Genomic DNA, 144,179 nt, shown 5'->3' with positions numbered 1-144,179 from the left:
GAAAAAAAAAAAAAAGGTTTGTTTGCAAGCAGAAATGAGAGGGAACAGAGTCAGAAAAAAAATAAAAAGCTTCTTCTTATAGCAAAGCATACCAGTTCTGCTCATGTTTCATTGACCAAAGCAAAACATGCCCGATCCTATGTCAGCAGAAAAGGGAACTATAAATTCTTCCATACGAAGAAACAGTGGAAGTTTTGAGCAATAGTACGGTCTATCACAAGGCTTTACAATATCTACATAAAATTTCCAGTGTGCATATATATCATTTCTGTAAAATGGGCAGGAAAAGTAGAAAGTGTTATTAGCCTCATTCTCCAAAGTATAAAATGAAAGTTTGGAGAAATTTAAGCCATAAGCAAATATTAAAGAGCTAATAAGACCAAAAAAAGTCAACCTACATCCTCAGATTCCTGACTTCTAATGTGACACTCTGGTACTCATGAAAGACAAAGGTTACACAATGCTGGTACATGAACACAAATGCCCCAGGAGACAGGGAAACTGATGTGAGAACCAATGTTTGGGCACCAAAGAGCTCTGCGTTCTGGGCCCAGCTCTCTTATATTATAGCTTTGTGAGCCTCAGCAAACTGTTTAACCTCGCTGTACTTCAGTTTCCTCATTTGCAAACTGGAAATTGTTTTTATTTAAAAGCATTTCTTGCAGATTCTCAGATACAAGTTTAATATATATATTTGACCCTGCCTTAAAAATCAGATCCAGAATGTGAAAGGGTAAAAAGCAAGAGAGAAGCACAAAATAGGTGTATTGGCCTGGGCATTTTCAGCTCTGTTATGTCCCTATTTCTCTCTGTAAAAAGTGATCCTTTTTATAAAAGTGAACACATAAACGATGCACTTGCATAATTTATACAACTAATATGAAGCATAAAGAGCAGCCATTTAAAATCCCTAACCTTTTACATAAGCAGCAAAACCATAAAATTTAGGTTATAACAAAGATGAGAGTGAGGCAACACTAGATTCATATTTGATTTCATGTCAAATATACATTGGTTTCATTATAAATACATTGTTTTCTATATGAGATGGGAATGATATTATTATTTTCATTTTCAAGATAAAATAACTTTTGTTCCAATTAAATTGCTTACATGTTAAGGTCTTGGACTTAGAAAATATTGTGTGATAAAAACTCAAAAATTCTTATTCTAGGTAATCATATTTCATGGTCTTCAGCACAACTGATATGAAAAAATTACTTGCTGTTCCATTTCTCATCAATTCTTTTCAAGTACATATATATCATAACATCAATCTTACTTAAAGCCAGAGCAAGTGCCTCTTTTTACTATCCCAACACATACTATTTTATCATTGAAATATCAATACACCAGGCTTAAAATCTCAAGCACATAGCACATTCCTTTCACTAGATTCATAAAGTTCAATGTGATTTCTTAAATATAATATGCAAAAAGAGTATGCCACTATTACTGTTAAATCCAAATTTGAACTATGGAGTAATAATGTGGAAATTTTAACAACTATCAATGTCTCATGACTATTGAGTTTGGACATTTATGCTCTGATTCAGCTGAAATTCATACAAGCAGAAATCATATACACTGCCACACAAAGGAAATTGTCCCGGGAAAAGAAACTCCTAAGTAATAGGTAAATCTTAATAGAAGCTATTTTCAAAGCTGCAAAAATCACCACCATTAAATTGGAAATAGGACCTACTTAGTCATGTCAGGATCAGCATCAATCTCATCAGATAGCAGAAAACCTTCCCACTCAGTTAATCCTGCAAAAGGAAATGCACTCTTCCAGAAAAAGAGGAGTCCCACAAATTATAATAAGGATCAGTAATGCTACTCACAACATTACAGGAAGAACACTGGCAAACACAGAGGGTTCCTAAAGTGGCATGCAAGAGAGGAAAGGAACAACATTTAACATACACACCAAATAAGGAGTAAAATGGGTTTATTGGGGGAAAAACATTCTCCCTTTTTTTGGTAACTACTTGGATTTTCAACTTTTAAAAAGTAAAATTTTACTCGACCTTTTAACTAGCTGAAATGTAACAATAAAATATCATTTTTACCTATTATTCTTGCAAAAATTAAAAAGAGCTATGTATTCCAGTGCTGGTGAATGTGTAAAAAAACAGAGTTCTTATACTGGGAATATAAATTGCACAAGCTTTCCAGCTGGCAATGTTTCAATGTGCCCCAACAGTCTAAATGTACATGGTCACAACAATTTCAATTTTTGGATTTCTCCTATGAAAACAAAAAACAAAAATACAAAGAAACATGTCATTGTGAAGTTCACGTGGGATATTGTCTCACTAGTAAAATTAAAGCAACCTAAAAGTTGTCCAATAAAGTTTTTAAAATAAATTTAAAGTATATCTACACAACAGAATACTATGCAGCCATTAGAAAGGATCAGATAATTGCTAGGTATTAGTTTATCATTTCCTAAATGGAGATTATAGGTCAGTACGCATTAATGGAGAAACTATACATGTTTGAATGTGCAATGCAGAACACTAGAAAGATAAACACTTGACTAATAATTGTTGATCTCTAGAAAGTGGGATTACTGGGTCCCTAAGAATCTCCCACACATATGCAGACCTGAAAATTGGACCAAACCAACCAAAGAACACATTGGGCAAGGTAAGATGCACATGCATGCACACACATGCTGCTGGTCATTTTATTATTGTACTTTGCACCAGATATCTTTAGATTCTTTGGGTACTTTCATGATAGAATGACTTCATTGGCAGGGAAATTCAAGATTACCTCACATCTTATTTTATACTAACACCAGTGGGTTATCATTTGGGGCAAATGATAGAGAAATTACCCAAGTTTGCTTTACACTATATATTAACAAATATATCACCCACATATCTGGCAGCACTATCTCTCATAAGTGCCCTTTTCCTAAATGTGGGACTGGTACTCAGCCAGACTTGGAAATATTCTTTAATACACAAGCAAATAAAAAAATAAGACAGGCAAATACATACTATGCCTGTTTGATTAAAAGTACTTTTTAAGTTTTAGGTCACAAGTTATAGTAACAACTTCTCTGTGTCTCTCTGTCTCGCTGTCTCTCTCTGTGATATGAGCAATAACACTACTGTTGAAATTGGCTTTTCAGCTCTAAACTATAGGTTATCTTTATTCTTAACAGTCAAAAATAATACAATGTACCTTCCAGGTTTCATTCACCTAGCTCTAAAAAGAAGAGAGCAGTGAACAAATTTCAAACACACAGGTGACAAGATGAGGCAAAGGAAATAACTCAGAGTTGCAAGAGATCCCTTCCTTTTCTCAAAGATGTTTCTGCAGGGTGCCTCCATTTTCCACCTCTATTAACTTAATAAATGTCTTAACTGTGTCATTCACATAATGATACTGGAGAAAGGTTCTGGCAGATCCACTCTGAGATGTTAATAGAGTACCTCAGAAAATAAATATTATTTTGCTTTATCTCATTAATCTTGGCCATTCCTTTCTTCCCTTCGGCCAGCCTGACTCAGAAAGGCAAGTACTTTATCCATGTGACAGAGTTATAGGAAAATTGCCACTCAGACTTCGAAAATGAGTCTTTTCCATTTTCTGACAACCATTTATCTCTCTGCCATCAGGCAATATCTAAAAATTGTATGTGTGTTTTATCTTTAAGATGAATTCCTGTTGAATCTCAGTGCCTGTCAATATATTTTTAACCTTTGAAGGAAATGGTATCTTTCCAAAACAGCCACATTTTATTTTCTAAGGTCATACTATCACTTAAAACAATTACTTAAAACCTTTGGTAAACTACTATATTCCACCTTTTATAACACGACCTCATTCCTAACTAATTCACAAAAATGTATTCCAAATGAATTAAACATCATTAAAAATTTAACACTCAAAGCAGACAGGAAAATTATAAAATTATTAAATTTAGCTTTAAATAATCACAAATGACAAAATCATAATTCTTAACTTCAAATTTTTTATTTCAAATTCCCCCTCCTAAATTTTCAGGTTTATACTTTTTTTATAAAAATATATACCAATATGTACCTAATGTTTATAAGCCTCTCCTACATTCCACTTTAAAAATTATTATTATTCCTCCTTCCTAGGTCTTGTGTCCTCTTACTATAATTTGTCCTAGCCTCCTTAGTTACTTTCCTTGACCTCCAACCACACTTATTTGTAAACTACAGCATTTTTGCTCTTTCAGGGGATTTTTATCCACAAATTGATGATTCTCTGTTGTTCAGCTTTTATTTTAATGAGACTCCATAACCTGCTTATTTGTTACTATACTCTACTTTACTTCTCCCAAAATATTAGATGTATCCAAAAATCATTTTGCACTTTTGGACATGTGACATGTCCAAACCTTGCTTGACCAGGTTTCCCCTTCTTTCAAAAGATTTTTTATCAATCAACCCGTCAATTCATATCAACTTAAAGCAATACGTCGTTGTGTAAAAACTTCTTATGAGATCTACGGCCACACTTCCTCCCTACAGCATCCGTTTTCCATTTATTCTCCAGATCCACTCTCTTCCCTTCACTCTGCTCTGTGCAACTGAGAGCTGATCTTCAGCAATAGGCTCCCTTGGCCTCTGGTTTCTAGTTGGGGGTCACTCAAAGAGGAGCATCAGCAGGAGATTGGAGGGTGGGAAGGAAGTAAAGTTGAGGTCATTATTCCCCCAGCTCTATCTTCTGATCTCCATGCATTGGTAGGCCCCTCCAGGGAACCTTCTGCACATGACTACCCTTTTCCAGTTGTGGCTACCACATCCCCCATTGACACTTCAGACCTAGAGGTAGAAACACCTCCTCATATTTCTAACTGTGAAGTTCTAAACCATTTCTTGTTAGTCTTACTAAGTACCTTGTACATTTTAGTAAGTGGGCCCCTTGTTAAATGTCAGTGTACCCAAATGGAATGTGCTTCTAAATGCTATAGCTTCTTAAAGACCTTTGAAAATTCTGAAGTTTAAATTCAGAAGCTTTTATTGTGTATCCGTACATACTTTATCATCTTACTTTTCTAGGCTTTCATTCAAGTTATTAATCTTTTCTAAATTTGTGTGTTTTCTATGCAATTTTCTGTTTAAAATCTGTGCTTAATTGTTGTAGAAAATCTGAAAACTATGAAGAAAAAACATTTATAATGCCAACACTAAAGGATAAGCACAGTAAAAATGCTGACAAATTTTTCTCTCTATGAAATTTTACATAGGCATGAACCCTATGCTTCTGTTCAGTACCATATCATAAGCAACGCCTCACAACATTTAAACTCTATAAAAAATTTCAGCAGCTGCATATTTTTCACTAAATATAACTTACCAAACTATTCTCCTCACGCTAGATATCTAAGTTCCAATTTTCATCATTTTAATAACTCATCTATAAATACTATTGTGCATAAAACTATGGCTTTTTTGTGTTTATCTCTATTTAGAATTTATTTTGGTTGAGTGTAAAGTAAGGCTCTAAACCAATTTTTCTTATGAGTAGTATATTAACCTTTCCAACATCATTAATTTCTGATATTTTGTTATTCATATTACCTTGCCTTTACTAAGAACTGTCTCACTAACTGTATTTCCCTTTATCTCACTTTCTCATTTCTTGTAACAATATTCTGCTATTATAATTACAATATTTTTTATTATCTGGGAATGCTAAAGGTAATTAGTTTTTTTCTTTTCATTCATAGATTATCTTTAATTTAATTGAATATTTATTTATTTATTGCATCCTAAGACCAGAAGTTTTGATTTGTACATGGAGGTATACAAAAGAAATTTTTTTTTTACCTAATCTTAAGTAGTTTACAAAATAGTTGAAGAGAAAAGACATGAACACAAGTAACTACAGTATAACTAGAAAGTGGTATCAGGTAGTTATTAGGTTCTATGAAAAACCTAAAGGGGAAAATGATAGCCTAGGGTGAGCAAGAAATCCTGTATGTGGAAGATGGCATTTGATCAAGCCTTGAAAAACAGCTAGGATTTCAGCAGGCAAAACGTGGCACAGAACATGCTCATCAAAGGAACCAAGTGAGGCCATTAAACTGGGAGAACGGAAGGTTCTTTGGGGAAGCAGCAACTAACCCAGTGTGACAAGCACGCAGGGCCCTGCAGGGAGGAGGCAGAGGGCACCAGGGCAGTTTTAAGCAGCAGTCTGGATGGATCAGCGCTATATTTCAGATAAATTTCCACATCAGGTGTCTACAAAGATATTTAGCCCTTAATACATTACCTACTATTTTTAACAATAATTTCTCCTCAGAAGAATTTCCCTTTTCACTCATTTTTAAACATTAGGGGGTAGAATTTAAAAATGCACCAAATCAAAACTAATACCACCAGCAATCACCATCATCATGAATACTGAGGAAATAATGATATCACCGAACAGGACATGTCATTTCTGACCGTAGCCTTTTCCTGGTGCCTTAAAGGCTTCCTTGAATTCATCTGGACAAGTGCCATTCATTGATCTCTTTTTCTTTCTTTCTTAAAATTCTGTACCCTTGAAATGATTCCATCAACATCTGCTTTCCTCTTAACCTGCGTTTCAACAGAAGGCATCTCTGTATGCCATCCTTTGATGACATTGGTTAACCAAACTGCATTCAGATGCTCTCCTGAGCTCTACATGTAGCAAGCCACTGACTACAGCTTGGTACTTACGGAATCTTTGATCAATATGGGGAATATTCTGTTAAAATAACAAATAAACCACCAAATATCATTGGATTCTCTCAACTACAGTTTATTTCTTATTCAACTACAGTATGTCAAAAGTTGGACTGCCTTCCAACTGCGACATTTGGCCTCCAAAGTCACTGCAGCAGAAGAGAGAGCTGGAGCGTCAAGAGAAACATTTCAAGGTCCAGGTCTTAAAGTGGCTTACATCACTTCTGCTCCCATCTCACTAGCCAAAACTCGGAGGTATTGCCCCAACCTAACTGCAAGCTGTGCCCAGAAAATGAGAGTGGTGTGATGAAGCATATACCTACCCCAGAGAGTTAATCCCACCTAAACCCTCACTTTAGTTTCGACTTAATACTTATACTCTAATCTAAAACTACACCAGAATGTTATTTTTGCCAGGATATTTAATACAGAACAAAGATTTCTACACCCTGAATCATACATTTTCATGGCGGGAATGAACAGAACTTGTACAATTGTCCTATTAAGTGGTCCTTTTACAAGCAAACGGAATTTAGACCACTCCTCCTCAGTCCACTTCTCCCTCAGACCCCAAAACTATTTTGAAATGATTCACTGTCGTTAGTAAAGCTAACAAAGATTTCTCTGAGTTTATTGGGCAACAAATAGCTCCATTCTACAGATAATAAAATGGAAACAGGCAGCAAATAAGCAAAGACTTCCAAGACTAGATCTTTTATATCCTAGAACAGGAGGAGTAGGCAAACTACAGGTTTTTGACAGCCTACAAGTTAAAAATGGTTTTTACACTTTTAAAGGATTGTAAGAAGAAAAACAAAGATTAATGTCACAGAGACCAAATGCGGCCCACCAACTCTAAAATGTTTGTTATTTGACCCTTTATGGAAAAAGTTTGCTGACCTTATTCTAGATCATAGCTCTACGCATTAGACTTAGGTCATCATAAAGGTGTTTGCAAGTTTGGGTTCTGCAGGAAACAGATGCCCAGAAAGAATTTAAGGGCAAGAGATTTACTGGTGGTATAGGGAGTAAGAGTAGGCAGGAAAAACCTTCAAACCAAGATGAAAATCTGGGATCTGAGAATGGAGAGGGGGAAGGGGAAGCACTCATTAGGAAGGGTGGCAGATAACAGTGCAGCTTTGAGAAAGTCTTAGCCAGACAAATAGTTCACCCCAATGTAAAAATCAATCATAGATGAGCCCTACACTGGGCAGAAATGGCCAGGCCCTGCCACCCCACCATGCTCTGGCATCAGCAGGAAGCAGCTCATGGGGAGCATGGCCTCAACATGAATGCAGCAGCTCACAGAAGTGTAGCAGATGGAAGCTGTCAGCTCTCTACACTCCTCATACCAATTTCTCCATCAAAGTCAGGTTCATCTCTCTGCTGCCTCTCCTACTCCACTACTTCCAGAATTCAAATTTTTTATTACTGGCAATCAATTTAAATTTTTATATATTAGAGACCACCACAATGAATAATTATGGAAAAGCAATGTAAGCTGATGCAGACTCGTTCAACATCTGTATAGGTTTTGCACTTAAAGAATATTGTTGTTTCCCTACAAAAAGAAGAAAGCCTTTAAATACAAACAACGTGAACTATTTTTGCTCTTTTTATTTAAAGATGAAGCTGCTTACAAGATTCACTCTCAGCCAGGGGCCCTCACATGACTGATACATGAGCCAGAATCACTCAGGGCTGTATAACAACCTCCTCCAGGGCCTGTCATTATCCAGGAGTCTGCAGGCAGCTGCACTGGGCTCCTCACTTCCGATTGACACGTCATCACACTGCCACAAGTATTCTTTAACCACCGCATTACCACGCAGATAAACACACACACACACAGGCTATTGTGTTTCTCTTCACTAGGCCCCAACCACCCTTATGCATTCCAGCCTGGCTGTACTTGGGACCCTCCCCTTGCCTGCACTACCTCTCCTCTCCCCCAGAAGCCCTGCCCACCTTCCAAGTTTCTATTTAAGCTCTGCTTGCTCGATGCTCCTTCCCTGACTACTCTAGCTCTCAGATTTTTCTACCTCTGACCTCGTCTAGCTCTTTCACACGTCACTGTCCATTTTCATTTCACATGTGTATGTCCTGCTCTCCAGGAAGGATTCACTTCCTTATGAGGAGAGACTGTTCCTGGAACTGCCTCTGTGCCTCTCCTAGCACCAAGCTGGCTCTCATATATACTTACCTAGGTAGAACACCTTTCCTTCAAACCCCCTACCCCTTTTCCAAGGCTCATTCAAATTCCACATTCTCTAAGTATTCTTTCTGAGTTGAAATGAAGGCTGCTTATATCTTACTCTGCACTGCCATAACACTTTGCTTGTACTTTTAATATATAATTCTTTCTTCTTTGAAACATTATCAGCTGCTTACGTATTTTTTTTCTCTACCTTCACTAGGTTATAAGATCTTAGAAGCCACATTCATCTTTGTAGCTTTCATTGTATTTTGTGCTCTGCATAAACCTGACCTTTGGTTTTGCATTGCATGAAGGAATGAATAAAGAAAAAACAGTAATAATTGAAACTGTACAAAAAAGGTGGCATGAAAGAAAATGTGACCAATAATGGGAAGAAGCCTCAACTAAGTCTCAACTCTACCACTGACTAGCTGTGGGATCTAGGAAAGCCAAGTAACTTCTTTAAACATGAATTTTATCATTTTTAAAACTTGTGGGTGTAATAAGTGTTAATAAATAACAATGTTTAATAACACAAACTCTGCAGTATTTGAATCTCAATGTTGCCAATTACCACTTGGGCAAGTAATCAAACTACAAGTTTATTTTCTCACTTGTAAAATAATTTTAGTACAAAATGATAGCCTACCTCATAGTGTTATTCTGAGTATTTAATGCAATAATGTCTATAATGATCTTAGAAAAGACCTAGAATTAGAAAGCGTGGTGTGGCTGGTAGTTGGTAGTATTATTACTATTGTTGTTGTTATTATCATTGTTGTTATTATTGTTATTTCAATAATGGCACATTCAATGGCACCAGCAATCTCTGAACACATGCTCCTCTTGAAGACTCAAGTCAACACTGAACGGATCATTTGTCTGCTCAACTATTAACATAAGTAGATTTCTTGAGGGTGATTTCTAGTTTTTAAACTGTTGGTTCACTACAATGAGAAGTTTACAGGAAAATTAAAATCTACTTAAATATCAGGATCTAGTATTAACTATTCTAGCAAAGCAAAGAGACTGACAAAAGTGGCCACAATCATAATACTTTAAGAATCCATGCTGATGGTAGTAGAGCACACTATATTGAATCAAACTGACTTGGGTTCAAATCTCAGTTCTACAATTATTGCTGTGAGAACTGGGACCTTGTGCAAATTGCTAAGGTCTTTGTGTTATAGTTTCTTCATCTGCAAAATGTGATAGTAATTATTGCAAATTTAAATAATTATGAGCATTAATTAGACACATGTAATGAGTGTCTGGCATATAGCAAATGCTCAATATATCTTGGCTATTATCATTATCCACCCAAGTACTCTGCCTGCAAAGCCTTACAAATAGAAGGTATTATCATGACTGCTACCACCATAACCCATGCAAGACTATTGTGTGGAAATATTACTTAGGGATGGAAATATATATTAGAATAAGAAGGAGAAATGATCAAGGTTAGATTATAGAAATAGAAGTTAAATTATTAAATTCAGAAAAAAAGATTTGCAAATTATGTAGACCTTGAGGTGAAGTGGAGAGAAAAAGAGAGAGATGATCTCTAGGCAGGCTTCGAGGAGGGACTGAGAACAGACAAAGAGAGAACAGTGAAATAACTTGCATTTTTTAAATCACAGATTGAGAGAAGGAAAGAGCATGATGGAAAAAAGGTCAGATACAGATAAAGGCGCAGGCCACGCTGCTCTGTGCATGCACCATTGCTGGTTTTCCCACTGGAGGGCCCACACCTATGATAGCCACCTTAGAATAATAAATATAAATGCAAATGAAGTATAATCATGGGTGACATAATCATAGTTCTTTGAGAATCATCTAGGAAGAACACCTGGAAGAATTTGTGTCTCGAAGAATGATGTCATGAAAAAGAATATGACATGTTATAAGGTTAACTTGAGCCTGTTGTTAGAGAGCATCCTGAGGCTACTGACCTATAGCTCCTTCCAATTACTTTGGTTGGCATTAGCATTAAGCAATAAATCCCAAGCTGTATTTCCATGCCTTCTTTAGTGGCCCACTTGCCAATTTTTTAAAATACATCTTTATTGATTTCAGCAAGAGGAAGAGAGAGGGAGAGAGAGGTAGAAACATCAATGATGAGAGAGTCGTCATTGATCGGCTGCCTCTTGCACACTCCCAACCAGGGACTGAGCCTGCAACCCGGGCACATGCCCAGACCGGGAATCAAACCTCGATCTCCTGGATCCGAGGCTGACGCTCAACTGCTGAGCCACGCCTGGCTGGACCCACTTGCCAATGTTGATGCTTATAAGGAAATCACAGATGACAGGGACACACAACTGGAGGAAGGTAGATGTCCACTCTCTATTGCTCGCCTGCCCTTCCAAACCCCTTCACCATAACTCACGACAGCCACCTGTGCAGGGTTGGGCACAGCAAGGAATAACAGAGACAGGAACAACATGCACTAATTGCACATGGTCCTCTGGAAGAGCAGGAAAGCGTAACCAGAAAGTCCAGGCGATTGATAATGCACTCATCTAGTTTCCCAAACTAGGTCACCAAAAGCAAAACTTCATATGATAAAATGTGGCAAGTTAATTTTAATTGAGAATAACTGTTAAACTCTTCAAATAAGTGTGGGTGCTACTCACATAACTTTTAAAAGATAAAACAGAAGATTTCAAGAAACTTTTCCATTTGCATAGGACCATTACACACTATACCCGCTTCCTCTGCCAAACCTCTTTCCTTCGGGTTTCTCCCCTCAGATTCTGGGGTAAACCCGTGATTTCATCCACTACTAGGGCACTTCTGTTGAAAAGTTTAAGAACCAGAGGACTCTGCTTCCTTCACTTCACACAGACAAATAACCTCAGATGAATGTGTTGGTGCAGAATGAAAAGTTTCTCGCTTCCCACACAGTTTTTTAATAAGCAACAGCTGAAAAGCTTTCCTCCACCCCACGGCTCTTCAGTTCTGCATCTGTCACTACCTTTGTGTTACTACATTTGTAAATGTCCCTCTTTTGAAAGTCACAATCTGTCCTTCTCCAAACACACCATCTAAGAGCTTCCCTGATGAGAATGTATAAGTTTTACTATTTTGGCTTTCTGATTAGACAAAAGAGAATGTATCACCACTTGCCTGCTTCTCCCCTCAATGAGATGGAAAATTGCAAGTTTTCTCCATGTATCAGGAGCCACTAGTGTGGAGCTAGCTGCCCTACTGCTATCTTGCTGCTTGGCTGTAATATTTACAAAAAGTGTCTCCCTTTTCCCTAATGATTTCCTAGGATTTGGTCCAGAGAAATCATTCCTTCAAGCTGCAGTCCATTTTATAAGCAGGTAATCATTTTAGATTTTTCAACAAATAAAGCGCTAAAGATAGTCTTCCCTTTTAACTAAATAGTTAGATTATATAAATTTGCTATTTGGTGTAAACGAGAATGAACTAAATCAGTATTATTCATAAACAAGTAATATTCAATATTTCCATAGATATTCATATGATTTTTATCCCACCAGTGAAATTCATTGTTTCTGTGTTCCTCAAGACACATTAAGTGATTCAAGGAAGGATTTCTTCCTCACTGAAAACAGAATAGGTAAGGCACAGCAAGAGGATCTGGACAGAAGCAAGCTAGCACTCTACTGAGAGAGCTCCTTAAATAAGGCATTTGGCATTAGTTAGGATTGCACCAATAAGGAAAACACATTTTGTCTGATTGTTTCTCAATAGATTTTAATGCAGCAGTGAATGAAGTTAAAGCTAGAGCAAAACATGGTATAGAGAAGAGAGGCCCAAGTCAAGAGACAGGGGCTCCATAGCTGGTGATGATTAAAATAGACAAGGCATATAAAGCTCTTAGCATAGTGCTAAGGGTGATCTCCGAACATGAGACAGGACTACAGATGGAAATGAGGACTGGATTGACAAAGAATCAAATGCCGGTCTAGAGCTGGCTCTAGAAACATACAGGAAACTAGCAAGTTTTTTTAATTTATAGACAATGAAATACACAAATATTCAGTGTATAAAAAATAGTTTCAATAAATGTATACAGCTATGTCTCCACCAGGCAAATCAGGAACATGAAGCATTTCCATCACCTCATAAAATTCACATGTGCTTCCTTTCAGTCAGGCTCCACCTCCCTAACCAATCACTGTTCTGATTTTTATTACTATACCTTAGTTTTGCCATTTCTTGAATTTCATGTGAATAGAATTATACCATGTGTACCTTTCATATTATATTAGGCTTTTCACTTAACAATGTTTTCTGAGCTCTTTTTGCACGTACAATAGTTTATCATTTTTCATTGCTGAGTGGTATACCATTATACATGATAATTTGTTTATTCACACTCAGATTGGTATTTAGATTGTTTCTAGTGGGCTATTATGAATAAAACTGCTCTAAATATTCTTTTTTTTAATGTCATTATTGATTTCAGAGAGAGGAAGGGAGAAGGAGCGAGAGAAACATCAGTGATGACAGTCATTGATCGGCTGCCTCCTGCAGGCCCCAGTGTAGGGATAGAGCCCACAACCTGGGCATGTGTCCTGACTGGGAACCGAACCATAATCTTCTGGACGCTCAACTTCTGAGTCATGCCATCTGTGTTCTAAATATTCTTGTACGGTTCTTTTTATGAACATATTTCATTTATCTTTTTGTGAGCATATGATTTCATTTGTCTTTGGTAAATACCTAGGATGAGAATTTCTGGGTCATATGGTTTAGCAGCAGATTTACAATGCGGTTACCCTGTCTTACACTCCCTTTCAGCAACATTTGAGTGTTCAGATTGTTTTATATCCTTGCCAACATTTTTAGTTATCAGTCTTTCTTATTTTAGCCATTTTAGTGAGCATAAAATGACATCGCATATTGGATTAATTTACATTTCTCTGTCACTTAATGTTGTTTATCTTCACATATATTCATTGGCTATTGATTGGTATATCTTCTTTTGTAAATTGTCCAAGTCTCTTAACCTATTTCCATTTTTTAAAATCTTTTTATGATTGATTTATAAGATTCTTTATATATTCTGGATATAAGTCTTTCAGTGGTTATGTGTTGAGACTATTTCTCCAAATTTATCATTTGTCTTTTGTTTTAGTGTATGTTAATGAGCAAACATTAAAATGTTATGAAGTTTAATTTATCAAGTTTTAATTTCATGTTTAGTGCTTTTTATTTTGTCTATAAAAATCTCTGCTTAGCCCAAGATCTTTAATATATTTGCCAATGTATTTTCTAGAATTATTATAACTTTAGTTTTACACTTGAGTCCTGATCCAATTTGAACCAATTATTATGTAGGTTGTGAGGTAAGAATCAAGATTCATTTGTTTTCATATTTGTGTCCAGTTGTACTAGCTCCAATGGTAAAAAGACTTTCTTTTCCCCACTGAACTGCATTTGTTGAAATACACTTAACCACACAATTATGGGACTCTTCCTAGACCCTCTTCTCTTACGTTGATCTATTTGTCTATCTTTATTCCATTTCCATATTGCCTTGATTGCAGTAGTTTATAGTAAGAGTTAATATCAGTTCTTTTAAGTTTTCCAAGTTTGTTCTTTTTCCTTTTGTTTTTGTTATTGTCAGTGCTTTGCATTTCCATATAAATCAGCTTGTCCATTTCTATTTTTAAAAAATTAGATGAGATATTCATAGGGATTATGTTGAATCTATTAGTCATCCAATCCAGAAATATGGTAAATATTTCCATTGATTTGAACTGTCTTTAATTTTATTCAGCAAAGTTTTATAGTTTTTAGGGTAGAGAGGTCTTGCATATATTTTGTTACATTTACTCCTAAAATGTTTTATGTTTGTTGATTCTATATTAAAAGGAATTTTTTAAAACTTAACTTTAAAATTATTTGCTGGGAGTATATAGAAATACAATCATTTTTTATTGACCTTATATCCTGAGAACTTGCTAATTTTAAGTTAGATAAATATTTTTTGTTGGTGGTTTTTTGTTTGTTTGTTTGGATGGTTTGGGTAGATGCCTTGGTAGCATTTTCTGTGGGCAATCAGTGAATAGATTCGATTTTACATCTTCCTTTCAAATCTATATTCCATTTATTTCTTTTTTCTTTACTTGTTACACTGTCTATGCCTACCTGGTACAATGTTGAACAGAGTGGTGAAAGCAAACTATTTATTCACACTCTCAAACCTAAATATTTCAGGCCTTTGCCATTTAAGTCTGTAGTTACCTGTAATTTTGTGTGTGAGTGCTTTATCAGGTCCAGGAAGCTCCCTTGTATTCCTAGTTTGTGAATTGATGTTGAATTTAATCAAATGTTTTTTCCTGCATATTTTAAGATACTCAACTTTGTCATTTAATTGGTCAAGGTGTGAATTGTATTGATTGATTTTCAAATGTTGGACTTGCCTATCTTCCCTGGGATGGACTCTATTGATCATCATGTATGATTTTTTGAATATATGGATGGATTTAATTTGTCATATTTTGTTAATGACTTATGTGGAATTTTCATGAGGGATATTGGTCTATATTTTTCCCATAATATCTTTATTAGGTATGGTTTCAAGGCTATGCTGGCTTCATAAAATGATTTGTAAAGTGTTCTTTTCTCAATTTTCTACAGAGTTTGATATCATTTTTTTCCTCAAATGTTTGCTAGATTTCACCATTTAAACCATCTGGGCCTGTGCTTTCCTTTATGGAAAGATTTTTACTATGAATTCTATTTCTTAATATTTATAGTGCTATTCTGATTTTCTAATCTTTCTTGTGTCAGTTTGATAAGTTGTGATTTCAAAGAATTTGTTCATTTCACCTAAGTTTTCAGATTTATTGGCATAGCCTTATAATATTTCCTTATCATACTTTTAATATCTAGGTTGTTTCTGGTCATGTCTCCTTTTTTATTACTGTCATTGGTAATATGTTTTTTTCTCTTTAATAGCTTAATATAAGGATTTTAAAAATTGATGTTTTTCAACAAATTTGTGAAAATTTTTGCCAAACTTTGACTATCGCTGTCTGCTTGTGTTCCGCCTCAGGGTTGCTTTGACAAGGGACTTCCATCATGGGGAAAGCCTCTGTTTTCATTCTGGGACTTGAATTACAAGAAAGTGAGATTGATTACTGCTTTATATTGTCTACCAAGTAAGAAGACCTCTGGCATTATTTTCAAATCTTTTTTCTCACTGGTTTCCACATTTGATAATTTCTGTTGCTCTGTATTCAAGTGTACTGACCTTTTCTTCATCTCTCTCCAATTAACAGTTAAGCCCAACCAGTAATTTTTTATTTTATGTACTGTGTTTCTGTTTTAAAATTTTTATTTAATTAGCTTTGTAGATTATACTTCTGTAGTTGAGTTTCCCTACCTGTTTAATTATTATGTCCTTGTTTCTCTTTAGGTCCTTAAAATATGTAAAATGACTAAAGTCCCTGCCTTCTAATTCCAATTTCTAGGTCATCTTGATTCTGTTTCAATGGACATTCTGCTTTTTTTTTTTTCTCAACAGTGGTACATACATATACCTTATAATATTTAGTATATAATGGACATATTAGATAAGACATTTTAGACACTCTGAATTCTATTTTCTTCTTTTGAATAATGTTGACTTTTATTCTAGGAGGCAGTGGAATTACTGACATCATATTAAACTTGTGGAGATGTGATTTACTTTACCAAAGCCCTCTAATAATTAGTGGGACTCAAACTCCAAGCTTTTTTTCATCTGTGGCATTTATCGGCTAATATCTCTCATAAGTCCCTTGTGCTCTCTAGCTTTCGTTTTCTGCTTGGCTCCTTGGAGTCTCTCAAAGGCAGGGTTCAGTCAAGAATTTGAGGGGAATTATACTCATATTTGAGGGTTCCATCCATTCCAGAATTTTCTTCTTCAATTTCCAGGCTCTTGTGCATTTCCAAACTCTGCCCAGTGCCCCCCCCCCATAAGAAAAATGTAGCTTTCTACTTCAGTTCTAGTCTCCCTGGAGGTCACACTGAATAGGAGAAGGAGCCTCATAAATGTGGACTTCACTCAAAGTACATAACATTTATGGCCAGTTTCTACCTGTTTATGGTTGCTCTTCATACCTTTAAGTAATTGTGTGTGTGTGTGTGTTTTAAGTTTGTTTAGAATTTATAATTGTTATCTGAAAAAAAGTTCTTCTGATAATCTACTCTCACATTGTTGACCAACAGTTTCCTTTTAATTTTTATTTTATTTTATGACAGCAACTTGGTAAAACAAATAAATAGTATTGCAGTCTCTAGTATCTAGCATACAGTAACCTCTATATTGTCATAAGTTTGGAGGGGGTGAGATCAAGGGGCACTGGTTAAAAACACAATGTGACTTTCAAAATAGAGAGATTTGCAAATGTAGTAACACAGAGGGGTATAGTTTGTTCTGCTGGCTTATTCCTCAAACAAGAATATTTGAATATTAACGTGTTCAAATACCTTTCCCTGCCAAGTCAACATCATCAAACAAATAGATTAAGAAGGTGAAAGAGCACCCAGGGGTATTCTAAGGCAAACTAAATAACACTCTTATGCATGAAAACTGTTAAATAAATGAAAATCATCTCTCAGGCAAATAGAGCTGGTCCCCAACATCAATTTAGTCCCTTCTGCCTGAAAATAAGGTTATTTCCTTCTCTTTAAGGTATTTAAATTCTTGCTCCCACTGCTACCTGTGGTAATATTTTCTTCTCCAAGTGGGTCGGAGACAGCATTGAAACAGAAGAGAAAAAGAAAGCTAGTGGTTTGAACTCAGGAACAAGGTTCCAGGTTAATTACTCTTGGAAAGGGGTAGCAGGAATTTGAGTCACAGCTATGACCATCATCACTGTGCCATCATCCCATTTGCAGGTAGGATAGAAGGCAGAAACACAGTGACAAAATATCCACGATCTGTTAAAGATTAATAGATGGTTTTAAATACAAATAGCTGATGAGTTGTTTCGGTGGAGGCAAGGGGCTTGAGTAAGAGTGCCATCATGGGTGAATTTAGCATCTGAAACAGAGATAGTGTAGTGCAGGACACATATCACAAAGGCATTTTCAAGAGTGGGGATAACATTGTTTCAGACCTCCTGCTTTTAAATCCTAGAGCCATCACCCTCTAGTCATATGATTTGGGGAAAGTTGTTTAATCTGCCTGTGTTATGACATCTGGGAATAGGATGTATTGACAGGAACAGGACTCAGTCTCTGGAAGTCTCAGTTCACTAATAGATGCCTGAGTCTCTAAACAGTTTGGCCTTTTCATTTCCACTCTGGCCAATTCAAACTTTGCTTTCTATATTCTTATTTCCTATTATTTACCTCTCTGCAACTTTGCCGCTATTCTCTCCTGAATTAAACAAATATTTCCAGTTCCTTTTAAAATCTGTCTTAGATGACCTTTCAAGCCAGTCAGTCGACCTTCACTCCAAAGGCTGCACTCGGGAAACCATTGGTCCAGTTGAAACTTTCTATATTCCAAAAAGCATTTCATATTTGTCTATGTAAGTAACCAGACTCCGCTGCTTTGAACACTTTAGCAGTACTATATCTAAGTATTCCATGTTTCTACTTTGCTAAAGGCAATATCAAAAAATGGCACCGAACACACAAATAAAGGGAAATAAACACAAAAGTGTCTTTTGATAGCTTATAAAACCTGTGCAGAAGAGCAGGCACTTTTAATTAGTAACACTGCAAGACTGCAGGAACAGCAAAATGGGATTCCTTAGAACATAATAGGATGTGCTGATTCACAGGCAGGAGCAATAAAACCTGGGATCTGCCTATCTCCGAGAGTGACTCTGGCCCTCCGATTTCATTTCTGAAAGATCAGCCTTAATGGGAAACTTTACACTGAGCTTGGACTCTTTGAGAGGAAAAACAGACATGACTTTTCAGTTTGCAAGATAGCATAATTGTGTGATTCTTTAGTGGTAAAGAACAGTGTCCTCTATTCCTGAAAGCCCTTCTTATCCATCCAGGATGGTAGAAATGTGTGCATGTTAAACCTTTGCTTAGAATCCTTTAGGCCTACAATAATTTGAAACATTTAAAACAACATCATGAAAATATATGGTTGGGTTTATTTTGCAAAGGAGAAAATGAAGGGGAGAGGGGTGACTTTTATAAAGGAAATACAAAGAAAGTGCCTTTCCCCACATTCCTAGGTTTAAATTGCTTGGGTGTTCCATGCCTCACATGAGTTGTTTCTCGGAAATATTTCCCATCACAAATACACAGAGTCACTGCCTGTCTGATGTCAGGCTTAGAATTTGAAGCGCAACTTTCACAAGGCAAGCTATCCTTGGGTACTACTGGCATAAACAGGCACCTTAAATTTTTAATTTATACTGCAGTCTTCATTTGAGCCACCACATGAAAAACACAAAGGGCCACACTGTACCTATGACCCAAAACACTGTAAACAGTAAATGTAGTATTTGAATGTTTCCAATAAAAGCAAAAACAATTTCCTATGAGGCAAGCATTTGCTCCTGCCTATGAGATCAGCCTCTATGGATCGCCATAGAAGTACCAGACATTATAGCATACTTCAATTTCAGTAGTTTCTAACAGTGGTTTCAGAGTATTTCTGGATACAATCAAAACATCAAGCAAAACACGGCAGACCTGGCTCAGCTGTTCAGCATCAACCTAGGATCCAGGAGATCACGGTTTGATTCCTGGTCAGGGCACATGCCTGGGTTGTGGGCTCAGTCCCAGTCGGGGGGCATGCAAGAGGCAGCTGATCAATGACTCTCATCATTGACGTTTTTATCTCTCTTTCCCTCTTCCTTCCTCCCTCTGAAATCAATAAAGACATATTAAAAAAACTAAAAAAACAAAACCTTGTACCATAAGTGACTCGTCTTCCTTTGCCATATAAACCCATTGTGATGGTTAATATTATGTGTCACCTTGACTGGGCCAAGGGATGCCCAGCTAACTGGTTACACATTACTTCTGGATATGTCTGTGGGGGTGTTTCCACAAGAGGCTAGCATTTGAACTCGTGGACTAAGTAAAGCAGATGGCCCTCTCCAGTGTGGGTGGGCATCATTCAATCCACTGATGGCCTGAACGGAACAAAAAGGCAGAGTCCTTCTCTTCCTGACTGCTGAGCTGGGACATTCACTTTCTCCCGCTCCTGGTGTTCCTTATTTATTAACTGTCCATTAAGTAAAAGATGCTAGGACAGGCACTGTGGAGTATAAAATAAGCAAGATAACAGTGTTTCCTCTTAAAATATTTATTGACATTTTACCAATTCCAAAATACAATCTGTCTTCAAAAGATGAGAATTTGTTATCAAGGCTGATACTTTTCAAAAAATGTGCTTCCGGCTATAGATACAACATCTAACATTATTCCAATCAACAGTGAAGCAAGTAATCCTAATTCAACAGAGGCAATAATATCTATTTGAATGCCCAAACTATTTAAGTGTTTAACATTAAATGAATGTTTATTTTAAACCTGTCATATCACATTGTGTCTTTGACTCATTTTGAACTCATTTTCCTATTTCCTGCAGTTCCTAGTCTTCAGATCAAATTTATATTTAATAAGTATTTCTGGTCTGTCTTCAGTTTATAGAATAAATGTGATCAATATTTACCATTTCAAAATTCAACAGGACCTTTAGGATATATCCATTGATGTTGTGGAAAGTACATGAGCCCTGAAGTCAGAGAGCCCTGGTTCTTATCCCAACTCTGAGGCCGTAATTCTGAGACATTGCTTTCTCCTTCAATAAGATATGCAATTTCCTGAGCGCGCAGTGCATTATAACTGCTGTGAACAAAAAGCATTGCTCATCTTAGCTGAGGATCTAGCAGTGCCTCAGACTGATCATCCTAAAGTCAGGGATTACCAGATTCAAAATCCTTTCAGTGTTTGAAAGGGACAGAGCCAATCTCCTCATTCAACACGTGAAGACATTGAAATACGCAAGAATTAAGTGGCTTGCCCAAGGCCACACACTTAGATGGGTAGCAAAGCTTGGTCTTGACACCACCTAGACTAGTCCTTTTTTTTTTACAGTACGGTAGATATGCCTGTCCAAAAATCAAAATGGACTGAGTTCATAACAGTCTTTGATATCTGTGAACTAGGGGTTTCCTGTTCTCTTTATTAAGAGATGGCTGCACACAAAAAGCAATCCAATTAAAAAATGGGCAGGATCTGAATAGATACTTCTCCAGAGAGGACATACAGATGACCAACAGACATATGAAAAGATGCTCAACTAATCATCAGAGAAATGATGCAAATTAAAACCACAATGAAATATCACCTCATGCCTGTCAGAATGGCTATCATCAATAAATCAAAAAACAAGTGTTGGCAAGGATGTGGGAAAGAGGGAACCCTCACGCACTGTTGGTGGGAATGCAGATTGCTGCAGCCACTGTGGAAAACAGTATGGAGGGCACTTAAAAAGTTAAAAATGCAATGGCCTTATGATCCAGTGATTCCACTTCTGGATATGTATCTGGAGAAACCCAAAACACTAATTTGAAAGAATATATGTACCCCTATGTTCATTGCAGCATTATTTACAATAGGCAAGATATGAAAGCAACCCAAGTGCCCATCAATAGACAAGTGGATAAAAACGTTTGATACATATATGCAACGGAATACTACGCGAAAGTAAAAAAGAAATGAAATCTTATCATTTGTGAGAGCATGGATGGACCTAGAAGTGTTATGCTAAGTGAAATAAGTCAGAGAAAGACAAATACCATATGGTTTCACCTATATGTAGAATCTAAAGAATAAAATAATTGGACAAACAAAACAGAAACAGACTCATAGATACAGAGAACAAACTGGTGGTTATTATAGGAGAAGAGGGTTGGGGGCTAGGTTAAAAAGGTGAATGGATTAAGAAGTACAAATCTGTAGTTAGAAAATAGTCATGGGGATATTGGAAATATACTTAATAATATTATAATAACTATGTATGGTGCCAGGTGGGTACTGGAAATATCAGGAGGAATACTTTGTAAAGTATATTTCTCTAAACACCAGGCTGCACACCTGAAACTAACACCAAATAATAAAAATAAAAAGTAAAGAGATGGTTGCTAGATCTCTGAATTTAGGTAGAAAGGTAGGTATTAATCCTTAGGCCCTGGGCCTCATTTTCCTCCAATAATAAAAGAAGGGATTTGTACCTTCATAGTTTGTTTTATCATCACCTAACTATTCTTCTGAAAGAGAAAAGCAATATAATATTTAAATATAAATAATGGAAAGTTTCAATAAACTGGGTCCTATTTAATCCAAGTTTTATTAATTTTAACCCATTTCATTACAAATGGTTATGGGTATGATTGCTTCAGAGCTTCTTCCATACGGTGCTTTCTGTTCCCTAAGCTGAACTGACCCCGAGATGAAGAACTCTTTGAATTCAATCTGAGAGATATCCTCAGTTCTTAGAACTAAGACATCATTTTAGCCTCCTATGTTTTTGAGCTAGTGTCTTTTCCTATATTTTTATTTTTAAAAATCCAACTTGAGCTGTTTGCCTCATGTCTTCATCTCAGATAGCATTTTAAAAAGTAGTGAATGAAGGAAAATCTTTTCCCTTAGAAAATCTTGCTCATAACGATGCCAACAGGCCTTTCATTTTACTGGTTGCCTTGCTGACTAGTATATTGGAAATAAGGGAAGATGGGAAAATAACAAGGAGCTAGTTTCTGCTGAGGGGAACAAATTCTGCAGTGATGGAGTTGTAAGGAAAAGCACAATGAAAAATAATCTTAGTATCACAGGAGAAAGCAATTCTCAGCAGTAAAGCAGCAACAAGGAACCAAAAATCTTAGGAAACACTCAAAATAGGCAGCAATAGCACGGAAGCAGCACAGTGTTTTAAATTGCAAGGTGACTTGAATGATAGAGGGCCTGTCTTGAGAACTCTTGAGATTAGTTCTCAGATGTGTTTTATTTGCTTTTCCTTTTTTTTCTCCGAGTGATTATCTCATCTGTGTAGGCTTCTACCTTTATGTCTCAGCAACGGAGAAAGACAAGATATTCATTAATTAAGACTCCTTTGGTATTTCTACTCTGAAGAATAATCATGTGTTAACTTACCAAGGGACTTATGACTTAAAATATTTACATGGCAGCCTCCCTGCTGTAAAGTTAGACTTTAAAATTCAAATTGGTTACAGGAATTAACTAGATTTTTTTATAGGAAGCAAATATTTTTCAAATTTTGGTAATAGAGTAAGAAAAATATTTAATTAACTTAAAAATGGAACAGGTGGCAATTCTGCTTGACTTTATATTCCACATCAGTTGCTCCATACACAGCAAAGAGAATATTGTTGTTTACATGCTTTTCAAAGAACTAAACAGAAAGTCTAGGCGTCACGAATGCTTCTTCCTATATGCACAAAAAGGCAACAGCAATGACATACAGCAATACAGACTTTTCATTAGATGGTATCTGTGTTTAAGATACCAAAAGTGCTCTTGGAAGCCCCGTAAACCAAAGGTACTTTAATAACATCTTACAAGCTGAATAGGTGTCAAGGATCATCTTTCTTTTACTGATGAGAAAATGGAGCAGACGCGGTTCTGTGAGTGAGCCAAGATCAAATGTCAGTAAGCAAACAATCTCAAAATCAGAGCCTTTCTAGTCTCAATTGACAGTCCCAGCCCAGAAGGTCAATTATCTGAGTATTAAGTGAGAAAATCACCTGAGAGCACTACGGCTCAAGGTTTGTGGGCTCTGAGTTTAGTTCTACCTTGCTTGTTATTTTTTTGTCATGAGATCTTTTGTTCTCCAAAGCAAAATAGAATATTTGCCTTATAACATCATCTGAAAGTCTTAATTAAATATTGGTTATTTGCAAGGGGGGGGGCGAAATCTCAAATGTGTATGACTCAGTTATATCTTGTATTAGTTTTAAAAATGATTCTTTATTCCACTATCAGTACATACATGTTTCAGGCTGATGTAAGGAAGGCATTGTAAGGTAAGCCTGTGAGAGAAATGGCATACCATCCTGGAAAGCAATCCACATGCATCAACACTCTCTTCGCTTGCAGATTCCGTGTTCTAAAATCCCATTCAAAGGAATCATTTGTGCTTTTGACACTAACGGTAAGACGGGTTCAAGCCTTTATAAATGGAGAAAATAGCTATGAGAATTTTGCTGTAGAGTATTGTAGCTATTACAGATTTTCAATTAACCTTTGTGCCTACTTGGCAAGTACTGTAATGGTCAGGCTCCAGTGTCATAGACTATGTCATAGTGTTCAAGATACAGCTAAAGATTTAACCAAGTCTTAAAGAAGGTCTCTCCAAAAAATAAAAAAAAAAAGCATCCTAATTGTTTACTTGTATAGAAATGTTGATTGAAAAAGGAGAAGTTTTCTGCTTCTGACAAATACCTTTTTACTCTGGGAAATATTAAATATCCTTAATTTATCCAAGCATATCATCATTAAATTATATTTTAATCCAAGTAGAATATTGAGTTTAGATATGGTACAAATCACATGAGGAAGACATAATCCTTTTCCCTCTGGAGTGCTAACACTGTTATATGCGTTGAAAGCCACACATCTGTACAATAAACAAATAAGTGACATTAGGAAGGTCATGAAACTTTTTTTTCATTCTTTTCAAAGCCACTTATCTGTGTTCTGAATATATTTATCCCTAAATTTGTGCATGAGAAAAAGAGAAATGGCTCTGTCCTTCTATAAAATGTTAGTTCTTAAATTTACTATTTTCCAATGTCAAGAAAGATCAAAATGAAGCACAAAGGAAGCCCAGAGGACTGCGAGGTAGGCAATGCCTTTGATATTTACTAGTTTCGCCTTATCAGTCAGCCAGTGAAGGGCATTCTGTTCTCTGGAAGTCATCTTCTCTTGAGTCTCAGAATCCATTTGATTACCTTTAAGGCATCTGATGCATTCACTTGAGTCATTGGACTCAAGAGCTCTTTTATTCAGATAAAGTGCTCCCCCTTAATGTACTAGAAAACAGGCATGCCTTCTAATTCTCATTTATTTCCTAAATAACCCATTTTATTGAAAAGAATGTTCAATTCAGATACTAAATCAACAGGCTGGGTAATAATCTCTTAATGGGAGCTGTTTATATAAAGATTCAAACATTCCTCAGCAGGAAGTTCCTACAGGGGGAAAGAATGAGAAACATTATGTGTCGTACCTACATCAAGCTCCCTTCAGAAGCAGAAAAATTCATCAAGAGCTTCACGACAAGAAACAGTTCAAGGGATGCAAAATTTTCTGGAAACTGTAGAATGAGACAGTTCCAAAGTCTAATGACAAGAGGCCCTCTGCTAATCCATAGAAAAGTGTACCATTGACTCGTGGAGAAGGCAGGCGAGAGATCAAAAGATTAATCTGCTGAAAGCAGATGCTAAAGCAGACCTCAGGGTGTCCTAAGATACTCTCAGCCCAGGAGGCCTGTATCTCTGTGGGAAACCAGAGGTGTGCACCGGGAACTGAAAGCAGGCAGGGTTCTATGGATGTGTTTTCAATTCCCCCCTCCTCCCATCCTAAACCATGTCCTCCTTTCGAGTAAAGTGGATTTCACCAGGACACACACCTGGTAAGGTGTGGGGTTGCCGGGTGAGTGTGTATTTGGAGGGACCCCTGCTTTTCCTCCTCCTCAATCCTCTCTGTCTCTCTTTTTTAACAACATTCATTCAATCTTTCTATGAACTCTGTTGTGTCCTCTCCAAAATATATTTAGTACCTGACACTTTTGCAACATTTGCATTGCTTTCACACTGTTCAAGCCCCTGTCATTTTTTTAAACTCATCTCTCAGGTCATTGTTCAACACAGGGAAACACAATGTCTTTTCACAAAGATCCAACAGAACCTAAATTGTCTTGTGGTTCCATAGATTTTTTTCTCTTACTTTTGTCTAGCTTAGGGGAAATATATTTAGTCTGATTTGGAAGAAACAGATTCTTATTTACGAAATGCACATTCTTCCAAATCTGCTATTTAGCCAAGTCCTATATGATCTTTACTATTGATACTCAACAACCTAGATTTTGAAAACCCAAAGTCCTTTTCTCAGCTTTGGTGCTACAACAACTTTATTCTATGGCAATGGATGCTGCAGAAATTTTACCTTAAATGGAAGAAGAACAAGTTGAAAAATAATTGCTGGGAATAAACAAACATACAATAAATGCCTCTCCTCATATAAACAGACAAATTGAAGGGTGGGCCAGTTTACTTGATGTTGCTGGAAGGATTCTTCCTTGGCCAAGAAGGGGTTTAGCTTTTTTAAAAATGCAGAGTCCTCAACAGCCTCAAAAATGGTCTTCTAAAATTCTTTTTTTCTTCCTTTGGGAGTTCTCCTGTATCTAGGATTTCCTTTAACAGAAAAATTTAAGACATCATATAGTTCTCTTTAACACTGAGGTTTTCATTGAAATCCTTAGTAACCTCTGAATCCTCTTTACACGCCAAATCTCTGTTACTCCGAGCTAATACCACTGTTCCAATTTCCCACAGCACATTCCACACTTGTAATTATATACGTGCATATTTATAAATGTTCCTTTACATGTTCTTATTTCTGACTTTCAGATTCTTTTTCATGGTATTAATATAGCAGAGTTCTTTATTGTTATTTCCATTAGTTGTACAGCTATCTTTTCAATTACAAAAGATTTTGTATTTTAATTTTCTACAAATGGAATTATGTAGTTCCTATAGAAGTAAAAGTTCAGTAATTTAAAAATGAAAAAAAAAAAAGAATAATATACATCACCTCTAAATTACTTTGGTTTAAATTAGTCTATAGTGCAGAGATGAGTAATCATGAGGATTCTTGAAAATTCTGGACAGGCCCAGCTTGTAGCTTGTATAAATAGTCTTAAGTCAACAAACTCAAGTGTTCAAGAAAAGTCATTTTCTGTTTTATGACTGAATTTAGTGTTTATTTTGAGTGCTCATTTTGCTATGTGATAGAGACAAGATCTTAGTCAATTCAGGTGTTCTTCCACTTTCTTTTTCCCCAGACCCCATTCTATGTTCTGGTCAAATGATAAAAAATAAATTACTGGGGAACAACATTAACAAAATTGGGCAATATATGGAGAAATGGGCTTTCCAGGTCACTGAGAGACCAGAGTCGGGAGTGTATCTAGAGTTGCCTGGGCCCTGACAAGGATGGTCAGTTGCTGATGTCTTGGTTGATTTAAGAACTGGGAATATCTCATTCTCAGAATTAGAACAACTAATCCTAAAATTTATATAGAACTACAAAAGATCCCGAATAGCCCAAGAAATCTTGAGGAAGAATGAAGTGGGAGGTGTCACATTCCGTAATATCAAACTATCCTACAAAGCTACAATAATCAAAACAGAATGGTACTGGCATAAGAATGGAGACATAAATATTATATATTATATAATATACATATTATATAATTTTATATAAATTATATCAGTATCAATTTTATATGTAGTATATTATATATTTATATATAATTATATATATTATTTAAAATACATGTTAGATTTTGAAGACTTAATACAAAAAAGGAGAATGTAAAATATCTCAATTATATATATAGTTTCTATACTGAAATGATAATATTTTGAATATATTGGATAAAATGAAATATAGTATAAAAATTAGTTTCACCTGTTTCTTTTTTACTGTGACTATCAGATAATTTAAAATGACACATCTGGCTTGAAATGCATTTGTGTTAGACAGCGTTGGTTTAGACTAACCACTCATTAAAGTGCCTTAGTATACTTTAAGAGTTATATCATTTCTTATGAGCATTTACCCCCAAACACTCTTAAGTTAGTCTTTTAACCCGAGTCTCCTACTGCAAAAAATAAAACCCTGTGTGCTTTTTTCCTTATAGAAAATACTATTGGAAAACCTCCCTCTTTCTGATAGAAACATAGGCTCAGTAACACAAAGCAAAGCAGGAAGAAGTGCTTAGTCTCCTCACACTCCTGCAATATTTGCATCTGATAATGCATTCCCAACATTACTTCTGCAGTTTTCTATCATGCTAAAACACTTGCTGTTAAAAATCCTCCTGAATGAAACAAGGAGAGCAGATGAATGAATAAAACAGATTAGGATGTTATTTCCCTTCTTTTGTTAGTTACAAAATGTACCATATGGACATATCACAATGAGCCTTGCAGAAATTTGGATCTCTTATAAACTTTTTTCTCAAGAATGACATAAAGTATTCATGATGAATGAACTTTGAGCATTAAGTGATGAATGAGTTTTTGAATTACCATCCTTTCAGAAGTTGTATCAACTTTCTAGTAAAATAAGCGCATAAGTTCTGTTTAAGTGGCTCATACTTCAGGTTTCTGAACAAATCTAATGCTTCTATAAAATCTTATAGTGAAGTAAAACCTACACATTCTAGTGTTTACATATGAAAAGATTTTAGAGATGCCAAATTAAGATTTTAATCAACTCTTTCAAAGTATCTTGATTGAAAAAAACTAAATGAACTTTACTTTGGTCTTTAAAAATACTGAATTTCTAATTTATGTGAGTAAATGCTATCATTTCTTATGAATACTGCTAAAATAATAATATTATAATCCTGTAGAAGACACTACTTGGCCAAATATATATCAAATCAAAGATTTATTGGGTACCTAATATTCACTAATCAAATGAAAAATGAATTAAAAAGACTAAAGTAACTGACCTGATTCTTCAAGTATTACAACATAGTCCTAAGATGTCAGGAATGAACACGCAAAAAATTTGCATATTGGTAGGCTTTGAATAAATAGAAATAAAAAGAAAAATAATAGAAGACATCAGCATAAGCTAAAACACAAGATAATAAGGAAAATCTTGACCTATAAAAATAACAATGCAAATATGTTTCAAAGAGCACCAGTTTAGTTACTATAGTCCAGATTCCAATATGGCTTCACATCTGTTTCTGGTAACATGACAGGCTAAGTACCTGGGACAGCTTCTTGCTGAAAATAACTAATAATCTAGATGTAATAAATATTTGTAAATGTCCTTAAAAGAAACAATAAGATAGCAAAAATATAAGAAATTATCAAGTGAAAAAAATCCAATTGAAAACTAGAAACCAAAGAAGTAAGCAGAGCTCTCAAGACATCTTTCAACCTGAAATCATTTGCCTAACCAGGTAAATTTAGGGCTCAGTTTCATAGACTCTTGAGATATTAAAAATTGTAACTCCAAAGAGATAAACCTTTAGTGTAACAGTCAACCAAAATCACCCTCTGTCCCCCAACTCCTGAGGCCTGCAAAGAAATTTGTGTATCTCAAAAATTAGTGCTGAACAGAAGGGAAAGATCACTGAAAATTTGGAAGCATAAGCCAAGCCTCACCCATGTCCATAGGAGAAACGTACGCTGCTTCAGTGTTTATAAAAGCTTCAAGTTAAGGATGATAATTAGATATTTCAGGATAGAATCTCCCCTAGTTGTCAGACAGAAGCAAATAAAATCCTCTCAAAAGAAAATCCTTTCATTTCAAAGAATATAATCAGTTGGCTCACAAACAAACTAAAAACAAAGGAAAATGGGCACCATGATCAAGAAATAGCGGAAAGAAAACAGAATTTAAAAGGACTTCAGATAAGGAGGACATTTTTCAGACATGCACTACGAAGTAATTATGCCTAAGATGTTTAGAGAAACATTTTAAAGCCAGAATATATGTGTTAGACGGACAAAGCATATTTAAAACAAACCAAATATAATTTCTAGAGATGAAATTTCAAAACACAATGAATAGATTTAATAACACATAAATGAGGAGATAATTTGTGAACTCCAAAATAGATATGAAGAAATTATCCAGAGTATAAATAGCATAAAAAGACAAAGAGATGAAAAAATTAAAAGAAGTTTAAGAGACATAAATAATTAAAGTAAAAAAACATTACATACATCTATTTGGAATTCAAAAATGAGACATAGATGAGGTAATACTTAACAGAATGGTGGTTGAAAATTATTCAGAACCATTGAAGCACTTAAATTAACAGGTTCAAAAAGCGCAACAAAACTATCCCTGAAACCAAAGAAGTAAGCAGAGCTCTCAAGCCATCTTTCAACCTGAGATCATTTGCCTAACCAGGGAAATTTAAGTGAGGGCGATTTTGGTTGACTGTTACACTAAAGGTTTATATCTTTGGAGTAAACCTACTAAAGACAAAGCAAGGAAATGATATTAAAAGTAGCCAGAGAGAAGAGACTAATTGTCTTCAAAGGAGCAACAGTTTAGACTGACCTCTGGCTTCTTGCCAGCAGCTATGGAAGACTTAAAATTAGACTGAGGTATTTAGGATGTTGAAAGAAAATTATAGAATTATGTATCTAGCAAAAATATCTATCAAGAGACAAAGTAGGACATTTTCATGAAAACAGAATCCAAGACTATTTATGCTCAACTGTTCGTCACTAAGAGAATTTGGGAGGATACATTTCAGGAGCAAGGCAAGTGACTCCAGGAGGATGGCCTGAGCTCAAAGAAGAAACGAAGAACCTAGGAATCCATTAGCACAGTTAACATTAACTACTCAAAATTATGTTAACAAAGTGTTACATGATAAATAAGTCAATTAAAAATACAACCACAAGAAATTAAGAGGATGAACAGAGTTAAGTGTCTAAGACCTTTTGTGTTGTTTAAGAGAGCAAAAGAGGTATTAAATTCAGACTTTGATAAGTGAAGCATGAATATTGTGAATACAAAAAAAGAATAAGCCCGGCCAGGAGTGGCTCAGCAGTTGAGCATCGACCTAGGATCCAGGAGATCGAGGTTCGATTCCCGGTCAGGGTACATGCCGGGTTGCGGGCTTGATCCCCAGCAGGGGGTGTGCAGGAAGCAGCTGATCAATGGCTCTCTCATCATTGATGTTTCTATCTCTCTATCTCTCTCTCCCTCTCTCTGAAATCAATAAAGATATATTTTTTTTAAAAAAAGAATAATATAAATGAAGCATATGATTTCTAAATGAGTAGGTTTGTTAATCTAATAAAAGACAAACAAAAAAAAGAAACATATAAAAGGGGTAACAAACAGCTTCACCCTTACAAACAACCATTGCCAGAACTACCAGGAGAAATGGGAAATGAGGGTCTCTTTGCCATACAACCTAGCTTACTCGAACTGAAGTCCCCACACAGCAGATTTAATTCACCAAGACCCCTTCTTTCATTCTGGAGAACATGAGTAATCAAATATTGAAGAAGCTTTTTCAAAAAAAAATAACATGGTGTATTGTCACATCAGCTACATGTACACCTTTTCTACCCCTCTGAGGGTCCAAGGAGGAGTTTTGAGGTGCAAACTGACTGTAGCATTTGTTCTGTGGAAGTAGGGGTGGGGGGATAGGAACTGAGGGGGAACAGCATGGGAAACCAGCTGTGCCCAATAGCCACTGCACATTTCACTGGTACAGAGTATGGGGCTTAGTGAAACTCAAAGAATGCACTAGACATTTCCACTAATATGAATAACATCTGTTAGGGTAATGGCATTTCCTACAGAAAACACAACAGTAATGATTACTGAATGCTCCCATTAGAACACCCCAGGAGTCAGTCACTCAGAAACAAACCTTCAGCACCAGAAGTTAAAGTACAATCCCTTATTATCAGTTCTTAGCATTCTGCTTTCCTAGGGTTGCCTACACTCTCCTGTGAGCACTAATAGAAATATGCCAGGGGGAATCATAACTTTTTCTTTCCCTGGAAGAAGTCCAAAGGACAGTGTCATGAGAAACAAAGGAAGGGTTTTCTTTACCAACCACCAGTCACTAAGGAAAGTACAGGAGCGAGCCAAAGGCCTCATCATCAGTTCTTTTTTTGTCTCCTCCTATATTTTATTTCTGTTGTTCTTGAGAGTATTACAGATGTCCCCCACTTCCCCCACTTCCCCCCCCACCTATCTCCCACCCCTTCCCAGGCCCCGCCTGTCCATTGTCCGTGTCCCTGGGCTATTCACAAATGCTTGTAAGTTCTAATCTCTTCCTGCCCTCCTTCCTGCCTTCCCTCTGAGACCTGCCCATCTGTCTCATGCTTCCATGTCTGTGGTTCATCACCCGTTCTTAAATAATCTTAGAGGCAAAAGCTAAATGGAACAGTTCTTTGACTAGCCAGCAGTGTATTAACAGGGACAGTACCTCTAGGCAGGACATCAGAAAATTCCACAGGCATTTCCCTCCGCTGCCGTCGCCATCCTTTTGAATGCAGCTTTCTTATGACTGTGAGTGGGCCCAACTGCACAATGCAGCTCTCAAATGTACCACCAGCAGGGGACACCCAAGGAAAAGCCTGGACCCTAAGTAAGATTATCAGGGCTAAATTTCTCTCTCAAGGGCAGTCTTCCACAATCTACCTTTTCCTAATCACCAAGACAAGGAAATTTATGAAACAACAGATAGATGGGGGGGAAAAGGGGGTCTACCCTGGCAGACATGATTTCCAAGGTCAGGCAAAGTTGAAACCAAGCCTAGAAGATGACGATTCTCTCTCCCAGGAAAGCACAGGGGAAACAGTGTCCTGGTAAAGGATTTTATTTGAAGTCTAAAAGTATCGGTCACATGGCCTGGGCGGAGTCCTTACCGGAAGACCTTTTGTTCCAGACTATCATCTAAAAGGCCTAAGACTTCCCTGCACTGCTGGAAGCTTTTCCACTGAACCACATGCTTTAAAAATAAATTTTAAAAAACAACTCTACATTTTAGTTCTCATTTCTTCAGCAGAGCTAATTATCCCATCAGCCTGCGGAGAAGTGGGAGGTTATTGTTCATGAAACGATGAAAGAGCATAACATCATGCAAATAAGAAGCTTGAAGTCTGTTCCACCAGTTAAAGCTTATCCTGGAAAATATCCATTCTCAGAGGAAAAAAGGGGGAAATACACTGTAACCTTCATAGAGAAAGCTTTGAGAAGAATATTAGCACTGCATTTAAGGGAAGCAAGAAATAGCTATTCAACACCTCCCTCCATCACTCCAAGGCCACCTTTTAAGGACATTTTGTTGTTATGAAACAGAATAAATGTTTTCTGCCTGTCTGACCTAGAGAGGTATGTTAGCCCACAGTTCTATAGCTTCTGCTAGAATGTACTGACTGAAGGCTATGAAAATTGCTGAAGGATGTCAGCTATCTAGCATGTAGGCAAACTCACATTTCCTGTTCCTGCAGGCTCTCAAATAGTCACCCCTTAGCATTGACATTAGACACCAGAGGGCTTCTGTTGAGAAGTGGGGGAGCTAGCTAGAAGCAGAGTGCCAGGAGGAGAGTGAAGGAAAATTCATCACAGTTTCAGGGTAACCCTTGGAGTATTCCAGTAATTCTCCCTGTTTTTCAAAAACAGTGAGCAATTTATTTGATTTTAGACCATCTGCATCCTGGGGTAGGTCTTATCAAATCTATTTCATGCTTTCTGGAGAATATTAAATCCAAGTCTCAAGATATGAGTACATGAAGGGAGAGTCTTCACCTTTTTAAGACCAAGCGGACTGAGAAGAATTTTGCATGTTTGGGCTGATTGAGGAACAGCCAGGGACCAGAGCCCACTTGGAATGCCTCGATTGTTTCAGAAGAGATGAGAGTTACAGCAGGCTCAGAAATAATGGATTCTTATAATGCTTTCCGGGCCCACTTTAAATAAGTGCCTCTCTGAGGTCTTTCCCTGCTTCCCAGATAGCTTTTTCCACTGCAATGTTATCTTAAATAATATAATTATGCACTGTATTTAGACCTCTGTTCCCCTCCCGTAGGCAGTATACTCACAACAGGCAGACCTTTGACTCTGTGCGTTTATCCCCAGCATTTAACATGGGTTCTGGTACACAATAAATGTCTGGGGAATGAATTAGGCTTTTTCTCACATTAACGTATTTGAACTGCATATGCAGTTTAGGCATATGTGATTATTTCCATTCTACAGATGTGTGAATAACACAAATGGTGAAAAGCCGCCCTAGGTTTCACCGTAAGAGAATGCGCTACGGTAGATGCGCGAAAAAGAGCCCGGGTGGCCCACCCTTGGGCAGTGCGTTCTCCTGGGACACTGCCCCTCCCCATCAGCTCAGGTGGCATATCACTGCTTTGCCATCTTTCTTCAAACAATGCTTCCGTTTCTAAAATCTCTTTTATTCGCCACGCCTGCAGTACATATTTCTGTATAGGATATAAATAAATGTCTTCACACCCTGTGTGAAAGCACCACATTTATGTCACAAAAGTCACCAGTAAGGAAGTTTCAACCGTAGAAATCAAGATGATTCCACACCTCCCAGTGCCCCATGTGAAGTCACTATTAGCTATAATCCCCTGGTGACTGCTCTTCACCGCAGTGCCTTCTACCCGCTGCTGTTGCTGTCTTGGTATAATCGCTAATTTATTATCACAGTACCTTTAGCTATGAAGACCTTTCTAATGCCAGTTTTTCCTTTCCATCAATGTTTATTGCATTTTACTGCAGCAGTTTTCCATTAGGAAACACAAACAGAAATCAATATTAAGATCACTCTTTAGTAGCATTTATGTCCTCTACATGTCCACTCCTTAATAAGTGATTTTTTTGTAAATCGAATATAATCTGCTGCTTCCTAAGACCTCAGTGATAACCTCAGCCCCTGGAAAATGCTTCAGTTTTAAAAGTAAGTCAATGCCCTCCTCAGGGCTGTGTTATAGTGTAAAAACCTCACCTCGTGCATCTCAACCATGCCTATCAAACCTGTTTTAAAAAGAAGAGTTACTCTCACCTCTCCCTTTCTGAATCAGGAAGACCCATTTAATTATTTTCCCATCAGTTATTTCCTTTGTGAGAATGAGGCCAAAAAGCTGTCTAGGACTAAAGCAGAGCACATCTTTCCCCCAGCACCTGGGTTCCAGGACATTTTACACTTTGAAATCTAGCATATTGTGTCAAATCTGGATGTATCCCCAGGATCCCAATTCAGAAGTGACATGAGAGCACTTGTGCTGAAAGCACTGCCCCAGACACCTGCAGCCGGTGCAGGACTGTGCGCGTGGGGGCCTCTGCACATGGCTGGACAGCATGCAGAGCGCTGGATAACACACCAGGTGAGCCCATGCACCTGTTCCAGCATTAATACCAATAAGATGGGGTCTGTGCAGGGGAGTATTCCTAAAGCTGTGGAAAGATTCGAAGCTTATTAACTGGCCCGGGATCTCTCAGATGCGTGGCTAAATAGCCATCGGTAGGGTTGTAAATTCTTCCCAGAGTTGCTGCTTCTGGGGACTTCTCCTGACTTGGTGTGTAGCTTCTCTCCCTTTTTTTCTTTCTACCCTCTTCCCACCTCCTCCCCACCAGCATTTTCTTTTTCTTTGGTTTCAAACTAGTACTGAAATCTCTGGCTTTTGAAAGGGCTCTACGAGAGCAAACGAGGACAGTCTCTGCTCTGAGTCTTATCTTGCCTGCAGGAGGTCAGACTCACAACCTGGGGGTTGGGAAAGAGAGGGGAAGAATAGGGGCAAAATGGGTGGGGTGGGGGCTTGAGTGGGAAAGTAGCACCCAGCAGGCACAAATATTACAACGGTGTCTCCTCTGCACAAATTTAGTGTCACACATACATTGATCCTGGGCATCCAATCAGCCACACAGTGTTAGCTGGCAATAGGGCAGATTGGAACTGCCCACCCTGGCCCACCACACTGCCCCTCTTCCTTCTGCAGCTGGCGTCCCCCCCAGTCTAGAACACATAGCATGAGGCTCTTGGAACTGGGCTTGAGGGCTGGGGGAAGCTTCAGCTGACCTCACCCTGCTAACCAGTGAAGCTCAGTGGGACACACCACGTAAGTGTGCCAATCAGTTCCCCCAGTAGAGGCTGAAAGGGGTGCTGATGAATTGTTCCCTGACTCTTTCCCTGGGCACCCAAGCAGCCTCTCTTGCAACAATCACACGAACGGCCTTGAATTCCAAGCTGCTGCCCTCTACCAACCTGTTACAGGACCAATACCGAGTCATACTGTGTGAAACCATCCTATTCTTCTCATGGGAAATTAGCACATTTTAATTTTTTTTCTGTTCTTAAATCTGTGCGGTAGAATCAGAGGAAGCCTGAGGAGTGGTGATTCATTACCTCCCTAAGTTCATGTCCAGGATGCAAAGCCACTCCCAAAACTCCTAAAAAGCAATTTGGGACAGGAGAGAGGAAAAGACGGTGTAGAGAAATGGCTGCATATGTTGTGATTATGCTGCCTGACTTACTGGCTAAAATAGAGGCCATGCCTAATGCCGTGCTGGCAGGTGAGGTAGCCGCTTTGTGTCTTTTGCATTTGGGAACCTGAATTTAAGCAGACTTTGGAGTCTTAAGTAAAAACTATTTCCCAAACATAATTGATGCACATCGCGAGCTCCTTGCCCTCCCCAGGTCATTGTGATTCCATGCTTATCGATGAGTATGCTTCATCCTAATCAGTATTCAAATCAGAATGTTTGACTGATTTTTAAACCCAATCTTACATATACTGTGGTTTTAGAAGTTGTTTCAAACTGAAGCCTTACTAACAGCACAAAAATAACAAGCATGGTGTAACAGAAGGTTGTGAAAAGACTACAGAAAAAAAAAGGGGGGGAAATACCAGTGATTACTCAGGAAAAATCTTTGAAAAACATCCTGTGCAGAAACAATTTCTGCTGATATGTCACGTTTTGCAAGTTTCCTATGAGGCATCAGTGTCTGTTTAAAGAAACATTTGTCAGGAAGGGTGAGCTGGAAATGTGTCATCTTAATTATTACATGAGTAGCCTTCAGATTCAAAATGATTTTTCAATTCACACACTGAGTGTAATACTTGAAAGCTAACCAAACTTTTTTAAACATTACCAAGATTTTCTGGCCTGTGACTTCCAATCCAAATAGCCTAGCAACACGAGGACAGAGATAAGTCTAACAGTTAAACTCTATTCTCCGAACCATGAAAAAAAATCAATAAAAAATTGTTGCCAGTATGATAAGAGGATAAGAGTGTTGCCTGCGCTGGTGTCACAGATGGGCAGGTTAAGTCTCTTGCAAGTATCTGTAATCATGGAAGAATTCTAATGCCCTTTAAGTCCTCTCTAAGCTGAGCAATCTGCAGAGAGGGAAACATCTGGAGAAATGCTATAGCTTCCTCTATTCGTTTCTCAACTGCTGTGACCCTGTAAGTGGATCTTTAGCGTCCTTGAAACCAGGATTGGAAAGCCGTGTGAATTGGGGGCCTGCATGTACATTAGTTCATTTGAATTACATAAATTACTTTAATGGGGCTAGAGGAAACCAGCCATGCAGAAAACGTCTGCCTTTAGGACTTTATAGAGCCCCTAGGCAGGCATGAGGACAAGCTTCAGGTGGGGGATCAGCACTACCATGAACAGTGTAAGAGGTGAATTGTAAGGACACGTTATGGCTGTAGGGAGGTGGCAGGGAGTAAGTCTATATGCATGAACATCATCATGGGAGGGCTGGCCAAGTATAAGGAGAAGGATTCCAAATGCAAACCAAATTGCACCAAAACATCCTAAAAAGAAGAAACTGAGTCTCTAACATACTATTTTTCTGAAGATTTCATAAAACAGGACCCTAAATGGCAGAGAAAAGTGAAAATGTAAACCCACCATAGTCTAGATGGGGGAGTGGGGATGGAGATTGTGAAAGAGCACAAACTTCTCTTAGCAACATCTTCAAAATATCTTTGAACTCCCCCAGTTTACCTTAAAATTAAATACAGGTAAGAAATAAACCCTGGAATGAATCTGTATTCATTGTAATATAAAGTCATTTGAAAATTATTTTCCATAGAATAAACTTTGGGTGTTTATTCTGTGTATTCGGTGCCCAACTGCCCATCTGAGAAGCAGGGTTCTAAACTATTTGGACTCATTCTTTAAGAAAAAATGTGAGGTAGGTAACAAATGAATGGTTTAATTTTCTCCTCAATAACATGTTTTGAAAAATAAAAAAGATTTTCCATAGTGAGAAAACATCTGCTCAAGTGAGTCACAGATTACTGTTCCTTGAGTGTCAGGCTTAACAAAATAACATAGACTGAGCGGCTTAAACAAAAGAAATTTATTTTCTCACAGTTCTGGAGGCCGGAAAGGTCAATATTAAGGTCCAGCAGAGTTAAGTTTCTGGTGAGAACTTTCTTCCTGGTTTACAGATGGGATCTTCTCACTGTGTTTTCACATAGTGGAGAGAGAGCAAGTTCTAGTCTTGTTGAAGTGGGGGCCCACCCTTATGACCTCATTAAACCTTTATTACCTCTCTATAGATCCTATCTCCAAATATAGCCACTTTGGGGGTTAGGGCTTTAATATATGAATTTTAGGGGACTTAATTCAATCCAGGCAGAAAATGGTAGAAAAAATGTAACTAAAGCAGATTAATCTTAAGTGTGTCATGTCAGTACCCATTATGTTGTGAGAAAATATTGTTCTAGTATTTAAGAGCTATTGTCTGCTTCAGCAAATAACGCATTCATGTCACTGAAGGATAAGCGAAGTTCCAGCATATCCCCTCATTGTTTCTTTCATCTTAGTCATTAACGTCAACATTACTGTTGCGACTATACTCATCCATCACCTGCAGTCATATGTTGACTATGAATATACAAGTTTGACAAAAATCAATGCAAGTGTTTTATGAGAATCAATTGGCTATATAAAATTCCAATAAAGAACATTGTATATAACATTATTAGTAGTAAATTTAGTGCTACCTATCCTTTATATTATAACAAAAGTTATGTGTATGTGTTTATGTGTGTGTCTTTGAGGATAGGATGGAGGAAGGGGAGCCAGTTGTTAAACATTTGCCAGCACACAACTTTCACAAGTCTTGCTTTATAAATAAGGAAAGCGTATCAAAGACGCCTACTGTCAGCTCCCCTGTTGGGTACCTCTTAGTTGTGCCTGCACAATATCTTTCCCCAGTTCTACACTTTGATTTTCCTTACATTTCAAGTGGTGTTGGAGAGCAAGTATGCATCGCATTATCTTATGATTTTGAGACCATCGCTATGATTAAGAAGAAAACATACCAATATCCTCTTAGAATAGACAGGGAAACTGAGGATCATAATACACACGTGACTTTCTAGATTCCACACAGGAAAGGAATGGTAGGCTGAGCTTTGAACTCAGGTCCTCTGACCTTTTTCCTCTTATCTACCTTAGTTGTTGTATCCTGTGGCTCTACTGTGACACACCTCATTATCCTGCAGGTCTGACTTTGACATATTTCTCCTTGCTTTCTGTGCCTACACAAAACTCTCACCCTGCTCCTGCCTGAGTCCCACCCATAGCCTTGGCCCTCTAGTACTCACACCCATCTCTTTCTCTTTACTCCCCCACTCCCTGTCCCACATGGAGACAGTGGGGTGGTGCTGAAGAACCCAGCTAGCCTGGCCACTTCCCCAAGCCCTCCCCCAGCCCCTGCACAGCACCAGCAGTGGTGGCGTCAGCAAGCCTCTGCCTTCCAGGCTCCACAGCCCAATGAAGCACACACCAGAGTGGAGGAACCAAGTCAAAAATGATCGTTTCCTAAATGGATTGATCTTGCCCTAATTTTCAGGACTCCTCATAACCAAAACATGTAAGAAACTCAGTTCTAAATTAGAGGCTCTCTTTGTGAAAGCTGTCTTTGAGTAAGTAGCTCAAAAAAGGACAGAGTAAGTGGGATCCTTCTTGGACAGTGACTAGGCCTGCACTAATAGAGAGAGGCCAAAGAATCTTCCAGATGCCCCGCACAATTACTGCTCCTGTGCTGACAAACCCTCACCTTGCTTAGTTTCTCTACTGCTCTCATTTATTGATTTACCCACTCATTCCCTATACACTCGCTCAACTACTATTTGTTGTTTAAGGGTTATACATATAGGTATCAATTAGTTATTGCTAAAACTTACCTTTATGATACTACCAATATTTCACATATCTATGATTTATTTTCATGAGAAGAAATTGGTGAGTTGACGGACTTAAAGGAGAAAGGAAGGGAACAATGAGTGAGGGCACGAAGACAGAAAACAAGTGAGAAATGAGAAAGAAAATCAATATTTATTTAGCTACCATGTCCCAAGAATTGCAAGAAGCAGTGACATGGGTTCAAGCCCTTGCTTTGCAGTTTAATAGCCAGATGGCTGGAGACTGGCTCAGATCCTCTCTAAAGCTTAGTGTCTTTAGCTGTAAAGGAGAAATAGCAAAAATGCTCACTTTTCATATATATGGTGAAGATGAAATGAGATCATGCATATAAAAAGTGTTTTGCAAATCGTAACACAGTAGATAAATGTTAATTGTGGTTTTTATTATCTGTAGTTTCTTTTTATCCCATTAGCTTGAAATTAAAGGACATAAATCATGGCCATAATCTCCTTTGTACACACTAGATATTTGAGTGTGTTTGGCTGATTTGACCAGGGAGGAGAGAATGTCAAACCTAGCTCAACCTGAGAAAAGATAACGTTAGCCTAAGAGGCGGGGTCACCTTTGCAATATAGACAAACATTGCTGTGCTTTCTAGAGGGACCACAAAGCTCCCATGAGCTTAAATAACCTTCTCTATTTCCTGTTTCCTGCCAAAAATTTTGTTATATATTTACCCCCTCAAGTAAAATCTCTGATCCTCTAATATGAAATATCTTTGGAAGGGTATCTTATCTATCATTTCTTTTCAATGATTTGCAAGTCAGATGGATGAAGAATCAGGAAGACAGTCTTGACAAATGCGGGACCCAGGGGCACTTGGTTATCCTAGGACAAAAAGGGAGAAAAGGCTCCCTGGGAAGGCTGGTAACCAAGACAATAGCTGTCTACTCCACAATTTTGCTTACAGTTAGTTTCCATCCTTAATTTCACTGCATTTTAGTGATATTCTCCACTTTGTATGTTTGAATACTCCTGGAAATTTCTTGAATTAAGATAAATTCCTCATTTGTGTAAGATATAAGCTGCAACTAAAGTTTTTTAATAAAAATGGGTATTTGCAAGCTCCCCAGTCAGGAGATACCCACTTTAAAAAAAAAAAAAAAAATTATGCAATGCCTACTGAAGTGAGAAAAATGCCTGAGGCTTTTAATAGAGCTGTGGTTATAAGTTGAAAACTTCAGCCCTGTCACTGTCAAGTTTCTCACTAAGCTGAATGCACATTTGAGAACTCTTTTCTACCCAAACTCTGTAAAAGTTAAAGCTTAATCCACATTCCTAAAACAGACCCTACTTGTTTGTCACATGTATATTCATTTGCTACCATTTTCACCTGGTAGAGTTTTTTTCTTAAGCAGATCAAAGATTCTTTAAAATTACACAGTTGTCTAGAAACACAGGCAACAAAGTCCAATATAGATAATATTGACTGCCAATATTAGACTGCCAATATAGACTGCCAATCTTGATAATGTTTTTTTCTGAAGTTTATGTATTTATATTCAAGGATGAATATAAAGGATCTGATATTATAAAATGATTAAGCCTCTCAAGTCAGACAAAATAGTTTCAAATCCCAGTTCTGTTTGAGCTACTTAGCATTAAAGAAGTTTCTTAAATGTTCTATGCCTCAGTATACTCACCTATAAAATGGACATAATAATATATATGACTAGATTTATTGTGAAGTTTAAACAAGATAATGCATATAAAAATTAATATAGTGTCATCACATACATACATTTCAATAATTTTTAGCTTTAATTATTGTTATTTTTATTACTAAAGGAATGGAAAAGAAGTGAATTGTCTGGGTGGAATGCTTCACAAAATGGGAACAAAAATATATTCCAAAATATCTACTTATCTTCTGCAGTCATGTGAAGACAAGAGGGAGAATAATATCTCTACCATATCTTGAAATTTAAAAATCATTTTTCAAATTGACAGGCTCAATCATGCACTCCTCCAACTATTCAGGAAGGAACAAAAGGAGAATGTTAAACACAAGTTAAAAACAGGAGTCACGCCAACTACAACATTTTCTCAAAAAAAAATTATTTTTAACTGCCAAAAAGTTTCATATGTTGATAATTGTGGGAATTTCAAAGATCTAATTATCTCATATCAGAATATCTGAAAATTAACCAATATATTTCCAATCTTGTCTGAGGTAACATACATCTCTATATTACACTATAAAGACCATAAGAATTCTAAAGATTACAGATAGAGATTACTTTGATGAATCAGCTTTTTAAAGAGGCTTACACATTTATGAGTAACACACCTCAACTTGGCTTAAGAGCACTAGCTAGAAGGTACCCAAGTGAGGGTAAAAACTTGTTCTAAAAAAAATAAGTCATCTCAGAGTAGTCTACTAAAAATATAGACCTACAAATTATTACAGAGATTCCCTGAAGGAAAATCTCTCATTCTAAATCTAAATTCTATGACAGAAATTCAGTAGAAGTCCAATGCTACGATTTGATGGTAGACCCCAAAATGGAACTTTCAGACTAATGCTGGCCAATAGATTACTTGAAAGTGTATAAAATAGCAAAGTTCAATGTCTAATAAAATAAATGTTACAATTCAAATGAGAAATATACAAGGAGTGCTGTAAGGGCTAAAAGATTATAAAGTCCCTCTGGCCACCCCTGTTACCCAATCACTGAGTTAGGTTAATTGTATCTCCTATGTAATTCTTTAATATTCCCTTGCTTTCCACTGTCATTGCCACTGTCCTTTTTCAGTCCTTAAGCATCTCTCAGCTGGAGTGAGATACAAGGACAGGTAAGGATACAAGAAGACAGGCCATCTTTCCTTACCTACCCTTTTCCTCCAGTTTTGCCCAGCCATCCATCTAAAATGCAAATTAGACCTTATCATTCCCTGCTTGAAATCCTCTAATAGCTCTCAGAGCCTCTAAGGTAAAGGAAAGCTGACTGGCATGGCAGCAAGGTGGTTGTCTCCCATCATCCTGTCCCAAACTCCTCCCACACACTTGCCTGGTAGGCAATACTGAATGTCACTAATGCACAGAACATGCCCCGTTGACTCATGCCTCTCCTCTGTGTCTTGGCATATTTAATTCCCTCTGCCTGAAATGTCTGGATAAAAACTCCTACTCACTCAGCCTTCAAATTTTAACTCAAATGTTATCTTTTTCTTACCTGCTCTTTTCTATCTGCTCTCATTTTACTTTGAACATACTCATGAGAGCTGCTTATCTTGTTTTGTAAAATGGCCTGTTTGCCAGTCTGTATCACTGCTATACCTCGAAGTCCTCCAACCCTTGATATTGTGGATCGTATGTATTTCCCTAGTATACGGTGCGAGGCCTAAAGTAAGAATGCACAGAAGGAACAATGGAATGAAAGAAGGAAGAGAGACAAGGAAGGAGATTTTTTTAAATGAAGGAGAAAAAATATACTTAAAAAATCAGATTGCTTATCAATGGCAGCTTCTGGGATTAAAAAAGAAAATAAATTGATGAATGGATGATAGGTAGGCAGTTAGATAAAAAGATATTCAATAGATAATATGCAAAGTGAGAAGCTTTGACACAATCTTGATTATTGGGATCTCAAAGCTAAATGTCACTTTATTGACCTTTTAGAATTTATCAGTAAAAAATTCTAAAACTTCATACATTGACCTTTATGGACAGATAGAAAAAGAATATATTTCAAAATATAAATGGTAGAAAAAAATAGCTCCAAAGTGCTTTGGAATGAAAAATAAAACTGGTTATCTCTGGTGAATCAAAGTAAATAAAGTTTAGAATTTTAGCAGATAATCTGATAAAGCAATGATCTCTCTTCAATTGAAATGTATTATTCATCCTATATATTTTTATCCTCTTAGGAACAGAATTTGGGAGAGAAATTATAACTGCATCTTTCACAAGCCAAGAATGGTTGTAGGAGCACTGGTCTACGCTGAGAAGCAAGCCTGGCTTTGTGAAGGGAGATTGTCAATAGAAAGAATTACTTATGCCTTTCCTTTCTATTTTACAGAATTTCTCCTACTGTTAGGATCTACTTGACCAAATGGTAAGGACGTGATATTTTATCTCAATAATTCTCTTTCCTATCATTTTGTTTACTATAAAAAAACAATCCTAAACATTTTAGCCAACTTTGAATTCTGAGTTAAAGTAATTATTCTAAACTTTAAAAGTCAATTTTAGTTGTTTCATAGATATATGGTTGGAGAATATCATAAAGATTTAACCTATGTTTATAAAGATTTAAATATCCAATTTAAGTCTATATATCTGGCCCTAAGAAGTTTACAATCCAGTAGGAGAGATAAGACATATACCTGCATCATAATAATGCAAGAGAAAACTAAGATCCATATTATAATAGAGATATAAATAAATATGGTATAGGACCACAGAAAATAGAATAATTAATTCTACCTTGAAAGATCATAATTATGCATAGAAAATTATGTGGAAGAAGATGGTGATGCATCCCCTAAAATTTCACAACTTGACTTGTATGTCAAGACCATAGGCTCCTATCATTGCTCTTTGTGTCTAGCACTCAACTGAGATATTTCCTCCATAAATTTGGTTTGGGTGTAAGATGGCATATTGGTTGATTAAAATGGAAGCAGACCACTCCGTACATCATTTTCCCTTCCCCACATGGGTCCATATACTTAGATATGCAAGGGGTTAAGTTTCACAACTAGAGAAAGGCAGAATATGTTTGTCTTAGAGGAGAGGAGACAGAGGGAATGAAGATGGCAATCACAGTGTATTTACGGCCTGCCTGGACTGTGGATTGATTTTAAATTATGTTTGAAAGCAACAACAAAAAAGAATAACCCTCATAATTGTTTTTCCTTAGAGATTTACTGAGATTCTTGGCAAGTGGCAATAGAGAAAACGCAATATAATCTTCCAAAAGTAGCTATGGGCCCAAGCAGAGGTGCTTTGGGCTTGAGGTTTAAAACAAATAAATAAAACTAGCCTGGAGTTTGTAAGAATGCTGTTCTACACCTTTCTACATAGAACCCATCAGTTGGTTCCACCTTGCTCAGAACAAACTATGTTCACCTTAAATATAGATAGCAGTGTTTTCAGGAAAGAAAGGAAACAGCAGCAATTCCTTGCATAGTGAATGTTACAGAGCTGGAGAGGACAGGCGAGATGCCACACTGAGGCTCCAGTTGGCTGAAGTAGTGTAGCTTTTTTTCAAAGTCCTGCTATGGGGATGCTAGAAATTGCCACAATGCCTTTTAGAGATTGCTAGTTCTGATACTTGGGCCAGAGGTCTCAAGCCTTCTTTTGTAGATATAGGTCTATTTGCTGTGGGATACCAGCCTGATCTCAGAGTTAGGCAGACCTGGGTTCAAATCTCATTTCTAGCATCAATTAGCTGAAAGTTTGAAGTCAGCTAATTTAAACTTCCTGAGTCTCAGTTTTGTCAGCTATAAAGTGGGGATAACAATGCCCACCTTGAAGACTGTTGTTAGAATTAAACAAGGCAAGTTAAATACATAGATAATTCCTGACATAGAAAAAAAGGTTTATTAAGAGATAGCTAGTCTTATCATTGGCATTATTGTTTTATAAACATACAAATAGTCACCAGTAATAAAATAATTGCATTTGCTCATGCTGACACTCTAAATCATAAAACACAGTTTTTTAGAGGTAAAAAGCTATCCTTTCAATTACCTCATCCAGCCTTTAATTTACAAATTAATAAAACGTGGCCTAGAACAGTAAAAAGTTTCCCAAAGTCATACAGGTACAGTAGACCCCACCACCACCTCTCCCCTCCCACCATTATCCATGGTTTCACTTTCCATGCTTTCAGTTACCTGCAGTCAATGGTGGTCCAAAAATATTAAATGGAAAATTCAAAAAATAAACAATTCATGAGTTTTAAATTGCGCCATTCTGAGTAGCGTGATGAAATCTCGCACTATCCCACGCAATATGTAAATCTTTCCTTTGTCCGGCCTCTCCAAGCTGCGCACCCATTAATCACATAGCAGCCACTATCTCGGTTCTCAGATGGACTCTCACGTATTGCAGTGCTTGTGTTCACATGCCCCTTATTTTACTCAGTAGTAGCCACACGATGCAAGAGTGATGATGCTGGCAACTCGGGTAGCCCACAGAGGAGCCATAAGTGCTTCCTTTAGAGAAAAGGTGAGTACAGTGCAATAAGATACTTTGAGAGATCACAGCCTCATAAACCTTATCATGGTATATTGTTATAATTGCTCTATTTCATTATTAGTTATTGTTGTTCATCTCTTACTGTGCCTAATTTAAAAACTTTATTATAGATATGTGTGCATAGGACAGAGCATAGTGTATATAAGGCTTAGGACTATCCAGTTTCAGGAATCCACCTGGGGTCCAGGAATGTATCCCCCTTGGGTAAAGGGGGAGGCTACTGTAGTCGGTAGAAGAGCAGAGTAAGGATTCAAGGCATCTATTGTTCTTTCTATACCCAGTTTGTGTCTCATATTCCAAAAGATAAGTTTATTTTTAATGTATCTTTTCACACTTACAAACCATGGATTTTTGTGAACAACATAAATCCAGGACACCACGTGGCTCAGGCTCAGCTCAAAATCACATTCAAAGTAGTGCAGTCCAACAACTTATAGTAATTTAAAAGGAATTGCAGTCTTCACCTGCATATCAAATACAGTTTTAGTGATTTAATTTGTAACCCACAGCAATACTATAAAAATCTTTCTTTTCCTCTTCTATTTTTTTGCAGTGCAACTATTCTCTATTGTCTCACCCACCAATCCAGAACACCTTTGAATGCTATTCCCAAAATTCCCCAGGCACTCTGCCCCTCTGTTTTACATCTCTCTGTCATCCCTCATTCCCTGTACTGCATGAAGCATCACTTCCAGGACAGGAAGAGACCAAGGAGACACTAGCTCCCACCCATTTCTGCCCACCAGCAGGTGCGTGGTGGTCAGAGGTGCCCTTTATGTCGAGCTCTCCTTGTACACCTTCGCTATCCACTTCCCCTCCAAATGACTGCCTTTCTCATGAGACATTTTTGTGAGAACTTTCTGGTAAAGTGTTTATCTCATCACCATTTCAAATTTAACTGTTACATAAAACTAGAAGTTTCGCCTTATGTTCCTAAAAAACATATGCTTCAAATTTAATAACTAGAAAACTAAACATTTTGTGCTCTTTGGGCCTCTAGCAACAGCTTGCAATTACCCACATAGCACTGATGAAAGCAAATCTCTGCAAGGGTAATCCTCATTTGAATTTACTCCTTTCGAAAGGAACACACAAGAACTAGTGAGGGAGGCGGCCACTTAGGTAAATTGTAAACTGTACATCATCCTTACATCTTGGTTACAAATCATGCTTATAAACCATGTGTTATATATATCAATATAAAAGAGTAATACTAAATCACAATAGATAGAACAATGATAAGAAATAGAAATTATATTCAGATGAGAGTAAAATTATCTGAGAAAGCTCTTTCTCTTTCAGTTCAAACCTAATAGCTTATTCCATTACCAGGCAGTTAGAAGTTAAGATACTGAGAAGTAGCTAAAGGATCTAGCTGGACTTTGCTGGTACTCTTTTTATTTGGATACATAAATATTAATACCACTTATTGGATCTATAATATTAGTTTGTGATAAGAGTTTTATCATCCACTTACACTTTAAAACACATGGCTTAAAGCTCTCAGCCAGGTTTTTGTAGCTAATATACACAACAATATCTAGCCCTCTTTTATACCAACAAAGTTTTCAGAGTCCTATTTACATAATTTGAAAATGGGAAATATTAGTTAGAATGCTTAGTACAAAGATTAATAAAGGATTTCCTTTATAAATTTTACAAACAATGGAATGCAGTGTTTCTTTTTGGGAATATTTCTATAGTCTTCAGTGTTCAAGTGGATAAAAATACCGCCCATGAGTCACGAACTTCATAAGTTACAGTAAAGAGTTTTATGTCCATTAACTTCTCAAAGCCATATGTATTTTATAGCTTCTAAACCCAGAGTCCAAGCGGGAGGGGGGGGAGCCTTGAGAGGAAAAAGAATCGTTGCGAGTGAAACTGATGCTAAGCCCTCTGACCTACTAATGGTTCTTGAAGAAAGCCTTCGAGGAGATTAATTGAAAAGGAAAGTGAGTGGAACCCTGAGCTCTTGTCCAACACTCTCGCTGTAAAGTGATGGGAGCTATTTTCTCAGTAAATGGGTTGCCAGAAGTCAAGAGGCCTAATATTCAACCATCCCCCATGAACAATTTATAATTGTTCAAGTATAGGCTCCCTCCCCTCCATGGCCTCTTCACTTACCTTCTCATTCCCCCTCTATTGTTCTGCTTCTTTAGGAGCACAGCTAGCTCATTGAAACTGGAAGACAAAAGTAGCCCAACTGCAGGAGCCGTGGGACTGCGAAGCCAGAGCAAGAAGGAAAGGACAATGAAAAGCCCATTTCCACCGTCACGCTGACACCTCCCAGACCAGTGCTGCTTGGCCACAGTGCTCAAAGGGGGCAGAGCAGTAACTGGGAGACGCTATATAGTAGTATTACTTGATAAGCATCAAGTTACTGTTGTGCAGTAATAAACATAAGAATTAAATGCTTGTGAGTTCTGAGATTTTTACTATTGATGGTTTCCCATGGATGAACTTTTAGTAATAAAAATTGGATGAATAAAGTATCCATACTAAATCTGCATCCATTTGGCTCTCCACTGGGTCCTGTTGGCATGAGATGGCACCCTGCACCACCTCATTAAGTCTCATTGCCCCCAAGTGGGGTGGAGGCTCACCCAGCCCCACTAGACCCTGCCAACCCTACCCTGACAAGGGGGAATCAGAGCATAATCTGCTTTTACCAGGGGAGGAACAAAAGATCCACATCCCACAGCCTCGCTGACACTACCCCAGCAAGAGAATCAAGATGACGGATTCCTTCTGCCTGGAGGAGATCGGGAGATTGCCTGCCCCCTTCATCTTGTGAATGACGCACCACAGCAAGGGAATCGGAAAGTTGCCTCCAGCTGGACACTTCATATGAATGGAATGACACAAAGCCAGTCTTTAGTGACTCACTTCTTTCACTTAGTATAATGTTTTCATGGTTTATCCATGGTGTCACATGTATCAGTATTTCAATTTTGTTTATCCATTCATCAGTTGAAAGAATTAGTGTTTGCATTTTTTTGGTTACTATTAATACTACTACTATAAACATTTGTGTACAGGTTTTCTTTGTTGATGTAGGTTTTCATTTCTCTTGAAAAGTCTGTGTGAACTTTTTGTTTGTTATTTTGTTTTTGTTTTTTCCTCTTAGCTGTTTTAGGAATAGCTCCAAATATCTACAAAATGTTTGGTTCATGCATATAACTGTGTCATGAATGTAAAATTCAATGGTCATGTGTGGCCCAGGAAAAAAAAAAAAAGGTTAATAAATCAGAGTTCTCTAGAGAAACCTAACCAATAGGAGATAATAGATAGATAGATGATAGATAGATGATAGATAGATAGATGATGATAGATAGATAGATAGATAGATAGATAGATAGATAGATAGATAGATAGATAGATAGGTGATAGATAGATAGATGATAGATAGATAGATAGATAGATAGATAGATAGATAGATAGATAGATAGATAGATAGATAGATGATAGATAGATAGATGATAGATAGATATAGATAGATAGATAGATAGATAGATAGATAGATAGATAGATAGATAGATAGATAGATAGATAGATAGATAGATAGATAGATAGATGAGATAGATAGATAGATAGATAGATAGATAGATAGATAGATAGATAGATAGATAGATAGATAGATAGATAGATAGATAGATAGATAGATGATAGATGATAGATAGAGAGATAGATAGATAGATAGATAGATAGATAGATAGATAGATAGATAGATAGATTAGATAGATAGATGATAGATAGATAGATAGATAGATAGATAGATAGATAGATAGATAGATAGATAGATAGATAGATAGATAGATAGATGATAGATAGATAGATAGATGATAGATAGATAGATAGATGATAGATGATAGATAGATAGATAAGAGGAGAGTTATTATAGGTATTGGCTTTTGTAGTTATGGAGGCCAAGAAGTCCCACCATCTGCCATCTACAAGCTGGAGAACCAGGCAAGCCTGTGGCATAATTCAGTCTGAGTCCAAAACCTGAAAATTAGGGGGTTGATGGTGTAAATTCAGTCTGATTCTGAAAACCTGAGAACCAGGTGCCAATGATGTCTGAGAGCAGAAGACAGACACCTCAGATCAAGCAGAGAGAGAGAATGCCCCCTTTCTCAGCCTTTTGTTCTATTCAGGCCCTCAAGGGACTAGCTGACGCCCACCCTCATCTACTGATTCAAATGCTTATCTCTTCCAGACAAATGCACAGATCATTTTTACCAGCCTTCTGGGCATCCATTAGCCCAGTCAAGTTGACACATAAAATAAACCATCACAAGAAACTCGTTGATAGTCATCACAGTTGTTTGTATCTAGGAAAGGATCACAATCTTTACACTTAAGTCACACTCAGTTACACTGAGCCAGATCTGGAGTTCAGAGAGGGCTCAGAGGAATTTCCTGTAGTGCCCTGGATGCCATCTTGTGTATTGTGTGAGGTCTCAGCTAAAATCTTCCCATGAATCATGGTGAGCTACCAAACCATGCAGTGTTAGCAGTTCTCTGTCACATCAGAGATAATGGATTCCGAAAATAGTAAAGGAAAGTGATCAATATCCTATCATGTTTCATGGTGTTTGATTTTTTAGAAAAATAAATGCCAACTAAACTGCTTTAAAAATGAGATGCACTCAAGGAAAAAAACACCTAAAGCTTGGACCCAAAAATCATTTCCTAAAACAATTTTATGGGGGCATAAAATTCTAGCATTATAGTATAATGTGTAAAACTATTTTATAGTGTAGAGTATTAGTTTAGGCATTACACTTCGTTCAGTAATAGCTTATTGAATATATAGCATGTGAGGAGACCATAATAAAACCTGGAACATTGTAAAACATAGATTTGAAGGTGCATGCAGTCCCTCACCCTGAAATTTTACAAGCACAGTTAATCAGACAGTATTTTAGAATGGCTTGTCTATGATTTTGTAATTTATTGATCAGGGATTAAATAAACTACAAAACAAACTAATTAGCTGAGCTCCAAGAAAGTAAATTCTATTAGAGATGTAATATGCTTAGTATTCTGGGATTACAATTACTAAATATCATAGAACAAATTATGTAAAAATATTTTATGCTCAGTGCATTCCTTAGAAGTATGTTTTTCCCATTTCTTAAAAATTCCCACACACCAATATTTGGCTGGCCAATTAACTTACACTTAACCACCTACTTTAGAGATGTTAAAGAATAATAATAAAGAAATAAGTAGGGTTTGAATATGAGCTACTTCAAAAGGAATAGCTCATGAAATGTTAATGGTATAAATGTGGCAGAGGACATATATCCTTTGTCACTGGCCTTGGGAATAAAGGGGTGGAGGGCAGAAGCAATGGCCTGGAAATTACACATAGGACCCTGGCATTTTACTTTTTTTAAAACAACTTTTTCTACAATTTATAAAAGAATATACTCACTACAGAAATTCTGAAACAAAGCAGATCATAAAAAAGAAAATTAAAAGTACTTATAATCCTGTCCAGGCACATATAACTATGAAAGCTAATTTCCAAACTGTTTTTAGTGTGTGTACAATACGTACAAAATGTACAATACATTTTACAGCATGGCCTCGTGCCATTGTCACCTGGGCCCCACGTGGCATTCAGCTTAACTCTGAGCAGCAATTAAGTCCCTGCCATCTGAGATACCACCACAACTTCAAACTGCCATTCCCTAGGCTAGTGGGCTGTAAGGAAAGGTGTCATTGTGAGTAAAGGAAGTGTTAGGAATGCAAGAAGGGCGGAGCTACAGGCTTTGAATTACTAGCATTTCAGTTATGATAAGTGATACAAACCCCAGGTATGCAAAGATACAACTTCCATTACACTGTATTTCATTGAATTTAAGATCCCATCGTTTGTAAGATGCACTGTTGTTTTACATAACATTAAGGAAGCTAAATCACTACCAGCTAAACGATGATATTTGGATTGTGTGCTGCATCTCAGTTTCAGTTATGTTAAAATGTGAACACAAAAATGTGTATCTTGCAATCAGTGAACTAAGCTATTTCTATAATCGTACTTAATTCTCAAACCCCATCTTTAGGATACAAAGAGCATTGATCTTGCCGCTTCAAAGCACACCTGGTCTTTTCTGGATTTCACTCAGTCTCGTTTAGGTAAACATTCAAGTCAAGTCAGAATTCTCCTGGAGCTAGTTCAGAGGGGAGGACCTGCTTTCGTAATTCAAGGGGAAATGCTGCACGTTACCCACAGTCCTCCTCAGGCCACAGTAGCCCCAGCTGAGACGTAGCTCAGTCTCTTGCAGACATCTGTAGCCCCTCATGGCCTCTGTTCTGGCCCATGCATTCTGTGCCCAGCAGGTCCAACCTGCAAGGTGCCTCCAAGTCGACCAGCCCATCCGGTCATCACTCAAGAAGCCGAGGCGCCCCCTGCTGTTCCCCACCCTGCAGTGAGACGCAGGCCCCATCTGCGTATACATCTCCCTCAACCAGGGCCACGCTCTGCTCTGGCTCAGTGCTGGACTCGGGGCTTCTCGGGGAGACTTGTAGTTTCTCCTGATTACAAACTGAGGAGAAAGGTACAAAGGCCTCTTCTTGTATAGGCCCCCAAATTGTCTTATATTTCTAGTATTCCTTCCATACAGAGGCCTCTTCTTACAGAGGCCCCCAAGTTGTCTTATATTTCTAGTATTCTTCCAGGTAGTACCCTTCCACCGGGATCTGCAACAACCAATTTTGATCTTCTCTTCTTCAAATTCATTCCTTCCCTAGTCAACTGATTTTATCTTTATTCCCAAAGGCAGGAAAGCCTGGCTAAGTATTCTGACTAACCTATTGTTTATGCCAGAATCATGGCTTTTGATGATACTCAGATGTCGTCTTAGAAGTTCCAGTGCCAAGAATTGGACTGTTTCCGTGCCCTGGTTAATCCCTCCCGGTGCAGCAGCCCAGGGCAGAGCTGAGGAAGCAGCAGCAGGAGTGCTGAGCAGCGGGAACAGGAAGGGCAAGCTTCGCCTGTCAAAGAGCAACACCACCCAGGCAGTGACTCTGTGGCACCTGGTCACAGTCCTCCTACTACACCTGAAGGGGGGGAGCCTCTGCTCTCTCAATGCTGAAAATTTAACCATAACTTGGGGCAAATCTGCCGGGCAGGTACTTTATGGAGGAAGCTGTAGGGCTAATAAAGCACTGAATATTACTTTGTTTTTTGGGTTTTGTGTGTGTGTTTTTTGTTGTTGTTTTTTTTTACTTTATCTTTATTGTTGAGACCATTACAGATGTCCCCCTTTTAATCCTACTGATCCCCTCCACCCCACAACCATCTCACCCCAGGCCCTCCCCACACCAATGTCCAAGTCCATGGGCCATGCCCATAAACACACAAGTTCCCTGATTAATCTCTCCCCGCCCACACTCCCCTCCCTGCCTTCCCTCTGAGATCCCTCAGTTTGTTCCAAGCTTCTATGTTACTGGATCCACTTTGTTCATCAGTTTATTTTGTTTATTATATTCCACATATAAGTGAGATCATGTGGTACTTGTCCTTCTCCGACTGGCTCATTTCACTTAGCATAATACTCTCTAGTTCCCACCATGCTGTGCCAAAGGCCAAAAGGTCCTTCCTCTTCACAGCCACATAGTACTCCATGGTGTAAATGTGCCACAGCTTTTTTATCCACTCATCTACTGATGCGCACTTGGGCTGTTTCCAAATCTTAGCTATAGTGAATTGCGCTGTTATGAACACAGGGGTGCATAAGCTCTTTGCAATTGGTGTTTGGGGGATATATTCCTAGGAGTGGAATCACTGGGTCAAATGGCAGGCCAATTTTTAATTTTTTGAGGAAACTCCACACTGTTTTCCATAGTGGCTGCACCAGTCTGCATTCCCACCAACAGTGCACTAGGGTGCCCTTTCTCCACACCCTCGCCAGCACTTGTAGTTCGTTGATTTATTGATGGCAGCCATTCTGACAGGTGTGAAGTGATACCTCATTGTGGTTTTAATTTGCATCTCTCTGATGATCAGCGTCGTTGAGCATTTTTTCATGTCTCTTGGCCATTTGTATGTCCTCTTTGGAGACATGTCTATTTAGGTCCATTGCCCATTTTTTAATTGGATTGTTTGTCTTCCTTTTATTAAGTTGTATAAGTTCCTTATATATCTTGGATATTAACCCTTTATTCGATTTGTCATTGGCAAATATGTTCTCCCATACAGTGAGCTCCCTTTTTGTTTTGTTGATGGTTTCCTTTGCTGTGCAAAAGCTTTTTATTTTGATGCAGTCCCATTTGTTTATTTTCTCCTTAGTTTCTCTTGCCCTAGGAGATGTATCAACAAATATATTGTTAGGAGAGATGTCTGAGATTTTACTGCCTATGTTTTCCTCTAGGATTTTTATGGTTTCATACCTTACATTTAAGTCTTTTATCCATTTTAAATTTACTTTTGTGTATGGTGTAAGTTGGTGGTCCAGTTTCATTTTTTTGCATGTATCTGTCCAATTTTTCCAATACCATTTATTGAAAAGACTGTCTTTATTCCACTGTATGTTGTTGCCTCCTTTGTCAAATATTAACTGACCATAATGGCTTGGGTCAATTTCTGGGTTCTCTGTTCTGTTCCACTGATCAATATGTCTGTTCTTGTGCCAGTACCAGGCTGTTTTGAACAAGGATATTTCCAGAGTGTTCTAGCTGAGTGAGAGGAAATAATAATACTAATAATAATATAAATAACTGACCAGTTTGAAAGCAAAATTTGGAGAAAATATCAAGGGCCATAATTTACTGAGTTGGAAAATAAAAGTGTTTCTCATCACCAGTATCCCCAGCCTGAGGTCAAAGGTGAAATCAAGGGTTAAAATCTCTGAAAGAATTAGATGGTACCTAATAGGCCCTCTAATTTAGACAAAGAGTTTATATGAATCTGTACAGTGTGGTCCCACAAGCCATCCCAAAGTAGCAGCAAGTCTAGAGAAAGGAATGATTGGGGGTTTTTCAACAGGGTGGGCTTTTATTCAATTCATATAAAGATCACAAAGTTTTTAGTCAGTAACTTGTGAACATACAACTAGCCTGGACTAAAAGGACAGGTTATTCAAATTGTAAAAAGACCTTGGCCTTCAAGTTGATATAGGAAGAATGAGGGCTATGGAAGTGGATCTGCTGGCAAAGGAAGGGTGTTTCTTCAAAAGTTGCCAAGGGGGTGATAGGCAAGGAAAGATGAGTGGGTAGAGCAGAAAGCGATGAAAAGCTGAAGACTGCAGACCCACTGCTAGGAAGCAGTGGAGACAAATGGGCTGAGAAGACACTCCCAGGAAGAACCTAGGTCTAATCAAGGAACATTCCCAACCCCCAGAATAGGAGGGCCTGGCAATATGTTCCCCGCTGGATTTCTGAACTGCTAATACCAGAGACTGCTATGTGCTTCCCATTCTTCTGTTTGAGGACAGTATTGTTTGCAGTTATCTTATTGCTATCTCTGTGTTGGGCATGTGGGAGGCAGTTAATGTGGTATTTTAGGTCATAGGTCTCTGGATCAAAAGGAGTTATATCTAAGGAGCAATCTTTGAACCTGATTGAGAACTTTAAATTCTGGTATTCAAGCTTGTTGTCATGATTGACTAAAGCTTTTGGAGACCCAAGTTTGAGGGAGTTTCAGTGGCCCTAATTCTCTCCTTACCCTCCCTTATCAATGAGATTTTCCAGCTCCTCCCATCAGGAGGTAGATTCTGTTTTCCCTATTGACTTGATCTATCTGGCCAATGGATTATGCAGAAGGGACAGTTTGTCAATATTGAACCTAGACTGCAAGATTTCTTCCAAATCATACACCTTTGTCTCCCCAGTGACCAATGCTGCTGGAACCAATGATGCTGACAATGTCTTATATTTTCAAAGATCAATGGAGATTTTAATGAAATGGTATTTCAGTATTTACTTTTAACTTGTAGCATTTTCTTACTCTTTTTTTAGGGCTTCATGCATGGGAGCTAGCTGACCAGCTGGAGGCACCACATTTAGAAAAATCTTTCCTCTTTGATTTTAACCAAGGCCATGTGCTTCAAATCTCTTCTGCTATGATGGCCCTTTCAGGAAGCACCATAGTTCCTGATAGAACTAACCCCTTCACATGACCTTCAGTTGTCCAGACACACAAAGGCAGGCTTTAATTCAAAAATAAAATATAGCTTGGGCTCAAGCAGGGTCTCCTCTATTTCTGTAACATTGTAAATAAAAATCAATATAAGCAAATGTGCTATAAAATTCACAATTTATAAGAAATCCCATCTATCATGAGCTTACTATGTGCCAAACATTTTAAATGGCTTTACAAACAGCATCCAATTTATCACTTTTTCAAATGAGAAGATTGAAGTTTGGAAAAATATCTAGTACCTTGACCAAAGTCAATAGTTACCCAGGCTTGCTTGACACTAAAACTCTTGTTCCTGATCACTGTGATCTAAAACAGCAAGGGACAGCTATGTAAACATGAAAACCACTGATCTGCATTCATTTAATAAGCACTGATTAAATTCTTATTTATGCTTTAAACTGCTACACGCTTGGAAAACAATGATGAACAAGATGGCCTGGGCCTTCATAAAACTCACACTCACATGTTTTCCCTCATCTTTCTTGACATAATCCAAGACCAACAGATGCAACTTCAGTAGAAAGGGGGAACATGAACCTAAACTGAGACTATCCTCAAAGGGCAACGAGGCATCTCACCTGTAAGGAAGCAAATACTCCTTGAACTTTTTTGGAAGGCATGGAGTAAACCATGGATCATCATCATCATCATGCTCTTTTACATGAGCTTTATCTGGTATAAGGTGCAACATAGAAATGAATCTGACTTACGATTTAGCATACTTCTGAAGAAACTCAATACATTTTTAGTAAAAAATGTAAAACTTAGATTAACAAGCACAGCCATCTACAAAATGATAAGCTCAAAGTGTAATTCCAAAATGAATCCACTTCTGCAATATCTGTCCAGTTAGGTAACTTGTTTAAAATATACTATTTGCAAAAACAAAAATACTATCTTTAAAATAAAACAGCCCTCAAGGGATCTCTAGTTTATACTTGATATATTTCTCAAATACTAAATTTTCTTAAACTTCCACTTGACAGGACGAATGAAAAAAACAATGCTGTTCCTCTCCTGCAGAAATATTGGATATTGCCTTTAATTACTGACAATCTATATAACATCTTAAAGAGTAACTTTATGTCCCAAATGGGACTTGGATGAAGGAGAGAGATACATGTATGTAATCTGCAAAATAAAGTGAAAAACTTTAACCACATTGATTCAATAAGATTTTCAAAAACAATAACCAAATAGATACTTGCCGTGACTTTTCTTTTACTTCAAGAGAATGGTAGGAAGAGGAGGAAATTCTCTATTGGCCCAAAAGTCATAGGCCTGTATTTTATGTTATTTCCATTAGAGAAAGCCACCTTGTTATAATATTATGACTAAAATTAGAATTAAGGAAAGAGTTAAAAATTGAATTCATTTATATGGAGGACTGAAGTCTATCATGCCACCAAGTCAGATTGGCTGAGTGACTTACTATGAGTAAAAATAGGGCAGAAAAGACCCCATCAATGGCTCTACATTTTTGTAGTTCAAGCATGAGTCCCTTCTTCTGAAGAAAGGACTTTCACTTCATGTAACAGAAGGATGGTGAGATTGGTTTCTTTGTACCAGTCCAGTGTATAGTAGGTAGTTAGCCTCCATTGGATGATTTGAAAGGCTTATAAACTCTCTCCATCTCACCCAGCCCCTTTCTCCCAAGTGCCTAAAATTCCACTAACTCAATTCAGTTCTTTGGATTTGGTAGGATTTTTTGTTGTGGTGGTTGTCATTGGGTTTTTTTAAAGAACTTTTTATTTTATTTTTCAGTTAAAGTTTAAATTCAATATTATTTTGTTTTAGTTTCAGGTGTACAGCATAGTAGACAGTTACATACTTTACAAAGTGCCCCCATCTTACCATTTCCAATAGGATTTTGATTTTGAAAATACCATGGCCTTTTGTGGCCTAGCTTGCTGTGATGTAACAGCCTTTGGCATATCTGAATTCCTCTGTAATTTCTCTTCTTCACAGAACTTTGCATGTGTTTGTATTAGCGGACTTGAAATGATCAATTAAGGAAGAGTGCAAGCATAATTTTGAAAATTAGATATGAAAATACAGTAAAAGTTACTAAATTTTGAGTGAAAACAACTTAACTTGCAAGGTCATGATATCCATTCTTCCCTTTCAAAGATATAAATCTATTCCATTTTTAATTACATAATGTTTGGGAAATAAGTTAGGCATTGTATTCTGATATCTAAACCAAAGTTTACCAATCATCACAAATAGGAAATTTTTCACCTACGAGATAAAGTTTCCACTGGGAAGCCTAAGTCAATACTTCTTCAGTACAATTTAAACATTATTTTTGAGCATTCTCTAAGGACCAAATACTGTGCTAGGCACACAAGAGAATACAAGATCAGACATGGTCCCTGCCCCCTAGGGGGCCCCAGTCTTCTGAAAGAGACAGGCACAGAAATACAAGTAGTTCTCAGACAAGACAGACTACGACAAACATACTGGGAGAAGTAAAAACAAAATGTTAGTCGAGAAGGCTAGAAACACAAACCACTTCTTAACCTTGGGGCAGTAGAAAGACCTTGTAGAGATAGTGAAATATGCAGAAAAATCTTCTCTGCCAAAACAAGATGGGAACAAATAAGGCAATACTTGCATTTATGAAAAATCCCAAGCCTTGAGTACTGTAGCAGGCCAACGTGGCACAGTGACGGTGGAAACAAATTACAATACCATGTTAGAACACAGAAGGCCTCTCCTCCTAGATGGTATCTACCTTGACGTAGAAACATTTCACCAGATCATGGAGAAGGGCGAAGGACATTCCAGGCAGCACAATTCAGAGGACCACATGGTAGAGGAGCTGCTCTCACAGAGGGTCTGAGTTTCACAGTGGTAGACAATGGTGGGGGTTTCAAAGACAAGGGGGTAAAAAACAGCAGCTCTTTTTGTCTGCAAAAGAATACTTTATAAATTGGAAGACAACTACTGACTCCACTTTCCATTTTCTTCCTCCTGGATTTTATTTTCTACTGTGGCTGAGCCCTTCCATGTCCCCAGAATTTATCTTGAGGGGCCCATTCCATGTCGTCGCTGCTACCACCACTAGTGTGGCCACTGCTCAGCCTAAGAACTGAGGGGCTAGTTGTCCTTGGTGTGAGTGAAACCAGACGTGTACCCTGCCGTGAAGATGGAGAGGCCTTTGTCCGTGTTCAGAGACTGCAGCAGTGGGGAGGCGATCTGCTCCCAGAACACTATGACTGCAGCTTCTGTTGCCAATATTGTAAAAAGTTCTCTTGAACCAGTTGGCTTGGATGAAATGTTGGTGGGTGATATTGGTGATGTCACCATTACTAATGATGGTGCAACCATCCTAAAGTTGTTGGAAGTTGAACACCCTGCAGCTAAAGTTCTTTGTGAGTTAGCTGATGTGCAAGACAAATGGGAGAGGGAACTACCTCCATGGTTATTATTGCAGCTGAACTTCTAAAAACCGCTGATGAACTAGTCAAACAAAAAATTCATCCCACATCAGTTATTAGTGGCTATTGACTTGCTTGCAAGGAAGCAGTGCTTTATATCAGTGAAAATCTAGTTATTAACACAGATGAACTTGGAAGAGATTGGCTGACTAATGCTGCTAAGACATCAATGTCATCCAAAATCATTGGAATACATGGTGATTCCTTTGCTAATATGGTAGTAGGTGCTGTACTTGCTATTAAATACACAGATATAAGAGGCCAGCCTCACTATCCAGTCAATTCCATTAATATTCTGAAAGCCCATGGGAGAAGTCAGATGGAGAGCATGCTCCTCAATGGCTATGTTCTCAACTGTGTGGTGGGATCCCAGGGCACGCCCAAGAGAAGAGTTAATGCAAAAATTGCTTGCCTTGACGTCAGCCTGCAGAAAAAAAATGAAGCTTGCTGTACAGGTGGCTATTACAAACCCTGAGAAACTAGACCAGATTAAACAGAGAAAATCAGACATCAGCAAGAAGCAAATCCAGAAGATTCTGGCAGCTGGAGCCAACATTATTCTAACCACTGGAAGAACTGACGGATATGTGTCTGAAGTAGCTTGTGGAGGCTGATGCAATGGCAGTTAGAAGAGTTGTTTTAAAAAGGACCATAAACGCATTGCTAAAGCTTCTGGAGCAATGATTCTATCCACCCTGGCCAATTTGGAAGGCAAAGAAATCTTTGAAGCGTCAATGTTGGAACAAACAGAAGAGGTGGTAAGGGAAAGAATTTGTGACCATGATCTGGTCCTGATCAAGAACACTAAGACTCGTACATCTGTGTCAGTTATCTTACATGGGGCAAATGATTTCATGTGTGATGAGGTAGAGAGGTCTTTACACGATGTTCTTTACATGGTGAGGAGAGTTTTAGAGTCAAAATCTGTGGTTCCAGGTGGGGTGCTGTAGAAGCCACCCTTTCCATATACCTCAAAAACTACGCAACCACCATGGGGCCTCAGGAACAGCTTGCCATTGCAGAATTTGCACGGTCCCTTCTTGTTATTCTGAACACACTGGCAATTAATGCTGCCCACAACTCCACTGATTTGGATGCAAAGTTAAGAGCTTTTCATAATGAGGCTCAAGTTAACCAAGAATGTAAGAATCTAAAATGGATTGGACTTGATCTGGTTAATGGTAAACCTTGAGACAACAAGCAAGCAGGGGTGTTTGAACCAACCATAGTTAGAGTTAAGAGTGAAATTTGCAATAGAAGCTGCAATTACCATTCTTCAAACTGATAATCTTATTAAATTACATCCAGAAAGCAAAGATGATAAGCATGGAGGTTATGAAGATGCTGTTCACTCAGGAGCCCTGGATGACTGATTTGATTTCCTCCCCACCATTCCTTTTATTTATAACACTGTAAGATGCAGTTGTCTTACACCCTGTGTATTACACATTAAAGTACAATGAGCTGTCAAAAAATATATATATTTATCTCGAGTCTGAAATTCACTTTTATGCCTCTATACAAGAGTCTGGCCAGCCATGGCCTCGCTAATTCTATACACTATGCATTCATTGGTACATTTCAACTCTGTTCTCTACTAGATAAAGGCAGAGGAACTTCTTTGTTTGCAAAGATCACATGGTTTTGCACAATTAGGTAATCAGTCTATCTTTTTTTCTATTATTAACACATTTGTACCATTGTTCTAAACAGCCCAGAATGGAGCACCTCCCCATAGTCCACCACCATACTTGGCATTATCCGGCCAAGTTATAAGATACTTAGTCACCATAGAACTCTGGCTCCTTCCTCCCCACAGTTCCTTAGCAATGGCTACTCCTATCTGCTGGGCTTTCTTTTGTTTGTTTTTTAAGTGTTTGGGATTTGACCTTATTGACAAAAGCATCTGCTGGGATGCTTTTGAACAGAAACCTGTAGTTCAAAAAGTTGCAAAGAACTTCCCTGGAATTACTGTCATCTCCTTCTATGTGGGTATCAGTGTCCCCCAGACAGGCATCAGGCTACAGTTTCTGGTCTCTGGCCCACCAGATAGTATCACCTCTCCAGGCTATACCTAGAATTAGGCAGGAACTTGTTTCCAGACCCAGCACCCTGAAACAATGCAATGACTTGCTATTTACCCTTGCCTTTACCATGAAGTTGTCTCAACATACATCCTTCTGGGTTATACTGCTTTTCCAGAGGGGCACTATCTTGCTTGTCAATTGAACTATTTATTTAACAAGTCTTGTGATCACAAAAGAGAAACAAATATAAAGAAAATAGATATAACACCTTTAAATGGGGGAAACATGCAGTCCCAATATGTTTAGACACCTACATATCTCACCTACACGTGAAACATAATATGAAGATAACAATGGCCCAACCTAGTGTTCTACTTGCCCCCAAAAAAGGCAGGTAGAACAGCCCCATCTGGAAAAAGGGTTTGAAAATAAAGTCCTCTACTGAGGAAAAAATAGTTATCTCTTAGCTACCGCCATGATGAGTGCAGCATGTACATAACAAAATATTACCTGAGGTGGTGGGATAAATGTCATTTGCCCAAAGTGATCATCAGAACAAGTGACCCTAAGGCAAGTAAGTACCTGGAGCAGATGAGTAAAGCTAAGAACATAGCTCCACGGAGCAGTAGATCTGGAAAGAGTACAGAGGTATCAGAAAGAATTTCTAAGAAGAGCCACTAGCAAACACCACAGCTGCATGTGCACAGGGATGGGCACAGTGGCTTTAACGCTCCAGGACCCAGGGAAGATAAATACCCATTTGCTAAGTTACCCAAGCTAAACACTTCTCAAAGCCTAAGTTGGTTGAATTCTTCATGGCTGATCACCTTTATCAAATCCTTCATAAATATAATAAAAGATGAAAGTAATAGAGGTAGGATACAATTTATTTTTATTTCTACATATTAGTTGATATGTCCTTCAGTATTAATATCCTATTATCTTTTGGAAGAATGTGAATGTGCCTTTTCCCCATTTACTTCATTTTTATGCACCCCTAGACTCCAGTAAATGGATATTTTTCTATTTTCCTGGGAAGAACATATGTGTGCACAGATTAAAATGTGTTCTAACAGAAAATCAATCCCACTAATAGCATCTTACTTAGTACTGAAAGGATAAAAGAGCTATAAACAAAGAAGTCCCCAAACAGTGAAGTATTTACACCTTCTTAGAAAGCAAACAGAAAATAACTTTAAAGATGCTGAGATTAACTTGTCACTCTTCACCCAGAGAAGGCCTGTCTGGTTAGGTCCCCAACCCTGAGCAGGAAATACATCCGTACAACTTTATTACAGCAGCTGGTGTGGCAGCCAGGCCAGGCTGAAGTATAAAGTCAACAATGAATAAATAATATAAAGACCATGACAAACATCTATCAACAATGACCTGTTTCTATCTAACCCTCGAAGCCAGTGTGACTTTACCAGAGGGTAATCTCATGACCTGAGGATTAACTGCATTATGGACTTGTACAGTTTTAGGACCATGTCCTAAAATGCCTAAATCCCTGGAAGCTCTGCCTAGAGAATGGCATTGTGGGAATGCACTTCCTATATATGTATATACATACACACACACAAGTTCAAGCACACACACATATGTTATATATATTAGAGATATATTACTTAAACATCTTTAATGCTTATATATAGCATTATATATATATACACACATACATTAATGCATATAAATTAATCCATGAGATAAATTATTCTCAGAGTGTAGACAGAGATTATATATATAATCATTTTATCTCAGAAGTGTGCTTTTTTAATCAAGAACAAAATACGATATATGAATTTAGTCATGTTGTCATTTTGTTCTTGGATATTAGAAAACTTAGAGAGAAAATTCTCAATTATACCTAGGATTCTTAACCCCTGTGTTTTTCAAATTTTCTCCCCCTATCTCAAATTTTCTGACCTTCATTATTTAGGTCTGGATATGTTAACCTAATTATGAGGATGTTTTGCTTACATTTCTGCTATTCTAAGAAACTTTACGTCTTTTTGTGTGTGTAATATATATATAAATAATGAGATATTTTATATGTGTGTGAATACTTATATGTATTTATAATAAAACAGCTAGCTATTATTTACTTAGACTTCATATTGAAAAATTTCTGCTCTTTCTCAAGTGACATCTGAGAATGGATTTTGATGTGGAAGAAAGGGCCTGGGGTACAAGATGCAAAAGAGCCAGCACCCAGACGGAGGTGGCAGGTGCTGAAACCACTCTTTTCTGTCACATTAATCATCAGTCAACTTTGTCCAGGAAAGAATTCTGGTTCTAAATAGGGCCAGGGTAGGTGGAAAAAAAGAAGCTAAAGGAGAGGAGGTCCTTAGTAGTCAAGTGACTGCCAAACAGAAGCTGAAAATTCAGTCAGCCCTAATTGTGCAAGAGCAGCTCTGGAGCCAATTCTAGACAGCCACCAAAGAAAAAGCAGAAAACCTGTAGCAGCTCTAGGACTGTTTAGTCTCTTAATGCCACTATACTGGAAAGGATCATGGATCAGCTTATCTGGCTAAAAGAAAAGCAGTCACACTCTGAGTTTTACTCCACGAGGGGAGTAGAGGTAGATCAATAAGTGCTCATATGGTGCCACTTTCCATTCTTTATTGTCTCATAAGAATTATCTTGCCAATAGTAAAATATATTTCACATTTGTTACTAGAGGAGATCAATTCAGTTACAACCATTCAACTCAGGTCATGTCCAAAATACCTTAATAAGCCACCACAATTCATGATAAATCTCATCAATTTCCTGGTTCCTGTCATAATTGGCCAAGTCCTGGGGACACTCTGTGGACCTTTAAGACCAGCACAGAGAAGGAGCTGAGGGGAATCTAACAGCAAGTGAGGCCACTGTGGGAAGTGATCAGCGGTCTGCTGGAGCATAGTAAACTTAAAGAGAGTCTAGGCATGCTGCAACATTTTGAAAATCTCATTCCAAGGGGCAGGAAAAGACACGTAGAATAACATCCAGTCAATGGAAGATTTGTCCAGCCAAGTAGAAAGCAGAGTAACATAAGTCCTATTCAAGCCTCTTTAATGGAAGCCAGAATCAGGATCCGGGCCCACAAAAGAGGCTGGTAAGAGCTTGGAAATAAGGTTCAGTCTCAGCCAACTCCATGATCTCTGTAGAATTCAGTCTCAACAGAAAACTAGAGTGGGAACCAGAAGCTGAGAGCCCATCAGGCAGAAGATCCATACTTGTGGCCATACTTACAGTGGGATGGCAAGGAAATCAGGGGTGAAGATGCAGATCCCTGTTTAGCCAGACACTGAATCTTTGTCATGTACCAGACAATGAGGGCAAGGTGACAGATTATTTACAGATCATTCCCTCTAGTGGGAAGCAGACCCTCTGTGTGCTGAGTCAGGCTCCCACTGGGTTAGGAGCCAAGCCAGACGCACAAGCCTGTGGCTGGCAGGCCTGAACACTCGGAGCTGCAGTTTCTTCCTGCATCTGGCATGGTGTCCTGCCCCTGACACAGGGTCACGTGCACAGAGAGAGTGCAAGACAGCCCTGCAGAGAGCCCTGCGGGAGCCACAGAGAGCACCACAGTAAGAACACCTACAGGACCACAGATCAGTCCAGGAGCTCAGTCTTTAAAAAAGAGAATGACCTGCTAACATAATCATATATTTAATTTCAGGCTATATGGATGTTTCAAAGGATAATTTTATCATAATTTTTATAAATAACTTTCAGAAACCTTTATTCTTCCTTCAGAAACTTTTTTATCTAAATATTTTATATAAGCCCTTATCCTTAAAATATCCAGCATTTTTATAATATATCAGCCTCATGTATTTTATAATACATGCTGTTTGAGTTAATGAAAACCTAAGATGAGACTTATTACTTAAATTACTTTAAGGTACATTATACAGCTTGTAGAAAACTGCCATTTTCCCCTCAGGGTAAACTTCCCTCTGGTTTTGCATAATAATACTTGCAATTCAAAAAACCTGGCATTATAAATCACTGCATCCCTTTGAAACACAACCAATCAATTGTCTTCCTCAACTATAATGTATTGAATTGCTACTTTGTGGTCTATTATAAGCCACGATACAAATTAAAACAAAATTAACTGTATGCAAAATCTATTACAAAGGAGTTTATAAACTTACCACCTGCAAGTGTTAAACAATAATAAAACAATACACAAAAAGAAAGATTTTACATGAAAACCATTATAGTGGGTACCTTTTTATAATTAACTAATGAATTCAGCTAGCTAATATTGTAACTAAATTATGACCTATCTTATTTAGAAGTAATGGGTTTTATTCTTTTTCAAAAAATGCACACTATGACCATTTTCTTTTGGCACAGTAACAGTCTGAAGAAGGGCCAGAACCATCTGTTCTACCTCAATGTATCTACTCTACGGGAAAGAAAAAAATGCTCCCCTTCTTTTTCTCAGAAAACAATTAGAGAGTTAACAGTGAACTTCCCATGCTGAACAGCCGGAGCTGGCTTCATGGGCACGGAGCCTGTGCAGTCACACAGGCTACCACCCTTAGAAGGGCCTTGCACTTGGTTTAATGCTCTGCTGACACCATATTGAAATTCTTAGTATCTTTTAAACAGGGCGTCCTGCAATCTGATTTTGCACTGGCCCCCACAAATTATATAACAAATTCTGCACACAGAGAGGCCTATTATAAATCGAGGAACATCATCTCAATTGTCACCGGATTTAACAAATCTGGCACATAGTATACAAACAGAAAATGTTCATTGAATTATTTGTCAGATTTTTTCCCCTAGTTTCCAAGACACATTTTAATCCCAACAATTGACTTTTAAAAAATCAATTCATGGTGGGGGTCAGGGAGAGGGAAGGGAAATCAGAGGAGGAAATCTTCCCCACTGATTACCTTTCCCCATATCAACTTGGTCATATTATTATTCCCTTCTCTTTTTTAACAATCAATATGCAATACTTATTTATCTCTACAGTGTGTGAAAAGGGTTGTACTGGTGTCCAAATTGACAAGAGCACCTCCAAAACCCTGAGATACTCGGGCAGGCCACCAGGGGTCCTTTTCTATAGAGACTTCTTTAAGGAAACACAAAAGGTAACTTTGTACTTAGGCAGTTACTTCTTTGAGCTTTCAAACTGTTGACTCCAGAAAACAGTGAGTCATCCTGTTCCATAAAGAGCTGGAAAAATGATCTGATTTCAGGTTACATAGGAGATGTCATTCATATGCACTTCGGCAGGCAGGTCTGGGGATTCCTGCCCAACCCATGCCATCTTATCAGTTACAGCACAGCATCTACTTCAGAGGTGGGCCTAGGTGGCCATGTTTTACCATATGATCCTGCTCCTATGGCCATAGGTGATTAGCCAACACATGGGCAATAGTCTCAAGGTCAGATCCTTCCCTGAGACTTTCAACTAAAACCTACAGCTCAAGTAAGATAGGAAGAACTTCCAAGGAAAGCTCATTCAGAGATGGAGCTAGAGGGACCATTTCTGACCATGAGTTCCCCAATGTTTAAGTCATAGAAAACCAAACTGCACTGTTAAATAAGAAAATAGAGCAAATGTGCCAAGAAAGCAAAACCCAGAGAGAATAGCTGTCTCTATTCCTAACAGCTTTTCAGTTTCCAACCCCATTCTCACAAGGCCCAAACTGTTTCCACGTTTCTTATATGAAATACAAATTCCTTCCCTGAGCTAGCTTAAGTGGGTTTTGTTCTTGCAATCAAATGTCTAATACAGCATCCCTGAAGAATGTATTTTACGTTATTTGATAACACTTACCATGAAATTGAAACACCTAACACTAGGAGGCACCTAGACAAAACCATCTAAGGTTGGTCATAAAAGCCATTATAGACTGGGAAAAATTATTTTCTCAACCTGAAGAGAAACAGACTCAATTATAATATAAGCTGAAAGTCTTTGCTTCTTTCTGGTCCCCATTCCAGGTGTTCCAGATCCCTCCCGCCCCAGTGCTTATAGACTGCTCTGGCCCACTCCTATTACCCTGTAGAGGGTGGGAGGCCAGTCCTCCCCAGGATTCCCAGAGACTCAGTATTTGGGTAGCCGCAGCTGGAGTACCACATAAAGACCATGACGATGATAGCAACTACCCAGAAGTGCCCAGAACCCAGGAGGAAGAAAAGAATCTTAAAAACAGGAACAAAACCAAGCATAAGCCTGTATTCAAAAGCCCTTTCAATGTTCAGCCGTGTCTTTGCTTATTCTCATGACTAGCACAACCTGAGAAACCCAGCGCTCGCTCTTGATGGCTTTGTGCTAAATTTTTAAGATCTTTGCTGTGAGACTTCTTATTATTTTTTCATACTGCTTCATTTGTCTTCCCAGTAAACCTTCAAAGGCAAGATAATGCCAAGAATTATCTTTTATCTTGCACAACATTTGGCACAATACTGGACACATACAAAGTATTTAAAAACACTTACTCAACTGAATTAATTGAATGAATACGTTCTCAAATGGGGTTAAGAAATTTCTACTTATCATATGGTGGAATCTAGCCCTGTGTCTTGTTGGATAAAAGAAAAAAGCATAAGGCACAAGGGGAAAATGCTTCACCTACCCTAACCTCTAAACTTTAATTGATTTTCAAGTCTTTGTTGAATTTTCCCTCGATATTATTTAAGACTTTTTCACAACATGGATTTCTGCCAGGCAAAGCTTGAAACACATTATTTCAGCCCAGTTTAAGTCACACACACACACACACACAATTTTTTTGCCCAGATTCTTTGTTGAGCTTTCCTTTAGCACAACCCATAGCATCTTGCAAAATTGTATGCATGCACTAAGCGCTTAATAAATGTTTTGACATTTTAAGTAGTTGGCTGTCCCTAAAGAGTCTTCAAAATAGCCTAAGAATAGGGACAATGATAAAAATGAAATCTGAATGACTGTTTTTAAAGAAAGTGCCAGAAAAGGGATGCTAATAGCCAATGCTCCTTTTCCTCAACTACTGCGTCAGAATATGCCATTGAAATCAGAGCTCTTTCATGTTTATGGTTTCCTGTGGTGTGTACCCTGAGCTCAGCCACGGTGAGTTCTCCCCTTGCCTGCCTTGCCTCTCTTTTGATTTGTTGGATCTTTTACCTCCTAACCCAGAGTAAACACAGATGCACTCAATTCTTCTTACCCATGTGACAAGAAGTTGGGGCTCTGGATTTCCAACTTACACTCTGTTACCACTCACTTGAATGTCTGATGCTTGACTGTTCCATGCCAGCCCCATCTGGACCATAACGACCCTGGTACTATATACCCTTCCTTCCTTCCTTCCTTCCTTCCTTCCTTCCTTCCTTCCTTCCTTCCTTCCTTCCTTCCCTTCCTTCCTTCCTTCCTTCCTTCCTTCCTTCCTTCCTTCCTTCCTTCCTTCCTCCTTTCCTTTCCTTTCCTTTCCTTTCCTTTCCTTTCCTCCTTCCTTCCTTCCTTCCTTCCTTCCTTCCTTCCTTCCTTTTTCTTTCTTTCTTTTTCTTTCTTTCTTTTCTTCTTTCCTCCTTGCTTTGTCACGCTCCCTTTTCACAGACATTAAATGAGAATTTACTGTGACTCTGAAGAAGGAAAGATAGAATAAGACAGAGTTTCTGCTTTGAAGGAGCCCATAATCCAGTAAAGGAGACTGTCAAATAAATAAGCAATTAAAATATAAAATAAGAAAAAACACTTTTCCAGATATATACCAAGTGAAGTGTTTGATTCTTTTGGGAGGAGTCAGGGTAGAGAGAGGATGACACCTGAACTAAATTTTAAAGACTACTATTGCCTAAATGCTATGCTATTGACCAATGTTTTCATGCATTGCCTCTAGGCAAAATAAAGAAGACCTATAAAGTTAGATTTACATTCCAGAAATTTCACTCAAGTGGGTATGAGTAACCAGGGGGGAAGAAGGGGTGTAAGGGAAAAAAAATATATCTGTGTACGTTTTAGAATTTTTTTATTTATATTTAAGCCTTTATCTATTTTTCACAGCTCATTATATTTACCACTTTTCTTTCATTTAGCAGACATATTTAATGACATCTTAAAGTTTACAATGAAAGTAATAATAAAAAGATAATACTGGCTGTTCCTGGAACAGAGAGATTGTTCCATTATTTATTGCTGAATATAAAAATTAAAGTAAAAAGTATAAACTATTACTTAAGGATACATTTGTTTTTATTACTAATAAGATTTTTAAATATCACACAAGTTCTTATTATTAAATATAAATAATAAAAGTTATATATATATACATAAATAACCATGGTTGTCCTTATATTTGCATAATTTTTCCTGCTGATTTGAGAATTCCTGCTTATCTTCCTCATGAAAATATCTCTCTAAGTATCTGATACTGAAGCTTAACATTCTGCTATTGGAGATGAGGCTCTGAATTTAATACAAAGTCTCCTTCCAAAAAGATACTTAAAAGGTGATGGTAGAATACTGACAGGAGACGTAATCTTTATCAGACAAGAGCACCTTAAAGAAATTTGTTCAGGTAGGTTGCTTAGAAAATAGAATGCTTAACAGGGTTGGGAAAACACTAGGAAAGAGATAAGGACTGGTCTGGGTAAGGTTTTATGTAGCGAGCACTGGAAACCCAGCAGTGCACTTGAAAGAATTGTGTATCTCAGGAAAAGAGCGTCCAGTATTAGGTAAAAGAAGAAATCAGAAAAGCGAAAAACATGTAATCACATTTTTCTATATAACTGATCCCAAATTTTCCTTCCCAGGACACATCTTGAATTATTATGCTCATAAAAACAATTAAGGGGTGTGAGTGATTCTGGAATCAACACTGAATATAAACTCTCCACAGTCCATTCCCCTAGCTAATTGCAGCTAATCGCTTTACTGTCAGCTATCTGAGTGCTCTAAAAGCAACTACTGGGGGTTCTTAAAAGTAAACAGAATGAGTCAGATTGCAGAGAGGAGCTGAGACATAGAAAAGAAAATGAGGGAAGATTCCCCTTTGTTTTCTCACAGCATTGTTCCCACAGGTGAGCACCAGTCATAGACTGGCTTGGCAGTGGCAGGAGCCAGAAAACATTCAGGGAGACCCCATATTTCTGATCAGCTAAATAATAAAAAGTAGATCCTACAGGCTGGAGAGTGAAAGGAAATCCCAAAGCAATGAGAGTTTGAAAAGATGATTCCTAAATCTTCCCATAGATGAGGCTTATCCCTCATCTATGCACATGAGGGACAAACCCAAGCCAGCATGGCAAAGGCTTTGAGAAGTAAAGAATGAATTTAACCACTTCCCATTTCGCAGACTAACCCCGGTGCTACTCATGTGTGAAACAGACACAAACTAGCATAGACAATTCTTTGAGAACCAAATCAAGATACTGTATTAGCCAGAGTCAAAGGAGACAATACAGAACACTTGGTCTTAATCTACTCAACTTCCCCAAGATTCTCCAGAGGATTATCACCAGACCCAGTGTCTATACAATATAACATTCCCACTGTCCAAGATAAAATCCAAAATTACTCAACATACCAAGAATCAGGAAAATTTGACCAATTCTCAAAGGAAGATACAATAAATAGGTGCTATTCTCAAGATGACCCAAGTGTTAGAATTATAGAGCAAAATACAAATTGTTTTCAAGTGCACATAGGACATTTTCTAGAACAGATCATATGTTAGTTCACAAAACAAGTTTCAACAAATTCAAGAAGACAGAAATTGTATCAAGAATATTTTCCAAAGATAATGGTATGAAGTTATTAACAGGAGAAAAGCTGGAAAATTCACAAGTATGTGGAAATTAAACAACATACTCCTTAGCATCCAATGGATCAAAGAAGAAATCAAAAGAGAAAAGAGAAAACAAAAGAAATAAAAAGATGAAAACATAGAGAAAAAGCCACTTGACACTGGTCTTGGCAATACCTTTTGCATATGATACCAGAAGCACAGGTAACACAAGCAAAAATAAATGAGTGAGGCAACATTAATCTGAAAGCTTCCACACAGCAAAAGAAATAATCAACAAAATGGAAAGGCAACCTACAGGATATAAGAAAATATTTGCAAATAATATATCTGAAAATGAGTTAATATCCGAAATATATAAGGAACTCATATTACTCAATAAAAAAAAGACAAATACTCAGATTTAAAAATGGGGAAGGACCTGAATAGAGATTTTTCCAAAGAATGGCCATCAGGTACATGAAAAGGTGCTTACCATCACTAATCATCTGGGACACACAAATCAAAAACACGAGATATCACTTCACACCTGTTAGAATGGCTATTATCAAAAAGACAAAAGGAAAAATGTGCTGGAGAGGATGTGAAGAAATAGAAACCCTGCACGCTGTCAGTGGGATTGTAAATTGGTACAGCCACTATGGAATACAGTACAGAGATTCCTCAAAAAAATGAAAAATAGAACTACCATATTATCCAACAATCCCACTTATGGGTACATAACTGAAGGAAATGAACTCACCATCTTAAAGAGATCTGCAATAAAGATGGGTCAGACTTCTACTTGTAAAATGAATAAATTCTAGAAAGAAAATTAACAGGGAGTCAGAGACCTGTGGGACATTATCAAAAGTTCTAACACAGATGATATTGGAGTCCCAAAAGGAAAGGAGAAAAACATTAGGGTTGAATATTTGAAGTAGTAATGGCCAAAAAATTGGTGTATTTTGACAAAAGGCATATTAACATATGAAGAAGTTCAGCATACTCTTGTTGGAAGACAATTTTCTATGGCAGCTCTGCACATTTTGTATCAGCATTTGCTTCAGGCTGTCTCTTCAAGCATACTTGTATAGCAAATAATCAGGGATGGTAGAGAGAATGTCTCCCTCTTAGGCAGAGGGCAGATTTGTTTCATGACCATTACAATAAAAATAATGTCTTCTTTTCAGGCAAAATTGGGCAGTTTTGTTTTCAGTGCCCTTTAAAAGATTGAGGTTTCCTCAGCTGTGATTCAAACCCACTGCAGTATAAGCATTCTTCTGGGCTGCTCCATATTGCACCATGGGACTTGCGAGGCCAGGGGAATCAGTACGAGTGTGAAGTTCATGCTGTGTGCAATAACATGAGTAATAAAATCTTTTTGTCTCTTACCCAGAAGTATCATGTCTTCTGCCAGCATCCATGAAACTATGTCAGACTAACTTATTAGCTCTCAAGTAGGGTAAAATCTCAGACCCTTCACAGTCTTGACTACTCCAAACAAGATAACTTCAAGAAAATAAATCCCAGACTTATCATAACCTAACTTCTGAACACATAACATAAAGAAACATCTTGAAAATAGCTTTTAAAAAACACACACTATTATATACAGTGGAACAATGATTTCAATAACCACCCATTTCTCATCAGAAGTAATAAAGGCCAGAAGACAGTGGAACAACATCTCTAAACTGCGGAAAACTCTCAATCCATAATCCCACATCAAGAAGAAAAAATGTCCATCATAAATGAAGGAAAAATATATCTGTAAGGAAGGAAAATTAATGATTCATCAGTTCTACAAAAAGTGGTAAAGTAGATTCTTCAAATTGAAGGAAAATAACACCACAGGAAAATGTGACTCTTCAGAAATAAAGAAAGAACAACAAAAATGATAAATATCTGGATAAATACAAAAAATTATATATTTTCCTGTTAAGGTCTGCTGAAAGCAAAATTATTACACTCTCTGCTAAGATTTTCAGTGTATGTAGATGTCATGCCATAGTAGACTATGAAAGGTTAAGTATGTATATTGTAATCCCTAAAACCACCACTGAAAGATAATACAAAAATAGTCAAAAATTAAATAGACAAATGTAGTAAACTGAATACTAAAATGACATTCAAGTAATTCCCAAGAAAGCAAGAAAGGAGATCGGGGTTGGGCGGGGGGGGGGGGGGGGGGGGGGTGGAATAATAGCTAAGGAATGGGAAACAGAGAGGTTAGAGAACAAATAACAAAATGGTAGATTTAAATCCAGCCACTTCGATAATTATATTAAAAGTTAATTGTCTATTTTCAAAACAATGGAAGAGGAAGAACTTCCCAACTCATTCTACGAGGCCAGCGTTGCACTGATACCAAAGCCAGACAAAGACATAGGCATGACCAAAATAAAGGAAGAAAATAAAACTACACACCAACCTTCTTTATGAATGTAGATGTAAAATCCTCAACAAAACACTAGTAAACTGAATCCAGAGCACATTTTAAAAATCATTTTACATTATGACCAGTGGTGGCTTCAATAGACAAAAAGCAGTCCATGTGACATGCCACCGTATAAGGGTACACGATTTCTCCCCACGGGTAGGAGTTTGGAAGACAAGATAGATAACCAACACTCTACTTGCACGTCTGAGAAGAATATGTGTAAAGGCTGCAACCCTAGTATCTAAGAGCTCTGCAGGAAATAAAAGGATGTGAAAATGATAGAAAATGAGAAACCGACTACTTGCATGAAAAGCAGCCTTCCTTCCCTTAGTGGCTCTGGTTTCCTGGCCCTGGGACAGAACAGGTTCTCTCTGGGTGGTCAGCGCCAATGGGCAGGAGGAGTGTAACATTTGGGGCGGAGGGCTTATCTTTCTAACGGAAAAATATAAGCTTTGCTCTCCACTTTTTATAACCATCCCCCAAAATAACCAATATCACAATCTTTTCTTCCAAAAGGGGGAAAAAGGACCATATGACCACATAAATTGCAAAGAAAATTTAGTTCTTCCTGTTGTTCGCCATGTGAACAAGGAAAGTCGTCCATTAAAAAAGAAAACACAAAGGATGACAGACAAGGGCCACGATCTTCGGTAGCCACCTGGCCCGCAGTGGGCGCTCCTCCCAGCGCGTGAAGCTCGGTGCCAGCGGGTAAGCAAGGGCCAGGGCCAGGGCCAGGGCCAGGGCAGCCCGCTCCTCTGGGGCACTCTCCGCAGTCAGGGCGTACGCCTTGACCTCCATTCTGCTAGAGCTCAGGCAAGTTCCACCAAAACTTGTATAACATTTAAAGGGGGAATTGAGAGTGAGGCTGTACCTCTGTGACTCCTCTAGTTTCTGCTTTTCCTCTGTCCTTTGCCACACTGCACTCTCCTCCAGATCTTGACCGTTTCCTGGTCATGGCAACAGTGCAGATCACAGGGGAGAGAGCAGCTCCCTTAGCAACGTATCTCTGTGTCACCAACTCAGAGTCGTCCCTGAAGTCTCACCTTTCTGTTTCCTCTGTTTACCACCTAGTCAATAATCAATTTAGTAATTGTAATATTGTAATCAATCCTTTCTCTTAAAGGAGCTGGAGCAGTTTCTGACTGATAAACTTCTGTTGGCCTGAGCCATCTGGAACAAGCTGCCAGTCACAAATTACCTTCCAGATTCCATTCCATAAGGCATTCTCCTGGGGGTTGATTAATATTAGGCGGCATCTGAAATCTGCATATTCAGCCTCAACCCTTCTCATCAACAGCCCTAGGAGCTCAGCATGCCTGTCTTAAGGGTAGCAAGTTAACTGACTTTTCCATTTATAACTGGTGCTTACTCAGAGAACCCTAATAGTCTTGTCTCTACCTACCTAGTTTTGAGCCTCCAAACAGGAGTCATCTTTGGTCTTTACCTTACATTTCTACACCATTTGTCTGAATCACCTTACTATGCACATCCCAGTGAAATGTTTCTTCCCTTCCTGGAAATTGGACTAATTACCACATTATTCAGTTATTTCATCACATTCTTGTTTCTGTTCATTTAGACTAGAGTGCTAACATCTCATATCTCTCCAGACCAAAAAAAAGAAAAGTTTACATAGCTTATTCCCTTTCTGGACTTCAAACAAGAACTCTGTGCAGGTGTCATCGCTTACCAATTTTCTATCTCCAATTCCCTCCTCTTCTGAAAAATTGAAGTCCTCTGTTTGCTTTAAATAGTAATTTTATCAACAAACACAGCCATGCAATTCCTTTAATTTACGCTATTAGATGCAGTGCACAAAGCTCCCAAGAGAAAGAAAATACATTTTGCTTCCCCAAAACTCACTTCCAACACAGGCAATCAAGGCTAAAGTATTTTAAACCTGCATGCACTTGAAACTACATCCATCAGAGGATATCAGGCCAACAATCAGGTCTATAATTTTCCTGGATATGTCTATTGACCTGGTAGCATTTGGACTGCTTTCCAAACTATTAGGCTCTTCTGTTTTGTTCTTTCCAAACACCTTCAGCCCCATATACACCCATCAAATGTTTTTACCTCTTTATTGTGTTACTTCACTATAAATAGGACCTACTGCATTAGTCTGCTTCACGGCTTTGATTTTCTGGCCACACAATAACTACCCTCTAGGACTTCTCTACCACACTACTTCCCATTCTTTCACCTTATTTTATTTTTAATTTATTGGGGTGGCAGTGGTTGATAAAATCGTACAGGTTTCCAGTGCACAACTCTGTAACACACCATGTGCATACTGCCTTGTGAGCTCACCACCCAAAGTCCAGTCTCTTTCCACCACCGCTTATTCCCCTTTGCCCTCTCCACCTGACCCCTCCCCTTTCCCTCCCGCAATCCCCATACTGTTGCCTGGGTCTAGTTTTGTTTTTGTTTTTGTTTGTTTTTTGCTTAATCCCTTCATCTTTTTCACCCAGCACCCCAGCCCCCCTCCCGTCTTACAGCTGTCAGTCTGTTCTATGTATCTATGAGCCTGTTTCTATTTTGTTTGTTAGGTTAATTTTTTTCTCATTAAATTCCACATGTAAGTGAAATCATATGATATTTGCCTTTCTCTGACTGGCTTATTTCACTTAATATAATACTATTCAGGTCCATCCATACTGTCACAAAAGGTAAGATTTCCTTCTTTTTTTATGACAAAGTAAATATATCACAGCTTTTTTATCCACTCATCTACTGATGGGCACTGAGGCTGCTTCCAAATCTTGGCTATTGTAAGTAACTCTGCAATGAACTTAGGGGGGCATACATTTTTTGAACTAGCGGAATTACTGGATCATAAGGCAGCTCCATTATTAACTTTCTGAGGAAGCTCCACACTGCTCTCCACAGTGGTGCACCAGTCCGCATCCCCACCAACAGTGCACGGGGCGCCCTTTCTCCACACCCTCGCCAGCACTTGTTTATTGATTCATTGATGGCAGCCATTCTGATGTATGTGAGGTGATAGCTCATTGTGGTTTCAATTTGCATTTCTCCGGTGATTAGTGGCCTTGAGCATCTTTTCATATGCCTCCTGGCCATCTGTGTGTCCTCTTTGGAGAAGTGACTATTCAGGTCCTTTACCCATTTTTGAATTGGATCGTTTGTTTTCTTGATCTACAGAAAACCCTAAAGACTCCACCAAAAAAAACCTAGAACTGATAAATGAATTCAGTAAAGTAGCAGGATACAAAATAAATATTCAAAAATCGGTGGCATTTTTATACACTATCAGGAAGAGAAATGAAGAAAACGATCCCATTTACAATATGCGTTCACCTTTAAACATCACGCTGCTTTCCTGTGCGCTCGAGGGGCGAGGAGGAGTCTCGGGCTGAGCAGACCTGCCGAGCCCTGAGCCCTGGTATGAGGCGAGTCGCACTGGGCAGCTTGTTGAGCTGTGTGAGCCTTCCTTCCCTCGCCTAGAAAACGGGATTCATAACGCTTACCTGAGTGTGCTGAAAGAGAAAACAAATGAGATGATTTATGTAAAACACCCGGCTCAGTGCCTGGTGAAATTAAAGAAAAAAGGATGTCTTTTGAAATGCAATTCTCCAGATGTGGTTTTATAGCTCAGTCTATTGCTCATGACTAATAGAGGATTTGTTTAAAACTCCTAGAGACACTTCCCCAGATGCTATATGATTCATTTCTGGAAACAGTCTACAGCTAATCAAAAGTTTTTTTAAATTTTAGGTAATATGTTTTAGATTTACTGAAATTTAACGTCCTAATTATACAGGTAGTAGAGGTGCCTCTGAACCTGGCTCAGCTCTGCCCTTCTCAAGCCTGCCTTTCCTCAATCATTTCACCTGCCCTCTCACATAGCATTCCTCTAGCTTATTCCTCCCCAGGTTAATTCAGGACAGCCATTACATCTTCAATGTCTTTGTTTTTGTATTATAAAAACACATTTAAAAAAAAAAAAAAAACACATTTCTTCCCTATTCCAACCTCAAAGTGCCCAAAGCTCTTAATATATTGTTTTCCACAGTGTAATTCTTTGAACAAATCTTGTTTTTATGCTAACCTCTCAAATGAAAGTGACCTTTCCAAAATCATAAAATAAAAATAAACATATAACAATCAATTGTCAATTCAATCGCCTTTGGAATTAAAGATTTTTTTTACAATTTGGCTCCGTGATTCAGGCTGGAAGTCTAGAACAAGGGGCTGGCAATACTTCCAATTCGCACAGGAATCTGAATGTTGTTTATCTGCTTTTATCAGTCCCTAGGGTTTGAAGCAAAATTCATCATCTTTAATATTTGGTCAAGTGAATTTTTATGTAGAATTGATACAAGATAGAATTCAACTCATTTTGTCTCTAAACTAAAGAGGCTACACTTTCTATTTGGTCAGTTATAGATCAAATGTTATTAAAGTGTAGGGGTCACATACCAAATTTAATTTGCTTCTACAAGAAGATCCACACATGAAGAACTGTACTTAACTACTAAAGACACTGTAACAAGCAAATTTTAATGACTTGCTACATATAAGTATACTTAGGAGGAGTGTTTTGATAGTAAACATTTTTAAAATGTGTTCTAAAGAACTAAGTGCATGTTTGTGAAAAATTTATACTGAAACAAATATAAAAAGGCAAACTCAACATTGACCTTCATATTTTTAAGTCAAATTTTCTAATGATGTGAAAACTTCAGAAGAAAATTAAAATTCTCCATAATCAAACAATTCAAATGTTTTCATTAACACTTTGATATATTTCCTTCCATTCTTTTTTCTCTGTTCTCTTTTAGAAATATTTGCAATAATATAACCATTTAATTTTATATCTTATTTACTTTTATATCTGTTTTTCTACCAAAGTATCATTATGACCTGAATACTCTGCATATCATTAAAGACTCTTTGTAAACATAATTTTAAAATTCCATATTATATATACATAATTTAACCATGATCAGGTAGGATACTTTCAATTGTTTCCTCTTTTACAAATATTTTATGCATTCAAATTTATCATTAATTTCTGATTATCCCCTTAGTGTAGAATTAGAAGAGTATACAGGGTAGGGGAAAAGTAGGTTTACAGTCCTGGTCAGTGTCACTCAGTTGGTTGGAGTGTCATCCTGAACACCGAAAGGTTACTGGTTAGATTCCCATTCAGGGCACATACCTAGGTTGGGGGTTTGAATCTGGCCAGGGCAGGTTTGGGAGGCAACCAATCGATGTTTCTCTCTCATATCAATGTTTCTTCCTCTCTTCCTCCCTTCCTCTCTCTTTAAAATCTATAAAAACATATCCTTGGGTCAGGATTTTTTAAAAAGTAGGTTTTACATTTGTGAGTATGCAAAACACAGTTTATTCTTGTATTATTATCTATTAATTATTGTATTATTTTCCATACAAACAACTGTAAGCCTGCTTTTGCCCCGCCCTGTAACATTTACCAGTCTTGATATTATGGCATGTTGGTTAAAGTTAAAATCATGGGTTTTAAAGTTATCCATCCTGTAGGTGGAATCTTGAATTCACCAAAATTATGAGATTGATGTTCTTGGGCACATTACTTAACCTCTCTGATATTCTGTCTTCATCTGTAAAGCAGGTTTAGTAAATACCTCATAAGGAGCAGTCTGAGGAGGATTACACGATATAATATGTGTGCATAAGGCATAGTGACTAAAAGCTTGAACCTACCTGGTTTGAATCCTGGTTCTGCCGAGGGCTAGTTGTGTGATACTGGCTTAATCTCTTTATGCTTTAGTTTTCTCGTCTCTATCTATAATGGAGAAAATAATAGTGCCTACCTCATAGGGTTATTGCAAGACAAAAATGAGTTACTAGACAATACAGGGCCTGGCAGATAAATATTACCATTGTTATTGCTAGTTTCCCAGTCCTGGCAAATGGTGAGCACTCCACTATTATAATAATTATTTATTATTATACATTTCTTTCTAGAAAGATTGTATTGCCTTACAGCCATATTAAAATGCTTCATTCATTCTCTGTAACAACAAAACAATTTTTTTTGTCATTTGGGGGATTATATAACTTCACTTGCCAGTTATGCTCAGGACAATAGGTTCCCTCAAGAGAATGAATATCTGAGAGTCATCCTATCCAACCCAATCATTTTACTGCATTGGATCATTCTCCTTTTAAAAAGATGAAACAGACTGGATTTTAAAAATTCAAACCCGGTAAGTCATACATTTTAAAACGTCATTGACCTCTTCCCTCAAGTTTATTCTTCGCATTGGGCACAATGTCACCAGCACAAGCTCCCATGGGCTTCCAGGTCACTGGGATCAATCACTGAGCAGGCATTTATTGCTTACCTACTATGTCCAGTTTCAAAAGTAGGATAAGATAAAATATCTTTTATGGATATATGTCAGAAGGATATTTTTGAAACATTAGCTGATATTCCCTCTCCCCAATATTTTACTTCTCCCTTTACGGTCCCTTCCTCACCCCCCTTCAGTCAGCCAAGCAGCAGTGCAACCTGTATGTGTATCATTGCCTCAGAGAAATGACCTAAGAGCAGAAGGGAAAGAAGGGTCCTTTCCTGGCTTCTGTGCTTCTATAGCCAAGGTCTTCAGAGCCTATATCACCGATTTGAGAGAATACGTGGTGAATAAGGGAAAGGCTTCCTCTTCTCATGCCCCCTCCCCCAGCTAGGGGAAAGGTATTCTGGTTTTAAGCAAGGGGTAGAGTCAGAAAGAAAACAAGGAGCGTGTAGAAATGGTACTTCCCAGAGAGAGGGCCCCAGACCTACTCTCCAGACCATCATAATATAGGGTTGTGAGGTCCAAGAGAAGAAAGGGAGAGAAAAGACATATTAAGAGTGCAAAGGGGCACTAGGGAAATTTGATGGATATGTTCATTGTCTTGAGGTGGTGATGGTTCCATGGGTATATACATATAGCAGAAAATATCAAATTGTTCACTTTAAATATATATAGTTAATTGTTTATCAATTATATTTCAATAGCATTGATGAAAGAGAGAGAGAGACAGCCAGAGAATATCTATGAGTCCAGTTCCACATAGATCCCCAGGGAAGAAGCAGGTCCCAGAGAGTAAATGGCTGCCCAGTGGTATATCTAGTCAGGTAGGATTTTAAGCAGCCTGAGAGTTTCCAATCTCTCTGGGAAGACACAAAATGAATATTCTGTACCCAGAAGTGGGGCAGAAGCATCAAAGAGAGCTGCCTGATACTCTGGAGTCATGTGGGTAAGAACAAAAACATTTCTAGGCCAGCATGTGGAACACTGACCAAGCAGCTGATGGAGCAAAGGCCATTTCGGCAGATACCTGTGTGGCCAGGTGACAGCAGGGACCTGCAGCAGCCTCCTCCCCACCCAACCCCTAGTCTTGACTCTAGGCAAACTCTCTGCAGCTCTGACATAACTCTGGAAAGGGGGCTGTGGGAGAAAGAGAAATCTTCAAACTCACAGGTAGCAGAAAAAGGCTTGAACTAGAAATTAGGTAGTTACAGATGAATAGATGCATTCCTTGTATATCTCATTTCTAAATTCCATGATTCCATGCTGAGACACAGCTCCTGCCCTCATAGAGCAGTGTTCTAAATTGGGAGACTATAAATGACACTGTGAGATTGACAACAATAAGTGCTATGACTATGATGCATACGTATTATCTAGTTCAAAGTCTGGCACATAATTATGCTTAATATGTATTTGTGGAATGGATGGATCAAAGTCAAGTATACAATAAGTCGTTACTAACCACCCAGATGAGAACATGATAAATGCAAAATGAGAGGTTTTTAGAAGTGCAACAAAGAGACTGCTAAGGGCTGGAGTCACCATTGATAACTTCATGGAGGAGAAAGAAGTAGGCGGCCCTTCAAGACTGAGTAGAACTGGCTCAGTAACGAGACTGGAGTGGAAAAGGTGGGTGGATGAGCCAGGGCAGAGAGGCCAGAGGAGTCACAACTCAAACTGAAGTAATTCTGCTGCCAACCCAATGCATTTTCTCCTGTACTCTCTTCTAAACATAGTAAGTGGCACAGGATCTGCTGACAATATCTGATGGATGGGGGATGGATGGATGGATGGATGGATGGATGGATGGATGGATGGATGGATGGATGGATGAAGTAGAGGGATGATAGGAATAAACATTTTGCTAAAGAGCTAGGTTTGAAATCTTGAAACAATTTAGTCACTGCTTAAAGTTTTGTTTTTATTAAAAAGAAGGCTCTTAATGTTTATTCTAACAACAGGATAGATACTTATGGAGGGTTTTACAATATTTAGAATTGTGTTTTACCAGTCTGAGATAATTTAAAAAAGAAACAAAAACACCTGGAATCCATGCCATTCAAGTATTTATTTTGTAAACTTTCTAACTCTGCCCATCTAAAAAAAAAAAAAAAAAGCTCTAAATTCACATCATTATTTTCGTTTCTGTTCTGCAATAATACGTTGTGCTATAATTTACCAACCTCTCTTACATAACAGGGGGGTCGCTCACCTGCTTTAATTCACCAGCCAATAAATGGTAACACCTAGACCTGCACCCAGGCCTCTCCTCAACACCATCTTGCCTCATTATTGTCACCTGTAGTCCTTAAAAAATGAGAAAAGATACTAAACTGCAAAACTATATATGTATACCTGGGAAGAAGAGGGTATAGTAGTGAGTTGAAGGATTTTAACCACGGCAAATCACTAGTTGTTTGTTGAGTAAAAGGAAAATCTTTACATTTTAACTGGGAGGGAAAGCATGTTTATTGCTGAGCTGCTCTGTATTTCAGGGTCCTTTTCTATGGCCTCCCACAGCATATTCCTTCTTTTTAGGTCCTCTCCCTGGAGCTAGAATGCTAGAGAAAATTTTTTATAGAAAAAATAATTAAGCTTTCTCACAGAGCAAATCCCCCAAGGTAATTTATCATTTTAAAAAATAATTCTAACCCAACCTTTTTTCTACCCAAAAGTACTAATTTAATTTTACAACAGAACAGCTTTAGGGATCCCAAGAGCAGGATCAGGAAAGAGAGGGCCTGCCTATTTGATCTCCTTACGCACCCCCTACTAATACAGGTTTGTTTCATACTGAGAATTATTCTGCACTTTGTGTAGTTTGGTTTTAAGTATTTCAAATAACAAACCTTAAGCCACTTAGACTGGGAGAGTCTGTTTTGCTAATAATCGGTTGTAGTTCTCTTTCTCCCTTTATGCATAAGGAAAGTAGGGGTAATTTTTCAGGGTAGGATTAAGTGTTGGATGTCAAATGGCTGGCATTCGGTACTCTTTAAACTCAAGTATTTATAATCTGCAAGTGTTTTATTCGCTTCTTTCCTTCCTTTCTCTCTTCTCTAGTCTCACCGACATGGTAACCACGTTCGCTCAAAATAGTTGACAGATGAAAATGTTAATTTGAGAGATTGTATTGACATTACCCTGGAAGACAATTTTTGAAAAGTTACTGATATATTGTGCCAGACATTTTGATGCCTTTTGCCACAAAGCAGAACTGCATATTCTCAAATATGTGTAATCTGTCTCTAAGGTTTATTTATTCATCTGCTACCTGGCTGTTAAAGGCGAGTCACAATTGAACAATGGGGCCACACTCATGCTAGCCTGGGCTGGATACTCCCTCGTCTCCACAGCCACCTCCAGATGTGGGAATTCTGACATTTCTATTTCAGTGCAGCCCTGTGAATGCAGACTCACTGACACAATCTGTCCAATGTAAATTCACTGTATTACATTGCCAAGTAACTCATGCGGCCCGTCGCTCTGACGCTCATTCAGTACTTAACCCTTCCCCTGATGGCAGGGCATTTTTACCATCTAATATATCATTGAGTTCATTGTTTATGTTTGTAAAATTTCTTATAATTATTTTATTCTTAGAAGAAATCAAATGTTGCTGTAAATTTAATCTTTGAGAAGCAGGTTAGACCCTAAAGTTTATGTCCATCTATCTGCCAAACAATCATTAAAAGGGAGTTTTATATTAGCCATGAAGTATATACTTTACTGAATTGTGAGAGGATGGCAGAGAGTTCATTGAGGTTTTTCTGGGCAGTTTGGAATTGAGAATAAGAGAATATATTTTGGAAGCTGTCAAAAGAAAAGGTGTCCATACTCTAGATTTTCAGATGGAAAACAACCATTATGAAGTAGATGAAACAACTTACTAATTGAAATTAAGAGTGAAACAATACTGTATGCAGAATAGTCAAGATCCACGTGAAATCTCAGAGATTAATTGAATAGTAATCCTTTGCTTAGCATGATAAGCTTCCCTTTCTGAGATGAGTAAATTTGGCAGACATGGAACTCCCAGTTTATGTAATTTGAATTTTACTATCAGAAAATTCAGGTGTGCATAAAATGCTAATTTCTTTACAACTTTATTATTTAACTTTGCATCACTCACAAGTCCCTATTTTTGCTAAATCTGGTCAAATCATGTGCGGGCACTTCCACTTTTCAGTTACCACCTCTGACATTGTCTCCTGGCCCCAGTTGTGTGCCCTCCTTTAATGCACCAGTCCTCTCCATCAGGTCTACATTCACCTCTGCACACCCTCTATGGATAAACTAAAATTATAAAGATACAGAAATAGAGGGAGAGAAAATAAAAGAACATGGGGCTAGGAAATCAAGTGGTAAAGAGAAAAGCAGACATTTGGAGAGTGGCTGAGCCTGGTGAAAGGCATAGACTAGAGCAAATATCACTGACCATGTAGCTGAAGCCTCCAGGCGCCTCCCGGGCCTGACCTGCTCATGTGTCCTGGGGGCAGTTTGTTGGATGTTTCCTTCTGTCTGTGCCCACATGACTTAATTCTGAACTATCATTAGTGGGTACAACTTAAATCTCTATTCTTTTCAACCATAAAAATAAAAAGAAGAAAAAATGTTAGAGTATCTACCTTGAAAGAAAAGCAGTTCCTTAAAAACACCAAGCCACTTTTCCATATAACCACTCAATACTGTCCTCATAGAATAGTCTGCTAATCCATCAAGACATGTGTGTGTGTGTGACCTACATTGTATGAAGAAACTTCAAATAGTTGTCCTATCTATAAAACATCTTTATCCAATTCAGAAAAAATTCTTCTAATAATGTATCTTTGGGGTGTTTTAAAAACCAATTTGCCTTTCTTTAGCCTAACTAAAGCCATTATGTTTGATAATGGAAAGAAAAAAACATGAAGTTGGACAACTATTTATATCATATATGTTATCAACCCACCTCAATTCTGTTTTTCAGAAAGACACACACACACACACACACACACACACACACACTAGTAATTTAGATTTTATTTTAATAAAAAATGTCAAAATGTTATAACACTGCATAGGATAAGTTCAAAATGTTTCCATTAGCTTATATAAATTTTTGAAAGTGGCATGTTTCATACTATTATTTTGTATATTTTCTCTTTCTCTTAGTGATTTTCCAGTTAAAATATAGATAACCTATATTTTATTTATTTATTTATTTTTTAATCCTCACCTGAGGATATTTTTTACATTGCTTTTCAGAGAGACTGGAAGAGACAGAAAGAGAGACACAGGGAAACACTGATGTGAGAGACAGATCGATTGGTTGCCTCCCACACTCACCGCAACCAGGGCCAGGGATCAAGCCCGCAGCCAAGGCACTTCCCCTTAGCTGGAATTGAACCCAGGACCCTTCAGTCCACTGGCTGACGCTCTAACCACTGAGTCAAACTGGGTAGGACGATAACCTATACATTAAATACTTTAGACTTATTATGTAACATTGTTAATATTTCCATAATCTTTCCACATTCCATCTACATACAGTATTTTTAAAATATTCTGCATTTCCATACTTTTAAGGGTTTACACCTATACGAAGTTGAGAATTAACACCCACTAGATATTAACTATAATGTTCTGTATAAATGTCATCATTGTTACTAAAATATTTTTGTCACACAATTGCATTTACAATAATATAAATTAATACATTCCTTTAGATATTTATAAAGGAATGGCTTAAATTGAGAGGTATTTCTAAAAATGCTGGGGGAAAAGATAAATGTATAAGCTCTAAGAAGATAATTAAAATTCTTGTATCATCCTTGCTACTTGAATATCTGGTTTAAGCAATTCTACACCTGACACACTAATTTAGCTACATTGCAGCAAAACCAGCATTGTGGTAATAGAATATTGATTATACAGTGTTCAAAGACAAAGAACTTATGTTGTTGCACTCTTTATACATGCATGATATTGGAGTACAATATCCATATCGATAATTTTCACAAAATGAGCCGTACTACCACTGTGCTCAGTGCCAATTTAATTATGAAATAGTCAGTCTTTTGATTAAACACTATATCTTACATTAACCTGAAATATAAGTAACCATGCTGGACGTGGAAGACTTCGGTGTAAAAGCACAGTGAAAATATACTTACCACATCTATTTAAGTATGTTATTTTCCTAATTTTTATTACCAAGAATTTTTTTTATTACAAATGTTTGAGAAAACTTTCTCATAGAGATTCTAATCTCACAGGGATCAAGTATTAACTCCCTATATTCCATTTCCCAGCACACACTAAAAATTAAGAGTAGTTTTATTGAAGTGGTAAACTATAATTTTAAAAAGAATCCTTCCAGTCGGTGTAGCTCAGTGGTTGAGTGTTGCTCCATGAACCTGGAGGCTGTGGTTTGATCCCCAGTAGGGGGCATGCAAGAGGCAGACAATCAATGACTCTGATCATTGATGTTTCTATCTCTTTCCCTCTCTTCCTCTCTCTGAAATCAATAAAAACATATTTTTTAATGTTTTAATTTATCTTTATTTCTGAAAGTATTACAAATGTCTCCTTGTAATTACTAATGTCCCCCCATTGATCCCCTCCACCCTGCACACCCCCCCACACACCTTTACCATACTATTGTTTGTGTCCATGGGTTATGCATATATGCATATAAGTTCTTAGGTTAATGACTCCCCACAAACATGATTTATAAAATTTAAATTAAAAAAAAAAGAATCCCTTCCGTGGGACCATTCTTACGGATACAGTGTTGATGTCCTTTTTAGAAATAACTTAGTCACCCGGAAAATAATGAAGAGATGTCATTTTATTTACTGGGAAATACAAACATTAGGCCTAATATGAATTGTAAATAGAAACCAGAAACTAATCTTGGCATTAAGATCAACAAGTCTTTATTAATATGTTGTTTTGAGAGAATTAAGCAGTGAGGCATGAGGAATAGGATATACTATCTTTATAAATTTGAGAGTTGAAAAGGTCATTAAAATTTATCTAAACAACCTGCTACAATATGAGTCCCCTTTCCAGCATCTCTGACAGATGTTTATTCAACAGCTGCTTGAATATCTCCAGGACAGCCATTTTATGAAAATGTCATTTCCTATATGGAGACAAAACCTACTTCTTTGTCTTAAAGCTGGCCTCCCATACTGCTAGTGAGAGTCTAAATGGGAACAAGTTTTCCGAAGTTTATTTTGGCAAAACAAATCACAAAACTCTAAAATGTATTTATTCATTCTCCCTATGGTTCTAGTTATAGGTCTTTATCCTAAGAAAATAATTTAGTTATATATAAGAAATATATGTATTATATATATATTTCTCATCGTTGATCTTTCTATCTCTCTTTCCCTCTCTGAAACCAATATAAACATATTTTTTAATTTATCTTTATTGTTGAAAGTATTACAAATGTCCCCTCCATTGATATATATATATATGTATTATATACATAGGAAATTTCTTATAAGGAATTTACATATATATGGAATTTACTTGCTATGTTACTTAGAAAAGCGAAAATTGGGAAACAATCTAAAGTTCAAGGATGAAGGATTATTAAAGTAAATTATGATAAATCCATACAAAGGAATACCATACAGTCACCACAAATCATGTTGTACATAAATGTAGTCACAACATACTTTAATTACATACTGTATATAAAACATTTAGTAGACTTTCTGACATAGAGGAAACAAATGATAAATATTACATTATATATATTTCTTTAAATAGAAAATAAAAAAGATTATTCAGTATGCCATTTACTTAAAAATACATATATAGCCCTGGCCATTGTGGCTAGTTGGTTGGGCATCATCCCGTGTACCCAAAAGTTTTCAGGTTTGATTCCCAGTCAGGGCATATGCCCGGGTTGCACACTCCCCAGTAGGGGGCCTGCAGGAAGCCGCCAATCGATGTTTCTCTCTCTCTCCCTCTCCCTTCCTTGCTGTCTAAAAATCAATAAATTCTCTTTTAAGTACATGTTCAGATATACGAACAACTATAAGTAAAATATGACAAAATATTAAAAGTTGTATTCAAATGTAAGATTAAAAGATATAATTTTTGTTTCCTTTCTTGTCTTTCTGTATTTACCAAGGGTTTTGCATTGAGTATGCATTCCTCTTATAATCAAGAACTAAATGTTATTTTCAATACATTTATCCAATATTTAATAAATACCTACTATATTCCAGATACAAATGAATAAGGCTTACATTTCATTATATAACCACACTGTATACTGATTATGAATGTATGTATATATTCTGTAAGTACAAAAAAAATCATAAATAGGAAGGATATATACCAATTTCATGATGGTGGAAGTTTCTGGAAAGGAAGGGAAGGCCATAAAGTTCTGGAAGGTTAGAAAACAATTTAAATTGTGTCAATAAAGTTTTATTTATTTAAAAGAAAAAGAAAAAATCTAAAGCAAATGATAGTGTAGCATCACTTTTCAGCTTGGGTGGTAAGTATGATCATCCTGGGTTTATATTTTTAAAGATTAATAATATAATAAAATGTAAAACTCTTAGCAATAAATAATACTGCATTACAGTAAGTATTATAAAAAATAATGAACATGAAAATTATGCAGCCTATGACTGAATAATTCCCCTCCAACTTATATGAGTCTATATGTCCACCAAAAGACACATTTAGGAAGGTTTATTGCACCCTTACTCATAATAGTGCAAAACTAGAACCAACTCAAGTGTCCATTAACTGTAGAATGGATAAATAAATTATGGTATTTTTAAAACAATGTTAATGAGATATAATTAATGTACCAATACATTCACTCAACTTAAAATGTGCAATTCAATGATTTTTAGCACAAGGTTATGTAACTATCATCATCGTCGAGCTTTAGAACATTTTCATTACCCCAACAAGGTCCTCATGTTCTTTTATAGTTAATCTCTGTTCCCACCCTCGGTTCTAAGCAACCATTAATCAACTTTTTCTATATATTTGCCTAATTGTGGCATTTTCTTACAACTGAAGCAAATTGTGGTGTATTCTTATAAAGAATACAGTCAACAATGATGAATCTCACAGGTAAAACACTGGGTATCAATAGACAAAGGAACAAAAAATAGCGTATGCTATATGATTCCATTTATAAATGTTCAAGGAGAATAAACACAATTCCATAGTGACAAAGGTCAGAATAGTGGTTATCATTAGAGGGGTACTGACTTGGAAGGAAAAGGAGGGAAACTTGTGAAGTGTTGGAAATATTCTATAAGTTATCTGGCCACATGGCTATATACCTATGTAAAAATTAATAAATTGATTCATTTAAATTTTTAATTTTATATCTCAATTAAAAAAAATACCACACCCATGCCAATTTTTGTGTCTTAAACCCTTGCTTACCTCATTATTTTTCCCCTCCCCTCTCATTTCTGTTTCTCACATGTCATTGCCAAGTTGAATGTGAAGTTTCTGAAAAATGTTACTAAAACCATTCAGTTATTTAGTTAAAAGACCTAGGAAAAGACGAAGTGAATGTCATGAATTCATCTTTGCTTTCTCTTCTCTACTGGTCTACATTTTTTTTTAAAATATGTTTTTATTGATTTCAGAGAGAGGAAAGGAGAGGGAGAGAGAAAGAGAGAGAAACATCAATGATGAGAGAGAATCATTAATTGGCTGCCTCCTGCACACCCCCTACTAGGAATCAAGCCTGAAACCCAAGCATGTGCCCTGACTGGGAATCAAACCATGACCACCTGGTTCATGGGTCAACACTCAACTACTGAGCCACCCCGGCTAGGCTGCTCTACATTTTTTGAAGTGTTGTTCTATGATAATAGATAATTTATGAGAAGAGGAAATGGGTTTATGAGGACAGATTTTGGCTGAAAATAGCTATAAAAGGAGTAGCCAAACTGTTATGGTGTTCCTAAAAATTAACGGAAGGAAGGAAGGAAGGAAGGAAGGAAGGAAGGAAGGAAGGAAGGAAGGAAGGAAGGAAGGAAGGAAGGAAGGAAGGGAGGGAGGGAGGGAGGGAGGGAGGGAGGGAGGGAGGGAGGGAGGGAGGGAGGGAGGGAGGGAGGGAGGGAGGGGAGGGAGGGAGGGAGGGAGGGAGGGAGGGAGGGAGGGGAGGGATGGCTTTGCCATCCAAGTTGTTCAATCACATTAATTTTACATGCCTAAAAGTGTAAAATGTACCGTGTAAAAAGAACAAGATTGAAAGAATTTTCCTTGCTACTTAGATTTTAAAAGTTTAGTGTGTGAATATCACAAAGTATCTGGTATTCAGAAATCAACAATGTAATGAAGAGTAACACCTCTGTGGTTTCTGTGCCCTCGACAGTGGGCTTCAATAGTCGGTCAGTCACAGTGACCCCGCACTGCAAGCCCACCTCTAAATGCACCGCTTAAACTCAGGGCCCTGCTGCCGTCTGTTACACGGCCGCGTTCTCGAGGGAATCCCAGCCGACTGAAACCAGTCAACCAGTCCCGGTCACAACCCCTGTGCTTGAGAGGGTGCATCTAAAATAGCTACTGCTCACTGGAGGAGACTGGAGGAGAGCACTGTTTAATGACTTATCAAAGTTTTCTTAGCATCGCTTCAATATCATTCTTTAGTAATGTAGCCATTTTCAGAAGAGAGCTAAATCTGAAAATAATTCTCAAGCCCTTTTATAGGAAACCAGAGTGCCATCTCATTGTTTCAAAGCCATGTTCTTTCTCATTCCATACCTGTCTCCAGATTAAAATCAAAGTATAAAATCTAGCCACCAAAGCCAACAGTGTCTTCTCAACAATAATAATCTTGAGTATCTGAAAATTCGTGACATTATTGAGCTACGAATCAACAATGTTTTAGTTGCAAATGGCAAAAAAAAATCAGTAACCATTCAACTTAGCTTTTTAAAAAGAGAAGCTAATTTATTAGCTAAGTATCTAAGAGTTGAGGGTTTAGTACTGATTTCAGGCTTAGCTCGATTCAGGTCTTCAATCCTCCATCGTGTCTCTTCCCCTGCATCTTTCCATATTGACCTCAAATTTCTTTTACAGACGCAGCAAAGAACAAGACTTCAATAAGTTCCAACTTGTATTTTCAATAGTTCATCATCCAAAAGAAAGTGGGACCTTTCCTCCCCATCCCCAACCCCAATTCAAGGGCTGATCTATCAAATCTTAGGGAAAACTTAACCTAGTTTTGGACACATACCTATTATTGAAAAAAATCACAAAGACTAAGGGGAAGGAATAAGAAATTGGCCATTCTGGTCATAACCCACCGGAGGCAGAGAAGAGAGTGCCTCGTGGCATAGAGCTCCCGTGGGACTGCATGGAGTTGAGGAGATTTCTAAAGAAATCTGTGCTGGCACTGACAGAGGAGGAGTGGGGAGTGAGCCAGGCCAGCAGATGTCTACTAGTGTCACCACACTTATGAGCTAATTCTTTCCATGTACTCAGCAGAGGTTTTCTGGCAAACAGAATGTATATTTCTGGTCGTCTCCAGGATAGCAATGAAAATTTCACTGTTGTCAGCCTTCAGAAACCTGAAAGTCCTTTGAGAGGGTCAAGTGTAGGGAAGAAACAGAGATAACATTTATTGGTCCATTAACTTGGGAATAAAAGTCATAAAAATTCCTTTAGGCAAAAGTTATTCCCCCATCTATCCTGCATACATTTTGGCAGTTCACTTGACCTATTTTTTTAAAACATGGATATTTTGACTTGGCTGCACCAAAATGATAACCAATGAGTTGTAAAAATACTGGGTTTTGTTTTAATGATGTGCTAAGTTGAACTAATGCCTCCAAACTTTATCCCATCTGCCAACTCTGCTGCACCTGATGAGGCTGGGCAAGTTGGGTGAAGTTGAAGGATGAGCTGAATGAGCTGACAGTGTCTGTTCTGTACAATAATTGATGCTTAAGGTCATGAGAAAAAAATACTAGAAGGAAATTTAGGTAAATATTTCTCTAACTATAAAGTGGGCATGTCAAAATATTTTTTAAATATTTAAAAGTATCTAAGCCAAAAATATAAAGGAAAGATGGCTAGATTTGCCTGCCACAGTGAACATGATTATTAGCAAAGTTACAAGAAAACGGAAAACTAGTAAAAATATTTGGAGCATATGTAATGAAAGGAGGATTAATATTTTTAATATAAGAGCTTTAAAAATCAATAAGAAAAAGACAAATGCAGCAATAAAATATAGTGAAGGAACATGTAACAGTAATTTCAAAAGAAGTAAATGAAAAAATATAGTCTAATGACATGGGAAGAGATTTAAATTCATTATTAATCAACGATATAAAAATTAAAAAAATTTGAGTTTATTTGGTAAATATTAAAACACTTAATAACATCCACTGCTATTAGATGTTTAGATTGGTAAAGCCTTTCAGGAAAGCCTTGCTACCGGTATTATGTATGATTTTAAATTTTAAGTGTATATTCCCCCTGACCCAGCATTCCTGCTTCTGAAACTTACAAGGGAGAAAAAAAGAGAACCGTGTGAAAGGATTGTTAGTGTGTGGATGGGTGCATCTGAGTGTGTATGTTTGAGCACATGTTGTGTAAAAGGATTTGGAGGTTGTACCATGTAATAATAATGCACAATTGTAATCCCTAAGTGTCCAATAACAAGGAATTGATAAAATAAGCTAAAAATTGTTCTTTAAAATGGATCCCCCAGAAATTTTACATGATGGCACTGATCTCTATATAGAGACTTAAAAAGATGCACTTGTATTTTAGGTGATTTTAACCCTTTTTTGCTACGTGTTGTTTTAAATACATATGACTGTGAGATCAAGATTCAGACCCCATATTTCCATGCTTGTTTCTTACTCCTCTTTGGGGGATATTCTTGATTTTTTATCAAAAACGTCAGCAGGTGGAGCATACTTCTCACCACCTGCAGAGTTTCAGCCATAGCCAAACTGCATGGACAACCAGGTCACTGCTATTGTCTAAACAAAATGTTACGAAATAGCAAGCAGGCATAATGTTCCTGGACAGAGGACAAGAGACATTAGAATTTTGCAGAATATTTTATGCTCTAAGTTCACCTGAGGTATAATGTGTATAAATTATTTTGTAAGATAAAATAGTAAAGCCCAAGCTTTAGGAAACAAGTGAATTAATTTATCAATCAAAACTTTCCAGAGTAAGGGTAAATGGTCACATGTCTTATTATCAATAAACTCCCCAATATGCAATTTTGGGGTCTCTAAGGGTCTTCTCTCACACAAGGCTATAGCTGATGGGCATGGGAAGACCCTAGATCAGCAAACAATGGAATCATGTGTTCCAATTTTTTTTTTAAGGATACATGTGAAATATGTTAACAATGATCATATCTGAGTGAAAAGATCACAGTTAATTTTTATTTTTATATAATTCATAACATTGTTTTAATCATTTTTGGTTAAAAATAACACCTTTCTTTTAATTTTTTAAAAATTTTATTGACAGTGAGTGAAACACTTTATTGGTTAACTTGTAGTTTGTCAAAATGTACTCTTGTCAAAACAACTGTAGCTAAAAGGCTGTGTCAGCATGTAGTGTATTTCTTAAGACAATCCTGTTCACGTTTTTGCACCCACTGCCTCATTTCTGCTAGCCAAGAATTTCCTAAACTGTCCCATGACATTGTTATTACATGAAAAAAAATAATATATATGAGAAACATTAAGATAACCAAAATTAGGCAGATTTCATTGCTTCAGACCTTCTCATAATATTAAACATAATATGTAATATTACCAGATTTTTTTCTAAATAAACTTCTCACTGTACTAGTCTTCCAAGGAACATTCTTAGATGAGTATTGGGACCTATTCTGATCTTCCTAAACTCCTCACAACTCTTTTTACAAGTGGGTCCCACCTGTGGTAACAGTTCACCTGATCTCTTGTACGCACAGCACACCTCATTTTCTGAGCTAATTTTCATTAAATCAAGATCATCAACAACCTTTGCTGTATGGCTACAGATGGAACCTTTTTTTTTTTTTTAGTTATCAATGTCTGTCCTCAATTTTTGACAGGTTGGCCCTCTATATCTTTAAAAGAAGAGTCTTCTTCCTTGGTTTTTCTCTGTTGTCTCAGATATTCTCATTTAGTTTTTTATGTCATTGCTGTTACATTGTTGGCTGCCTCCGCTCATTTTGCTTCTTACATGTTGATTTTCCCTGGAGATTCTGTCTGGCAACCATTCTTTTGACACCAAACACTCCCTGGGTGATCTCATTCTCACCTGCAATTTCAACAAGCAGCTCTCATAAGCTCATGATTCATAAATCATGAAGAGCCTTCAGCCAGCATCTACCTTCTAGGGTTGATGTTTACGTAAACTGCCCCCCTTCATCTCTCTCCTAGGAAGCCCCACAGGCACATCAAACTGAATGCATCCAAAACGGAAAAGTATTTTTCTCCTCCCACGTAACACTGTTTCCTCCATTAACAAATGAAGTCACTCATCCACCCAGCTTCCAGCGGCTTCACTTATTTCTCTCCCTCACATATCAAGCCATTGATGACCAATTTTTGTTCGTTCTCCTTCATAACATCTCTTTAAAGATCTACATCCCCCATTCCAATGACCATTATCTTCGTTCTCAACACCTGCGTCTGTCACCTAAACTATTGCAGAGTTAGCACTCAATAAAAATGTGTTGAATAAATAAATGATTTTTCTTAAGTCTTGTCCCTCCTGATTTATTCCCGTGCCTGCAACATGGTGTTTATACTAAAACTCAAACTGGATTTCGTCTCACCTTGAAGGGTAATTGCCACTCCCAAAGAACAAGAACAAACTGCATCATGTACATCAGCTCGTTAGTTGGCTCTCGCTCACCTCTCCAGCCTCGCCTGTCACCGCTCCCCAGAACCATGTTCCTCCTCTTTCTTTCTTCCTCACCAAAGCTCATCTGGACCCAGTTCTTACCCCACACTCTGGATTCAGCTAGAATGCCATCATCCTAGGAAAACTTCCAATCTGCCAAGAGTGGGTTAGGTGCCCTTTTATAGGACTCTGTATTATTACCCTATTGAATTTTTATGAATACATACGTCACACTGATGAGTTTTCCTGATGACTTGACTGTAGTATCCTTAAAGGCAGGATCTATAAGTTATGCATCATGTCATGCTCAAGAATAGCCCAGGATCTGACACACACTAGGCCACTCAGATTTAAGGTTCCCATCTGTATAATAGAGACATTGTCCTACCAACTTAACAGGATCATCAGAGGATCAAATGCACAGTTGCCAAATAAAATACAGGGCAACTAGTTAAGTTTACATTCCGGAAAAACAAGAAATAAATTTTAGTAGTCAAACCAGACTTTCTCGAATGTCTCCCATCTCGAACAATTTGCTTCTCAACCTGACAACCCTTTCATGCTGATACCTGTGTGATCAGCCATGCATCTCTCAGGCGACAAAGGAGAGAAGGTGCGCGTATGAGTCACTTTACCACTGTTAACATCTCAGGAAAGTGTGCTGAGAATATTTTCATGTTTTTTTGCTTTTGTTGCTGCTTGTTAGTATTAAATTTTCATTTTTTACTGCATATTTTGTTTCCTTTTTGTTAAATTTTCATTTACAGTTCATGTCCTTTTTGTTTTTAAAGTATCTATAGATTAAACAGTACATTATACATATACTATATATAAGCAAGATTAAAACATGGAATCATTTGGGGGTCTGGAATGAATTAATTCAATTTACATTATTTCTAGTGGGATAAAATGATTCCATTTTCAAACAGCCTTCCAGAACGAATCAAGTTCAAGAACCAAGGCTTCACTGGTATATGTCTCATGCAACATTTGGAACATATTTACACTAAAAAAAACTTTGTGTGTAGCTAGAATTCAAATTTAACTGGGTATCCTATGTTTCCCCTAAATCTGGCAACTCTAATAAAATAAGATCATATATCTATAAAAGTGCTTTACAATCTATAAAAGTTTCTACAAAAATGTAAGCAAATATAAGCTCTATTCTTTCAAAAATCTCTTACAGCTTTGAGATGAATGAAAGAAGTTTCCATGTTAAGCTTCTGCAATTTTCATTCATTACTGACAAATCTTGCTATGTGCATTTATTTGTTCTTCTTAAATTAAGCAATATTCTTCTTGAAAACAAAAGTAAGTTCTTGGGGAAATACGTTTAATTTCAGGCAACTGGATACCAAGATGAATGCTGACCACCTAAAATGATCATTACACTAGAGAAGACTGGGAGAAAGAGGAGAAAGGAAAAGGGGACTTAACACTGTGTTTGTAATCAAGAAATTTCAAGAGATAAAACCCTAGGCTAGCTCTTCTTTTAATACTATATCTACAATTGCTACCATAAGTTTGGAACTCACTGATCTGCACTGATTAATCTAAATAGTGAGACATAAGCTTTCTAATTACCCACTTGATTTAAGGTGTAAGAAGCATTAATATAATCTAGAAAAGTACCTGGCTGGAGAGAGCTCAGATGCCTACTTCCTCAATGAACCCTCATGTGTCACCAGCTCAGGCACCGGTTTTCTCATCCTTAAGAAACACGATATTGCCCTGGCCAGGTGGCTCAGTTGGTTGGACCATCATCCTGTACTCCAAAAGGTTGCAGGTTCCATCCCGGTCAGAGTTTGTACAGGAGGCAACCGATCCATGTTCCTCTCTCACATCTTTCTCTCTCTCTCTCCGCCTTCCTCCCTCTCAAATCAATAAAAACATATCCCTGGGTGACGATTTAAAAAAAAAAGAAACATGGTATTCATTCAGGTGATTTCTAAATTTCAACATACTTCTAACACTCTGAAATGTTATGAAATATTCACTGATATATCATGCTATAGGCATTAGTAGAAACAAAAGGTTGAAATGTCTTATTTGTGTATCATTTTATCAAATGAAACCTACTCAAGTGATATTTATAACTCCACTTGTTAATCTGTTATAATTATGTACATCTAGTCCACCCAAAAGACAGCAAGGAAGGTGTACAAAGTTTTAGTGGCAGCAGAATCATAATGTTTGGAATTTCAGTAAAGTTACAGGAGACCCACAATTGGCCATGTTTAGGTAGAAGGAAAGACACAAAGCTTCATCTCTTCATTCCTCAAGAAGATAAAGGACAGAAGAGACTAATTTGGAAATGAGCTTAAATGTCACAAGTACAGGGACATCAGGAACAAGAATCACTGGACTGCAAGAGATTTAAGAAATTACTCCAGGCAGACACAAATCACCTCCAGTAAACAGATTCCCTTGCAAGCAGCGAAGTTAAAAGACAGATGTTCCCGTTTTGCACATACCAGTAACAGGGAGGAGGCTCCCAAAACCTAACTGACCTTACGCAGGTGAGTGAAGGAAGCAATTTGTCTAGCCCAGCCTTCCTCTGTGCTTTCCTTTGCCTGCACTCACTGAGCCCTCCCAGGCCCCAGAATGTTGGGGCTGGGGAGAAGAAAGCCTGGAGGGTCTCTAGGGCCCCTGAGCTGAGGCCTGACACCTAGGAATGAGAAGGAGTTGGTCAAGGGGGGGGAGGCATTTGAGGGTGACCTTTATTACTGCAGGGATTGCTCATCTCCTTGCTTCTGATGGGAACTGCACCCTCCCCCACTCTGGCATGATATGCTCCAGCAGGAAACTGCGTTCTTCTTAAACGGCCTGCACTTGCGACCATGGTGATTGGTCCAGGTGGCAAGTGTTCCAAGACAGGCTAGTCATCCTCCCCCTTCATGATTTTCTAAATTAGAAGGAAATGAATAGAGTCTGCAGATCTCTGGTGGTGAAGCGAGGAAAATGTCAGGCAATAAGCTGCCGGCAGCCACGTTCAAGGCCGCGTGGAATAAGTGGAGTGCAGGAAAACAAATGCAGCCAACAGACAGACAAAAGAGATCAGAGGCAGCTGGCTGAGCCCTGGCTCTATCAGGGCCTGGTTCCACCACGGTCCTGCCCTTCCCTGATTCGCTCAATTTACGTGAGCCGGTAACTCCCTCCCTTTATTTCCCAGGTTTTTTTTTACATTGAGTCTTGCCAATGTGCACACACTATTTATAACATTAAAAACAGAGGGAACAACATTTGCAAAGGCAAGGAGCAGTGGCATAACTGATAAAATGTCTAATTAGGGCGTCCAATCTCTGCCTCTCCCTAAAAGACTGGGGAAAATACTCCACATTATAACAATCCAGGCAGAGTGTGCTTTTTCTCTAATGATTTATGGCATCATTAATTTGAGAGAGGCCTTTTTATGAGCAGAAGAGGAACGTCTGAATTATTGCAAGGGAAACCTTGATAAGTAATGTATCTGGTATTGATTATACCCTCATGGATATTTGATCTGGCATTTATAATTTGGCTATTCAACATTTCAGGAGAGTGAGGCTTAAATTTTACCACTGAGTAGACAGAATTATGAACTTGTCCACAGGCCACTCGGCAGAGCAGCCTTCCACAGCCTGTGTTCAGAGAAGAGAAGCATGCTCGTGCTGGCTCAGGAAATGCAGCGTGAAAAAGCCTTCCTCTTGGAGAGTCACTGCTTATTAGCACATAAGAACAGTATCAGTAAATAAATCTGCTTAATTTGTATAACAGTTAAACAAACTTATTTGCACAAGGAAAGATTTGCTTTGTCCTTTCCACATATAACAAACCCCAAAGCACTTTTACCTTAACACCAATAAGCATTTAAAACCACTAAGGGTGCTCAGCCGGGCGTGGCTCAGCAATAGAGCATCGACCTAGGATCCAGAAGATCACAGTTAGATTCCCGGTCAGGGCACATGCCCAGATTGTGGGCTCGATCCCCAGTCAGGGGGGTGCAGGAGGCAGCTGATCAATGCCTCTCTCATCACTGATGTTTCTCTCTCTCTCCTTCTCCCTTTCTCTCTCTGAAATTAATAAAGATATATTTAAAAAAACAAAACAAAACACTAAGGGAAGCATACTGTATAGACATGTACGAAGATTTTAGGAGTTTCACCCACTCTCTGGTCATGGAGACTCAAAGGCAAATTAAATTATATGTTCCAGCCTGGCAGGGCGTGGCTCAGTGGTTGAGCGTCAACCTAGGATCCAGGCGATCGGGGTTCGATTCCCGGTCAGGGCACATGCCCGGGTTGTGGGCTTGATCAATGACTCTCTCATCATTGATGTTTCTGTCTCTCTCTCTCCCTCTCCTTTCCTCTCTCTGAAATCAATAAAGATATATTAAAAAAAAAAAATTGTATGTTCCAGTACCACAAAGTCACAGGCATCTTTTTTTTTTAATCTTCACCTGAGGACATGGTTAGAGAGAGGAAGCGGGGGGGGGGGGGGGGGGGGGGGGGTGGATATCAGTGTGAGAAAGAAACATTGATCAGTTGCCTTCCATACGTGCCCCAACCAGGGATTGAACCTGCAACACAGGTATGTGCCCAGACTAGAAATCCAACCCACAGCCTTTCGGTGCACAGGATGATGCTCAGCCAACTGAGCCACCCCAGCCGGGCAGTCCAGGCAGATTTTAAAGAGGTTCGGGCAATTTTTTTTCAAGGACATTTTGTGTATGCTAATAGTATTGGAACTTAAGGTTAGTGATCAATTGAAAATTTTGTTTCCATTTTTTCCAGACATTTTGAAGCCCAGGTAGGCACATGGAATGCATGAGCCACAGTGGTGGTAGCTTCACTCCTGGAAGAAGGGGAAACAATATGTCTCATACAGGGAAGAAGCAACCAGCTCTACTGGGTGAGACAGCAAGGTGCAAAGCCACCCAAGGCAGGTCAGGGGGGAGGAGGGTCCCAAACTTGGTCCCAAAATAAGGCTGAAGACAACCGCATGAATGCAAAAGATCTGACGGTTGCTGACTGCTTTAGCATAGGAGAGGGTGAGGGAGGATCGTGGGTGATGACGGGATTTCTGGTGGGGACACCAGCTGAGGGATGGACTGAGGACCAAATGAGCAACATCTCATTCCTGTCAGGCCAGAAATTCAGTCTGTCAAGAGTCTGAGAAAGGAGATATTCTCTGCTTCTTGCTGGGCCAGCTCCTTTTTCTGATGTCTGTCCACTGCAATATGATTCTAGAGCACCAAGGACATTTAAATCAGCACAAGGTGACAGAAACAAGTGCGCATAAGAAACCTGCTCATTCACAGATAAGCACGTCTACCCAAGTGTGGAGAATCGTTTAGAATCATTTGAAACTAAATGAACTGTCAATACGCACTGGACGATAGCTGGTTGAGATAAAAATTGTGAAGGTAGCCCTGCCTCACATAGGCAGAATAAATACAAAACTAAATCCACAGAAGGCACTTAAGATGCCTTAAAACGACAAGTTGGCTTTGATGATGTGAGGGATGAAAGATTAACTTTCCTCCAAAAAAGGGGGGGTTTGTCACATAATAGCCAGTAGTACTAATCATTAGAAATAATTACAAATGGTACACAAATAGATTCAAAGAACCATATAAATAAGAACTTAAAAAATTCATGAGCTGCCATCCTTTACTAAAGTACACAATTTGGCAATATGTTAATAACTTGACAGCACTATATTACAATCAAGGTTTCTAGAATAAATCATTTCTGGTTTTCACTACTGAAAGCATAACCCAAAGCATTTTACTGATTCCCACTCAGCTTTATTCAAATACAGGAAAGGCTGTATTCAACCATATCCAGAATGTAATGGAATAATTCTAGGATAAAGTGTAGAGTCTTTATTCTTTTCTAAATAAATCTTATGAACATATCTGGTATATAATTCTCTTTTCTCAAAAAATTATTATGTTGTAGTCCTTAGTTATTTTATGCTAGCCTCAAAATTGCTTATATACGCTCATGTTTCATCTCCTTCAGCATTATCTTGAATTCCTGAGGAGCGAAAGACAGGTAAAAATGCATTGTTTTGTGAATGCTCTTCTATGAATTAGGTATGCATGTATATTTTGCTGGAGTTTCCGTTGCTTTTGATCTGCCATTATTAGCTTATCAGAATAATAAATTTTTTGTAAAATAATTTCACTTATTTTTCTAGTAATGCAGATTTAGGGATAATCTATTCTTTACCAGCTCTCAATAAGATAAAACATATGACATTAGAGAGTAATTTGGATATTTTACTGACTTTATATTTTGGCAATGTTTCATGCCTCATTTGCCTGAAAGCTCATTAGATTAGTGCAACACCATGTTTTAATGCAAATAGGTTCAGACTTATTTTTCCAAGTATGTTGAGCCCTGCTTATTTTCTGTATTTTCATGCTTGAGTTCATAAATTGCAAAGTTTCCCCCTTCTGTTTGCTCTGTCTTCCTTTATATAGCATTTGTTGGAGGTTCTCTATTTTAAGAGAGAGGGAGGAGATGAAAAGTAAATTGTCCCCTTGGGCTTGTGAAATAAAGTTTGCCTATCTATAATGGGCAAGCTCAATTATTTCTTAGATTTCACTGAGCCAGTTTGTGACAAGTATATGAACTAAAACTAACACATCAATGGGAAAGAAACCAGGAAACAGTGATTGGAGGTATGCCTGGCAAGGACAGCAATGGAGACCTCATCCTCTCAGCCAGTATAATCACCTCAGCCATGTGGGCCTGAAGATTAGTCAGGCGCCAAGCCGGTAAGACTTCACAACCCCAGGAGACCTCCGGATTTTCCCTCAGACCCTACAGAGGTTGTGTTTTCAAAAACCAAGCTGTATCTTGAACGTCTTCCTGGTCATCCACCTCTGTCCTCCTTATAATGAGGTTACACTTGAATCTAACTAACTAAAATATACACTTTCTTACAGAGGAATTTTTAGATCAGGATAAATGATCAGTGAGTCTTGTCTGGTCCTTGATCTTGTTCTTCTGCATTTTGGAGGAACTTGAGAGTCATGTTGGTTGTAAGATTTAAGTGAACACACAGATTAGTTCTCTCTCCTCCCACCTCCCCACTATGCTTTGTTACATATAAAAGTCACTTGCATACCTTCTTAAGTATCTGAACTACCTTCTCATTTCTCTATTGCGCCTACAAACCCTTCACTAGGCCCCTGGCCTTTGTCTGCCCCAGCTCTCACTGGAGGTCTCTCCCTTGCACTCCCAGCTCAGGGCTCTCACCTTGTCCTGGACCATATTAGGAAGTATTGCTTGACCCCTGTGTAGCCAATAATCATATGCCACCTCTCTTTGCATTCCTCTTTGCATTATCTGATTTTTCATGTAGTATGTTTTAGCTCCCCAACAAGAAAGCATGCGCCTATATCTCTGTCGTATCTGTATACTCAGTGGTGCCCTAAAAAGAGTACATGCTCAATAAATTCTTGTTAGTTTGTGAATTTCCCTTATTTTACAGACACCATTTACTATGGGATCAAGCATGGAGCCCTCAGTAAAGGCTCCCAACGAATTACTTTTGTCTCAAACAGTTTTAGTCCCTAAAATAGTACCTTTTATTACTTAGCTCTTTACAGTTATTTTTTAAAATTTTTTCATATGCCTACTTACACATGGTACTACATTAGACAGAGTTTGCTATTTCTATTTTGCAGATAAGAAAATTAAATCCCAGTAAGGTTAGCGTGAATTATTTCCATCACTAGCAAATGGCCTTCACAAACCAGAGTTGTCTGAACACTTGTCTCAGGACTCTTTCCACCACACCAATCTGCTCAAATAAAACACACTCTTTCCATTTGGGTCATTGATTCCCATTTAGTTTCAGAGTCCCTAGAGCTGTGCTGACCAATATTATGACCACATGTGGCCATTGAGCACTGGACATAGTCGAACACTGCATGTTGAAATGATAATACTTCGAATAGAAATAAAATATATTATAAAAATTAACTCCCCCGTGTCTATTTTTTATGCTGCCACTAGAAAAATTTTTTCAAAAATATATCTTTATTGATTTCAGAGAGAGGAAGGGAGAGGGAGGGAGGGATAGAAACATCAATGATGAGAGAGAGTCATTGATTGACTGCCTCCTGCACCCCCTCTACTAGGGAACAAGCTCAACTAGGGCACAACCTGGGCATGTGCCCTGACCTGGAATCGAACCGTGATCTCCAGGTTCATGGGTCAACATACAACCACTGAACCACGCTGGCCAGGCACCACTAGAAATTTTTTAAATGCAGCAAGATTATATTTCTACTGGGCTGAGCTATAAGGGTCACTATAATCCAAAAGCTGTGTTCTCTCCCCACACCTTTGTGCCCACCGCTCTTCATTTCTGCAATAATACTCAAGTTGTTATGGCTAAGGCATGACTCTCTGAGGCCAAGCAATAGTAGCGCCTTTGTAAGAAGCAATTGTCTCTCACCATATATTACTTCAAAAAGCAGATTGGTATTTCCCTGCACCTGCTACAGCTTGGTGGTTATTATAGCCCCAGGGAGTAGCATTTGCTCAATACGTGAGAGACTAATGCAGGGTTGTTACTAAAATAATTTCTTTCTGGTTAACGGAAGCAATATGAGACAATGAATGTTAATTTTTTTCAAACTATCATCATGAAGAAGTGTCTGACAAAACTGAGTATTTTTCAGAAAGGTTAAGTACCATTAACAAAGTTAATTTCACTTGGTATCTCCTAGTCACAGTCTTCTTTCTGACTCAAAAACCAATTTCTTAGGAGTCCTTTGAAATTCTGTAGGTAGATATCATAGAAATGGATTATGACAGTTTTACTTGCTAACTTAGCTCTGAAATGTTCACAATGTCAAGTGGGAAATTAATAATTACACTACTTTTCACCACTGAATGTCTGTCAAAGAGAACAAAGCCATGCCAAGCAGAAGCAAAGGACAAAGATGGAAGCATTTGTGACACCATCTCCAGTCTCTGCATGAAACAGAAAAATCAAAGACAAGTTCAATATGTTCCCCCCAAAGTTAATACACACAAAGTACTAGTGTATAGGACAAATTAAATTAATTCACTATTCAGCCTGCCTTTAACTATGTATCAAGAAATAAGTTTTGTCACATTAAAATGTAGAGATTTAAGTCAAAGAAGGGTAAAAATCTCAGGTCAGAAATTAAACTTCTGAAACATAGATTCATCCTTACCTATATAATATCCATACTCACACTAGTGAGAGCAAGACAAGTCATTTTTCCTACTAGTTACATTAATAAAGGAATTCAAAACACTGATGAACTTTGGATGATCTGTTCACACCAGTGTGGCATGGCCCCTCGGGGATTGGCTAAAAGTTAATCAAGCCAGTCGCCAACTTAAAGTATTTAACTATAAACGATTATACCCTCAGGGGTTTTGTGAAAATACAGACAAGTTTATTCATAAATTAAGTATCCCTTATGTGATTTGATTTGTGAGCGACCAGAAAGATCCCTTCACTGAAACATTTTATCAATGGATTCTGAAAGTTCCTCCTTAATAAAAGTCACCCATAAAACCCTTGCCCCCATCATCAGTATTTTGGGAATAAATCTAAATCACTCACTTATGAGGGTGGTCGTATCAGGCAACCTCTTATGTGGTGTGGAGTACAGAAGGGAAGGAGGTAGATGTTAAAATCTGTAGGAATTGGGGTATCATTTCAGAGGGGTTAGAAATAGGAGGTAGAAGGTGCCAAAAAAATAATCATTCCTCAATATTTTCTTCAGCAAAGAAGTAATGGCCTTGAAAAGATGGCCAGGGTTTCAGGTTCACCCTGTATGAGTCATGTTAAAGACAAATGTATACTTGGCATTGATCATGAGCTTAAACTTCAATAGATCATCCCTTAAGTCTCTGATGCTAAATGGCTTTAAGAATAGCTTCGTGTTGTAAAGGAAATTCACCTGGGTAACAATTTCAAGATGCCAAGAGTCTCAGCTCCCTGCTTTTATCACCAGCTGAAAAGCCAATAAGTCTTAATTGTCTCTGAACAATCTCCAGCTGTGTAACCTTCTCTCTGTGCAGAATCTTTATAAAAGAAAGGCCCATAAAGTAGTTTTCTAAGCGCCGTATTTATGCTGAGATTTAAATTTCAATTACAAAGAGAAATTATATCTCCCATTTGATGCAAATGCATTTGAACATGTTATGACTATAAAAGCAAAACCTGCTTAATCCTCTCATAAACTTGGTAATTGTATGAAACTCATATTGTTTCCTATACAGAGTATGTGAATGACAATCAGCATTCTAAACAGTAGCTTAAGTCAGAAACACAACACTTCACAATATTCTCAGTGTTTTACCCTTCCATTTATTCTGTATAACAAGCAGAGTGAAATACGTCCCCCATATTTTAAAAGTGAAAATAGGAGTTTATTATTCTACAATTTCTGGATCTCACAGACCTAATGTTCTACACAAAAGGCATTCAGAACTATATTTTATACATTTTTATGTTAGCACACCAATATTTCCTTAAGTCTATCCTAGTGTGCAATAGAAATCTAAACATTTTAAAAACTAAAAAACACTTCTTTCAGTACTGAAAACACTCCAATTGTTATGGAAATCTAATCACCCTTCAATTCTTTCTCTAGTCACAGATCAAAGTGGAGCACTTTGGTTGGAAATAATTTGCCCCCACCCCTAGGCCCTACCTGTCGATAAACATTCCCTGAGTGGAAATGGGGAAAGACCACAATTCCAGGGAAGATGGAAAGAATGTGAAGTGTTTGGACATCCCACTGTCCAGAGGAACTGAGATTGCCAGGGGAAAGGATTTGACAGTCCCTTGGTCCCATATCCATATATTCAAGTCCGTTCCTACGTTAGAGACACATTTCCTTTCCTCAGTACAGGAAGCTTTGGGAATCTCCAAAAGTGTGAACTCCTGCATCACAGCCGTTCCTTCCATCTTCCTGCCTCAACAGGGGCCAGGGTTTAGATGTTATAGAAACACAGGGAGTGAGTGAGCAGCCAAGATTGAGAGCGAAGGCGGAAGAGCTTTCTGCAAAACCTCTTCTAGCCACCACACATTTTCCCAGAAATATTAAGTCTGGGGGTAAAGAATTATAATATTTCTTCATATTCACATTTTAGGAACGTTTTCTAAATAATATATGTGTGGCATATAATAAAGCAGGATATTAACAAGCAATCTAAAAACAGTATCTTGTACTGCTTTGCTCACTATTTCTGAGGAGAACACAAGCTCTCATTCTTAGAACTCATGGAGTTATCTTTGCCTCAAAATTGGAAGGCATAAGAGAAAAGTTGCCATTCACTGACTATGTAACAGAAAATTCTACACGTTGTGCCAAGACATTATGCAGTAGGTGGTGCTAACATGGGAAGCTTTTATCGTGAGAAAGTAGAAACCCCATTACCTCCTAAGTTAATAGCTGAAACATATAATATGAAGTCCTATTTTAGTAGACCTTTGTATATTTTTAAAGAATAAGAAAAGATCATTTGTCTCTCCTTCTATGAACAGGGCCAAACAATCGGTTGCCACTGCCTTTTCTTTTGTTCTGTTCCCTCAAAAAAGAGAAGGCAATAATAATAGTCCTACAAGGCTGACTCCACATGAACGGACTAAATTCACAAGACTGAAATTTTTTTCACAAGGGAAAGAGCCTCCCAGCACTGTTGGCAGAGATTAATATCTGAGAGTAAGTAGACCACAGACCATTTGATAAATTTTGTTTCAAACATTGTCTCTAAAGAATGATTTCAACAAAACCAGAACAAAATCCATCTTTTTAATTCGTAGTCACATCATGTAAATAGGCTTTTGCAGAAATGCACCGGTCTCTGGGGAATGATTAGGGAACTGATGCCACAGGGATGTGTCTGCCAGCAGGGATGAGCTCTGCACTCCTGCGCCAGCCCACCTGCTCGGGCCGGGTGAGCAAGACGCAGCGACAGCTGAGCTGAACTTCCAGCAGGAGCAGGGCACCGATGCCGCAGGCTTCGAGCCACATGTGGGTCTCTGTTATTTTCCCATGTTCTTGTTCAGAGAAAACAGTCAAGCCCTCAACAAACATTTATTGATCAGCCCTGGAACACTGTGTGTCCTGAGGGACATGTGAAGGGACATTACCGTGATGTAACCATACTTAATTCACTGTGTTCTGAAGGGCATACAGCATTCTTGTGACTGTTCATGGGCACCTCCAGAGTCTCATCTCTAAAGAAAGGGGTGCACTGGTCCAGACACCAGCAGGGCCACTAATGCAACCAATTGGGCACATGCCGTTCAAGTGGTTCTCCATAACAGTACTGAGTGAGGAGCCTTTCCTTTGAAGCTCTGTAAGAACAAGGGCAGGATGGGCTGAAAGGAATTTCATCCTTGAAATGAAATACACCACATACATTTACAACGGGTAACTCAAATATAAATTCACAAAGCAAAATACAATGACACCCACAGAAACTGCACTTGGGCCTATTGTGTAGCTGCCAATCACTGTTCAATAAGATACTGATAAAATCCTAGACACACATGGCTAGGATAATGTTTCTGCCCTGGTTGTGAACAAGATATTTTCCCCCCTAATTTATCATGGTTGGTTTTTGTTTGTTTTTTTCATTTAAATTAACATTAGCATTAAGTACCCCCAAAACTATTCTGATTCTAGAGAACACAGTGATGTATAAGGAGAATTCGACATGAGCAAGTGGTATGAGCCTCACAGGGCAGGGCATCAGGAGATTCAGTAGTACCACAGGTGATTCTAATATGACATTAGTGATGAAAACCTTTGTCCTAGAGGTTTTATACGCAGGTGCTACAGATCCTCACACAGTTACAATCATCAATATACATTTAAAACTGAACATTAATATGAGATATTAAGATGTAGAATATGTTTTTGCCTTGTCACAAAGTTTTCATTGTTACCTGTTGATTTTTAAGAAATAAAATTAGTTATATTAAAAGGTTGAGTCTTGGTATGTTTATACTATTATTAACTAATTTTATTTCAAATATAAATTATAGTAGATAAGTGTCTAGACGTATCGCCTCATAAAATTAATGAGCTTTCAGCATTTTATCAGTACTTCCTACTCATCCAAGAGATTTCTATCTGTTTCATGAACTAAATATTGGTAAAACAATTTTAATTTATCATTTAATGATCTTGTTTCTATAATAAATCTAAATTACAGAAAATATCATCTTATAAATGAATTGTTTAATTGAATCAATTATAGATTTTAATGTAAAATTATGATTATAACTTGTATACAAAGATCTTATAATTTTTTAGTGGAAATAGAGAGGTATTCCTTATAATTGTTGTGATATAAGAAAGCATCCGATGCAATGAACAAAATTTTTATATCAATTTAGTGTTATAACTAAACCAAATAAAACCATTATCTCAGTGGCTTAAAATATATAGAACTTTTAAATCTCTACAATTAGATTATGTCATGTTGCCCTTAGAAATAACAACACATCTGAGTAATAGTTACTTTTGAATTTTGCACTAAATTCCCTGTTTTAGAATTCACTACCCAATTAGAATTTTGTTATTTCCTGACTGTGAAGTTCAGCCCTTCTAAAAAATGTACACTTTAATTTCCTTCTATAGTCATAGATGAAAAGGAGCCTCATGGAGCTTTGTCAACTTGAATACGTGGAAATGCTAATTGATTGCAAATGAGAATATGACTAACCTACAAGGAGAAATGAGGATGTGGATGTTTTAAAAATGAAGAGAATTTTAGAGCTAGAACAAGAACGTAGATAAGATAACATGGATATGAGAACAAGGAAAATCAGAAAGGGGCTAAGTAAATAAAGAAGAAAAGAGACTTGAAGAAAATATAACAGACTGTTACTCTTTTTACAATAAAGCAAATGAAAGAAACAAAAGGCATAAAGATTCAAAGGGGTTTGTAAAAATGCCATTTTCAGTTGAAATTATTGTCTTGTAGAAAATCCTAAGAAATGTACAAAGCAACTAGGACTAGTAAGTGAATTTAGCTAAGTCATAAGATACAAGATCAACATAAAAAAAATTCAGTTGTATTTCTATATATTGGCAGCAAATTGGATAGTGAAATTCAAATAATAAATTTACAGTAGTATCAGAAACAACATCTACAGCGACAACAAAAACATGTTTAAAAATTATTCAAGATCTAAAAAAAGAGATATAACATGGTATTAGATTGGAAGACTCAATACTATTAAGGTGTCAATTCTCTCTAAGTTAATTTATAGATTCAATGCAATCCTAACCATAATCCCAATAGACTCTTACAGACCCTTGCAAGCCAATTCTAAAATTTACCTGGAAATACAATGTTCCTCAATAGCCAAAATAATCTTGAAAAAGAAAAACAAAGCTGGAGGACTTGGACTAGGTAACCTCAAGACTTAATCAAAAGTTACAGTAATCAAGACAGAGTGGTATTGTCATAAGGACAGACAAGTAGATCAATGTAACCGAATGGAGAATTCAGAAATAGACTACAGTTAAAACATTCCATTGATTTTCAACAAAGACACCAACACAACTGTAATGGAAAAGAGAATCTCAATAGATGGTTGTATGGTAACTAGATATCCATGAGAGAGAAAAAAACAGAAGAACCCTGACCTCCTCTCGGAAGCTATACACAAAAATTAATTCAAGACAGAGTACAGGCCTAAAAGTAGAAACTAAAACTTTAAATCTTTAAAAAAAAAAAAAAAAATACATTGAAGAATATCTTTATAAATTGAGATTGGCAAAAAATGAAAAGTCACAGACTGGGAGAAAAATAGTCACAATGCATATCTGAAGAGGGACTTGTATTCAGATGTCAAGAGCTACAACTCAGGAGAAAAAAGGCAACCAAACGAACAATCAGAAGGAAAGAAAGACACAGAAAGGAACAAAAGATTTGAACAGACACTTCACATGAGAAGATGTCCATGTGTTCAATAAGTTCGTGAAAAAGGGCTCAACGTCTTTAGTCATCAGGAAAATGCAAAATAAAGCTACTAGAATGACTAAAACAAAAGATGGGCAACGCCTAAGATCAAGGAGGAAGTGAATCAACTAGAACTCCTGCCTGCACATTGCTGGTGGGAGTGTAAAACGCTACAGTCATTTTGGAAAGTAATTTGGCATTTTCACATACACCTACCCTCTGACTCAGCAATCCCACTCCTAAATAATTATCCTCGCCAAAAAAAAAAAAGAGAGATAAAAACATATTCCAGAAGATTTGTACAAGAATTTTCACAGTAGCCTTAACTGGAAGCAATCTAAATGTCACACATCAAGAGGCAGAATGAACAAATGCAATGAAATACTGTTCATCAATGAAAAGAAACAAATTATTGTGATATGTACCAACACAGATGACTTTTTTTTTTTGTCTTCACTCAAGGATATTTTTTCCATTGCTTTTCAGAGAGTAGAAGGGAGAGAGAGAGAGAAACAACAATGTGAGAGAGACACATCAATTGGTTGCCTCCCACACACGCACCGACCAGGGCTGGGGACAAGCCTGCAACCGAGGTACATGCCAGTGGCCAGAATCGAACCCAGGACCCTCAGTCCACGGGTCAATGCTCTAACCACTGACCCAAACCAGCTAGGACCACAGATGACTTCTGAAAACCTTATGCTGAGTGAAGGAAGCCAGACACAAAGGAATGTATACCGTGTGATTTAATTTATATGAAGTTCAAAAACAGGCAAAACTAATTTGCGGTGACAGAAAATCAGAAAGAACATCAGAAAGGTTGCCTCTTGTGTTGGGGGGGATGGATGGAAAAGTGCCTTGAGGGAACTTTTTGGACTCATGGGACTGCCGCATATCTTGTTTGGAGTGGTTGTTAAATAGGTGTATATAATTGTCAGAATTCCTCACGCTGCACACTGAAGATCTATGCACATTATTATATGTAAATTATACCTCAACACTCTTCCATGTCAACAAAATATGACAGAATATTTTAAATTCCCTTTGTTAATGCTGATTGTTGGATATATGGCAAAGAATTATTCCCTACATTTTCTTTTATTTACAAAACACTCTAAAATATTTCAAAGTTAAAATTTTAAAACATATCTAATAAATACTTCCTGCTCTTAGGTAGCTTGCAAAATAATGCAGAATCACACAAGTAAATAAATATTTACACAAGTATCATTGTGACAGCAAAGACTTTGCTTCTCCTGTTTCTCAGGTACCAGTGCATCCGGGATATAAGAGATTGGATCTGAAGGGGGAGACATCCCCAGAGCCCTAATGAGCTGACTTTGGGATGTGACTAGAGTGTAAAAGAGCACCTGGGCCTTTGTCCAGAGCCACCAAGCTTTATAGGAAGCAATAATATTAATAAATATTTTTAAACTTATTTATTTTAACGCATGTCATATTTACATGTTTACAGTATACATTCCCTTTTAGTAACTCAGAAACAAGTGAGCTCAGCACCTGACTACAGAAATAACTAGCAAAACAGGCAGGGAGCAGATGGCACCTACTGAATATAGCACTGTCTGAAAGCCACATCACACATCACACAGGTGATGAGTCTGCTTTTCATTCTGCTTGTCCTGGGCTCCAAAACTGCTCTTCTCTGAACTCGAAGGTCACACAGTGAATGTTTTTCACTCTAAACTAAGTGTGTCAATGACTGGGTTCCAACTGCTGAGGGAGAGGAGTCCCTGAGCACCAAAATTATGCTTGGGTGTGCTTTAGTTGGATGTACAGCCCAGCCTTCATTCAGTCACAATGGAAGTGTTTAGTTGCACTAAATGCCAGCTTCACTGCTGTTCCTCAGGGTGTTTCAAGTACTGTTTGTGGTTGAAACTACACCATCAGAGAACTCAGTACCTGAGCAACATTAATTTGGTGCCTTTTGAAATCACCTATCATAAACTGCACGTGATCGGATCAGATTGGGTTTTTTAGGACATTGCCCACAACATCATGAAGATTTACTGGAGATACCACTCTAAGGCCCCAGTGTTGGGGACGCTGTGCCACCTCTGAACAGTGTTGTGAAGACACATGGATCCTTCAATAGAATGCGATCTACTCTTTGGTTAGCCACTAAAAAAGTTAAATTTGAGATCTAGTTCTGCCATTTTCCATAAACTTATTGTATGATTTATTTTTATCTATTTATTTTATCATGATATATTACTGTATTCATTTCTGTTAGCTTCCTGAAATCTATTCTGGAAAAAATAAGATTATAAATAATTAAATTTACAAAATCATCAGTCATATGGCTATTTTTATTTATTTATCTCCGTACCTACTTCCAAAAAAGAATGTAAAATATCTCCACTAGGTATACCTAAAAATAAATTGAACTTAGATTGTATTTACCTCAGTTTCATTTTGCTTCATAGAGACATGACCTATATACAGACCATTTGGATGAATGCTGACTGAGATACCTAAAGAATGAACTGCAGTAAAATAATAAATTATATAATGCATAGAGATAATTTAAGACATAAATTGTGGGGCTTTTCAGGATAATTCAGGACAAAAGTAAAGGGTATCTTTTCAAATATATCTATGGATGGGCGAATGGCCTTGAATACCATCCAAGCCACCTTCCAATGTCTAGACAGAGAGGAGACCGCACCAGACCTTAGTTATGACCCTGGGGATATGGGAAGAGTTCCCAAATTCATAAGATTAAATTTCTACCATCCCAGAAAAATAGGAGGTTGAAATGGAAATTACAGGTTTAGAAAAATAAAGCTCTATGTCCTGCATACCTTAATTTGTATACATATTGAGGCTGATAATATGAAGAAGGATGACATGTTTTTTATATATACATGCATATGCCTAGCTGCATAAATTACACATGCACAAGATTTCTCTGAGCAAAATTGGGAGGCAACATAGAAACCAGTTTGTGTTTAAACCTACATTTCACACACACACAAAAATGTCCTATCCATTTTCCTGTGGGATTAAAATTGTCATTATTTTTTGTTTGTTTTCATAAAAAGTCTAAGTGGTTCATTTTATGTAACACAGTTCTTTTCAAATAAATATTAGGAATATCAATCGGAACATTTAAAGTAATTGATATGGTGCATTTTGCCAAGTAGAAAAATCTTTCAATATAACTTCAAAGCATCTTTGAGAGTGTTTTCTTCTGTTTTCAGGTCAAAAGTTGCACCCTAAAATGGTTAAATGAATATTGAAGTTGATACAGTGGGTCTATGATAATGAAATGACCAAAATAGTCTACATACTGTTTGACCTTGAACATTAAAATTTATTGATTAATATATGACATGGTTTGACTGTAGTGAGCCATTTCTTCTTTGCCCTTTTTTCACTTCACCTCCTCTTTGAGAAATATGCCACTTTTGAATCTCACATATGGAATAAATTCTTTATTGTGGCAATCAATTGTATCTAAATGCTTCTTTCTCTGCTGAAATCATAACTGATAAATAAAACAATTAGCAGATGACCAGCTAGCGTGGCTCAGTGGTTGAGCATCGACCTAGGATCTAGGAGATCTCCGTTCGATTCCCTGTCAGGGCACATGCCTGGGTTTCTGGCTGGATCCCCAGAAGGGGGCGTGCAGGAGGCAGTCGATCAATGACTCTCTCATCATTGATGTTTCTATCTCTCTCTCCCTCTCCCTGAAATCAATAAAAACATTTAAAAAAAAAAAAACCAATTAGCAGAAGCTGATTCTTGTGTGTGTGGTTCTCAAGACCCAGAAGCACATGTAACACAACTAGAGCTATAACCTAAATCTATCAGCAAGCACTTCACCTAATCAAGCTCATGGCAGTGTCTACATGCTTCCTGCAGCTTGGTTTGGATTTCTGTCATAGGACTCTCCCATCTTAATTGATGTTAGAATTTCCTGTTTATATAAGCTCCTCCTCACTTGGACTGAAAACTCATTGAGGACAGGGCCAGTGTTATGTCATCTTTGTATCCCCCTCAGTATCCAGAATAGCGTTGTGCAGAACTGTGCTAGAGCAAGCATGCAATGAATTAAAACAATTTGGGGTATGACCTAAAGGGAAAGCCTATTTACCCAAGGTCTCATTTACAGTAATTCATGTAGATAAACAACCAACAGTTCAGCCAAGAATTGGCTCTGTATGGGAGCTGTGAAAAGCATCATCCTACCTGTTCATATTTTTCTCTCCTCTGCCTGTCATGCATCTTAAATGACTGCAGTGCCAAGGCTCTGATGGACTGTCCTTGCCATTAGCCTATGGCCATCTGTCTTGCCAGACTGTGAATGGCAGCAGGTCAAGGGATCCAGGCATGGAGCCAAATCCAGGAAACCAGGATACAGACAAAACATGAGGGTCACGACAGTAATGGGGTTGGTCAAAAGTCACTGAACAAATAAAAGTCAAAAAGACACAGACAGCAGAGGCCAAAGAATGATAAAAGGCCCAACAATGAGCAAATGGGAAATCAGCAAAAGTTGAAGCTCAGCCCTAAGTGGAGGGTTATTATGCCAAATGAAGTTACACACACAGATGGAGAGATAAACTGACAGGATTGAGGAAAAGGTACTTGTCATATAACTTTAACAGTCCCATGACCAAACCTACTAGTGTACTTTGAGCTAAGTACGTTTTTAATAAATCTTGTAATCTTATGAGAAGCACAATTATATTGCATTGTGTTATTGTCTGATAAAACACTAATTTATTAAATTTCAACATTTTAAATAGACCACACATATCCTAACCTTTTGTGGATTTTCTTATTCTGTAACACATCAGGAGCTTCAAAAAATTTAAGAGATGCTTGACCTAAGTGGTACTTCAGAGAGCCAATTCTATACATTGCTTTTATCATATTGACATTCAAGCAAATCATCTCTTTCCTCAGCAAGACCACATCTAATCTCCTTACCCTGTTTTTCACAGCCTTCCACAATCTGACTTCAGCTTACTGCTCCAGCTTATTTTCCAACCTTAACTCATAATATTAGTAAAGAACAGAGCTATCCCCTCTCCCACGGCAGAAATAAAGCAGCAGCAGGGGTTCGTGAGCTCCAAGTAAGCGTGAGCCCTCTCCAGCTCCCCTCGCCATTGGCAGGAATATGAAGAGGGCCTCAGTCCCGGCACCTTCCTGGCAAGGCCTTCGCCCTTCCCTCCCCTGACACGCACAGCCTCTGCTCTACTATGTGCCTTCGAGGCCGGCCTCACAGCCCTGTACCCTGTGCGCATACGCGAGAGAACCGGTTCAGACCTCCAGGCCCAGACTCTCCCCAGAATCACGATGCCCCTCACGTCAACTGCCCCTGTCCTTTCCTAATGCTTCTCTGCCATGTTGGACATAAGATATGTTTTTCTTCTTATGTGGCTGTCCACCTTTGTCTACGAGAACACAGCCTCCATGAGGACAGAATGTTTGTTTGGCTTCCTGCAGGGTCCTCTCTGCTGAGAACAAGGCCTGGAACAGAACAGGTACACAGATATCTCCCTAGTAAATGAGGGGGGGAAATTTTGAACAGTCTGCTCCACATGCTGGATGCAAGCAAACATTACACTGTTCCGCCACTCCATTCAGATCGCTCCTGCTGCTGCAGGCGGGGGCCCCTCGCTCCTGTCTGCTTCTGCAAACCCCATCTGTCAGGGCCCATCCACAGCCCCCCCCTTTGGAAAGCTGTCTCAGCCCGCTCCAGCCGCAGGTCCCTTGTCCTCTCTGAACTGCCATGGTACTTGGTGTCACTCAACCATTAATCATCGTCCTGCCTGTGCCAGCTCTGCACAGCTCTGTAGAACCACTGTCTACCTCTTCGGTGGTTATTTAACTTATCACTTTTAATTTGTCTTCTAAACTGGATCGTAACGTGATACAAGCAGGAACCTCAATTTTATTATTCCTTATTTGCCCTGCAAAGCCTTCCACAGAACAGGAGTTCAGCAGATTATTGTTGAATAAATGACTGAAATAATTTAGTCTTAAAGGTGAAACAAGTATAATTTTCAGTTACCTATTGTAAGGATGGGATCGGAGCTTCTTTTTGTCGTTGTTTACCTTTTAGTAAAAATCCAATAATTGATGTGCAAGCATTTCAGAAAATGTGTCATAAGTTAGGAACAGTAGAACCAGTTCGAAAGTGGCCTGGGACAGACTTGATACTACAGTGGACCCTGTCGACCCAACATCTATTTACTCTCCCTCCTGCAAACCCAGACTTTGCTCAGGTGTCCACGACCCTCTGCACAGTCATGTGCTTTCAGGGAAATTGTACTAGCCTCATGCCAAGGGAGTGAGTTCTGAATGCTCTAAGCTAACTAATGGGATCCCACTGTCCTTGCCAGCAGTTTCTTGATGCAATTCAAACCAATGAAAAGTGAGATATAGTTTATTAGGAGACTTCTGGGAAAGATTCCTTGACCTTCAGGAAGAAAAATGAGGAAACGACAGCTCCATTTTCTATCTCTGGACTTTGTTCTATCTGGGAGTGATGCAGCTATCTTGTGAGCAGGCGTGAGGCTAGATTGGGGACAAAAAACAACAACAAAATGGAAGCCTGAAAAGAGAGAAAAAGCCTAAGTCTTTGATGATGATGTTTATCAGCTGAACTAACCACTCTACAAGCCATTCTTCGTTTGACTTTTTTTTAATGAGATATTTCTATATTTTAAGTTGATTTGAGGCAGCTGCTTTCTGTTAGTTGCAGAAAAGCATTCTGTATGATGTATTTTAATGTTTGCTCAAAATAAAATAGGAACAAAGTACTGTATGTGAATGTTCATAGCAGCCTTAAGAATAACAGCCAAACCCTGGAAACAACCTAAATGTCCATCAGCTGATATTTGGATAAGAAAATTATAGTAAAATGGAATATTACTCGGTAAGAAAAAGAAACAAACTCCTGATACATGCAACAATATAGATAAATCTCAAAAGCATTATGCTAAGTGAAATAAGCCACGGAAGGCTCCGTATTACATAATTCCATTTATCTAATATTCTAGAAAAGGGAAAACTATAGAGTGATGGTTAACTTTATGTGTCAGCTTAGCCAGGCCATGGCACCCAGTTTTTGATCAAACACCTTCTAGATGTTCTGTGAAGGACTTTTCAAAATTGTGATAAAATATACATAACAAGATTCATCATGTTAACCACCTGTAAGTGTACGTGTGTTTAGTAGTATTAAGTACATTCACATTGCTGTGCAACCAATCTCCAGAAATCTTTTCATCTTAAAAAATTAAAACTAACCCATTTAACAATAACTCCCCATTTTATTCCCTCCCAGCCCCTGGCAACCACACTTCTGCTTTCTGGTTATATAGTTATTCTTACAGTTGCTGGCCTTTCTCACATTAACTCAACAAATGTTTATTTAGTATCTACTATGTGCGAGGCACTGTGCCAGGTGCTAGGAATAGGAAGTGAGTAAGAAACATGGAGTAAGGATCACAGTGTGATTCACTATAGTCTTCTTGCCTCCATGGGATTGCTGAGGAAGGCGAGTGTGAACTGGCCTACGCTGGTCCCTAAAAACTTCATTCTGTGAGGAGATGATGTCTGAATGAAGCCTTTAGGGCAATCACCAAGTGGCCCAGGAAAAGAACACTCCAGGCGATATATATACATATATGCAAAAAGACAGAAACATAAAAGAACAGCTCACTTTGTGTGCTAGACCATACACAACTACAGCCTCGCTGAAACTAATAAACACTAACAATACTTGTTGGTGATGAGAAACTTCTGTGTGGGAGCTGTATTACCAGATTGCCAATATCATTAATTATTGTTCTTTGTTTATTTTTCATTATAGGGAGAAAAATAAGATTGCTACAGTCCTATTAATTCTGAATAAACTCAGTTCGATTTCCCTATTTTTGCCAAGGAATTCATGTTTGTCCTAGTCAAACGAAAGTTCCCTCCCCACTATTTCTGTGTTGGATAAACTCTTTACAGAGCTGAAGTTCAGACTCCACAAGCCCCAGGGAATGCACTTTTCAACCTCAGGGGACATCTTATTTGACCAACATGCTGGACCTATTTTTTAAATGTTATACACTTTCAAATGCATTAAGTAGGAGGAAGAAATTCTCTTTCAGTTCTCCATGGAATCAAAACAAAGAATCCATACACGACCATTTTTTCTTACTAAATACTGTTTAAAGTACATTATTATATCAAAGAACACAATTTTTTCTTACATTCCAACCACAGCTGAAAAAGTAAAAATTTCCACTTGTCTACAGCTTCAGAGTATTCAAAGCACTTTTACATACTGCTCATTTGAATCTCAAAACGACCTTAGAGAGTCTTCAGACTCCAAACAACCTTGGAATATTATCCCTATTTTTGCAGAGAAGGAAACCGAAGACAAAAGAAAGGAGCTTACCCAAACACACACAATTACTGTGGCTAAAATATGCTGCTCAGGAGTTCCTTTAGCCATTAGCTAGTCTAAGGAGCCTCCTGAAAAGCCTCATTCAAGGCTGGACGAACTGTCCTTTCTTTGGCTTCCCATTGCCCCGGGCCTGTTCCTACCGAAGCATTCATTTAGTGCTTCTCAAACTTCAACGCGCATGAAAATCACCTGAGAACCTTGTTAAAATGTTGATTATGAGTCTGTTGATTTTGGAACGGGGCCTGAGATTCTGCATTTCTAACAAGATCTCGAGTGATGCTTATACTTCTGGTCTAAAGCATTCCAGTGGATCACTACAGCCTGTTTTTGGTTAGTTTGTTTGTTTTTAATTCTCCTGCACTGCACTGTAAGCTCCAATAAGGCCATGACCTACGCATTTTTAATCATAGCATTCCAGCATTTAGCTCATGTCAACAATAAAAATAAAGAAAAAAGTCTCAGTAAACATGAAATGAGTGAATGAATAAGTGAATAAATAAATAAAATCCATATTTGCTAGCCTACAATTGTCTCCACTATGTCATGTTATCTCTCAAAAACATGGGCCAGGACTACCCTTCCCTTTTAACTACCACATTAGTTATGGTAAACTCCAGCTTCCTTAATAAACTCAGTATCTCAGTGGCTAAACACATTAAAGAGTTTTTTTCTTGCTCACCTAAGTACAGAAGCGTACCCCCTGAGGGTAGGAGAGGGAGGATAGGGAGTGCTCTGCTCCACTCAATCGTTCAGAATCCAAGCTGACAGAGTCTGGGCCAACTTCAGTGTAAGACTTTCAAGGTCACCTTCAGAATCAGTATGGAACTGGCACCTGATGCCTGGCAATAACCCATCACCTTTGCCTCTGTTCCAAGAGAATCTGAAATGTAGCCCTCAGTTGGGTAGTCACTCTCTACCCACAATATACTAGAGAACACAGCAGGGATCTTAGGTGGACACAGGCCCCCTACTCCTGTATGAGCCCCCATGACTACCCACTGCCCTTTAGTGGCACTCCAAACTTCCCCAGATTGTATGGCAAATCCATGATTTTCCCTTCTCCTGAATTTCCTTTACCCCAAACAAGCTCCTTCTGTTCAATTCCTAGTCATCTTTCAGTGCATATCTCAAAAGATTGTTTGTGTAGTTTTTTCAGATCTCCCAAACAAATACGTTATCCCCCATTTTTTAAAATCTTTCTAACCCTCTGTACTTTTCTAATTATCTCTAACACATTCTATCATGCATTTCAGTTATGAGTGTACGCATAAGTTCCCAAAGAGCAGGAACTATACCGGAATCATTTTGGTAGCCCTCTCAGCATCTATTGAAAAATCTTATATATAGCAGTAATTCAGTAAATAGTGCCATCTGTAAGTTGAACTGAAAACACATAATAAATATAAAGAGCTCATCTGGTAACAGCCTTGCTCTATGTTTTTCAACAGAGGAGACAGCTATAAATCCACAAGCGAAAGAAACTAGAACTACCACTGCTCAAAAGCTACAAATACAGCTAGAGCCATGGCATAAAATGAAATACTTCTGGTTCATATACTTCCACTGAGCAACACTGCTTTTTATACACTCCTTCTTTAATGGTTCAGACATACAATTTTTAACATCACATGGAGACTCATAACCTTCAGAATACAGCATGAATCAGCTAGCTGTGCTGCAAAGAGAATATAAAATGCCATCAAGAATGTCCTAACTGAAACAGTAAACTTTTAAAGTACAAACAATTCATCTGTTAGCAGCCTGGCATTTGGCTGTCTAGACAGTAAATACGTTAGAAAGATGTCTTTAAAGAGATTCCAGTACCTGTGCAAGTCAGACATTTTCAATCATGGATCTGCAGCGGATGCAGGTAAGAGTGCTGTGACCCGGCCTTTTCGCAATAGACACTGAATAAGCAATCCCTTAGTCCTAACATGAAAACTTCCTAATCACCAGTCCTTGAATCTGTAATAACTCCCTTAGGCTGAGCCAGATTCGACCTTACTTACCAGCCTATGGGGCATGGATTCTTAGATATACAATTCACAAAAGAATGTCATTAAAAACATAAATCTGAAAACAGATACATGCTCCATTTCCTTACCTTTTGATTTTTCAAAACCTTGCCTAGGTGGTCTAGTTTGCTCCGGAGAACTGTGTCTGAGCTTAGCGGCTCACCCGGAGAAAGTTTCGGCTTTGGCTTTTCTCCTGAAGCCTGGACTCAGCAGCTTCCTGCAGCTCAAACTTTTCAGGGTGCAGGTGGCCGCCTCAGAATGGAGCAGCGGGTAAGAGAGTGTAGTTTAGAGGCTCTTCCCATGAGAAGGGATCCTCTTCATTCCTTACACTTCACAGTTGCTTCTCCACCTGGCCCCATTCACAAAGGGCAGGGAGAGACCAAAGACACATCATTTCAGGTTGGAAGGTGGCATTTTTAATAAGCGAGGGAATTTACTTAGGAGGCTTCTCTTGGGAGCTGCAAGATTTCTACATCCACCTGGCAGAATCTTGAAAGTTTATGTAGAGGCATTAACTGGGTGCAGTCATGTTCACCGTCCAGACGCCTCAACAACGCATTGCTCTCTCAATGCTGCGCTTTGGAAAACAGCTCCTGCTGAGGGAACCCTGGACAGAAGGTACATTCCAAGGACAGGGGAGAGGGTGAGGAGCCTCCGACTGCCTGGATCCAGCTCACAGGTCCACCAGCCCTCAGACCCCTCGGTGATCTCCTCCAACACTCCAGGCCTCATCATCCAATCCCCCCAGCCTAAGGGCCTTAATAAACCAGGGGTGGAGATCATAGGACTCTTAGTGGAAAAACGTGTTACTCATTTTGGTAATCATTTTCTTAACCTGTGCCTACATTGTTGCTGTGGCATCAGCCCCCAAGGCAACCAGATAGCTCCCAAATAAGTGGCCTACATGCTAATGAAACCCCTTGCTGACCATTCACCTCCCGTTGAGGAAAAGGGGGTTTTAAGATTGTAAGAGCCGCTCCTGAAGGGTGGAGTTTTAGGGGAGGTCATCTAGAGAACGTGACCTCCATTTGACTCCAGAGCCAGACTTGGGCTATTGGAGACTCCTCACCCCCTCCCCTGTCCCTGGTACGTGCCTTCTGTCCACAGACACCACAGTGAGAACTGTTTTCAAAAACAGAGCCTTGAGAAAGTAAGGTGTTGTTGAGACCACCTGGATGGTGTGCATGACTGAGCCCAGTTAATGCCTCTGCATAACCTTTTAAGAGTCTGGCTGGCAGGTGCAGAGATCTACTTACTCACGTTGCAGTGCCCAAGACAAGCCTCGTGTGTAAGTCTCCTTGCTTGTCATAACTGCCACCTACAATCTAGAGTGGTCCGCTTTCTTTGAGTTCTCCTTGCCTTCTGTGTGCGTGTGGTAGGGGGCACCAGTTTCAGATTTCTCCTCGGAAATTTCTGAGGTTGCAAACCAACATTTTCACCACCATCACACACCTAACTGTAAAGAAAATGGGTGCCGAAGAATAAAAAAGAAAAAGAAAAAAGTAAGCTTTAGCAAAGTTCCTTACTGGAAAAAAGCAAAAAAAAAATAGAATCAGACTAAGAACTTTACAACTTGAACACTAAAAAAATTATAGTGCAGTTATTCCACCATCCCCAATATGTGTAAAGGAGTAACAACAAAGTTCTGATTTCTCATGTTGATTACTTTGATTTTTATCACTTAAAAGGGAAATATAAAATATGAAACTTTTTCCATAGAATTTTAGAAACCACAATTTTACAGTTCTCCTAAGACTAGGCTTTTCTATTAAGTAGTCCCTTATCGGATTTAGGGGCTTTAGGGAGCAGTTATCTAATTCTATGGCTGTCATCTCAAAATGTAGGATTTCTGGGAATAATCCAGCAAACTGACCTTAATTAAGCTTAGTTAATTTATCAATTAAGCTTAAATTATTAATTAAAGGGTCATTTGAGGATCTACCATGTGATCATGTTGGATATTGCAGGGGACACAAAGTTAAGTAAAGCAACAGTCCTCACCTTCAAGGGGTTGATTATTTGGGAATTTTTGTTGTGGTTTTTGAGTGAGGAGAGCAGTAGAAAAAGGATTACAAAGTACAAAAATAATTATAGGACACAGAGGAATGTAAGTGCCAAGAGAAAAAGGAGCACGTGAGGGTTCAAAGGAAGGAGAGAATATAACTGGTTGGATGGAGTAAGAAAAGACTTTATAAATGGTCAGGATTTGAGAAACAACTTAAGACTTGAAGGATGGCTAGTGTTTTATCAAAGGAAACAAAGATGGGGAAAGTTGATGTAAAAGAACGGCATAAACAATAGCACTCATCATCATCATGACTGGCATTTACTGAGTACTCACTTTATGTTAGGCACTGGGCTTAGCCCCTTACCTGGGTTAACTCCTGTAACCTTCATCACAATTGGAAGTAGAGCCTATTATTTGCATTTTACAAAGGAGGAAACTGAAACTCTGGTTAATTGCATCGGACCACTTAGCTAAAAGTAGCACAATCTGAAACTGAGAGCAGTTCAGGTAACTGAGAAATCACGTTTGAGTAGAGGATTTAATGCATACAGACAAAAGGAGTTAAGTCTCCAAATGCTGAACTAAGGATTTTGTGCTTAGTTGACAGGCAACGGGCAGGCCTGAAAGGCTTTGAGTATGTTTTGACATTGCCCAAGCTAACAGCATTATGAAGACCTATTGGAGAGGAGGGATCTAAAGGGACAGTAAGACCAAGAGGTCAGTGTGAATTTTTCAGGTAAGAAGCAAACTTAGAGTGAAGGCCTTGATGATGAAATGAGATAAGAGATGTGATAAACATAAGAAGGTCAAATCAATAGAACTTGTCAACTAATTGAGATCTAGAAATCTTAGAGAAAATAAGAAGTGAACAGTGACTTCTAGATTTGGGGTTAGAGGCTGAAGTGATGGTTTCAGAAAAGGAAACAGGTAAGAAAAGATTGCTGAAGGGAAGATAATGCCTATGAAAACCTCTTCCCTCTTCCTGCTCTTCTCCCTCCTCATCATCACCATCACCATCATCATAGTCTACAAGCCATGGCACTTAGTCTGTGCAAGGCTGCATGTTACACAATGTAACACTGAAAGCCAGCTCATGAAGCACACACTAACAACATCCTCATTCTGTAAGTAAATAAATGGAGAGGCAGCTAGGCAAATGACTTGCCCAAGGTCGCAACATTAATAAAAATGCAGTGGAGCCTGAATTACAAGCCATTCTGACTCCAGAGTCCACCTTGGAATTTTTTAAAGGGAGTGAGGGACAGGCACCAAGATGTTCTTGTTGGAAAAACTTTTTTTTTACTGGTGCTTCTCAGTAGTGTACATAAGGGAAATTAGGATTAATAAACAATCTCAAACTTGCCAGAAGGCCTTCTAGCCATCGTGACAGTACATGCAGAATATCAGCACCGAAGCCTTCTCTCGCCTCCTTTCACAGGTGGCCAGGGTTCCTCAGCTTGTAAACGGCAGCTTTCCGTTAAGTTTTCAGAGGCTGCCCGCCAGGATCTGTCTCCCCAGTTGCGTAATCCTCATTCTGCCCTTTATAAGTAAGAGGGATATTCTCTACTTTGCAGAAAGAGGATCTGACCTTTTGCACTTTTCATTCTAATACATCTGGACAATGTATGACGCAGCCTGGGTTTCCTCTCTTCTTTAACAAGGCAGTTTGAAAATATTTACACAGTGTTTTGCATGTGGCGAAGAGCTCAGCTCTCGCTGCGGTTCTGGCTACAAAGGAAATGTTTTCATTTTGCTCAAGTACAGTCTCCTCCAGTGTCTTGGGGTGATATGTTTAATTGATTTCCTTGTTTCTCTTTTCCTGGTTTCAAAACAATGAAGTTGAACCGCTTGGGATCATGAGGAGGAGCCAATGAAAACGGAGGCTGCACCCAAGGAGAAAAGGGAAGGAAAGGGAGATGTGAACAAGTGAGAAGCCCCCCAGGGCCGCCTGACATCTGTAAGTAACCAAGTGGCTGAGTGAGGCAGCAGCTGGCCTGGGCCTGGCCTCTTCACTCCAGGGAATGTCGAATTAGCTGGCGAGACGGGGAGGGCACAGCGACAACATTACATATCATTCTGGCTCAGTCATCGCACCGGACTCCAGGCCCACAGCCATGTGCAGCTCAGTACCAACTAACTAATGCTTTAGGACTTTCCCCCAAAATTTACCATGATAAATTTTTAAACATATAGAAAATTTGAAAAATTGTTACATTGATCATAAGTATTCCTACTGCCTAAATTAGACGATTGTTAATATTTTTTAACATCTTGCTATATTTGCCCTGTGTGTATGCACATACATAAGTATATACTTATACATGGTCTATATCGGTTTTACTGAGCCATTAGAAAGTGCTTTACCATTACCATGGTGCTCAGGCATAATCACGTCAGCTTACCTCTAACAGAAATTAAACTGTTCTTCTGAAAGAGCATACCATTTTACCTCAAAACCTAGTAAATATGTTAATGTCCTCTAATACCTAGACAACTTTTAAATTTCCCGTAGTGTCCCAAAAACGTACTATCAGAATCTAAGTTCAGCTCTGCATTTGGTGTTATATCACTTCGTTTTATTTTTTTAAGTTTCTTTTTATATGCACAGAAAAAGGCAACAAATCCTACATGTCTGCCTCAGTTTTCACAAAGTGAGCACATATATGTAACTAGCACTCAGATCAAGGAGTGAAATATTACCAGCACCTCAGAGTTCTGCCCCGTGCTCCCTTCATCGGTGTGCCTCCCCAAGGGAGCCGCTCCTCTCACATCAATCACCATTGATAATTTTTGCCTGTTTTCGAACTTTACATAAATGGCCTCATAGAGTGTACACTTTATTTTGTCCGGTTTCTTTCAAGCAACACTATGCTTGTGAAATTCAACTACATCGTTGTATGTAGCAGTAAAACCTATATCCTTACCATGGCGTACTATTATGTTTTACTAATGCACTACAATTTATTTGTCCATTGTTGATTGGCCATTTGGATAGCCTCTTTGTTCAAAAGCATGCTGAGTCTATGTACATTTTTAATTGGGTTTTCAATCATTTTCTTATTAATTTAGGAGTTATTTTTATACTGAGGATATGAGCTCTTTGTTAAATATGTGTGTTCCAAAAATATTCTCCCACAGTGGCTTGCCTTTCTTTCTCTTAACTGGGTTTTCTGAGGAGCTATTTATTTTAATAAATTTCAATCTTTCTTTTTATGGCTAGTGCTTTTTGTGTCCTTTTAAAGAATTCTCTGCCTACTCCAAAATCATAAAGATACTCTCCTTTGTTTTCTTCTGTGGGCTTTATTGCTCTGCTTATTACTTTGAGACGTGCAATCCATCTGGATTTGATTTTTATGTGTGACATGAGGTAAGGGTCAGATTCACTTTTTTCCATATGGGTATCCCATTGAACCATTCCATTTATTAAAACAACCATTCTTTTTTCTCTTTACTGCTGTGTCAACATTGTCATATATCAGGTGACCACAAGTTTTAAAAAGTCGTATTTTCAGTATCATTTAATTCTAAATATTTTTTTTTTTAAATATATCTTTATTGATTTCAGAGAGAGGAAAGAAGAGGGAGAGAGATAGAAACATCAATGATGAGAGAGTCATTGATTGAGCCCACAACCCGGGCATGTGCCCTGACCAGGAATCGAACCCTGATCGCCTGGATCCTAGGTCGACGCTCAACCGCTGAGCCACACCCGGCTGGGCTAATTCAAAATATTTTTAATTGCCATTTTCATTTCCTCTTTGGCCGATGAGTTGTTTCCAAACATTAGAGATTTTAAAAATATTTTTATTATTGATTTCAAGCTTAGTTACAATGCTGCCATAACAGAAAAGTTGTGAAAAAACAATCCTAAGATTGGTTATGAAAGAATAGCTTTTGGCAGATGAGTGCTTCTGATGAGAATGGCTAGAAAGGCTGGGTAAAATATAAAAATCAGCAGTATGGTCTAGAAAGTGAAAATAGTTAACAGAGGACAACAAATGGTATTATTAAATAACACTGGATAAATCTTATAAAAAGCAAGAAATGAAAGAAAGGGGAGAGAAACAGATGGAACAAATAACAAACAAATGGTTACATGATAGTTATAAACTTAAGTACACAGTAAACTGTAGTAAACAAAAAAGATCTAAAACTCCAATTAAAAGGCAAAGCTTGTGAGATATATTAGAAAAACAAACAACTCTTTCTTACAAGAAACATAACTTAGATATAAGAATGCATAAACCCTAAAAGTAAAAGAATGGCCAAAGACATATTAACAGGGAAGAGAACAGCACAAATTATCTTACAATTCTGGAGAAAAGAAGTCTGAAATGAATCTTATGGGGCAAAATTGAGGTGTCAGCAGGTCTGTGTTCCTTCTGGAGGCTCCAGGGGAGAATCCATTCCTTGCCTTTTGCAGCTTCTGGAGGCGACCTGCATTCCTTGGCTTGTGGCCCCATTTCAGCAATCACATCACTCCCACCTCTGCTGCTGTTATTGCATTTCTTTCTCTGATGCTCCTAATCAGCATATATGGAACCCGACCCTTACTAATATAACCACACATATTATTTTCAAGTGTGTATCCAACATTTATCCAAATTGATTATATGATGTGTTATAAAGTAGATATTAACACATTTTAATGAATTGAAATCATTGAGAATATGGTGTAAAATATATTATTTCTTTACATAAGCACCAAAAAACTAGCTTTGTTATATTTCTCTGAACTTCAATTACTCTACCTTCTAACTGTGATAACAATGCATTTCAATCACACACAAAAATTAAGATATTTGAACTTAATACTCCTTTGGGGACTCATCCATCTCATTTTCTAGAACAAAGCACTTAGCCGCACTGAGTGAAATGGGGACAGTAAGCATAAGTGTATTCACAGCTAACCCTGAGTACATGATAACCTGCTCCTGATCCCTAAACCTAAGGAGAAAAATTGGGTGAGATCCCAGCTTTCTTGAGTGCAAGGTCATGGGCTGCCATCCATACACGGGATACCCAGTAAATATTGTAGTGGCCTAGAGTGGGCTGAAGACCATTCATTGCTAATTTTTAATTATATATTCTTGAGCAAGTCAGTTAGTCTCTAAACCTCTGTCTTTTCTTCTATAAAGTGATCAAAGTAATAAATAGTAACTTCCTCTTTTTTGGCGTGAAGTTTAAATGAGGTAAAACAATATAGTGCCTGAAACATCATGTATACTCAATACATGCTAGCAATTTTTATTTCAACCCTAGCCTGCTAACACTCTAGCAGTGACTCTTACAGGAACACTGAATGACCTAGGGGGACACTAAACCAGCAGATGGGAGGGGAACCCATAAACTTTACCCGCTTGACACTTTTGCCCTGAGAGTGGTTAAGAGATTACAAGGTTAATTTGTAAATTTTCCTGAGTCTGCCCCCTAGCCACGTAGGGTCTAAAAACCAGATGGTGGGAAGGAAAAAAATATATCTGCTGTGTTAGGATAAAGAAACACAATACATTTGTAAATGTGTGTGTAAGCCATCCTCTGCCGGGGGTCTCTGCGGGTGCTTCCCCCTGTGTCTGTCACTGTCCATACTCATTCACAAACACTTCTTAAGCACCTCCTGTGCTCCTATCATCGGGCACAGCAGCAGGTATGACAATGACAATAAAGAGCAGATGCCAAGTGCAGCGTTCCCTTTCCTCTGCATCTGCATGTCATTCAGTCTTCACCAACAACTCGGATGTACATACTGTGTTATCCTAATTTTACAGATTAGGAAACTGAGACACCAAAAAGGTAAGTAATGTTTTGAAGTCACACTGATAGATATTAATGATTTTGTCCCTGTTTTTATGATGCTCACACAAAAGAAGGGTGTTTAGAACATTTTAAACTCTATGTCATATAAACCATCCAAAAGCTGGCAAGCATCCACGTAATCAGAAATTAGCTTGATAAACAATTTTCATTTAAGCATTTGCAGTCATGTAGTCACAGCCTGCAAGTCAGTCTCAAGCACTCCTGGTGTCTCATTATTTGTCTACATAAGAAATACAATAAGCTTCTTGTCCAAGTAATGTTGACAGACTTTAGTAGATTAAACTGGAACTCTTTTGAAATCTATTAGAGATACTAATATAACTCTGTTCTAACAGAAAGAAGAAAAAGTGAAGTATGCTAATTACAAGTATAAGTAGGTTAACTGACAATTTTGTTAGAAGTGGTGTTAAGAAAGCTGAAATATTGTGTATTCCGTTATCAAGACACCAGCATAACCAAAGTTTGTTTAGAATGACTAAGATATAAAACATAACATGTCAGAGAATATTTAACCACTATAAAAAAAACACCTTAAAATTAAGTGCAATGCCTAGGTACATATGATTCAGAATGTTGTTAATTAAATTGCAATCATATTAAGACTATTACTTTACCAAGCATGTGTGTGGCATGATTCCCGCATTGTGAATGTGATCATTGTTGATATAATGGGTGGGTCCAAGGAGACTACATTTGTCTTTGGACTTAAAAATGCCAGTGGTACATTTTTAAGATGTAATATAAATATTGCTTTAAAGGAACCATTTTCAAGAAACCACAGACATGCATGAAGAAAATATGTCTGGAGCTGTAGAATATAAATTCCTAGAGTTAAAAAGGATCTTGAAGTTTCCTCAGGATTTTGAGGTAGAGAACTTAAGTAAATAAATACTAATAAACAATTGTCTGAGCATCTTCTCTGTGTAGGCAACTATGCATGGACCTTAGATGCCTCTTCATAACAGTTTGAAAATGTGTTTGTGTGTGTGTGTGTGTGTTGTGTGCTTTTTCTCACTTCTACCATTTCCTCCCTACCAACATGCACTCACACACATGCTAAAATATACTATAAAGAAAAGAATATATATTTTTGTCCTTTCTTTAATACCTAGAAGAGTGCCCATATTTTGTGGTCAACACATAATTGATAGATGAGTAAATGAAATGAAAACATGTAAATACACAGCCTTTGCCCCTGCAAGGAGGCAGCATGAGATAGAAGAGAAAGCACTGAACTGGGAGTGCAGACACCTGGCTCTCCTTGGCTTGGCCAGGACTTGACTTATCAACATCAAGTAGAGGACCTTATTTTGCTCATGTGTAAAGCAGTTGGACTATCTCTGTTGTTTGTCAGGGTGTGGAACCCCTCCCTGGCTCATAACCAAATCAAGCACATCCTAAAATTAAGCATCAACTCTATAGAAAATTTCCTATAATTAAGCATCAACTGGATATCTCCTAATACCCTTAAAGAAAGTTCATCAGTGCAGTTGTCTTCATATCCCAGAGTGCACATGGTGGTTCTGACACCCCACCAGATCCTTTCTCCTCTGGATGTTGTGTCCTGAGTGTTTCTTGGAGCAGAAGGCCTCTCTCCAGGTGCTGGGCCAGGAATTGGGGTAGACTGTGTAGGAAGTGGACGGGACAAGACAGTGAGGGAGGAAGGGCCAGGAAGAGGTGACAGTGTTCTCAGGGCCTGTAAACATGGAAAGCAAAGGGTTGACACAGTTTCTGCACACATCTAGAAGTGTGTTCTGAACAAGAGCCTAACTGCAGGCAAACAACACTGTGAGGCCTGAAGCGTGGCCTGCAGAAGATGGAATAAGGAGAACATTCTGGTATTTCCTTTCCCTTTTTTCTTCCCACAGCCCACTCCCTTCTCTCTTTCTAATTGTGTCTCCCTCTTTCCATGCATCTCTCCAGATAGAAAACTATCTCCTCTCCCTTTGTTTTTTTTTGTTTGGTTGGTTGGTTTTTGGTTTTTGAAAATATATCTTTATTGATTTCAGAGAGAGGAAGGGAGAGGGAGAGAGAGAATTGAAACATCAATGATGAGAGAGAGTCATTGATCGGCTGCCTCCTGCACACCTCCAACTGGGAATGGAGCCCGCAACCTGGGCATGTGCCCTGACTGGGAGTCAAAACTCTATCTCCTGGATCCCAGGTAGATGCTCAACTGCTGAGCCACGCTCAGCCAAGCTTCTTCTCTCCCTTTATCTCTCCCTCTTTTACCCTCAATGTTTCCTCTCATTCCTTTCATTCTTTCTCAAAAGGCCATAATATACATTTTTAATTGTTTTTATGTGTTAGATCAAATAATATGTTCTATTTTCTGTTTTTAAAAAAACAATGAATTTAAAATTTGTATTTTTTCCCTCCTTTAAAATAAAGTTTGTTCTTTGCATATCCATTGTTTGAAATTATTTTTACCCTATAGATCAAAGACTTATTAAAATAAATAGATTCCACATAAGACATTTTGAAGTCCTGCTTTCTAAAGTTTTGTTCCCAAGAAGACTAGGCTTCTTTCTTCCTTGAATTCAGAGAAAAACTATGTAATTTGGGTCTATGGGAAAAAGTTAATAGTATGATTTGCTGAAGCTAGAAGCTCTCTAGACCAGGCAATGAGACATACACCACCTTGTTCTTACACATCACAATAGCCCAAAAAGGGGTGTGCTGGATTTGAAATGAATATCATTAGGAGGTGAAGAATTTGCCCATAGTAAGGCAAGTGCCTCATTCTCTGGCTTCCTCAATGTCTTAGTGGAAGGACTTAGGACTCCCCAAGGAAAGCCTGCTCATTGGGTTTGAGGGCAATGGCCCTGTGCATGGATTTCCTGGGTTGTTTATTTAGTACAGATATTTCTCAAAGACAAAGACAGGATTAGGGTGATCAGGATCTAGGTTCCCAAACACTATAACCTCATCTCAAACTAGTATGTACTATGTGGTAATTATTAATGAGTGAAGTGAATGATATGCTTATGCTCATTAGCAAATTCATAAGCAGATATTTGATTAGCTGTGTGGCAATAAGAATTACATGCTTATGTCATTCACTTACTCATTAATCCTCTCAACTACTATATATATATATATATATATATATATATATATATATACACACACACACACACACATATGTGTGTGTATATATATATATATATATAAAATGATACTTATATATATGTAAGTATCATTATTTCTATTCTAGAGATTAAAAAAAATGAGGCGGGGGGGGGCAATAATTGTTCCAAGTTAGCAAATTGATAAATGTTAGAGATGAGATTTTGACACCAAATCCCATATTCTTTCTACCACACTATATTTCTCATTTAAAACAATTAACCTTTCGTGTCCCTTCCTAAAATTAAGAGACTCCATGATCAATCTCTATAAAATGGCTATTTTTATAAATTTCAAACAATATCCTGTTCTTTGTCAGATATCTGTATTCAAGTTAGTTTTAATCTCCCAGATTAAGCTCCAGAAAAAAAATTTTCTCAGCTCATGCTTAAGAACCTTGCTTTCCACTATGGTTACTTGTTTTGTATATCAAATGCTTTCTCTACCTAAATCAGACACCATACTATTTCTCACTCAAATACACCGGGCTGAGCACAGGGCACTGCCCATAGTAGATATGAAAAATGTGTGAAGAGGTGAATTGGATCTGGGAGTTCAGGGAGCATGAGGAGTAACCAGCATGGATAAAACAGAGAGAAGAGACTAGTCTGTTCTGAGGAATAGGTTTTCCAGGTAGAATGTGATCAGATTAGGAAGAACGCTGAAAGCCACGCAAGTAGTTTAAACTTGATGTTTCAGGCAAGAGGAAGCCAATAAAGATATTTGATTAGCTGTATGGCAATAAGAAAAACAACATTTCAGAAAGATGCCCCCCTCACAGTATGGTGCAGGATGAACCACAGCTGGAAAGAGAATGGAAGCAGATGCACCAGCCAACGAATGATATGGAAATGAACTAAAGAGGGCTCAGACAGGGAGTCCAGAAAGAAACAGCAATGATATCTCAACACTGAACTAAGCTGCATTATGCTTCATTAAGACAATTATCTGTTTAAATTATTAGAGAGCTTAAATGGTGATGTAGTTGTTCATGTGTTTAATAATGAAAACAAAAAACAAAAAACAAAAAAAAACCCTGATATATTACACTTAATATTTTCTTATCAAATCCTTGTCATTTTTTTCTCTTTAATACACTGGAGCCATTATCTTCTTGACAATATTCCTACATGTCTTTTTAAAAAGCAAGTGCTTGGGAGAAAACTCAAGTTTTCATTATGAGCTGATAAACAGGTACAACTGGGAAGGCCTGGATTTTGATCCTGGGTCTACCAATTAGAAGCTGTGTGGTTTCAAGCAATTTTTTTTTTCACCATTCTGAACTTCAATATCCTCAGCTGTAAAATGAAGTTTACAGTGCCTTCTAATCTACAAGATTACGGCCAAATTTAAATGAAAAAAAAAAAAAAATACATGAAAGTACTTCATACATTTTACAATGCAATGTGAATGCAGAATCTTATTTTTGTGGTCTATTATACATAAATTAAAACTAAAGCTCTCACTCCTTCAAAACAAAACTTCGTAAAAAATATATATGATTACTTATTTCCTGCAGGTATTGGGGTGCGCCTGCAGGAGAAAATGGGAGGAAGTGGCATCAGGCAAGCAGGTAATCTCAGAAATACTGTCAATCAAGAATAGGACCCCAGCCCTGGGGGTCTGGTTGGTTGGAACATGGTCCCACACACCAAAAGGTTATGGGTTTGATTCCTGGTCAGGGCACATACCAAAGTTGTAGGTTCAATCCCTGGTCGTGGGGCACTTAAGGAAGACAACTGATTGATGTTTCTCTCTCACATCAATGTTTCTCTTTCTCTCTCCCTTCCTCTCTCTCTCAAATCAATTTTAAAAAAACGTATCCTCAGGTAAGAATTAAAAATAGGACGCTAGGCAAGTCTGACAAACAACAGCCATGACACATGACAAACAGGAAACACATCAAGACTTGGGGAAATGGGCTGGGTATCTGGAAGATCAGGCATTGAGTGCTAGAATCCTGGAGTCAGGCCAGGGAGGATTTGCCAGGGTGAATCCAGACCCCAATTTCAGAGAAACTTAGATACAGAAAAACCAAGATAGGATCATAGGCACAAAGACAAAACCAGAGAGAGCTGTGTTACCAGAGATGGGTTACAAGGAAATAATTTGACATAAGGAACAAGGCAACAATTTTGTTATGGAACCAGAATTTCAGAGGTGAGCCATGCAGCCATAAAAATAATACAATGCTGAGCTGCCTGAGTCACTGGCTTAAGCTTCTGGATATTTCCCCTCAGCTGGTGAGGTGGATGTATTTTTAAACTTAAGTGCAGGAAGTTAAATTTATACCTATTAAGTGTCGTCTTGTTTCTTCTGGTCCATCCATCCAGTCTGTAAGTATCTTTTTGAATCGTTGACACCGTCATCCAAGTAATTAGTTGTTGCTCCCAGCTTCATGTCATCCTCAGATTTGATGAGTGGGTTTTTTGCGCTTTGCTGCTGGTTAATGAAAGTTCGATAGAGCCCTGTGGCACATTCCTAAAAACTTCCTCTAGGACAGAGCCAGCTTCAAAGCCACTTAAGACACCCTCAGTGAGCCCCATTGCTTCACCTTCCAGCAAGAGCATCAAAAGAGGACTGTCAAATATCTTTCTAAAAGCCCAAGACACTGAAGTCATAGCTCTGCCCTCGATTTTCCATGCTCCACTCCCCTCTCCCACAGTTCGCTACCTCTGCACACATGCTCACCTGCTCCCCAACCTCCTCCCACTGCAAAATCATAGTCACTCTTTCTGCCAAGGTCCTCTCCCTTCACCTGCGTGGTGAATCCCAGCCCCTCTAATGTCCTCAAAGAGATTGCTAATCTATCCCCTAATCTCTCCTCTATTGTTATCCATCTCCTCCTTTTTTAAAAAAACATATCTTTATTGATTTCAGAGAGAGGAAAGGAGAGGGAGAGAGAGAGACAGAAACATCAATGATGAGAGAGTCATTGATCGAGCCCGCAACCTGGGCACGTGCCCTGACCGGGAATCGAACCCCGATTGCCTGGATCCTAGGTTGACACTCAACCGCTGAGCCACGCCGGGCCGAGCTCCATCTTCTCCTTTTTACCAGCTTCTTACTTAGCCTAGCACAGTGATTCTCAAATTTTTAGCATGCATCAGAATCTCCTGGAAGGGTTATTAAATCACAGATTGCTGGAGCCCAAGAATTTGCATTTCTAACAAATTCCAGTGGTTCTAACATGTGGCCCTTGGACCAGTAGCATCAGCACTATCTGGGAACTGGATAGACATGCACATTCTCAGGTCCCACTCTGGACCTACTGAATCAAAAACTGGGGAGCTAGATAGAGCCCAGCAATCTGTGTTTTAATCACCCCTCCAGCTGAGTCTCATGCACACTAAAGTCTGAGAATCACTGGTCAGTTTATGGAATGAAAACAGAAACAGAGATTTACCACCAGGGAAATTTGAGTCCAGATCCCTGCTGTCTCCCTTCCCATCTGTGTACTGAGTTCACATGACTTACTATCCTTAAGCCTCAATATTTTAATCTATAAATTGGGAATGACAATACCCATTTCTGTGGATGGTAATGAAGATTAAATGAGATAATGTAGGTAAAGCACTCACTCAGCACAATGCCTAACTATTCAATAAATGGAAGCAATATTTGCTCAATCTATTAGAAAATGCCTAAATCTCTATCATGTAAAAAAAAAAAAAATAGTCCTTCCCTCTACCCCATGTCCTACTCTATCCTTCATAGCCAACCCCGTAAAAAGTCTCCATTCTCTGTCTCTACTTTCTTACATCTCATCACTCATTAAGTTGCCACAACTGGTTTCTGTCCTCAACACTCCACTCCACTGGCCTTGCTAAGATCATCAATGATCAAATTCTGAAGGTAAGGGGCTCTTCAAGTCTCATGTTCCTAATCCCTGTCTTCTTTGCTTTGTGACATTCTCTCTTTCCTTGGTTTTTATATAGGCACCTTGCATGATGATGCTCCTACCTTCCTGCTAATTCTGTCTCAGTCTCTTTAAATGGCTCCTCCCCCAACTACTATTCTTCATGATTGACTTTTGTTTCCTCTCACCTGTGGCCACAGCTTTACCTACCACCTATCCTCATTCCCAAACAAGAGCTCTCTGGAACTCTAGACATCTTCAAATGACAACTAGATATCCCAACTCTGAAGACCCATGGCACCTCAAAGTCAACACAACCCAAAGACCAAATTCATTGTGTGCCTCCAGCTCTGTTTCTCTTTCTCAATTCTTTATGTTCCCAGACAGACCAGGAGCTCTTGAGGTCAATCAGGGTCTGACTATCTCTGATCTCCCATACCAGACCTCAGAGCCAGTTAAGCACTTAATAATGTATGTATTTATTGAATGCATAAATCAACAAAGTGAATTATGTCATATTATTTAGTAACTTTTATAAAAAGAAATTAAAAACTCTCATAGAAAAGGAAATGAATTACTTCCTAAATACACAGTTAGTTGGAGTCATCACTTCTTCTTCTAGATCCTGACTTCAAATTCACCAGTCATTAGTGCCTGAAATCCACCTTTCCCTCTTATTAATAATTAAGATATTTACCCATTCCAGACTTTGGATACCTCTCTTCATAAATCTTACAAAGTTACCAAGAGTAGTTTCATCATCACACCAGTAAGCACCTAAGTTCTGCTACAACACAGTTTACTCAGAGACTTGAATACCTGTCAGCAGTGAAGTGTTTTCTCACTATTGTTTAACTGGGATTTCTGTTCCTTTTTAACTATGTTTGTTCACTGTTTTCAGTTTAAAGATTATTCTCCTTGATAGGAAAGACGGAGGTGAAATCAAAGTTGAGTAGTTTTGTTCTCTGGGTCATTTAGCCTTACACCTCCCATCCCTACTCGATCAAGACTTTACCTCCTCCTGATTCTTTGGTTCAAAATATATTTTCAATGTCCTTTTCTATCTGTAGCATTTTTATCATGACATTTAGACTTGCTGATTACATTCTTGCATTTTTAGCCACTTAAGGAACATACATTCTTGACAATGAGCCCCTCCTTCAATCTTGTGTATCCTGGCCAAAGGAGGTCAGGGTGAAGAGATGGGAGGGGGTAGGTAGGGAGCCAGGCTGAGAATGGAGCAGGTGTCCCCTGCCCTGGGGAGGTCAATGTAGTACAAGCAGCACAGACTGGTATCAGAAGGACACAGGTTTTGAGCATCAGGTCTCAGTAACAAAAAAAACAAGCCCTGGGCTGGCCAGATGTCTCCTGTTGAACCAGGCAGTCAAGTATTTTAGCTTCTTATCTGAAAACATGAACATTTCCAATTTGTTTTTATTTTAATTTCAGATTTGCCTTATCTTAATTCCAGATTGCTATTTAATCAGCATTGGTTTGGAACATATCAACTTTTAGTTTCTTACAAAGTTAAGTATTTAATGATCTGTAAACAAATACTTGAGAAGATGCTACTTAGAGCGCTTCTTAATCCCTCTGTACTTTGTTAAATGAATGAATTTACTTTTGAATTTATCTTCTGATTTTCATTCTGCTACTAGTGTGAAAAAAACCTGGGACTGGGGATAGTGGAGGTTAAATATTTTGTGCGCCCCCCCCTCTAATTCCAACTGGGGGTAGTCTTTTTGTGGAGGTTCCTCGACCATCATAGCTGAGAGGGAGGGTGAGGGAAGGGAAGGGGAAAGAAAGCAAAGAGGTGATAGTACAGGATTAGGAATACACCAGGACCTTGGGGGAGAAGGAGAACCTATGTAAGTGTAGCCTAAAATCTAAGAAGAAGCTCCTAGGAAAAATTACAGGAGAGAGAGAGAGAGAAAGAAAGGAGAGAGAGGGAGAGGAGAGAGAGAGGTTAATGTAAACACAGGTGATTTTATAGACAAAAGGAGATCAAAAGCCAGAGGAAACATTAAAACAGAACAAAAGTGAGTAGGAAAGACAAGGTTGTGATAAAAACAAGTGCTCATTATCTACACTCACTTCAGATTCCAAGAATGGGATCAGTATTCTCCAAGTTGTGATGCTTGGAACACATCCTTTTGAAATACGTACTTACCCCTGAGACCTCCCTATTTCTTTTTAATGTCTTCATTAATTTCAGAGAGAGGAAGGGAGAGGGAGAGAGAGAGAGAAACATCAATGATGAGTCACTGGTCGGCTGCCTCCTGCACACCCCCCACTGGGGATCGAGCCCACAACCCGGGCATGTGCCCTGACCGGAAATCAAACCTCAATCTCCTGGATCATAGGTCGATGGTCAACTGCTGAGCCATGCCAGTCAGGCAAGACCTCCTTATTTCTTTAGAAAGTTTAATTTTATCTAGCATAAAGATAAAAACCATTTGTTACAGGACTGTCCAATTTTATCCCCCCCCCTCGTTTTTCATTTTTTGATAGATACTCATGCCTCTTGAGTCCCTTCTAGAATCTCAGGTTTGGGGATTATGGTTTTTGAAAACTCTGCCTCTTCCTAGAAGTCAGGGTTCTTCCCCGTGGCTATTACATATATCATAGCATAGCCACTTCCACTTCAGCAATTAATTGTCCCATATTCATCAGAGTTAAGTCCAGAGCAGCAGTTCCCCTTTCTACTTCTAAGAAATGAAACTGTCAGGAGGGCAAGTGAAGTATTCTTGGATGTTCTTCTTCCAATTTATTGTCGTCATTGTCTTATATTTGAAAATCTGTGACAATGAGGTTTCAACTACAGTCCCCCAACATGTTTCCATCTACTGCCCCACCAGAGATTACAGAAGTAGAAACAGATCCACAACACTTCCCAGCAGACCATGATCCCGAGTCATCACCGTGCAGTCCACACCACCAAGGAGACCCAGGAGGCCTCTTGGTCTCTGTACCTGCCATGGCATGGGCAGTGAAAATGGGTATCTTAGGCAGGTTTCTTAGGGCCATCGTCACCAGCATTCAGTCCTAACCAGAAGCAATGGGAAAGGCAGAAGTCAAAGAGAGAGCAAAACTGGAGGCGGGGAGGTATGTAAAGACTCCAAATGCCTGGAGGGGAGTGCGCAAAACATCAAACATGACGTGCTTCCCAGATGATGGAAACCAACTTTACGTGTGGAGCCAAGAGTTATTTTTTTTAAAAGCAAATACGAAAATAGCTTGAGCAGAGAGAGAAGATGGTGGCACTGTGAGAAGCAGCAGAGCACCCCATGCTCCCAGCCGACTGGATTTACTCCTAAAATCCTACGTAGGCAGCTTGGAAAAACCAGAGAAACATACCTGAGTGGACGGAGTGCAAGTGGGGAGCACTGAAGACACATCACGGAGTCCGGTAAGAGAGGGGGGCCATAGGAAGGGGGATCCCCCCTGAAGCCTGCGCTGGGCTCCGAGCCCCAAGGTTTGGAGGCTGCAAAGCTCCCCCCCTCGGGAGTGTGGACTGGCCTCCAAAAGTGGGGATCCCACACCCGGAGCAGAGGCGAGGGGAAGGAGCGCCCTCTGCGCACAGGGCAGAGGGGCCCAGGGGAGTGGTGAGTCCCCAAGGTGGGACGGCGCCTTCCTAGGAAACAAAGCTTCTAGTGGCGGACACGACCAGCGCCTAATGCTCAGGGTGCAGACCATAGGAAAGGCTGTCCCAAAGTGTGTGGCATCCGAGTGGTAAGGGACCAAAAGACTGCGCTGAGCAGCCACACACGGGAACCCTCTGCCTCCCTGTGGGGCACTGTGTTGAGCCCCAGAAAGCACTGAATCTGCGGGGCGCAGGGGGAGGGGAGGAGCCCTCCCGCCCTGAGCTCCCGGTGCCGGGAGGCTAGGTTCTGCGACCAGCCCTGAGGGTGTCCTCCGGCCCTGAGCTCCCTGTGCCGAGAGGCTGGGATCTGTGACCAGCCCTGAGGGGTGCCAGGGTGGAGTGTGAAGCCGCCCCAGCTTTGCTGAGACCAGTGGTGCGGGGAGCTGCGGGGAGCTGACTCTGGGTCCCCTCCCGCTGGGTGCCTTGGTGCACAAGCAGCGGGACCCTGCAGGGCGGACTCTCTGCCTATGTTACTTTGTGTGTTTTTGCCTCTGATCACGGAACTGGCTCCCACTTTCCCTTCGAGCACTGCCTGGACAGACCAGCGGAGGCTGGGACTGGGGTCTGCACAGTAGACGGTCTGAGGGGCGGGCCTGGTGCGACCAGCCAGCCAGAGCTGAGCAGGGAGGGGCGGAGCCCGCCGGCCTCTCCTGCAGCCGGGAGCACAGCCCCCAACAGGAAAGGGGTGGGTCCCCCTCACTGAGGCCCCAGACACCCCGCAGGGCACCGTCCTGAGGGGGAGGGGAGAGCAGCTCACAGGAGGACATCACAAGAATAAGACTCTCAGGGACTGTTGTTTGGGAACTGGAGGAAACGCTGAAAACCCTGCTGGGGGCTGGGCAGGCAAAGAGCTCACTGGAATGTTCTTTAATCAAACCCACTGAGCCCAGGCTGCTGAAATGGCCTGAACAGAAAAGGCAACAGGCTGAAATCAATGTGAACCTGCAGAAGGACAGAGCCTGGGGGACTAGAATCAGCGGACAGGGTAGGGGCTGAGGAGCTGGCAGTGGAGCAGAGACTAACTCCCGCAGAGTGAGCGCCTCACAGCGACACCTCTAAGGGGAGTGATACCCTTGGCTACACTAGCCACCCTGCCCCCTAAAGACTCTACAGAAGACTCTGGAGTAAGACCAGGCAACTACAGGGTTGCAAAATAGCTGACCAGAGGAGGTGGTCCACGGAGAGCCTCAGATCAACCATCTACCTAAGGGCACCAGAGCCAAACCTAGACGGCTCCTCACATTGGCTGATGCACAAGTACCTTCCAGAACTGAAATCAGCACACAAAACAGTGAGTGGCAGACAGCGTAAGTCACCCAGAAGAAACCCACCTGATTGACTTTCTTCCTCCCCCACTTAGGAAAAAGAAAAAGGAGGAAAAAAAAAAAGTTCTTTTTAAATTTTATATATTTTTTTCTTTTTAAATTTTTTAAATTTTTTAATTAATTTTTTTATATAAAAGAATTTTGTTTTGCTTAGCTTGTTTTTTGTTTTGTTTCTTTTGTTTTGTTTATTTACTTTGTTTTATTTTATCTTTGCTTCTACTATCAAGACTTTCTTAATATTCTCTGCTTAATTGCTGGGACTTTATTATTATAACCAATAATTTTACTGCTTTTCTCTAAAGTTTCTTTCATATCTCTTATTGGACTCCCTCCCTGCCCAGGCTTTATCTCTCTCTCTCCTCTCAATCCATTGGCATAATTTTTTTCTTCTTCTTTTCTTTCTTTCTTTTGTTTTTCTCCCTTCTGTTTTCCTGTCTTTTTGTTTGATTGTTAGTTTCTGTTATTCTCTTTATTGTATTTTTATTTTTTCATTTTCAACTATTATTCTACTCCTATTCTCTCCCTTAACTTTTTGCTTACCCTTTTTTCTCTGCCCCTTTTATCTCCCAGTAACTTCTCTATTTTTTACATTTAGTTTAGTGTATTATTATTATTTAAATTTTCATCATGATTAACAACTATATATTTTCTCTCTCTAGCTTTACTTTTCTTTCTCTCTTTTTTTTACCTTTTTTTTTTTTTTTTTTTTGCTTTAGAATTTGTATTCTCCCTTCACTCTCCCAGTTCTATTTTTCACTTGGGTTGTTTTCATTGTGACTGTCAAGATATTTTGTAAGATACCCCTTGTTTCCTGGAAGTTTGTTTGTGTATTGTCCTACCTTGCCAGCACCCATAAAACAGCTTACATGATGTGGTTGGGGCTGAGATACACAGTTCGCCAAACTGAGAGGAGAGTCCTCCCAAGGACTAGTCAACAACAATCTAGACCCAACCACAACAGGAGAGCCCAAAGAACCTACAAAAGGGACACACAGGAAAGAAACATACCTAGAGCAAAGATGCAGAAGTATAAGAAAAACACACCTCTGGGCTCCACTGGACTCACAAGACAAAAATCCCACCCCACAAGACTGGGAGACAGCAAATATGCCTAATATATAGATATAAGCACTAAGAGCCATCAAAATGGGGAGACAAAGAAACAACCCCCAAACTAAAGAAAAGGAAAAATTGCTAGAAAAAGACTTCGATGAGATGGAGTTAAGCAAGTTATCAGAGATAGAGTTCAGAGTAATGGTTATAAAGAGGCTCAAGGAAATTAATGAGAACAACAAGGCACTTGATGGTAAGGTCAAGGAACTTAGTGAAAACATGAAAAAAAAGATACATATCATAAACAAGAATCAGGCAGAAATAAAGAATACTATACCTGATATCAAGATAACACTGGAAGGATTTAAAAGCAGGCTCAATGAAGCAGAGGATAGAATAACTGACTTAGAAGATAAGGCAGAAAAAAACAATCAGAGCAGCAAAAAGAAAAAACACTTAAAAAGCATGAGGACAGTCTAAGGGAGCTTTGGGACAACATGAAGTGAAACAACATTCACATTAAAGGAATACCAGAGGGGGAGGAAAGAGAGCAAGGGACAGAGAACTTGGTGGAGGAAATAATGACAGAAAACTTTTCTAGGCTGGCGAGGGAGAAAGCCACACAAGTTTAGGAAACACAGAGTGTTCCAAACAAGAGGACCCAAAGAGACCCACTCCAAGACACATCATAATTAAAATGGCAAATGTCAAGGACAAAGTGAGAATATTAAGGGCTGCAAGAGAGAGACAAGCAGTGACCTACAAAGGAAACCCCATAAGGCTGACATCTGATCTCTCAACAGAAACTCTTCAGGCCAGAAGGGAGTGGCATGAAGTTCTCAAAGTAATAAAAAGCAAGAGCATGCAACCAAGATTGCTTTATCCAGCAAGGCTATCATTTAAAATTGAAGGTAAAATAAAGAGCTTCCCAGACAAAAAAGGCTAAAGGAGTTAAGTACCACAAAACCAGCATTGCAAGAAATGCTAAAAGGGCTCCTCTAAGAAAAAGAAAAAATAGTGAGAGAAAGGTACATCAGCGTAAGGGGGAAAATGGCATTAAATACGTTTATATCAATAGTAACCTTAAATTTAAACAAAATAAATGGTCCAAACAAGAGACATAGAGTAGCTGAATGGATAAGAAAGCAGGACCCAAATGTATGCTGTCTACAAGACACCCACCTGAGAGCAAAAGACTCACACAGGCTAAAAGTGAAGGGATGGAATAAAATATTCCATGCAAATGGAAAGGGAAAAAAAGCTAAAGTAGCAATACTTATTTCTGACAAAATAGACTTCAAAATAAAGACCATATCTAGAGACAAAGATGGTCACTATATAATACTAAAGGGATCAATCCAACAGGAGGAAATAACCCTTATAAACTTTTATGCACCCAATATAGGAGCACCTAAATATATAAAAAATTTCTTGGGGGACTCTAAGGGGGAGATTGACAGCAACACAATCATAGGGGGGGACTTTAGCACCCCACTGTCAGCATTGGACAGGTCATCAAGACAAAAAATCAACAGGGAAACACAGACCTTAAATGACTCACTAGACCTAATGGATTTAATTGACATTTATGGAACATTTCACCCCAAAGCAGCAGAATACACATTCCTCTCAAGTGCACATGGAACATTCTCAAAAATAGACCATATGTTAGGGCACAAGGCAAGTCTCCACAAATACAAGAAGATTAAAATCATATCAAGCATCTTCTCAGATCACAATGCTATGAAACTAGAAATCAACCACTAAAAAAACCTCAAAAATATTCAAACACATGGAGGCTAAATAGCATGCTATTAAAGGATGAATGGGTTACTAAGGAGATCAAGGAAGAAATCAAACACTTCTTGGAAAAAAACGAAAATGAACAGACAACAACCCAAAACCTATGGGACACGGCGAAAGCAGTCCTGAGAGGAAAGTTCATAGCAGTACAGGCCTGTCTCAAAAGGCAAGAAAAAGCTCTAATAAACCATCTAACACAACGACTCAAAGAACTAGAATGAGAACAGCAAGAAAAGCCCCGAGGAAGTAGAAGGAAGGAAATAATAAAGATCAGAGTAGAAATTAATGACATAGAGACTAAAAAAACAATACAAAAAATCAATGAAACCAAGAGCTGGTTCTTTGAAAAGATAAATAAGATTGATGCACCTTTAGCCAGACTCACTAAGAAACAAAGAGAGAGGACCCAAATAAATAAAATCAGAAATGAAAGAGGCGGTATAACAACCGCTCTACACCTTCAAAGAGGGCCCTTGGGCTCTCTCCTCCCAATGTAGTGTGTTTCAAAATAAGAAACCAATTCTTGGGGCAAATCCTCCTCATCTGGAAGAAATGCTAACTAATTGAAGACCACTACCGCGTCTACTTTCACTCTGTAGACCATTATGAGGTTAGCTGAGATTTATGTACAATATAAAAATGGAAGTAACTTTGAGAACTTCGTCAATGGAGAATTGAAACCAAACTGACGGCTATCTTAAATACATTAACTCTGCCAAAGCAGTTGATCTGTCAGTGCAGAAATGAAACCGACCAAACAAAAGAAAATCCAGCTGTCAACCAGGTACTTATCTTTTTTACAGTGAAATTGCCTTACAGCCAATTAGTTATGTGGTAAAAATGTTTGCAGCAAAAATACTTGTGAGAAAGGTGTCTACGGCAGAGATGCTATGGCAGAAATACCAAGCCTACATTCTATATAAGTCTAAACCAACTACACATTTCAAACAAACAATTACTTTTTTGAAAGTTTTTTCCTAAACAAATTTAATTTGAAACCTTAGATGACACTATTAAATATAGTTTCACCCTGGTTTAAAATTGTGACTAGTGGGAGCCTTTTGAAAGGCATTAATGGGCTTTTTTTTAAATGTTGTGCTGCAAAA

General features: G+C 38.4%; 1 pseudogene across 1 annotated transcript; it reads left to right on the top strand.

Moving 5' to 3' along the window:
- The first annotated feature begins 59,367 nt into the window (after positions 1-59,367).
- On the top strand, positions 59,368-61,032 carry LOC308558859 (T-complex protein 1 subunit alpha pseudogene; annotated as a pseudogene). The gene has a single exon. The product of its transcript is annotated as a T-complex protein 1 subunit alpha pseudogene (transcript).
- The last annotated feature ends 83,147 nt before the right edge of the window (positions 61,033-144,179 follow it).

The sequence above is a fragment of the Miniopterus schreibersii genome, assembly GCF_964146895.1.
Source record: "Miniopterus schreibersii genome assembly, chromosome: 6".
Classification (NCBI taxonomy): Eukaryota; Metazoa; Chordata; class Mammalia; order Chiroptera; family Miniopteridae; genus Miniopterus; species Miniopterus schreibersii.
The sequence above is the reverse complement of the archived record's forward strand: the minus strand, read 5'-3'. Positions and strand labels throughout refer to the sequence as shown.